Source organism: Bicyclus anynana, chromosome 8, assembly GCF_947172395.1.
Source record: "Bicyclus anynana chromosome 8, ilBicAnyn1.1, whole genome shotgun sequence".
Taxonomy (NCBI): Eukaryota; Metazoa; Arthropoda; class Insecta; order Lepidoptera; family Nymphalidae; genus Bicyclus; species Bicyclus anynana.
In genome coordinates, this window is record NC_069090.1 from 5,164,329 (window position 1) to 5,308,507 (window position 144,179).

The following is a 144,179-nucleotide window of genomic DNA, read 5'->3' on the forward strand; positions in this document are numbered from 1 at the left end:
GGCATTAAGGCCACACTAAATTCAGTTTAGGTTTTACGTGGCGTTTATACTATAATAGACTAGCGGACACCCGCGACTTCATACGCGTGGAATTTAGTTTTTCACAAATCCCTCGGGAACCATGGATTTTTCCGGGATAAAAAGTAGACTGTGTGTTAATCCAGCCTATAATATATCTTAATACCAAATTTCAGCTAATTCGGTTCAGCAGTTGAGGCGTGAAAGAGTAACAAACATTCATATCATCAAAATCATCAGTTTTCGCAAATCTCGGGAAACCATAGATTTTTTCGGGATAAAAAGTAGCCTATGTGTTAATCCAGAGTATATCTATTTCCATACCAAATTTCAGCTAAATCGCTTCAGTAGTAGCGGCGTTATAGAGTAACAAACATCCAAACATCCATACAAACTTTCGCGTTTATAATATTAGTAGGAAGTAGGATTATGCCTGCAACTTCGTTTCTTTCGCTTTTGCCATACTTTTCATTAATTCTGCGTTCCTATTTGTCATTTTACACCATTCAACTAACAAAAAGATATTTTGACGTGACAAGGCCACAATACGATGGAGCCGGCTGCACACTCGAAAAAAGATGACGTAATGCGTCGTTCCCTCGCTCTAGGGTTGCCAACTTTTTTTACAAGAAATAAAGAATCTGGTCTATGAAGATTATTATACAATATTTTAGAAAACAGAACATTTTCTTTTAAAAAATCCAACCATTCCATCAGTATTTTCTCATGACGTTGTCACAACTATCGTCAGTAAACCGACTTTACAGACAACCGATATTTTTACAGAGCTATTTAACCGACGTAAACGATTACAATCATGAAACATCGATTCTATAGAGACAGGTTTTGTAATCGCATTAGATCTTTGATCATATGCTTTGACAGAAAAGTAACTTCTAGTGAAGCAGGTCCTTATCATGTCATTGCCTATTTCGTGCTTCATATAGTCGGCAATCAATTCTAAACCGACTTTACAGACAACCGATTTTTTACAGAGCTATTTAACCGACGTAAGCGATTACAACTATGAAACATAGATTCTATCGAGACAGGTTTTGTAATCGCATTAGATCTTTGATCATATGCTTTGACAGAAAAGTAATGTCTAGTGAGGCAGGTCCTTATCATGTCATTGCCTATTTCGTGCTTCATATAGTCGGCAATCAATTCTAAATCGACTTTACAGACAACCGATTTTTTTTATAGAGCTCTTTAACCGACGTAAGCGATTACAACTATGAAACATCGATTCTATAGAGACAGTTTTTAATCGCATTAGATCTTTGATCATATGGTTTGACAGAAAAGTAACGTCTAGTGAGGCAGGTCCTTATCAAGTCATTGCCTATTTCGTGCTTCATATAGTCGGCAGTCAATTCCAAGGGACGTCAGTAAAACGTACGAGTGAGCACCACCGGTGAGCAAATAAAACAAAGCACCCGCCAAAGGAACGTTCCGTTGTGTTTTTATCGCACGTCGCATCTCTACGGCGTACTGTAATTATAGTCTGAGAGACAGCTGTAACATTGTTCCATAATTTGTAATTATTTAACTGGACCTCGATGATGGTGGATGGTGTTGCTAAAGTACAAGCTGTACTCCGTATAGATCTCGTTCCCGTGGGAATATACTCGTAGATCCCTATTAGACTATAGCGCCTATTAGGTACAATAACGTGATATCTTGAAAATTACTAAGGAATATATTTTTATAACTACAGAAATATGACTACAGAAGGCTATTTGTATAACTTTCAAAAAAAATTCATTTTAAAGCTAATGCGTTTTCAAGCGTTATAATCTTAAATTTATTTGAAAAAACACATTTTTAGTCCTATAAATCCAGAATATTATCCACAGCTTAGTTTGACATAGGCGATACGAGTAGATACGGATATTTATTTTAATACTCTTTATTTGTACACCATAATAAATTAAAGGAAACAAGCAAAAGAAGAGACATAAGAAAAAGTAGAATACAAAAGGCGGCCTTATCGCTTAGTAGCGATCTCTTCCAGGCAACCTTAGGCTTAGGAACTTATTAAGATAACTGTAGGTGGTGTGTACGTAATAATAATGTATATTATAGTATATTATACATGCACACAAATAACTACACACTAATACATAAACCATAATACACAAATTATATTCATTGCTAAAAGTTGTGCCAAATAGACTAAACTCTATATTCTAGCTAGTTCTAGCTTTGGAATCACAGACTTTGTATTTCAAATCAATGTGACACTTGACATCATTAATAAGTTTAATCATATGAGTCTATAATCTACCGCTAGAAAATCTAAAGAGCCTATTACAAAGAGAAAATGTAAGGAGCTCAGACAAAGATTTCAGAGTATTTCGTTATGAACTATCACAATCCCACTCTAGTTTGCACGTAACTCCGAAATGCCAGCGGTATTAATAGACAAAAAAATCAATTGAAACACTGGGCAAGTTTGCTGAAATATCCCAATAGTGGAATAAGTTAGTGGGCTTCTAAATGGAGAGCGGCAAATTTGACCATTTGGTCGTCAAAATCTTCAATTGGAAATGTAACTATTAGCTCCGGGACTACTTCTGCTAAAAGCTTTTATTGGTAGCAACGGCGTGTCTTTGTTCTGAGCCAATTATCGTTAACTCGTTTTTTATTCCACTTTTGGGCAAATTGTCTTTAGCACAATTGACGATCTGTTGGCACTTGATGTAATATTTCTTCATTGGGGCTTCGTAGATTTAAATTAATTTATAAAATATTACTTGTCTATTTTGAGAGAAGACATGATATGAGGAAATAAAATATTAGTTTAGTTTAGCAAATGCAAGTACTTAACTTCAAAACGCGCTTCATTTTGTACTATACAAAGCAAAGTCTGTCAATCGATTGAGCTTTCCAGTATGTAGTTGCATAGACAACAAATAAGGTTTACAGATTGAATAAATGATATCCCTTCCAAGTAAGCGCGGTCTTAGCTAATCGACTTAGTGTTCTAACTCGGTCAAGTATAGGACTTGAATACTCTGCTCTACATTGTCAATAATACGAGCACGCCTAAGATGCACGCGAAGAGGTAATGTGATAATATTGTCTAAATACTAGGTATACTACATACTTTAGACAGTAACTGGGCCTGTAGCCATGTGGCACATCGATTATTTTTCTACGAACGCTAACTCTTCGAAAAATAATAAAATTAATGGGAATGACAGATCCAATCGACAACTTAATCACGTGATCTGTGGTAATGAATGTCATTCCCATAAATATTTTAATTTTCGAAGCGTTAGCGTTTGTATAAAGAGAATCGACATGCCACATGATTACAGGCTCTGTGTGGCTACGGGTCATGAAATCCTGGATGATTCATCATCATCATCATCATATCAGCCGATAGACGTCCACTGCAGGACATAGGCCTTTCGTAGGGACTTCCAAACACGATACTGAGCCGCCTGCATCCAGCGAATCCCTGCGACTCGCTTGATGTCGTCAGTCCATCTCGTGGGGGGTCGACCAACACTGCCCTTACTACTGGATGATTAAATCCTTATATTTTTCTTTAGCGACCACTATTAGTTGTTAATAGTGGTGACAGAAATCAACGGATTAAAGTATTTTCCGAGGCACACGGGTGTTACGTCACCATTTTCCCAACTCCTGAAAACTTATCTGACAATTTCTTAGAAAAAAGAAAGCGTTTCTTTCTTATAGTATCTGATATATTGCCCCAGGACTCGAGCCCAGGACATTATGTTTCGAAGTCACATAGGAACGGACCACTGCACCAATGAGGCAGTTTAAAAGAAAGAAAGTGCAGAAAAAATAGTCCTTTGCCAAAGATTCTTTACCTCCGTATCTATTAATCCTCGAAAATCAAAGTAATATATACGACAAAAATCCATAATAAAACAACACTGAGAAGTCAATTTTTCATTTCGATAAGAGGAAGCGACGAGCGGAGGCAGATGGACGAGATGCTTCAGCGGAAGGGAGGTAGGGTGGCGGGGCAATAGGGGTAGAGGGGGGTATTGGCTTCGACGGATGGCTCGGATTCCCGTGAAACAAACTGAGGATTGGTTTTTTTGTACAACTTCTGCCCCGGAACGAGGAAACGGAACGGAGCGCCGCTTTCGAGCGTAGTTTATTGCATTTCGCCGGCGAGTTTGTAAGTGTAAGACAAACAGGTGGCGCTGCTGTTTGCGGGAACCATTTTTATGACCGCAACTAGCTACGTTTTTATTTGTAGAACGAGAGGCTGCGATGGACAGACATACCTATATGAAGGCTTGAAGTTTTTCTGAGTCGGTAGTAGATACTTTACAAAAATTATCGAAAGTAAATAGCTTCCTTGAAAAAACGTATTTTGATTTTGGTTTTTGACTTTGAAGTACGGTAATTACCGTTTTGGGGTGTGGTCCGTTGTGGCTTTGGAAGGGAGCATTTCATGGATAATTAAATTTCATTAAATGTTTGTGTTTATTTTATTTTATTTTTCAATTTATGGACTGCATTAGCACGGTTTATCAAAATAATGATAATCCGTCTAAAAACGAACGGTACTTTATAGAATTTTTATGTCAGAAAATATTTTATAAATATATACATAACACTGTATGAATAAGATTATCGTACGATAACACACATTACGATTATCATTACGATAACACACGAGTGTGTAATGAGATACGTTATGATATTGAAATCAGTGAAATAAGAGACCCTTCACGAGCAAATGTGTAATAAAAAATCTTTAACGGTGTTTTTCGAAATTTTTTTGGTAAGCCTAAAGCAAGCAAGGTAAAGTATGCATAGGCTGACAAACTTTCACACAACAACCTTTCTTAAATGAGGTATGTCTGGTTATTGCAAGCTCTGGTTAGGTTATCAGTCCATTAGTTACTACTACTTGTTTAACGTTATCTATGAGTGAATTCGTACGAGAGAGCATTTACTCGGAAGAGACAACAAATGATTGCGCTATATAATGGCTAATAATGAATGATTCTATCATTATCAGCCTATTTTAAAAACCCACTACAGAATCAATCTTCACTGCTTATAGGAGTGGCGATAGGGGATTGGGGGGGGGATTGGCAGGATAAGGGAGAGGGGATTGTTTATAAAGCTTAGCATCACCACGCAGCGGGTTCCGTAATTCTGTAACGACCAAGATCAAATGTTAATGATCATAACCGGATCGGATTTCCATAATCTTCGAAGAAAAACCTGGTACTTACTCGAAGCCCGGACCTCGTGATACATAGCCTCATACACTCCTGGACGAGCGAGGCAGATGTCATTTATCATCATCATAAATCATCATTCGGCTCACTGTTGAGCACTAATACAGTTGAGTTGAGGCTAATAATAGTCTAAAGCCGGATTTATATTTGTCTGACGTGTCGTGTCGTGACGTATCAGAACAGAATCGGTATCATACATTTTGTATGGCAACGTTTACACTTATGTGTTGTGGCATGTCGTGATGTCTTCTGATGCGTTGCATACAAAATGTATGAAACTGATTCTGTTTTGATACGTCACAACACAACACATCCGACATATGTAAATCCGCCTTAACACGCTCTTAATGCGGATTGACTGACTACACACGTAGAGAATTAAGAATATTCTCAGGTATGCAGGTTTTCTCACGATGTTATTCCTTCACCGTTTGAGACACGTGATATTTCATTTCTTGAAATGCACATAACTTAAAATTAGTGCATTCCCCAGACCGGATTTAAGCCTACGCCTTTCGAATCAAAGATAGAGGTCTCCACTGGGCTATCACGACTCTCATTCTAGTATATCTCTACTAAAATAAACTGTAAAATCAAGTATCCGATGGTGACACGACTGTTTGGAGTGGTTAATGTTCTATTGGATTATTATTAACATTTCTGTGTATAAATGTAACTTGTCAGCTTGTTCAATTACTTAAACTCTAATAACAGAGTCCAAGGTCTGTATAACACTAAAGCTAACTTTACGAGGTCACAAAAAAGGCGTTCTCTTTTACGACTCATTATCACAGCCCTTCCCGACGCACCGACGTCCTTCATAAATATATTTTTGTATAAAATATCTGAAGCATGAACTAACCATTCTCAGTATTTTCGCTGTGTCGACCTTTATCGTGTAAATAGTGTTATTAATTCAAAATAATTAACATATCAATTAAAAATTCAATAGAAGTGGCGTTATTTTGCAAAAATCCATAATAATATATACAAAGCTGAAGAGTTTGTTTGGTTGAACGAGCTAATCTCAAGAACTACTGATTGGATTTGAACAATTCTTTCAGTGTTAGATAGCCCATTTATTGAGGAAGGCTATAGGCTATATATTATCCCCGTATTCCTACGGGAACGGGAACAACGCGAGTGAAAATTACAGCCAAGACGATATTGCTAGCCTGAGCCATAGGTGATATTGCTAGCCGAGCCATAGGCGAAGGTTACAAGTAAGCAGATGCTTAAATTATCAAAGTCGTTCGTTTTCGTCATTTCTTCGCACGTATGTTATATGACGTTGTATAACATATTTGCGAAGAAACACACTTACTGAAAATGAATTTGTTTGCTTGTTTTCCATATGATGAAATTGTCATTCGCTTGTACGTATCTATCGGTCGATTTTTAGGGCTAAGTATAGCCTTTTTACGCTACCTTTTGGACTTCTAGCGGTGTCGCTATCTTTTTTGCTATTACATGGCTACCAGCCAATGTCACCCAAATCTTAGAGAAAACCCTCTACAACTCGCATCACGTTGTAAAGTCAACCTGAGGAAGCTGTTTGGTATAGTAGCAAAATATAAATTAATCACTATGAACAAGTTAAAAATAATAAAAAAACTATAACGAATATCTGCTAATATCATTAGCTAGAAATTTACTGTAACTTTTATGTCAGATATAAATCATAATAGAAAAACATTTACATCTTTGGATAGTGCTATCTGATCGTCATCATGCCTAACTAAACATCAACTCGTTTACATCAGCTTATAAAAAAAAATAAAACGCATTATAATTGGTACATTCATTCAGAAGCTGCGATACCACATACATACAGATAAACACGTCAAAAATACAAAACCACGTCTGTTTACATCAGGGCTTTAAAAAGGACAACCACATCAAATATACAAAATGCAATTTTATATCCGACTCAAACCGCTGTATTACACACACGCTATGTAGAATACGCGTTTCAACTTTAGCTGGGCTTGTGAAAAAAAAAACCCCATTAAATCGGAAGCATCAGCGAAATTTGTGCAGCCCGAATAAAATGGCCCCTATTTATCTTCGATAATTGCTTTGCGTTTGTTTGTGAAGTCCGCGGGTTAAATAACGTGGCGGCACTTTTACCGCGTGCTCATCTGGAGATAACGTTTCTAATAACCCCTAGTTTGCTTAATAGAGTAATAAAAATTAATCAAATTCGAGTGTGACCCGTTTGTATCGTTGCTTTGTTGGAATGTTAATTGCTAATTGCTCTATTATGAGTTAGCGGACGCCCGCAACTTCGTCCAATTTTAAATCTCCTCCCACAAAATCTATTCGTAATAGACGTCTACTAACAGTAATCTACCCCCTTGCTAATTCTCAACTTTGTACCTCAAGGTTGGTTGATAGATTATATAGACCGGTCAACCTAGACCATAAAATGAGAGTGAATATTATGAAAGTTATGTATTACAGGGTCCTAAAATATAGCAAACATATTATTTAACGCTTTGTTTCTAATTTTCTGCTTAAAGTTAACCCTTCAAGGCTTGAATGATTTTGTATACCACTGTGACTACAATGGCTGTAAAATAAAAAACGAAATAAAAAATAAAAAATAAACGAATATGACTGCCATAAACCCTTAAAGGCTAAAATGATTTTGTATACCACTGTGACTATTATATTTTGTATACCACTATGACTGTGGCTGTAAATACACCCGTTTTAATTTGAAGCAAATTTTAAAAAAGGAATAAACTTTATTTTACAAAATTCACGCAACGAATATGAGGGCCATAGAAAATTCGAGAAGCCCGATCAAACATCGAAGTTACATTAACATAATGTTACCGGAAGATGTGACGCGGAGAGCAACTAGCAAGTTTAAGCGACAACTGTGCGAGACTGCGCAGCCGGTGCCATACAACTTGATGGACATATTGAAAAGACATTACCTACTGTCGTTACTCAACTATGTCTACTACTAGCGGGCGCTCGCGACTTCGTCCGCGTGGAATTTAGTTTTTCACACATTCCTCGGGAACCATGGATTTTACCGGAATGGAAAGTAGCGTGTTAATCTAGAGTAAAATTTATTTCAATTCATAATTTTTTTGACGACTTTCGGGGCGCAGTGGTAAGCGCGGTGGATTTACAAGCCCTAGGTCCTGGGTTCGATCCCCGGTTGGGCCGATAGAAACCGATAGGGTGTGGATTTTCATCCTCCTCTTAACAAGTTAGCCCGCTTCCAACTTAGATTGCATCTTCACTTACCATCAGGTGAGATTGCAGTCAAGGGTTAAATTGTAAAGAATAAAAAAAAAACAGCCAAACATCCAAACAAACACCCAAACAAATATCCATACAAACTTTCGCACTTATATTATAATATTAGTAGGATAGGATAGGATACGTAGGTATGTCATCATCATCATACATTTCAAGGCTGTGATGTAAAGTATATTTTTTATTCTTTTTAGTTTAGTTTCTGAATTTTTTTATGATTTGTAAATAGATATTTAGTACTCGGAAAAATAAGAACATATGAGTGGTGCCCTTTCTAGCGGCGACAAGCCCGAGTTTCAGAGGCCGGCGGAACCCCATTTTCAGCGCCATATTTAGTTCAATAAATATTTGTCCAGACTTCTAAAGGATACAGTTTTTATTATGAAATTTCCTGTTCTTCTTGATTCTTTTATCAAATCGGAAATATCTTAAACAGTGTTTGAATTATAAATCAAAAACCGAACCCCTTTTTATTTTTACTTAATTGTTCATAACTTTTGCAATTTTAGCGAGCTGGCCTTCAATTTTTTCAAAAACTATCTACATTCAATTCCGAATCGAATGACACGTCAACCATTTTTATAGAAGAACTTTTTTTCTACTAAAGAGCGTGAATTAATCTAAAACACCGCGTCCAATCGATAGATGTGTTTGAGGGTTGTATGTAAATCGGTCTTTCAATGTGACTAAAGTTATATTACGCAGTTGTAATTATTTCACGAGTAGTTAAGCTCGCAGAACGTTAAGCCGTGAATAAATATCACGAGTAAACGAATAAGCAACCGAGCGCTGTGTGCAGCGGCACACTTTACCACTTGAATCTTTAAGCGGCTAAGCTTGAACAAAACTTAGTTGTAACTTAAGTGTTTCCAAAGTGATTAGGTACAAAGCATCTAAGTTGCACGTTACTTTGAAATATTACTATGAACAGGACTTTAACAAAATAAAGTATAAAAATAAGCGGGTAAGTCCTCGTGATTACTGCACTTATTATTTTACCAAGCTATTACAGACATCCGCGTTTTCACTCTTGTACGAGTAGTTCCCGCTTCTATAGAAATATGGAGATAAAATATAGTCTATGACACTCAAAAACAAATTAGAATTTTACTGTAAAAACGGTTTTTAAAATCGGTTCAGTATATCCAGAGATAACCCTTTGTAACAACACAAACTTTACCTCTTTATAATATTTGTATGACATACTAAGATCCCACGTAATAATGTTGACTACACATACTAATATTATAAAGAGGTAAAGTTTGGAGTTTGTAAGGTTGTAGAGATAATCTTTGTAGCCTCAATAGCTCAACAGTATGACTCATCACCGAGGGGTGGTGGTTCGATCCCTGTCCCGTTGGTCTATTGTCGTTGTGTTGTATAAAAAAATCTCTTGATCTTTGATTTTGAAAATACTTTTACCAATAGATAGTTTATTTTTTTTAGTAATTTCACCGAATAAAGTAGGAATGTTTTATCTCTAAATACTCCTCCACAGGAACGGTAATCGTGTCAAACCACGGTCTGTCATATTTTTAGAACTAAATGAATCGAACTGTAATAATTTACTGGACGTTGTCTTAGTATAAAAAAAAATATGGTGTATCTTAAGCCCTCTTTCGCACGAGAGATTATTTAACGGACGTTAAAAAAGTGTTCAAATACAACAAGTGCATTTCCAAGTATATTATGTGCACAGGATCGTCGGTATTTTAAAACATTGCGCTTTTTTTCGAACAGTCTTGCATTTTTAATTTTGGGGGTTGGAAATAGACCTTCGTTTAACATCAACTATATTTGAATGCTTTTTAACGTCCGTAAAGAAAAACTCTCGCGCTAACTTCATACTACGAGTATATTTGAACGCTTTTTTATGGTGCGTTAAAAAAACTCTCGTGCGAATGAGGGCTTAGGTTACAAAATACAAATTACTTACAAGTACTAAGGCTAGATCGTACTTATAAAAAAAAGTACCAAATTGGTACTTTATAAGAGAAAAAAAAAATTTTTCGTCATGGCTTTTTTCGTCATGTGATTTTGACTATTTGTTCTACATGTGCTATAACTGCTAGGGCGGGCGGCGGACTGCGCGCGCACCTTCTGTGAAGAACAGTCAAAGCTCACGCTGCCTCCGTCTACAGCGCTCGTTCCTTCCCAGTCACATCTGCCCAACTACAAGTCGCGGTCATGTCATGAACCAACTGAATACAACTTTTCATGGACCATAACAAAAACTATTTTGTAGAAATAAAAAAAAAGTGAATTTTATGTTTTTTTTTTGATAATCTATGAGTGTATAATAAAATAAGATAAAAAGTTAGTGTTTAATGACTTTTAAGTATGTTGTGTTAGTTTAGTTTTAGTGTTTTGGAGAAGTGAAGTATTAAGCCGTGTCGACTGTTGGTCGTGTAAGTTTAATAATTTTGTTAATTACTATTTTATAAGTTTAGTATAAGTTTTAGATCATAAAATACTATGACCTAAAGGTCAAGAATAATATGTTATGAGTAATTGAACGAAAGTTTAAATTTTTTAAACAAAAATGGCATAACAAACTTTGATAGTGTATTAAAAAAAATACTGATTAGAATAGAAGATCTAATTCGTAATCAGACAATGAACGTAATGTATTTTATTATAAACAAAGTAAAAGTAGTAATAAAATTAGCGGGTTTTCGTGAAATTTAAATACGTTTTGTCCACGAACAATGAAATTACTCGGGAAAATACTCACCTTGCAGCAATTTTTGATAAAGTATACGCAACTGCAAGCGCTAATCGTATTATAATGTTACCTATACAAGTAATAGCTCGAATTACTGTTGCGCTAAAGGGTCTGCGATGACCCAACTTTCCTCATTATATAAAAAAATAAGTTTGTGAGCCCATACACCCATATAGAGAAGTACGGTAGGCGAATATAGAGTTTAAACCTTGAATGTTTAGTTGCGTTTTCCAAGAATAACGTAATTTTTTGATAATTTCTACAGCATATCATGAAAAATCATGTCACCAGTTGCCAGACACTGATCTTCGTAGCAACCCTTCGCTAGATCTCTTTAAAGTTTGATTTATTAACGGAGTCGCCAAAATGTAAGTTATTAGTGTCTTGCGTCTGGGGGTCATGATTTCTTATATATCATGTTAAATTTAGAAAGTGGTCCTATTCTAAATACGATAATATACTAACAAAATAAGTTAAATGGCTATAATAATATACCAGCTACGTAGGTATAATGGAACCGTGGACGTTCATAAATAGTATGAAAAGGGTCTTCACAGATAAAAACATGAAAGTCAACCGGTAACTTGGCGTTAAAGAGACAAGCATTTTGTATGAATTGCAAGACGCCAATCGAATAAACCGCGTCGGTTTGAGGGTGGCCCCCAGACCCCAGTAAATGCGGGGCCAATTCTCTGGGGACCGGGGCCGATATCGCTACCTGTCGCACTCCATTATGGTTTGATAACTTATTTATTGGCTACCCACCCGTCCACGTGATATGGAGTTGTCTTGTAATTTTGAATAGCCGCGTTCAGTTTTGTAGTGATCCCGCAGTCGGTGATATCTCAGTGTTTCACTGTATTCTGAGATCTCAGCGTAAAAGGTATCATATCAGATACAGACTGATTATTTCAATTGCTTCTTTAAAACACTATTAGGTATATCTTTTTTTTACACAATCATGACAAACATTGGACTTTTTCTGCAACTAAGCGAAAAGTCTGTAATAGGATTGGATACGACAAACTAACCCTGTCGGAGCTTGATTATTTTTTATTTACTTTGTTGAGTGATTAGGCTTTTAAATGGGACCTTTGCGGTTTCACCGTGGGTTTTGGGTGAGTTCAGAATATCGCTTGGCGAGAAAGCAGAAAAAATTATGAAGGGAATGAATCTTTACCTCTAAGGGCATTTCCTGTGAAAACGAACCTCAGCTTAAGGGCCGTTTGGGTATTTTGGCCTTAAAGTATTTCAGTTCAACACTTTACCCGTGGAGCTATTATGGATTCACATACGTTCGGAACAAAATGGGAAAATGAAACGTTCATTTATTCATGAAAATTGGATTTATTCAATAATTTTATAAATTTTAATGATTGCCGACAATGTTTGTGGTATCGGATTAAACACAAAATGGGTACATTGACTTCAATTGCGTATGATTAAACGCAATATTCGTGGAAATTTTATCGAAAATTTTATATATAGTTTTTCCGTATACGAGGTGAAGTGTTAGAGTATAACTTATAATTAAATTCTGCGTGTGGTTGTAGTTGCTATTTATTGAATTACTGAAACAATGTTGGTCACACCGCATACGTATTATACACATGTAATAATTTAATGCGTAAATTACATTTATGAGTTCTTTAAAGATAAAAGCGTTTGGAGGCCATTGGATCAGCTACCACCTTCACACAGGAAATAAAACTATAAGAAATTATAATTGTTATCAATTGTAAATTATAATACTGTATGACTTTTTCAAAAGAGCAACTGTTGAGATTCTTGCCGCTATCTTCTCAGCAGAACCTGCCTTCCGAACCGGTGGTAGAATCTTTACAAATAGACAACTGACGTGTCAAAAGTGCTTGTAAACTGAGCCTACTTGAAATAAATGATTTTTTATTTGATTTGATTTGCGTTTCAAGTACTTATTTATAGTTATCTCGAATGATGTTTAACTGTAACCTGTTTTGGGGGTTATTCGTAATTTACATAATAGTAACTTATAAAAGGGTGGCTGATATGATGAAGTGGGTGGCATAATAGAGGTTTTAAAACCATTCTCGTATCGACTTGTCTATATACTCTGACAAGCTGACGCTAGCAACTTCGTCCGCCTCTTTAATCGGGCCCTGTTGCAAAATCCGTTCTTAGCGGACGTCTATTAACTTTAAACTACCTCCCTACTTTTCATGGCTTTCAATATTTCGTGATGAGAGACCTTTCGTATTTATTTAAATTCGTATTAAGATGCACCTACTGTTTCATAATATGATGTGTCTAATAAAGAAGGGATTCAAGGAATAAAAATCTAACAAAATGGAAAGAGAATATTGGTCACTTTTAAAAAAGCCATGAGAAATAAAATATATTCTTAAAAAACATTAACTCGTAGGTTTTAGAGCCTCAATAGCTCAACGGTTAGAGCGGTCGGACTCATCACCGAGGGGTCGTGGTTCGATCCCCGCCCCGTTGGTCTATTGTCGTACCCACTTCTAATACACTCTAGTTGGAGGGGTATGGGAAAATTGGGCATATTCAAAAGAGATGGCAAGTATTCTTTATAAAAAAAGTGTGACCTCACTATGTTTTTCCTTCACCTTTAGAGACGTGATATTTCATTTCTTACAATGCACATAACTGAAAAGTTAGGGGTGCATGCTCGGGACCAGATTCGAACCTACACCCTCCGAATTGAAGGCAGAGGTAAAGTTGAAGGTAGAGGAAAGCCTCTACCTTTTTTATCGTATTATTGTGGTTAAAACCTACAAGCATACGTTATACGAAGAGGAACATTAGGCAGAACAAGTCGCAGACATTAGTTAGTCAAGCAATAACAACATAATACAAACGCAGCATAAATCGCGAGTACAAAGTTATTGTTTCACGCCAGACGGTCTCTGTTTAGGAATTGTGTATGAGAGAGGGAAAAATTTAGTATTGTTGAAATGTTGGGAAGTAATTTTAGGGAAATCTTTTCTTTATGCGAAGTTAAAAACAATTTGTTTCGCATTGTAGCGGAAGTGTGGAATGAAAACAATGCTGTGTAGCTGGTAAAGCGTTGTTATTATACGTTTGTATATGCCCTCATTCGCACTAGAGTTTTATAAACGGACGTTAAAAAAGCGTTCACATAACGTTATCAACACATATTCGGCGCACTGCTGAGCTCGAGTCTCCTCTCAGAATGAGAGGGGTTAGGCTAATAGTCCACCACGCTGGCCCAATGCGGATTGGCAGACTACACACACGCAGCGAATTAAGAAAATTCTCTGGTATGCAGGTTTCCTCACGATGTTTTCCTTCACCGTTTGAGACACGTGATATCTAATTTCTTAAAATGCACACAACTGAAAAGTTGGAGGTGCATATCCCGGACTGGATTCGAACCCACACCCTCCGGAATCGGAGGCAGAATTCATATCCACTGGGCTATCACGGCTATTGTCGTACCCACTCCTAATACAATCTAGTTGGAGGGGAATGGGAATATTATATATATAAAAGAGTGTAACCTCACTATTTCATTTCTTACAATGCACATAACTGAAAAGTTAGGGGTGCATGCTCGGGACCGGATTCGAACCTACGCCCTCCGAATTGAAGGCAGAGGAAAACCTCCACCTTTTCTACCGTATTATGGTGCTTAAAAACAACAAACATACGTTATACGAAGAGGAACATTATGCAGAGCAAGTCGCCGACATAAGTTAGTCAAGCAATAACAACATAATACAAACGCAGCATAAATCGCGAGTACAAAGTTATTGTTTCACGCCAGACGGTCTCTGTTTAGGAATTGTGTATGAGAGAGGGAAAAATTTAGTATTGTTGAAATGTTGGGAAGTAATTTTAGGGAAATCTTTTCTTTATGCGAAGTTAAAAACAATTTGTTTCGCATTGTAGCGGAAGTGTGGAATGAAAACAATGCTGTGTAGCTGGTAAAGCGTTGTTATTATACGTTTGTATATGCCCTCATTCGCACTAGAGTTTTATAAACGGACGTTAAAAAAGCGTTCACATAACGTTATCAACACATATTCGGCGCACTGCTGAGCTCGAGTCTCCTGTCAGAATGAGAGGGGTTAGGCTAATAGTCCACCACGCTGGCCCAATGCGGATTGGCAGACTGCACACACGCAGAGAATTAAGAAAATTCTCTTGTATGCAGGTTTCCTCACGTTATTTACCTTTACCGTTTGAGACACGTGATATCTAATTTCTTAAAATGCACTCAACTGAAAAGTTGGAGGTGCATGCCCCGGACCGGATCCGAACCCACACCCTCCGGAATCGGAAGCACAGGTCATATCCACTGGGCTATCACGGTTCAAATATAGTATGAAGTTAAATGAAGGTCTATTTCCGATGCTCAGAATTGAAAATGCAACACTGCTGGAAAAAGATCGTCGTGTTTTAAAAACGCTGTCGTGTGAACATATATTTAGGAAATCATTTGTTGTATTTAAACGCTTTTTTAACGTCCGTTAAAAAACTCTCGTGCGAATGAGGGCTGAGGAATTTAATTTGACGGCCGCGTAGCGCAATGGATAGTGGCATTGTTTCTACATCCACTGTCGTGGGTTCGATTCCCAAATCTGGAAAATATTCGTGTGATAGGAATAGATGTTTTTTGAACTAATACTACTATTTTATACGCGGGTCGTCTGCTAGTTTTTTATTAAGCTATTTTAACATTTAAATGAACTATTTTGTATTTTAATTAGAATCAAAGGAAGTCTTACAGGCTTTTATTGCCACTATTTAACTTACCTACTAAAACATCTAAACAACGGATTATGTAATATTTTGTACCTAATAATGTTTTGGTAACTAATATTAATTCTTGGATCGTCTGTCTGTTAGTTTTCAATAAAGCTATTTTAGTATTAAATTAACTATTTTTGAATTTTAATTGTACTTAAAAGAAGTTATTCACAGGCTTTTAATGTCACTATTTAACTTATTACAACATTAAAACAAAGGATTATCTAATCGTCGTCATCAACCCATATTCGGCTCACTGCTGAGCTCGAGTCTCCTCTCAGAATGAGAGGGGTTAGGCCAATAGTCCACCACGCTGGCCCAATGCGGATTGGCAGACTTCACACACGCAGAGAATGAAGATAATTCTCTGGTATGCAGGTTTCCTCACGATGTTTTCCTTCACCGATTGAGACACGTGATATTTAATTTCTTAAAATGCACACAACTGAAAAGTTGGAGGTGCATGGGATTATCTAATATACGTAATATTTTGTAATAATGTTTTGGGAACTAATATTTTAGAATTTAAACTATCGTGAGTGTTATTCATATTAATTGATTATGAAACACGGCTAAAACTCACGTGATATTACGTCGGAGTATGCCTGATCAGTTTGGATCGTGCCGCGATGCAAGAACCAGCTCATGACTAAGGGCCCCGTATGGGTTCGAAACTAGTCGGGCATACTCCGACGTAATATCACGTGAGTTTTAGCCGTGTTTCATAATCAATTAATAGGAACTAATATTCCTACTTGGGCCGTCTGTTAGTTTTCAATAAAGCTATTTCAGTATTTAAATTACATATTTTTGAATTTTAATTTGAATCAAAGGAAGTTATTCACAGGTTTTAATGATACAACATTAAAACAACGGATTATCAAATATAGATTCCATTTCTAAATACCTATTATTGTTATATGCTTCCCAATAATTATATTTTGAACAAGGATTTAAAATAATAACGAATAATTTTCAAATAATCCTCCATAATAAAATATGAACGGTGTTCAAAGGATAATTAATCCGTTTGATGAATTAAAACCGCAAAAGGAATTACCAAAAGTGTTATATACAAATTAGATTGTTTTCATCATGATTCATTATTCAGAGACTGCCTTTTTAATATCTGCCGCTGGCAAAGGTTTCGTCATCAACCCAAATTCGGCTCACTGCTGAGCTCGAGTCTCCTCTCAGAATGAGAGGGGTTAGGCCAATAGTCCACCACGCTGGCCCAATGTGGATTGGCAGACACACGCAAAGAATTAAGATAATTCTCTGGTATGTAGGTTTCCTCACGATGTTTTCCTTCACCGATTGAGACACGTGATATTTAATTTCTTAAAATGTACACAACTGAAAAGTTGGAGGTGCATGGCCCGGTCCGGATTCGAACCCACACCCTCCGGAATTGGAGGCATAGGTCATATCCACTGGGCTATCACTGCTGGCAAAGGCAATCTGTCCTAAAAGAAAGAATCGAAGCTTAGAGCCACCAAGCTGCTCTATAGTCTGGCAAGTTCGTTGATGACACTCCCATGATATGCGGGCGACGGTGGGAAAGCATAAGTCGTGGGTTTTTCATTCATCGCTATACGCTCCCTAGCCCGCGCGGGCCATCGGGAGTGTTACGACCGAAGTTGCCAAGCTATAGTGAGTATTAACGAGCTTAGTGATGATGTTGTAACGGTAATAATTCATCCTCATAATTTTGACGGCCTCCGTGGCGCAGTGATTTACAAGATGGAGGTCCTGGGTTCGATCCCTGGCTGGGCTGATAGAGGTTTTCTTAATTGGTCCAGGTGTGGCTGGTGGGCGGCTTCGGCCGCCTTTTGCTAGTTACCACCCTACCAGTAAAGACCACCAAGCGATTTAGCGTTTTGGAAAGGAGTTTGGATTTTCATCCTCCTAACGAGTTAAGCCCGCTTCCATCTTAGATTTCATCATCACTTACCATCAAATGAGATTGTAGTCAAGGGCCAACTTGTTCAGAATAAAAAAAAATCATATCAGCCGCTGGACGTCCACTGCAGGACATAGGCATTTAGCAAGGACTTCCAAACATCACGATCCTGAGCCGCCTGCATCCAGCGAATCTCTGCGACTCGCTTAATGTCGTCAGTCCACCTGGTGGGATCCACCAACATTGCAATTTCTAGTGCGAGGTCACCATTCCAGCACTTTGGGTTCCCAACGTACATCACCTCTTCGAACTATGCCGCGCCCATTGCCACTTCAGCTTCGCGAATCGTTGAGTACGTTGAGCTCGTAGAGTACAATGTTTATTATCACCTTTAATCACAATGGCAAAAACTGATCGCAGAAATTGTCTGCAGCAGCTAGTCATATTGTTATGACTAGGGGATACTTGCGACTCTGTTTACGTGATATTCCGTTTCTTTCGGGAAATATATTTCCCTTACTGATCTCAATGAAACAAAACCTATATTTTGCTCCAGATTTCATATACAGGTTTATTAAAAATGTGCCAAGAAAAAAAAACAACCAACTTCATAATCATGTTTCCACTAAACTAAAAAGCAAAAATTGACAGTGTATATGCTACCTTCTGATCAATTTGAAGGCGGTGCCGAGATAGTGATGCATTAACTTGAGCCGTTTTAATCATAAAGATTTAGTTTTTTCAGACAATCCTTTCCCGTGGTTCTTTTAGAAACGGCTTTTATTAAAACGTCGCTAGCTTGGCACCACCTTCAAATTGATCAGAATGTAATTTTTTGCTTTTTAGTTTAATGGAAACATTTATGTGATTATCAAGTCAGTTGGTTTTTTTTTGTTTAGTAACTTGTACGAAAAATGAAAATATGGCATAACATCTTGGCAGAAGGTAACCATAAACGATTCCCGACATTATTAATATGGGAGATAAGCATGAATGATAAGGAATGCGTACCCGCACATTACTCATTTGAATTTATCGCTACTTGGATAAAGGTACGCGGCATGGGACCGAATATCTAAGGGTACTATTATTGCGGCTATAACAATTTGTAACAATAGATTGTGATATTACGGTATGTTACAGAAAATCTTCATTTTATTTTCCGTGGCTTATTAAAAAAGATTACGTCCCGTATTGAGTGTGTGTGTTTAGATCTTTTGCTGTTTGATGGTACCTGTTTATAACGTTTGGTAGCTTGCTCATAAAACATATATTTCAACCAATTTCGTATGCATATTCACAAGCATAAAATCGAGAGAAGAGCAATTTACACGAGAATTCCAACTTAAATATCCTATTATATAATACTAATAGACGCTTCGCGGTTTCACTCGTGTGATTCCCGTTCCCGTAAGAATATATAAATAAAGAAACCTATAGCCTTCTTCGATAAATCTTACAGAAATAACTTTTCAAATCAAATCAAATCAAGTAGTTCCTGAGTTTTGCGCGTTCAAACAAACAAACTCTTCATCTTTATAATATTAGTATAGATAATATTTATTTACTATCTATACCATATTTCCTTTAACAAACGTTTTAGACAGCTAAGGGTTTGAATGTTCTTTACGCGTCTATTTGCTACCTACCTAATAAGTAAGTTTAGCATAGATTTTCACATACTATAAGCAAATAAAATATTAAATATAAAAGGGGGAAAATATAGATGATTTGAAATGTATATGTTATTCCTATTATTTTACTTTGGCTTTAATTTATTGAATAATGAGTATATTCAAAGTAAGGATGAAATATGTATCTTCTAGAATCTTCTATATTCTAATAAATTATTATCCAATTAACTGAAAGATTAATTTATTAATCGAGTCAAATAAGACTTATAATTCCCATAGAGCTAAAAATTGCTATGAATGTTCAGAATACTATTTATAAATGAATTGTGAAAAGTCCCCATCAATCCCCCTAGCAAAAATTTTTATTGATGGTGAAGGTTTGCAAAAATAAGGTTTTCACGATTTTCAGCTAGACGGTGAGTTTTACAGCAAAAATAGTTCAGACAAAAATTGTAGATCATCCGATTTTCTACAAAAAAATTATCTAGACTTTTTTTCTTAAATATTGCAATTTCCGTGATACAGTGGTTCAAAGAACTGTAAAAAATAATTTGGAAAATTATTCGTCGGATTCATAATAATCCAATGGAACTTGTAGTATTATGAACACCAGTTTTTACCTCTATGAGAATTATTGTAACCTTACTTCTATTTTAAGAATTAATTTGACTGGACTATAAATGTAGCCAAGTACTAGCCAATTCGGAATAAAAGAAACTAGTAAAACAAAGCTAATAATAATAAATTGAAACGTGTGCTAAGAATACGAACTTATCCAACGAATTGGAGAAAAGTTAGAGTCTATCACGAAAATGGTTGAATAATTAACATTTATAACCAACGAGTTTTTGATCCACTCTAAGTGTGATTCGCTGGACCATCCAAATGTATCTAATTTCGGCCTAGTAAAATATTAAACAGAGTTGTAAAACTTTTCTACCAAATTATGTTGGAATCCGAAAATTATCCAAGCAGTTAGGTAATCAGCTACAATACATGCTTTGTTTGTTATTATAATCTACTTTTTTTGGAGTAACATACATTATTACAGTATATTTAACAGATAAATAAAATTTATTTTCAAAGAATTTGTTCCTTAAATGTGTAGAGACAAAAACCTTAAAGACCTTAAAGAGACACTTCATCTACTTACTTTATACTTACAAATACAAATCTGTCCAGAGATCAATTCTGTACATGAAATATATTTCGAAAATAACTATCAGTGATTAGTGATCGATACTGATGCCAAAAATGCAATTAGTAAAATTTTCGTCTGTGTGATTTTAACGAAACATGGCACAATTATTCTTCATACTCCTGGGCAGGGTAAAGTATATTTTTCATCACGCTACGATCAATATGAGCAGAGTAGTGAAGGGAAATGTTGGGAAAACGGGAGAAGTTACTTCATTTTTACAGCGATACGGGCTGGATTAAAGAGGTCTAAGGGCGGACAATATCGCGGGCGTACGCTAGATAGAAATATATTTTTTAAATTTTAGTTTATTAAGTGAAATTACTACCTCGATGGTCCAATGATAAAGTTTCGATCATGACTAGGTTCTAGTTCTGGGTCGGTCTATAATGTAATGATATTCTTTCTTCCTAAAATATTCATGTTAGCTTCCCGCAAGTTTTACAACTTAAAATGTATACCAAACTGTTAACGTAATAAAATTCTGTAAGTAAGCAGTGTACTTATTCGTAGTAAAATCCAAGTTTTACAAACTTCATCTTGCTTACAATAACAAGTTGAACTAGTTAATAATTTTAACTTAAATCAACTGAGCAGCTAGTTCAGTGTATGCAAATTTATAGAACTTTAAAATGAGGTTCGGACCTTTTTGGTATGATACTTTCTTGAAATACAGTAAAAATTAATTATGATAGCTTATTTTAAACTGGAGTATAAAAACTGCATCTATTTATGAACTCATAAAGCGTTTGTATTTATGAATGAGATATTCAATATGTTTGTTTCTTGTTTTTTACCTTAACCGCTGAATTGAAATTTACGAAATTCGCTATAAAACGTTCGGAACCCTAAAAAAGCAGCCCCAACTATTATCCATCAGCCGATGGACGTCTAATGCTGTATAGTGGTCTCTGGTATGGACTTTCGGAAGTCTCCACATTGTCCTCGTCCAGATCTATGTCACAAGAGTGACTCCTTAACCTTTGATGTTGTCGGACCACGTAGTCGTAGTCGTAGATACAAAAAAAAAAAAACAATAAATTGCCTTAAGTCTTATTGATGTAGAGGTCACAGTAGATCTTCATTTTTTGAACTCGATTGGAGATAAGTGAGAGACCGGTTCTTGGGACACAATGATATTAATGACTTAGACCCTTACAGGGTCAATGGTCTACAACTGTTCACGTCATTACCGCCTAAGCGCTTCCGTTGTGGAAAGCTTCTTTGTGACCGTGTTTCCCCTCCCCCTTAGATTAATTTCTCTTCAGTCGCATTGAAACTTGTCACTGAACGAATGTCGCGCCTATTGGCCTGTGAGCCTGTAGTAGCGACATATACCTCATTTAAGAAAATGCTGACAGTTTGTCAGTCTATGGTATTCCCTTAAGGTCGCCGTTGACGGTCAATTATTCTCACGTTTCTGAAAAGCAAACGGCAGTACCCACGCGGCATATACAAGTCATGTACGCAGTGACCAACATACGATCAATTATAGTCGTGGGTGCTACAGAAACGTGAGAATAATTGATCGTTTGTGGCTAGCATTATAGTAAGTACGGTAGTCAATTATGGAGTTTGGACTGTGGTAGTTTTGGAAGATAGCCGGTTTCAATGGCCTAATTATTTTCTTCGCAAGTCCTTTTGTCGGGAGTTGCCTGGTAGAGATTGCTTATAGCAATAAGGCATTTGCATGCTAATTCTCAGTTTCAACTATTAATTTTTAATGGATTTTTTATTTTTCTATTTTTGTGAGTAATAAAGTATTTCGTCTTCTTCTTCTCAATAGTGGGCTACTTTACTTAATGATAGGTGCAGCTGACAATTTTTTAGTCATTCTAAAGTGAAGTTTGTCTGGCTATCGCAGGCTGTCGATCTACAGTGAATGTGGCGCCTATCTATCGGAATTTAATACTGCGTGACTAGAGGGAAATGAGAGTATCGTTTTTGTCAGGCACGAAAATTGTCACTCGCGCCTGGAGATATTGCGTAAATGGCCTTTTCGTGTGACTGAATGCTTCACTTGTCATGTATTTTGGGGACAATATTGTTGGAGAGAAATGTGAATCCTTTAATTGACTGTATTTATTTGTTTTTAGATACGTATTTTAAGAACCTACGTACGTTGTTATTTTTCGCTAGTGTACTAGAATGTATAGTGTGTTATACCTACTATGTTTCGTGCAAAAGATCAGTTTGGCTTTCCGACGCGGAAATACAGCCAAAATTCTTGCCACCATTCTACGTTAGCATGATTTTTATAGTTATAAAAATAAGCTATATACTTAGTTATGAAGATAAGCTATATCCTAAGAATAGCTTAGGTATAATTATTTAATTAATATTAATAACATCTTAGTGTTTAATGAATTCGGCTGAATTTTCCCAGAATAAAAAAATATATTGCAAAGTTTCTTGTCATATCTTCCAGCTTTATCATCAGATGATGATGAAACCGAAAAGTATAATATAAGTCCATTCATCCGTTCCCTTTTGTAAGTATTTTAATACGCACTACAAAGCGCAGTGTTGGTCGACCCCGACCAGGTGGACTGATGACATCAAGCAAGTCGCAGGGATTCGCTGGATGCAGGCGGCTCAGGATCGTAATGTTTGGAAGTCCCTACAAGGCTTATGTCTTGCAGTGGACGTTCATCGGCTGATGTATTGATAATGCATATGAATTCTACATTATGGCAGCTAGTTATTTTATTACATTTGCCACAGTTTCTGATTACGTAAGCTGGCCAGACCGTCGGCATAACAGAGATCTTTCTTTGTTTGTTACAAAGCCCCAACGTCAGGATGACGGGCGCTAATAAAATTAACGAAGTTCGGCCATACTCGCGTAATAATAGAATACAAGTCATTTCTACTCAAAAGGCAACATATTACGTCCGATTGCAAACGACTAGGTATATAATTAGTGTTTGGAGAAGTATTGTAATTGAATTTATTGTTACTCCGACAGTATTCTATTATTTGATAAACTATTGTAGTTTTAGACTATCCAAAATAGATTATAGTCTCTAAGGTAGCGGGAATTATAGACTAAAGACTTTATGCTGATAAACGATGACGTCATAATAGTAGATTGTTATACAAGGGGCTAAAAAGACCTATTATTTTTAGGTGTTTTTAGGGCACGAGCCGTAAGGCGAGGGCTGCTAAATAGAAACCGAGTTTATAATGGGTTTAGCCCCGCGTGTTACACTACATTTTTCAATACGATTGCCGAAAAATAGAATAATTCAGTACAGTATTCAATGTTCAAATTATTTTTGCAGACACAGCTCGCAACTCGATAAAAATCAAATAAAAGAATTACGCATTCCACAGACAAGAACGCTGCATTTCGTTCCAATTTCAAATTTTTATCAAACTTTTTACTTTTTTTTATTTTTATTTTTTACTCGTACCATTGACCTCTTATCTTATTGGTACCCACCTATGATGATTCTATTAACGAATAAAACCTCCTGCGTTTTATAGAGGTCATTATTTTAGTATGATTATCCAGAGATTACACAACAACTTCAACTCTTTATAATGAATGGTAAGTACAGATAAGAATATTACTTGGACTAGCTGACATATATAGATGCATACAGACGAAACTACAGAAGCTAGTTTCAAATTTTCTATTGCGATTGAGACTCGTTTAGAAAGAAATTTCAGAAATTTCAACTTTAAGAAAGGGGCAGAAACTTTATACAGAAGTCAGTTTCGTCGTCAGAAGACGCGGTCGTCTATTAGTAGTATATACTTATATTTGTATAGAATTTATTTGAAGAGCGCCGTTCTTTGTGTAAACAGGAAAGAAATCGTATTCATTTATTCGTCGGAAAGGCCAGCGGTTTCTTTGCTCGCCATAAAAATCGTTTTCTAAAATGCACAAAGGAAGTCTTTCCACATCCAATATTATTTGACATGAATTGGAACTATGCAAATCTTTCAAGGTACAAATGATACTCTACAGTAAGCTGAGTATTTTTCCTTTAAAGTTGAGTGTTAACTATAATCTGATAGAATTTCAATCCTGAAGAAGAAATAGCTAAACTTTTTTACATAATTTGAAATATGTTTGATTTTTACATCTTCATGAGACCAGTTGGCGCATATTGTGTACGTACACCGCTGTAATATTTCAGCTGACCTTTTTTTTCATAAAAAAATATCTAATCTATAATTTGATAAATTATGAATCAGGAGGGAAATACTGAAAAAAATATTTATTATCAACCCATATGATGAATGGTCATATGGCTAACTGCTGAGCACGACTCTCATCTCAGAATGAGAGGGTTTAGACCAATAGATCACCACGCTGGCCCAATGGGGGTTGGCAGACTTCATACCCTATCAGCCGATAGACGTCCACTGCTGAACATAGGCCTCTTGCATGGACCTCCAAGCGCAACGGTCTCGAACCGCCAGCATCCAGCGGCTCCTTGCAACCCGCTTGATATCTTCGGTCTACGTAGTGGAGGGTCGACGGACACTGCGCTTTCCGGTGCGGGGTAGCCATTCCACCACCTTCGAACTATGTGGCCTGCCCATTGCCACTTCAGCTTCGCGACTCACTGAGCTGTAGCAATGACTTTGGTTCGTGCGATCTCCTCATTCCTGATTCAATCACGCAGAGAGACTCCAAGCATATCTCGCTCCATCGCTCGCTGAGTGACTTTGAGCATACATGTAGAGAATTAAGCAAAATACCAAGGTATGCAGGTTTCCTCATAATGTTTATCCTTCATCGTTTAAAACACGTGATATTTAATTTCCTAAAATGCACATAACTGAAAAGTTGGTGGTGCACTCCGGACTTGATTCGAACCTACACCCTCCGGAATCGGAGACAGAGGTCATAGCAACTGGGCTGCTATCACGGCTTTAAGCCATACAATGTACAAATTTTGGATCAGGAAGTAATTAGTCGTTCTTTGTTCTTGTCTCGTGTAGAATAAAGCATGGATGTCATAATCTGTAGTCGAATATTCTACCTACTAAACCGTAACAAAAAATAAAAAAAAAGAATAGTTTTGTAACAATGTAAGTTATTTTAAATTGTAACACACACGATAGTGGCCCACAATGCTTGTAATGGCTTTAAGCAGCACATTTGTGGGCCTCCATTATGGTGACGTCATTACTGTCCAAACGCTTCCGCCGCGGGATCGTTCTTTGTGACCTCTCGACCGTCATTCTTCTCCAGTCAGCTCGTACAGATTTGTAACTGTCGATTTCTTAGTAGCGAAAATAGGAAAGGCATCTAAAATAAATATAAGGTCGTTATGGTTTGCTTGAAATGACTTATATTTTCAAGCACACCTTAACTAGCGGATGCCTGCAACCTAAGCCTGAACTTGCCTTTAAATCTCCTTAACCCGGCCCTATCGTAATATCTTCTTAGCAGACGTCTACTAACTGTAAATTATCTCACTTCCTCTATCATTTTTTTTAAAGACTATTTGCCATATCTTTTATAATATGACCAATATTCCTATTCCCCTCCTAGTCTAACTAGTCGGGAAAGACTGTGCTAGGAGTGGGTACAACAATAGGCCAACGGGGTGAGGATTGAACCATCACCCTTCGGTGATGACTCCAACCGCTCTTACCGTTTGAGCTATTGAGGCTATATCATTGTACGCGTAGCCGTATGTCGTGATGAGCCTTAGCCCTCATTCGCACGAGAGTTTTTAACATTAGTTAAAAAAGCGTTATAATACAACAGATGCATTTCTAAGTAGTATTTACGACAGTGTTTTCAAACACGATGCATTTTTTCGAGCAGTATTGCATTTTCAATTTTGAACGTAGGATAATATTTCATTTTTAAATTTTGGACGTTTGGAAATAGATCTTCATTTAACTTCATAATTATACCTTTTACGTTTTAAAAACGTTGTCTTGTAAACGTAAACTTGGACATGCTTTTGTTGCATGAACAAGTTCTACTTTATGATACCACTAGTAGATGCCGTGCGGTTTCAACCGCGTGGTTTCCGTTCCTGTATAAATACAGGGATGAAATATAGCCTATAGCCTTCCTCAATAAATGGGCTATCGAACACTGAAAGAATTTTTCAAATCGAACCAATAGTTCCTGAGATTAGCGCGTTCAATCAAACAAACAAACAAACTCTTCAGCTTTATAATATTAGTATAGATTTAGTCCATTGTTATATCAAAAAAATACTATAGCATGCTCGGTGTGCTAAAATTTACTGCTTATACTTTATGTTGGAATCTAAAATTTTTACATTTTATCTTTCCGTTACATTTATATTGTCTCTTTGAATGATCTCGCCGTGCTTCTTAACGGTGTCTCTTATGTTACGGGTACTTTACGACATACGGGGCTCATGTTAATGTAAAGGACCTCTGAGATATTGGATGGCTAGTATGTGGTCAGCAAATATTTAATACTAGATTTTGTCTGCGGCTCAACTCATACTTAAACTTTATTCAGGATGTTTTTTTGAAGTAATTAAATATTACGAATTTTCTTAATTCTTATGCGTATGAAGTCTGCCAATCTGCTTTGGCCAGCGTGGTGGACTAAAGCTTAAAACTCTCATTGTGTGAGGAGACTCATGCTCAACAGTGATTCAAATATGGGTTGTTAATGATGATGTTTTTTTAGTTAAAGTCATATTGTTGACAATTATTGAGCAATGTATTCGTCAGTAATTCACGTTGATCAGTTGTGTATATTCTACGGTAACACGCAAATGCACTTAAAAACTCAATTATATACACATTAAGCAAACAAAGCAAAATTATTCATCCATTGGAACCCTCGTAACCATAGATTTAAGAGTTAGTAGATTATAATTCTATGCTTGTAACTTTCATTTTGAAAGTTTCCACTTTGATCAACATTATTTTAAAACATACCCTGAAGTTTCAAAAGTGCTTGTAAACTAAGCCTAATTGAAATACATTTTGAATGAATTCAAAAATTAATTGACTTGACTTTTTGGAGACATTGATTTTCTACATTTGTGTTTGGCTATTACATAACTTGTTGATAAGTGGCAATCTAGTTTGACGATATCACGCACGCTATCTTGGCAGGTGGTATACATTCGACCCACACCCCTGATTGGTTTCGATACGGCTTTCTATTTGAATGCTAGCCAATAGTTAACCAGCCAAAACAAACTATCTCTACTATATAAAAATAAGTCGGGTTTTCCTTCCTGACGCTATAACTCCAGAACGCTCAAACCACCGAACGGTCGATTTCCACGGTTTTGCATTCGTTGGAAAGGTCTTGGGCACCGTAAGGTTTATAGCAAAGAAAAAGGGGTAGGGTAGGGTAGTGTAGGGTAGGGTAGGGTAGGGTAGGGTAGGGTAGGGTAGGGTAGGGGTAGGGTAGGGGTAGGGTAGGGGTAGGGTAGGGGTAGGGTAGGGGTAGGGTAGGGGTAGGGTAGGGGTAGGGTAGGGTAGGGGTAGGTGTAAGTCAAAGCGAAGCTTGACCGAGTCCGCTAGTCACTCTATGTTTATGTAATGGTCTTATTCCTAAAATTTAATTAAACATCAAACTGATTTCGATATTGTGTTTTCGGTAAATAAAAGGATTTAGGTGTTGTGGCTACATGTGTCTACAATAATAATGATAATCATTTTCTCGTATCATCATTACCTGCCTAATAGTATTAATAATGAAAAACTCATTTAGCACTAGGCTTTTACTTTGATATAACACTATTAAAAGTAATGTTTTATTTTATTCAAACACGTTTTTATCTCGTAATTTTAACTCGTATCAATCGACACAAGAGTAGGTTCTGGATGTCAATTTTGACATATCCACAGACGTCATCACAGATTAATTGACAGGGCTGGTTTTGCATATTCACGTTTCATTTTATACAAATAGAAAGGCCAATTACATGGCCAGGCCTCACTTTTTATCTTATAGGAGAGGAGATTCACCACTCTGCTCCACGGGTATGTGGCGCATGCTGGTTAATGATAAACTCTTTTAAGACCATTAGATGTTAATGAAAATGACCAGAACTAACAACTTAACATGCTCCCTAAGCACGGCACTGTAACACCACCGAATTCCTCACCGGCTGATATTTTGTTGAAGGTTTGTAAGAAGAAAAAAAAGTTCAGTATGTTCACAAGCACAAATAGATCTATGATCCGAAGCCACATATACTAACCATCGAACCAGCGTGACAGTTGAAAATCATTAGATGCTCTTAAAATTCAAGGAGGATGCATGTTATTTTCTTAACGAAACTCACATAATTTACATTAAACGAGCGAATACTCACTCTGGCCTAATTACGTCAAATGGCATTCTCTTGTTTTTCTGTCAGCTTCATAATGAATTCTGAGGAATATTCGCACGATATAAGAATCCTCGCACGCTTTATTTATTTAAAACCAGCGGACGCCCGCGACTTTGTTCGCGTGGAATTCAGTTTTTCACAAATCTCGCTCTATCCATGGATTTTTTCGGAATAAAATGTAGCCTATGATTTGATCCACGGTATTATCTATTTTTGTTTTAAATTTCAGCCAAATTGGTTCAGTAGTTGTGGCGTTAAAGAGTAATAATCATCTATACAAACTTTCGCATTTATAATATTAGTAGGATTTTTTTACTTATGTTTAGGTTGCCTGGAAGAGATCACTATTAGTGTTAAGGTCGCCTTTTGCCATAAGATTGATGTTCTTTTGTTATTTTCTTTCTTTCTTTTTGTGCAATAAAGTTATTTTAAATAAAAAATAAATAGGATTTGATAGTAATAAAATGCGAGATATGCAATGACCATAAAGCAAATTTTTCATATGCATACAAATTCTATGGACGAAAAGATTCTTACATTAGACAAATCAAAACTTGACCTTGATATTAACAAAATATGAAGATCATAATATCTATTTACCCAGATCTCATCACCATATCTAATATCAATTGATTTCTGATTCATATTGCCAATGCTCGTAATATTTTCTTTATCCTCCGTCATTTGGTCACGTTTTATTGCCCCATTTTAATTCAAGAGGACGGTCACGAGATTATGGGAGAAGGAATAAATCGAATTCATTTATTCAGCAAACAGGGCAATGGTTGCTTTATTCGTCGATAAAAAGCGTTCCATAAATGACTTCTGCTCAAAGAAAGTCGAGGTATTTTCCCTTCGATTTTTATTCTACTTAAATTACCTAAATGTAAATCATTTCGAATGGCCCTTTAAGCGACTGCTAAGCCGAAAATAGGCACTTTTGGGGTTCAAGATTAATGTCATGTATTGTACTTACATTGCAGGCATTTTTCAATGTGATTGCTAGGTCTATTAGTTTCATTTACAGACAACATTTAATTTTAATATAATTATAAACGGGAAATTTGTATGGATGTATGTTTGTTGGAATATATTTTGTTACTCTTTATCGCTGGTACTACTTAAGGGATTTGGCTGAAATTTGGAATTGAAATAGATTTTACTCTGGATTAATACATAGACTACTTTTCATCCCGGAAAATCCCATGGTCCTCGCGGGATGTAAAAAACTGAATTCCACGAGTACGACGTGAAATTAAATACGCACAGACATTCGAAAACACTAGTGGCTTGAATGTCTAAATTCCTTAATCTACAAAAACGTCTGATTGGAATTATAAATAAGATTTAATGACTTAAAGATTACATAAGCGTAATCACAGGTTATAGTTAATCTATAGTAATAATATTATAAAGAGGTAAAGTTTGTGGTATTGAATGGGTAATCTCTGGATCTGCTGCTTTGGAAAATTCTTTACCACTAAAAAGCCACCTTATTTATTAGTGCCATAGACTATACTTTATCCCCATATTCTCGATGCGCCGTGATAGCCCAGTGTATACGACCTCTGCCTCCGATTTCGGAGGGTGTGGGTTCCAATCCGGTCTGGGGCATACACCTCCAACGTTTCAGTTGCTTTTTAAAAAATTAAATTTCACGTGAACGGTGAAAGAAAATCATTGTGATCAAACCTGCATACCAGAGAATTATCTTAATTCTCTGCGTGTGTGAAGTCTGCCAATCTGCATTGGGCCAACGTGGTGAACTATTGGCCTCTCTCATTCTGAGAGGAGACTCGAGCTAAACAGTGAGCCGAATATGGGTTGACAATGATGATACTCACTACTACTACGCGGGAGAAAACGTGGTCGAAACCGCTGGGCTCCGGCTTGTTACAAAATAAACACATGTACGTTAATTAACATTTGCGAGTATCTTTTGCGGTTCTCGGTTCTTTAGCAACGTCAAGTCTCTTGTTTGTCCATCGACGCCTACGTTGTGTTCCTTAATAAAGGTTTGCCTGTAAAGTAGAAACACTTTACTTGAATTTAATTCGCTTAAAATTCAGACATTTTAAGCCTGAGGGGACTCGATGTTATTTAAGACTGGCGTTTCCTGAAATAGAATTTAATTAAAAATATTATAACTGAAATGAGGGTTCATTTGGAAGATCTATTCGCTTGACTTACTTTGTATTTCGTTTTTACTATATTTTTTTAAATATGTACTAAAATGAAATTCACTAAAAAACCTATTTGTTTAATATTTATATGGATACTAGCTGATGCCGCGCGGTTTCACCTGCGTGGTTCCCGTTCCCGTAGGTATACCGGGATAATGTATGGGCTATCTAACACTGAAAGAATTTTTCAAATCGGACCAGTAGTTCCTGAGATTAGCGCGTTCAATCAAAAAACAAACAAACAAACTCTTCAGCTTTGTAATATTAGTTAAGATTTATATAAAAAAATAATATATTTTAGTTTATATTTATTACAATCAGGAACTACGAGTCCGATTTGAAAAGTCTTTTATTTAGTGTTAGATAAAATAGAAGAATATTTCAAAATCGGGTGTTTTTTTCTATTGAGAGCTTACGCTGCGTGCGCTGCGTAAACGGTAAAGTTTCGCAAAAATCATGTATGACAGGATTGTTCCCCTTTAAAAGTTTTTAAAAAAAGTTCGCGACAGTTCGATGATGCTATAATATGAAGGTAATGTTTGGAGTTCCGTCGTCATCAACCCATATTCGGCTTACTGCTGAGCTCGAGTCTCCTCTCAGAATGAAAGGAGTTAGGCCAATAGTCCACCACGCTGGCCCAATGTGGATTGGCAGACTTCACACACGCAGAGAATGAAGATAATTCTCTGGTATGCAGGTTTCCTCACGATGTTTTCCTTCACCGATTGAGACACGTGAAATTTAATTTCTTAAAATGCACACAACTGAAAAGTTGGAGGTGCATGCCTCGAACCGGATTCGAACCCACACAATCCGGAATCGGAGGCAGAGGTCATATCCACTGGGCTATCACTGCTCCTGGAGTTCCGTACCTCGAACAAAAAACCCTTATATTAAAGTAATAATAATCAAATAGAATAAAATAATTACAATATGTTTTCATCATTAATATATCAAATTAGCTCATTTATAAAATTAATGTCCATTGTAAATTAATGTTGTCATAGACCCGTTGTGGAAAATTCAATGTCACTACAAAATACTGAACTAATTAATTTATTATTAGTGCTATCGAGTGATTAAATTCAGTTTTAATTAAAATTTATAATGAAAATGATTTTATCTATGATGAAATTATTGCAGTTTATCAAAAAAATATTTTAAATGAAATTCAATTGTTTAAATTTTACTGTTGGTTTAGCGTTTCGGTACGATGTCGTGTAGAAACCGAAGAGGATTGTGGATTTTCATCCTCCTCCTAACAAGTTAGCCCGTTTCCATCTATGACATCATCACTTACCATCAGGTGAGATAGTAGTCAAGGGCTAACTTGTAGAGAATAAAAAAAAACATGATATACATTATTGAAAGTAAAAGTAAGTTAGGATAGCGAAGTATTTTAGCTTGGAAGATGCTTGTATCTTATTAGCATAATGACCCTACTCTGCCAACTACGTATCCCCTCGACTAGCGGTCAAAGTGAACTGCACTTAGCATGATGTGTTTTACTTACATAAGTACGGTTATTTTCCTTTTTATACACGTAAGTTTTAAATTACAATCTGACGTTACTTAATTAACTTCATAACTGAGTATGCCACTGTTTTCCCTTATATTATGGTTTATCCTTATGGTAATTAATTGGTAGGTAATTAATTGTTTGAAATAATTTTAACTAGGTATTGACGCACAGATTTTGATATCCATTTTCAAGATCTAATCTTTACTTTTATACTACAACATATAGAGGTAAAGTTTTGTAAGTTTGTGAGGTTGTTAGTAGTAATCTCTCAATCTAATAATCCGATTTTGAAAATGCATTTACAGTTATAAAGTTATCTCACCTTATTTGTGAGTGTCATAAGCTACAGTTCCCGTATTATTAATATTAAGAATAGGAATATTACATGATTATAGGAATTACATTATTACAGGATATTATAGGAATGTAGCTAAGCAGTCGTAACCGCGAGGCGCCGGGTAATATTTAAAATAAAAAAAAAAATATAAATAGAGGTATTCTTAAAAAAAATCTGAAAAAAAAACCACAGTATAAAGGTGAATAAATATTATGACTTAACAAATGAACTAACTAAAAATGGCTTTGTAATTAGTCTGTATGCCATAGAAGAAGGTGCGAGAGGATTACCAGCAAAATCTCTCTATAAATTGCTTAAAGACCTTGGCCTCTCTAGAACTGCAGCAAGTTTTATATTAGAACGGGTATCCAAAGCTGCTCTAATAAAATCTTACCAAATTTGGCTAGTCAGGGAGAACAACACGAGCGGAGGAGGGGAGTGTTAATCGATTGTCAAGGAATTTCTTAACCCTACATCCTGTACCTAGTCACAAGTCCAGGACTCTGCTCGGAGTTTTCCTCTCTACCACGCGATGGAGCCGGCACCTGCACGGTGAATCCATGGAATGCAAACAATGCAATATTCGTCTCTTTTACTAGCCTACTAATATGAGATCAGGTATTTATGTGACCTTGCACATAAATACTTCGTGTTAATATTGCATATTTGCAATTAGTGTTATAAAAAAAACTACCTATAGAGCCAATATTTTTATTTACTTGCTTATAAAAATGAAAATAAATTTCATTTAACATTTATAATGGCTCGCGTAAATTCTCAACTCATATATTTCGATACAGTTCAACTATATTTCAGTAGGCACGTGCATACATAAATAAATGTTGATATTACGTGACCTGAGTCAGTAGTTGTTTCAGTCATAATACGAGTGGTTTGTTTGAATTTATATGTTTATTTATATACTAGAGGACGTCCGCTTCTTTGTCCACGTGCAATTTCTCATTAATCTCACGGGAACAGGGTTTTTTTTGGGGATTAAAGTAGCTTACGAGTACGAGTACGTTGCTCCAGAACCTCCTCTATCTTCCAGTGAAAGTCCCATTAAATTTGATTCAACCGTTAAAAAGATTAGTCCGGAAAAACAGAAAGATAGACCGACAAAAATTTCAGAAAAGTTGTTAAAAACGGAAGAAGAAGAAGAAATACTTTATTGCACACAAAAATACAATTATAAATTAAAACAATAAAAAGACAAATTAAACTTAGCAAGCAAAGGCGGCCTTATTACTAAAAGTAATCTCTACCAGGCAACCCCTGACGAGAGAACTTGCGAAGAAAGATCGGGAAGGTGCAATACATTATATGTAATTATATATATAAATAATTAAATAAATATAATATAATATAATATATACAGATTTTGCGACAGGGTCAAAAAAGAGGTTGGTGGACGAAAATCAGGCGTCCACAACTTGTTTAACTAATTAGTAACTATTTTATTAACTAATATTCTGAAATTAATTTATTCCATATTAATGTCTTGTTTATTCTAATATTCAATAGTGTAACCCCACCTACTCATGATCTGAGTCGTATAGGCTGACCACAGATTAAAAAAGGCAGTCCAATTTCCTTAAAACTTTAAATATTTCTTTCATATTAAATTATTGTCCTCAGAATCAGATCTGAACAAGCTTGCAAAAAATCGCGACAAGGCAAGTTTAAAAAATCCTTCTAATAAGTAAATCAGCAATACACGATCGAACGCTAAAAAGGCTGCTTTATTACCGCTTGCATCTGCTAAAACAGCATCCTTTTAGCATTGCCAACTATGATTAAAAAGCCACTTTACAAGAAAGAAATTGATCTTCTCGTACTGGTAAAGATACAAAGATTCCCTCGCGTCTATACGCTTCAATATACTCATAATAAAACTTCAAAGACACGGGATGATTGATCTGCCGGGTCGCGGAGGGCTGAGATGTACCAATTAGGTATTGTCGAAGCTCCGACGAACCCATCTGATTTTGGGGCCGGGGTATAATTAATGGCATCCAACAATGCCCGGGGCGACATCGCTAGCCTTTTCATACGTCTTTCGTCGAATACCTCTATCTATACGTGCCTTTGTTCAAAAACCGTTTTAACTAATGGAGCTCCTTTAGAAATTTTGGAATAGTCACTGCTGTCTTCGCTTCGAATGCGTTGAATTAAATTTCCGCGCCTGTTACGTATTTTACCTTAGTGTGTTTGTTTTTGATTATTCTCATCAATTATGAGAATTTCAAGACATAATAGAGTAAGTTTTTGCAAGTGTCACTAAAGTTAATTATAGAACAATAATTGACCTTCAAATATGGGAACATTGGTTGCGAATTTTCTTTTTATACTTTATGGTTTTTAATTCAAAAAAACCTTATTAACTTGCATGTTCTTTAAGTAATATCTATAATTTTAAGTTAAAAAACAATTGAAAAGCCAAAGCCCGTGTAAAGGATACCGCGGGCTTTAATTAAAATTACTATTAATTATCAAGTTAATACTTACATCCTACTCCTAACAACATAGCCCGCTATTACGCTTCCATCTTAGATTGCATCATCACTTACCATCAGATGAGATTGTAGTCAAGGGCTAACTTGTAAAGAATAAACAAAAACTCACTGTATAATTTATCATACGTGCTATAATAATATACAGCAGTTTTAATAAAATTGCAATAATGCTTTTTGAAAAAGGCAAGGTGATTATGTTATCTTTGAAAATGACAGCTGACGTAATAAGCTTTTCCTATCCCAACAGCTTTTCTTTACAATCTAAAGTGGCTACGCAACCCGCATATACAATGTTTTGCAAAGCAATTTTGTGATAAAATATAAAATTCAAAAGATGTTTTAGATCGACCGTTGCTCATAATATACTCGTGGTTTATAAAAAAACTAGCAGACGCCGCGCGGTTTCACCAGCGTGGTTCCAGTTCCCGTAGGAATACGGGAACAATATAATAGCCTAATATATAGCCTTCCTCGATAAATAGGCTATCTAACACTGAAAGAATTTTTCAAATCGGACCAGTAGTTCCTGAGATTAGCGCGTTCAATCAAACTCTTCAGCTTTATAATATTAGTATAGATAAACTACTAAATTACGTATATTTTAAGTCTTAAGTAAGTTACAAAAAATCACGCGGTAGTTATTTTTTTTTCTGATTTCAAAAAAAAGGAGGAGTTTCTCAATTCAACGCTTGTGTTTTTTTTTAAACGTTTCTTTTCCTTAACATCGTCCTTTCTTATCCAATTTAAAAATTATTATGTTGTTTGAAAGAGTATACTTCCAGATTGGTTGCTCAAAAGCACTGTCATATTACCACTCCACAGCGGGGCTAAACAAGCATTTCAGCCTCTAGGGGCTAAAGTGATTTTGTTTTTTTTTTAATTCTTGTCTGTTACGAGTACTAGCCAAGTACTAGCCTACTATAAAACGGAGGAGGTTTTATTCGAAAATAGAATCATTATAGGTAATGCCGCGTTCTTGTCTGTGGAATGTGTTCATTTTTTATTTAATTTTTATTGAGTTGCGAATAGAGCGAGATTTGTAGACATGGGATATCCTGTACGGTGTAACTTTTGACTTTTGCTCATGTGAAAGAAAAATAAAATTAAAAAGCGAGAATTTAAAAATGAATTGTTGTGAATAATGGGTCTTTTTAGCCCCTTGTATAACAATCTACTATTGTGTTAAAATGAAAATAACGAAAATGCCAGTATTGTGGCGCTTTCTTTATATATGCTGGGACACACTAAAAACAGAAAAATAAAATCATATGTATTCTGTGGTTAAACTAACAATTATCTAATAATAAATAGGCTCTTATTATCCCAAAAAGACTGCATTTCCGCCGGATTTATGGAAAACTAAATTCCACGCGGACGAAGTCGCAAACGCCCGCTAGTTAGTAATAAATTGCTACTGTATTTTGGGTGTCCGTTTTTAGTTTGCTGACCACACCAAATCCGTGGCACGACTAACAAAACATTGTTTGTTACGCAGATACACCGCGTCAGAATGCCGCCATTGGAATGGCGGTAGTTATAATTTAGTTTGCTAGTATTTACATAATGGATCCAGCGTTGCCAATTCCGTCTTATTTTACATAGTATTGTACGACAAAGTGATGAGTAAGAACGGTAGTAATTATGCTTTGATGAGATTCCGGTTCGGAAGCAAAAGCACTAGTCACTGGAATTAGTTTAGTTCGTTTTTTTTTCTGCTACCGTTATAAGAATTTAATACAAATTTATCTATTGAAGGATCATTATTCCGTGTGCTATACGAAATTAATATTGTTTATATTTATTTTGATATGAGTCAACTAATAATAATATAATAATAATAAAGCCTTTTTTTCCCAAAATATAAACAGTTGCTAGCAACATTTCAATAATTAAAAATAAAAGTACACATTAAGGATTTTTTTTAAGTTACACTATAGAATGTCTCTTATTTCAGTGTGCCTTACGGCAAAGGCCTCCTCCAACTCTTTCCACTGTTTTCTGTCTGCCGCTATTCTCATCCAAAGGGGTGCTAAAGTAATTTTTAGGTCATCCTCCCATCTTTTTGTTTTGCGACCTCGGCTCCTAGCACCATCCCTTGGATACCAAACTGTCACCTGTTTGCTCCATTTTTCTTTTGTGCAGCGGAGCATATGTCCAGTCCACTAACCTATTGGTAATTAATTATTCTATTGAAGTTCATTATTATTCATAATGAACTAAATAATTGATTGATTAATTTTGCTATACTCCGCAAAAATCAGACCAATTATTTGAATGTATACCTACTTTATGTTATTATTAGGTATACACCACCTACAGATCAATGTACTAAAGTTTGTCTATGCCTAAGGTTGCTAATAGTATAGGAGCCGAAGAGGGGATTTTTGCAATTACTCGAGTAGCGCAGATGTACATAAGGGAGTATACCTTGCACGTTGTTCAGTACCTCCACCAAGTGTGAGCCTACAGAAATACTCAACCAGCACGTCAGATTAAAATAAGGTAGGTGAGTTGATAGCTAAAAGGTATCCATTTCGAAAATCTGACGATTTGAGCGTAACGTAATGGAATGGGAGGGTTCCAAAGTTACAAAATAAAACCCTTATATTTCAGTTATCGAGCTATGATTGCGGTTAATTTTTTACTTATTTTGAATGAAATAATCTCTTGATTAATCGCTGAATAATTGATTTTAGTAAATCAAAGTAATAAAGTTGTCTTTAAAGTCTGTAGTTCTTTTCCCCATCGCTGAATGCAAAAAAAAATATGTAACCATTTATTATTTTTATCATCTAATCTACCAAATCTAATCGATTCCAATGACGCTGTAGTAACTGCAAATTTAGCATCTCGGGCTCCCCTACTATACGTAGAGATCGCCACTAAGCGATAAGGCCGCCTTTTGGTAATTGCTGCTTTTTTCTAATTTCGCTTTAAGGATATTTACTCACTCTTATTGCAATTAAAATAGTAAACAATTACTTTATACTATCACTAACAAACAACATAGTCATATTTAATGATTTTCAAGCAATCAGAAGTAGCAGTTCCGAGTTTAATTACGTCAGTTATTAATTATGCCCGCAAAACGAGTTAATATGCATAATTATAGTGCGCCTATTGCTGTTAGTGCCTAATAAGCTAATTAACAACCACCTGGAGTTTCAATTTTATAGAGGCACTAGTGACCAGCCCCTGCTTCGCACGGGTGCTATGTAGATACTAACATGAAGTAGTGTAGAGTGATTATTTAATACTAGCGGACGCCCGCGACTTCGTTTACGTGTAATTTAATTTTTCACAAATCTCTCGGGAATCATGGATTTTTCCAAGATATGTGTTAATCCAGAATATAATCTATCTCTACTTCAAATTTCAAGTGATTTGGTTCAGTAGTAGCGGCGTGAAAGAATAACAAACATTCATACCATCAAAATCATCAGTTTTTTGTAAATCTCGGGAAACCATAGTTTTTTTCGAGACTAAGAGTAGCCTATGTGTTAATCTATTTCCATTCCAAATTTCAGCTAAATCGGTTTAGTAGTTGCGGCGTTAAAGAGTTACAAACATTCAAACATACAAACTTTCGCGTTTATAATATTAGTAGGATGATGATTAGTTTATACTACAGGATATCATTAGAGATATCCTGATTTTGGCTGGTGGGAGGCTTCGGTCGTGGCTACCTACCACCACCCTACCACCCTACCGTCAAAGACGTACCGCCAAGTGATTTAGCGTTCCGGTACGATGTTGTGAAACCGAAAGGAGTGTGGATTTCATCCTACTCCTAACAAGTTAGCCCGCTTCCATCTAAGATTGCATTATGACTTACCATCAGGTAAGATTTATTTCAAGGGCTAACTTTTCTCTACAAGAATAATAAAAAAAAAGATACACAAGTATACATCCCGTGCCCGTCGACCTTCTGCCAAACGGGACGAAACGTAGTCACTGCCTCTGCTTTTTTTTATTATTTTCTGTACTCCAATATGTATGTACCTATTATAAATTTAAACTTTTCTATTAAATCACTATGTATTGCTGCATTAAAATCCCTTTAAAAAATCTATGCGAACATCCATCGGAAGCGACTTTATTTAATACTACTCCTTGTTAATGTCCAATAATAACCTACATAATGGTGAAAGAATGGCTTCTATTCGTTCTTTCGTTATCAACCCATATTCGGCTCACTGCCGAGCTCGAGTCTCCTCTCAGAATGAGAGGGGTTAGGCCTTCGTCCACCACGCTGGCCCAATGTGGATTAGCAGACTTCACACTCGCAGAGAATTAAGAAAATTGTATGCAGGTTTCCTTAAGATGTTTTCCTTTACCGTTTGAGACGCGTGATATTTAATTTATTTTTTAAGAAATTAACTGAAAAGTTGAAGGTGTATGCCCCGGACCGGATTCGAACCCACACCCTCCGGAACCGGAGACACAAGTCATATCCACTGGACTATCACGGCTCGTTCGTATACGTTCTTTATGCATACAAAAACACAAATATCTCATCTTTATAACTTACTCGTAGATAAGTAGATTTATTCGTAAATTTTAAAAATGAATTACGAAATGCATCCGTCTACGTTTTTGCTAAAAAATATTTTTTATTCCTGTCGTTTAATTAGCGATTGCTGATGCAAATGTGCTATTAATGTAACCTACATATTATAGAAATGAGAGATTTAAAGTAAATGCTTTTTACCTATTTCTGAGTAACGTTAATCCTCGCTTAAAGTTTAAAATTCTGCTTACTTTTAATCAGAAATCAGTAGATATATTTTAGACTAGCCAACGCTCTACGGTTTTACCCGCATAGTTTCTGTTTTCGTAAGAATACGGTGATAAAATATAGCCTATGATACTCACAAATAATATGGCTTTCTAGTGGTAAAAGAATTTTCAAAATCGGTTAAGTAGATCTAGAGATTACCTCCCACGACACCAGAAACTGTTTCTGCTTAATAATACTAGTATACTCTCGTAGTAGCTACTCGTAGATTAGCCAATATGTATTTAAGTTTGTATTATGACATCGGTGCATATATCTTTACCCAATGGCCCTGCAGTTCCATACCCTCCAGACTGAAAACGCCAGAAAAACGCTAAAGAAAGAAAAGCTTAGTATTACGCAGCTTTATCCAGGACTCAAACCCAGGTCCTCGTGATCCGAAGCCATAAGATAACCACTGAACCAACAGGCAGTTAATTTAAGATTAGCCAATATGTACTGTTGACATACTACATCGAAATCCTATAGTTTGTTCAGACACGGATCAGTTTGATGTGTGACGGAGCATGAATTATTTATTTACTCAGTCCCCTGCCTTATCTCTGTTGGGTGGCATTGCCGGGAATTCAGCACTTGTTTCACATGACCTTGTGTACAGTGCCAGACTTACAGTTTATAGGATAAGTCTGAAATTGGGCCTACTCTTCAGAACCATACAAGAATGTAAAATGGAATTTTAATCTTAGACGAAATAATCTTGGCAAACAGTGAAAATAAGCCGATTTTATTATTAACATACTGATCCAGCTTTATAAATGTGTATTTCACTGATGGTTGTCAGCTGACTTTGAAAATGCGCGCTGTCTTCGAATGTGAATGTCAATGTCATCGAATACGTTTGACAGTAAATTCATTCTGTGTATTATCTTTAACAAACAAACAGTTTTCCTGGAGATTTTAATAAAATATGTCAAACTAATATCATATCTAGAAACTAGAAAAACTTTCATGTTGACACAGATAATACAATGAATTTGATGACAAACGGATCCGATTAAGTTGCGCAAATGCACATTTGACAAATAATATAGCTTATTTAGCCAACGTAGATTTTTCTGAAAATTTGCCATTTGAGATTTCCTCATAATATGTCCCAATTTATGGCCTCTTTTCAGCATTATGTCGTTTGGCCCGAGTTTTTTTTTGGCCCGAGTGTGTACGGAGACTGGGTTTCTCCATTCCCAGATAAAAACTAGATCGTGCTATTAACTTTTACTAATATTCTACCTTATAATGTGATGTTATGTAATGAGGTCTTCGCATAATGAAAATAGCCACATAGCCTAACCAATGACCAACAACGCAGTTAATTTAAGATAAGTCAACGTACTGTTGACATAACTACATCGCAATCCTACAGTTTGTTCAGACACGGATCAGTTTGATGTGTGACGGAGCATGAATTATTTATTTACTCAGTCCCCTGCCTGATCTCTGTTGGGTGGCATTGCCGGGAATTCAGCTCAAATTTCTAACTAATAACATATGACATGTAAATTTACTTAAGGTTAAGTTTGTATTTAGAGAATCCACTTGTTTGACTTGGCAATTGTGTTCAGTGCGACATACTCATAGTACATTAATACTCAAGCTTTCCACATAAAACTAGAATGTTTGTATCACTCTAGATTTATTATAATTTTTAGTAAAAATAAAGTTACTGAGCTTCTGAGACTGTTGAGGGGAAATCTCTGGATATCATGCACCGCTTTGAAATTTCTTTGTAAACCGATTTTGAAAAGTAATAGAGATTATGATTATTTTACCGGGAAAATTAACTAAAGGGTCTAAGTATAAATAATATTTTTTTTCTATTTTCCTTGGCATAATATGAGCAATTACATCCACAATCGCGTGTAATTTTGCGTCAACCCTTCAAAAAACACTATTTAACATAAAACTTTAAGGGTTACTAGTGGAGGTTTGCCATGAAACCAAGTGTCTGGTGAATAGAGATTTACATAATGGTAGCAGCACGAGCTTACAAATGTTCAGCTTTTATAAAATGACCATTGTCTGGCTGTCGCTGGCTATCTATTACAACCAGTCAAACTTTCTTCAGAAAATAGAAAAAGTCGAAGAAAAATCTTTCCTGGTTAGTGGTAAAGCATCAAAAATCGGTAACCTCAACTACACATCTGAATTGGTTGGGTAGACTAGACAGCCTAGAGGAAGCTACCCGGCCAATTGAGATAGAGTCATTCCACAATGCAAATTGATCAGCCCCGGGTGTCAGGTAGACCGGTGGAGCCATGAATTATGTATTTTATCGCTCGTCAGTCCCCGCTCCGTTGGCACGGATGCGAAAATTATTCGCGTAACATCAGAGCGGCATGTAAAATCAATTACGCTTTTTTTGTTTTTTATATTTTTTTGATGTATTATCGTGTGCGAAATTTGGATTGTTAATTGTTTTCACGGTGGAAGTAATCGCCAGATTGGTAGGGTTGTGTAGAAAAGCTTTGTTTATTGCGGGAAATGTAATGTATCATTGCGAACCACAGGGTAAAGCCTTTGTGTGTTTAATGAGTCAGAGCTTTTATAAACTACTTTACTTGTGTTTTTTAATTCAATAAGTTAAAGGATAAAAATATATAACATGTGTAAATCGTTATTAAGTAGTAATCTCAAGTCTACACTAATAAAAAAGAGGAATCTTAGTATTTTTGTGTGTAACGAATAAGCTCAAAAATTGGTCGCTTGTTTTGAAAACATGGAGCTTTCCTCCTAAGGATAATTATTTTAAAAAATTTGTCAAGATCAATGTTTCCATTGTACCAGATTGTATTTAATAGAATGTGCATACGAAAAGGATAGTTTAAAAAAAATACATACAGCCAAACGTAGAACCTCCTCCTTTTTGGAAGTCGGTTAATTAGAAGTGATAAAAAGAAAGCAAAGGTCAATAACGTTTTTTGTTCGTAAAGTTTTTTTTTTTTACTAATATTCTATTTCTAGTTTGTGAGTTTGTGAAGTTGTAGTGGGTAATCTCAGTATCTACAAAACCGATTTTCAAAATTGTTTTACCAATAAAAAGCCACGTTATTTGTAGTAGTAGGTTAGGTGTTCTCCTCGTATTCCCATGGAAACGGGAACTACGCAAGAAAAACCACAGGGCATCTGTTTTTTTTTTAATTCTTTACAAGTTAGCCCTTGACTACAATATCACCTGATGGTAAGTGGTGATGCAATGTAAGATGGAAGCGGGCTAACTTGTTAGGAGGAGGATGAAAATTCACACCTCTAAACGGCATTGTACTGGAACGCTAAATCGCTTGGTGGTACGTCTTAGCCGGTAGGGTGGTAACTAGCCACGGCCAAATAAAAAATCTAGCCACCCCAGCCAAAATCTGGTAGTGTAATACGAAAACGATTTCGTTAATTGAAAATTTTGAATTCACAGGTTTAATATAGCCGAGTGAGATACAATACGAGTATAACGTTAAATGGAAGATAGACATTTAAATCGGGGTCGTCCCGAATTGTTAGGACTTTTGCGGGGACCCGTGTATAATTATCTGAACGTTCGCGGCGACTAATGGACTTTTGTGTAATGGAGAAAGCACCTTACACGTCAGTTTTAATGTAGATTCGCTCTACTTTGTTGTCAGGTTAAATGAACTGTATTATAGTTTTGAATATAAGACATATTTCATAAAGTTACACGTGGTTAGCCCAGTGAAATTAATTATTAAGAAATTAAATATCACGTGTCTCAAACGGAAACCTGCACACCAGAGAATTTTCTTAATTCTCTTCGTGTATGAAGTCTGTCAATCCGCATTGGGCCAGCGTGATGAACTATTGGCCTAACCCCTCTCATTCTGAAAGGAGAATCGAGCTTAGCAGTGAGCCGAATATCTATACTAATATTATAAAGCGGAAGAGTTATTTTATTTGTTTGATTGAACGCGCTAATCTCAGGTCCTATTTGAAAAATTCTTTCAGTATTAGATAGCTCATTTATTGAGGAAGGCTATAGGCTATATTTTATCCCCGTATTCCTACGGGAACGGGAACCACGCGGGTGAAACCGCGCGGCGTCAGCTAGTGGGTTGATATTGATGATGATACGTGCCTACGTTTTTAGTATATAGAGATACTAGAGCTTCATATAATCCATCTAGATGCCAACGCGCGTTTCCTCACTCGCGCGTAAAACGCACATCTGGACGGGACATATGTAAGCCACTAGTCCAGCCGCTCATCTAGGCAGGCATTAAAAGCGAAAGGTTCCTCATCACGAAATCTCAAAAACATTATAATTGCACTACATCAAAGTCTTTTCACTACAATTATTGAAAATATAACCGCTTTCGTAGTCCATTCATTTGAAATACGCTTCAAGAGAAGCATCACAAAAGGAACAGAGAGAGCTCGGTGCTAACCGCAACGGTTGCACTTTCACATTTTTTGTGCACAATTTTCTTTTAGTTTACATTTTCATGTTATTATAAACTAGCGGATGCTCACAACTTTATCTGCATGAAATCACCTTAAACTTAGAACTTTAAACGACAGACTTTCATATTAAGTTTCTCGACCTTTTTCTCTCTTCCTGCTTTAAAGTTAGTCATAAAGGGGGGAGGTGAAAATAGTTACTGTCATTTATTATCTGTCCTGTTCCTTTAAGGAGCCTACGACACTTACACAATCAGAAAAACACTCTTCCGTTTAGATTAAAATTTAATACTTTGTAACCTTTAAGAATACTAATATTAATTGATTAATTAGTACTTTTTTGCAATAAAATCTATAGTTGGAGTTATCCACACTAGCGGACGCTACGCGAATAATTAGTGTAAGCTTTCATCAACCCCTTTCAACCTTTTAGCGGTTGAATTTTAAAAATTCTTGAATCACGTTACGTTTTGTGTTTTTTTTTTTATGATTTATGCACAATTTTTTTATAACCGAAACTCTAAAAATTAAAAACTTTCTATACAAACTTTAAAACCCTATTTCTTCACCTTGTCTTTTCATCTTGATCGGTTCAGCCATTTAGCCGTAAAAAGGTAACAAATAGACATACTTACTTTCATACTTATAATATTAGTATGGACTACTATATATTATATATTATATATTATATATTATAGTATATTAGTATCGTAAGTATCATTGACTTTATATTTGTATTCCCGTAGGTAAAACCGCGGGCAATAATCAAAATATTAATTTATACAAGCGAAAAGGAGATTTAAGCCCACGTCTTACTAGACACGGGCATAAGTTATTTCTGCATATCATCTCCAAAGAGTAAAAATAGTAGATTGTTATACAAGGGGCTAAAAAGACCCATTATATACGAGGTATTTTTAGGGTCTGAGACGTAAGTCGAGGGCCGCCTAAATAGAAACCGAGTATATAATGGGTTTAGCCCCGCGTGTTACACTCTGCTTTTCACTACGATTGCGAGAAAATAAAATAGTTTAGTTCAATATTCAATGATTTATTTAATTGAAAATTAAATGTACAAAGTCTACAATTTTGGATATTATGGGAGATGCTTTTACCCGGTAACATAATTTCCGACTACTGTGAAGATGGATAACGAGTATATGAGGTAAACGTGGGAGATAATAGTTTAAAAAACTCCTTTCGTAAGTGAATCCATTTGTTGTTGTTTTCTTCACTTATTAAATTTTTCGTAGGTAAGTATTCAAGTAAATGCGTCTGGACTTTGATGGTAACAGATTGAAAATTTCATCCATCTCCAAATTAGGATCACCATTCTCAGTAGATGAAGACACCAATAACAATTAATGTTGAAATATATGAAAGTTACGGTCACAAATTTACAATTATTTTCTGAATTAAATCAAGTGTGTATTATTTGTTTTATAAATTCTCGCTTTTTAATTTTATTTTTTTCACATGAGAAAAAGGCAAAGGTATTACACCGTAAAGGATGTCCCATGTCTTCAATAAAAATTAAATAAAAGAATGAACGCATTCCACAGACAAGAACGCTGCATTTATTTCCAATTTAAAGTTTTTTATTTATTTTTCAAAACAATCAGAGCCTTACCTATAATGATTCAATTTTCGAATAAAACCTCCTCCGTTTTATAGTAGGCTAGTACTCGTAACAGACAAGAATTAAAAAAACAAAATTACTTTAGTCCCTAGAGGCTAATATGCTTGTTGCCCCGCTGTGGAGTGGTAATATGACAGTGTTTTTGAGCAAGAGTAGTGAAAAATCTTTTGTAGGTTTGGGTGTACTATTCTACAACAGGATCCCCAAGACTGTAATGGACCTGCCAATGCATAGCTTTAAGCAATGTGTTAAAAACATTTACTTAGTCGAGGTTACTACACCATTGATGAGTACCTTATAGATAAAGGCGCTTGGAGGCCATTGGATCAGCTTCCAACTTCACACAGGAAGTAAAACTATTAGAAATTGTAATGTTGTCATGAATTGTAAATTATAATACTGTATATTTTTTTTAAAAGAGCAACTGTTGAGTTTCTTGCCGGTATCTTCTCAGCAGAACCTTCTGAACCGGTGGTAGAATCTTTACAAATAGTCAACTGACTTGTCAAAAGTGAGCCTACTTGAAATAAATGATTTTTGATTTGATTGATATCATTTGGCGGCTGCTAGTAATAGATAAAATAAATTAAATAATGTCGGGATAAGTCCAACTACAATAATTTCGATCTCATCCCTTTTCACGGGGAATTCAAAGAGATCATGATAACCGTAATTATATTGCATACACACATCACCGAAATGTGCCTTAAATGTCACACAACACGTGACATTTAAGGTACATTTAAAATCGCTGTGCTACAAGTATTAAAAATATTCATATACCCGCTACATTCGTTAGCTGTGCTCTCAACTTGACATTCGCTTTAAGAAAAGTCTCATAAATGGAACAAAAGCGAACTCGGGGCAAACCGCAACTGGAGCTCTTTCATATTCTTCACCAGGCGTTTTTTATTAAAGTTTTCTTATTGAAGTTCACTACTTTAGTTTGCTTTTAGCAACCTTCGTGCATTTTTTTCGTTTATATTTTGTTATTATGAATGTCATAAGCTTTGCACGGATGGTGTTCTAAACAATCTCCTAACGATTTACTTTAAAACCTGATTTTACAGTATACGGTATTGTTCCAAGTTCCTCGATTACAGGTGGTATTAACATTAATTATTTATGTTATTGTGGAAGGAAGGTATCAGTGTTGGTATAAATAAGAGGGTATTTGATGCTCAGTTGTTTGTTAGTCAGCGTAGACACCGTCACGCTGCCAGTCGCGTTTGTGATGTTGTGCAATAATGTTTTGTGTTGTAATTATTGTTTATTCATAAATTATATAGGCACATGAACATGTCGGGAAGAGAAGGTAAGTGTTGATGCATTCTAAAGGGATCCCTTAAACCTACTCCCAAGGTCACAAGTCCTGAGATCTGCTCGAGGTGTTTCCTCGACCACAAAATAATGGTACAATATGTTGCTGCTATATGCACTTTAAGAATAAGTGACGATTTTCTCTATAATAAAGCTAAATAAAATTGAAGAAATTTAATTTCCTAAAGATCGATGTAAAGAGATTCTTAGATATATACGATCAAAGTGTACGACAATATTTATTTCCCCTCAATAATTGCGATATTTGATATATCGAAAGTCGATTGTGAAAAGATCGGCTGACCTACATTTTGCAGTGGCAGTGAGAGATAAGTCTCTGGCAGCTGACAGTTCGTTATTGGCCGCGAATGTGCCACTGACAGTACATCACGCTGCCAGTACCTACTCTTATTATGACTTATGTGACTCGCAATCAAGGTATTGTAATTTTTGCGTTTGGCGTGAATACATCTTTGAATTGTTTTTTTTTATTCTTTACAAGTTAACCCTTGACTACAAGCGAAGCACTGCAAAGATGTGGAATGTTCTACACGCTTCCGTTTTCCTCACCACCTTCAATATATTCTTCAAGTCATCTAATGAATAGGCATCTAGGCAAGCTCCTTCCAACAAAGGCTCCATCATCGCTTACTATAAGTAGTTGGAGATTGTATAGGGTAGGGGTAGGTATGGTAGGGGTAGGAGTGGGGTAGGGTAGGGGAAAGTGCACACAGATCAAAGTGAAGTTTGACCGGGTCCCCTAATATAATAAAAAAAAGTGTTCATGACACAGCCACACCCCAATTTTCATGTTTTCATAGTTTATTTAATTGACTTTAAAAAAAGGCACACGCTTGTTATGAGTTGATGAAAAGATGAATTTCGTAATGAAAAGCGCCTCAGGGATTTCATTCTGTTGTTCTTCAAACGAAATACATTTATTTTTTTCGATTGCTGCTCCATTGTTTTAAAAGGTTGCCCGGATCAAGCCAAACTTTCTTTGTACTTTTTGCGCTTTGTTTCATGTACAGTAAGACCATTTTTTGATTAGCTCGTAGAGTTAATTATAATTTATTGATTTAAAGCTAAGGAAGCGGCTAAATATGCCTCGTTTTCCCCAACGCGTAGCGCAGATGGTAGGACCCTTATTCATACACGGCCGTCGGTTCGATTGCTATAATCGAATAATATTTGTGTGATGAGCCTGGGTGTTTTTCCAGTGTGTGGATGTATTTATTCTTTGTAGAAATATAAATTTAAATGTAGTGTATAAATATGATGAAATCAGCAAGTTCTTTCTTCCAAGAAATTTTAACCCGTTTCATAGAACATGTTAAGCCGTCGGTGCCAGCTAATTTACATCTCGATAGTGATCGTTAAGATTTAAACATTGTCACTCTTCATGTAATACGGACTATTGGGGCTTTGTGGGTGTTTTAGTCTAGGCCTTTTCCCTTCTTCTGTATGAGGAAAGGCCTAGACTGAAACAGGATAAATGTGAGAGAGTTGTTAAAAAAAAATAAAACAAAAGAAAATTCTTGTCTTCTCTAATAGAATACATAATTATACTTATAATATCATCCACAAAGTGAAAATATGCGGAAACGTAGAACGAAAGAAGATATTTTATTACGGCTACATAAAATGTTTTATTGCGGAAATTTGAGATGCCTTGTTAAGTTTTCCTTGTGTTTGCATGAAAAAAATATTATTGCATTTTTCTATGTACTCAGAATATTCTATAGTGGTCAGATGTTTTCAGGATTAGGTATATTTCTTCTTCACACACGTACTAATACTACTACACTACGTTTAGAATTAAGAAAATTCTCAGGTAAGCAGGTTTCCTTACGATGACTTCTTCTCCTTCTTTACCGTTTGAAAAGTGATATTAAATTTCTTAAAATGCACATAACTGAAAAGTTGGAGGTAAATACTCCGGACTGGATTCGTACTTACGCCCGAATCGAATCGAAGGTCGGTCATATCCACTGGGAATTAAAAAAAATATATATTATATTCTAAATAAAAACATATTCAAATTTGAAATGTGTTTTTAACTCAATTTTCGTGTACACCACTTAATTCGCCGTCGGTTTTAGGCCACAAATTTGCATGTTAATAGTTGTGAATTTTAAATAGCTTACATAATTTACAAGTTCCGATAGATAGACAGACGGACAGAGGGTGAGCTTACCAAAGTTTGTACGCGTGTAAATAATTACTACGCGGCAAAATGTTTGATTGAAATTTCTATGAGGCTTATGGTCACTGTTATGAGACCTAGCTTGCAAGAAAAGCTATTAGAGGCCTACAGCATGGAGTTGGTATGTGAATACTGCTATGCTGTGTCTTGGGAAAACTTGGGTAACACAGAATCAAATATATCAAAATTATTCAACCCCTTTAAGGGTAAATATGGTAGTGTATACAATTTCTTCTGCCAGAAATAAATCGTTAATTTTATGTTTCTGTTTTGAAGTGACAACTTCTTATGGAAGGGAACCGCTTCGTTACGTAACGCGTTACGGCGCAACAGGTTAAAGTTATCACGTCTGTCAAGGGTTCCGAGACGTACTCTTTTTTATTTAATGTTTGTCGTCGGTATTGTGTGATGATTTAATCTCTACTTTACTACCAAAAATTACTGAGATAACAATCATTTGTAAAACTATCTTTTTCTCTGTCTATTTTCTGGAGGACCGTAGATCATATTACAATGCAGCGTTTACAAGAAGATTACTCCGAGAAAAACAAATTTAGTTTGATATAAATTTAAGGATAAAATATCTAGAAAATTCCGAATTTGATGCAACCATCGTAGGAGTCTGGAATAACTAGGATAAAGACATCGTTTTATATTACCAGTAGGTTTTAACGTCTCAAGAACAGTATTCGAACGAGATTGCATTTAAAACTGATCAAAATAGAGCCGCAGCGCACTAGCTTTATATACCTAGCCCCGGCTTTAATGAGCCGTCACTTGCACTCCCGGAAATGTCGCGTTCTCAGCCATCAACTTAGTCGTACCTCATTCTCTCTCGAAATATATCCCGGAAATATCACTTAAACCCTCAGACCAATTATTGTAAAGGAACTACCTCGCTAGACGTTACTTTTCTGTCAACGTACATGATCAACGATCTAATTCGATTATAAAAAACGGTCTCTATAGAATCGATGTTTCACTTTAGTGATCGTCGATTAAAGAGCTCCGTAAAAATACCTTTTTGTGTAGTTGAATGGTGTTAAATACGGGCAAAATCTTTCAGTTTAATATAAGATATATACCAAATCTTAGCTCGTTTTCCTCAGAAAATGACAGACAATTTTGTTCGCGAATAAAGGTGCGATACTGGTCCTTCTATAATTGGTCTGAGGTTAAACCAGATTTTGTTTGACGGAGTTCCATGTTTTGTGAATAGTCCTTATTTCTGTCACTTGCAAATGGATTGTAGTAATCCGCAGGGGTGTAATATCTCTAAATTGTACAAGTTTGGGTTGTAGACGAGCTTTTTGTGACAGTGTTTGTTTGTGGGAATAGCCGTGATTATTTCTGCTGCCATGTTTAAGTGCTGTGTTCTGATATAGGTACCTATAAGGTTGATGATATTACAGCCCCCCTAGCCAATTGGCACGACGATTCTCTTTCTACGATCGCTAACGTTTCTAAAACTAGAAATATGTATGGGAATGACATTTGCTATCGACAGGTCACGTGATCAAGATCTGTCATTCGCATATACTTTTCTAGTTTTCGAAGCGTTAGCGATGGTAGAAAGAGAATCGACGTGCCACTTGGCTAGGGTGGCTGAATTATTTATTACTAGCGGACGACCGCGACTTCGTCCGCCTGAAACCCTACTCCTAACCTATCCCTATCTTATCCGTAGGTACTCTATCCGTCTTCTAGTTCTAAGCTACATAACCACCAATTGTCACCCATATCGGTCAAGGCATTCTTGAGTTATAAATAGACTTTCTTATTTATACGAGTATACGAAATAATCATATCCTGGACTGAAATTTTTAGGCAACCTCTTGGGTAATAATATATTTATTGACATATTTAATTTGATATTAAGAACTTTCATCCAGTAGACAGGTCGGTGAAGGTAATTTTATATGGGATCCTAGACTCATACATTTACTTTACGATAGACAAGCTTACCATATAATATCGATAATAATATTAATAATATCGGTATAAACATTATATCCATGGCCTTCATGACACTCGTGTAATAGAGAGCGACTAATGGATTCCTCGGGTCTGACCCCTTTATGACCCTGTCCTGCTATTGTTTGGCGTAGCGCAATTTGATTATACTTTATGTTGTTATTTTTATACAATATTATAATATACTGGCTGACCCGGCATACGTTGTTTTGTCTAATAAATTATTTCTCAGGACTAAAATATTTTGGGGTGGACCGCCCTTATCACTTAGGGGTATGAAAAATAGATGTTGGACGATTCTCAGAACTACTAATTATCATAAAAATCGAAAATTCCCATATAAAATTACATTTACATTTTTTAGAGGTTTGGGGGCGGATTTAAAAAAAATGATGTACAGTTTTTTGTTAGTTATAAACAGTCTGCATACCAATTATTAGTTTTGGAAATTGCGTAATGCTCCATACAAACTTCCACCCCCCATTTTAGGAAGTCAGAAAAAGACAAAAAGTAGCCTATGTCACTCTCCATCCTTTCAACTATCTCCACTTAAAAAACACGTTAATTTCTTACTCCGTTTTGCTGTGAAACACGAACAAACACACAGACACACACACTTTCAAATTTATAATATTAAAGTATACAAGTAGTATGGATTACAATAAGTAAAGTAATAATAAAAGAGGAAAGATTTTATAAAATAAATGAAAAGATTTGTTTGATTATTTGGATTGCATAACAAACAAAGAAGAAAAAGATTTGGGCTCTGAAACTGGGCCGCTTGGAAAAATTTTTTCGTCAATGGGAATCTTTATAAATATGGAAATCCATTGCTTTGCGTTAGATTTCCAAAATCTTGATAATGGTTTTTTAGAATATCTTTTTTTCAAGGAAAAAACAAATGAAATGAAAAGCCGAAAATTAAATATTCATCTAAGTAAATCCAAAAGTATTTTATGAAGTAAAATTGTACAAACAGTTAAGAAAGATACATTTATACAAGATAATTACTTTTTACAATGAATAACTTTGTATAAACCTATAAAAACACAGACGAAAGTTACGAGCTATTAAAATAAGTCAGTTGACTATTTGTAAAGGTTCTACCACCGGTTCTGAAGGCAGGTTCTGCTGAAAAGAAAAATGCAAGAAACTCAACAGTTGCTCTAACCTAGAATAACCTAGAATAACAACTTAAATATCAGATTTTTCTGACATAATAGAAAAACGTCGATAGTAAAAATAGTCTTCGGATTATTCCACAGGATCTTTGTTGCATGTAGTCGTCATAAACAAAAAACCGCAGCACAAATAATTGATCCATTAATTTAAAAGCCTCAAACAGGCAAACATGAACATAGAGAACAGTCAGAATTACAAGTATAAAACTCCTCTTTTTCACATTGGGGGTTGAAAAGAAACATTTTGCTCCCAGGCCCAATGTAATAAATATGACAACTGGATATAATTGTATTATTTTTCCTTATCAATTGACGTTCAGCCTCGCTTTTATCAGCAGGAAATCAATTTGGATGAACAAATACGTAAGCAGTGAGACTGCCTTTTGCCTTTTTCTATTTTGTAAGAAATATGTTTACATTAGACGGAGCAATGTAAGCAATTCTATGTATAAAGCTTTGCAAATTGTTTTTTCTTTACTATGAAAAACTATATAATGATGATAGTTGTAAGAGATATTGCGTACAAGCTTTAAGAGTCAATAATAACTGGGAAATAGAGGAGATTATTGAGTAACAGATATGATACTTTTTATCCTAGAAACATTATCCCGTGGGATTTGAATCTCCGAAAAAAATAATTTTTCGCAGGTGAGCTTGGCAGCCAGTAGTCTTTATATCTATATACAACGTGTCCCAAAATTCAACGATAAGCGGGCGCCAAAAGATTGACCTGCTCATGAGCACTTAAGGAAAAATAATAAAAAAAATATACCTAAATTTTTTTTTTAGTTACAAAATAAATTTTAAAATTCTTTGAAAATTTACACCTTGTATGATATTTTGAACTACCGCAGCTACAATTTCTTAAATATGCTTAAGATTTTTTTTGTATCGGAACCTAAGTAGTACTACTATTCACCACAACTCTTAAAAACACCACAATGCCCGCAGTTTTTACACAAAAAAAAATCAAAATATTTTTTTTCCCTCAAATTTTTAAAGATTTTTACTTTCAGTCTACTTTGACTCATGGTCTTGCAAAAAAAAGTATGAACACCGCTATGGCAAGTTATTTTCAAAGTTGACGCAACTAATCAAGATTTCAAAATAGTATAATACCCTAGGATAACTAGTCACAAAAAAAAATATGCGTACCATTTGTAAACAAGAACCAAATTTCTTAATTGTTCTTGTTGTTAGTAATAAATTTTACTATGTTCCAAAAATGTGTTTGTTATTTTAATTACACAACATTAAAGTAAATGTTCGAATTGTTTTCCACCGGCATTAATACAGGCACGACATCGCCTTAAAAACGACCGTTTTATTTTTCGCGCATATCTTCTAGCATTGATATGTGCCGCAGCCTGAGTGATTTTTTGCCGAAGCTCGTCCAATGTCGTAATCGGTTTTGCGTAGATCCTGTCTTTGAGACAACCCCAATAAAAGAAATCCAGGGGGTTTAGGTCGGGTGATCGGGGTGGCCATAGGATAGGACCAAGTCGCCCGATCCAACGCCCCGGATACTCGTGGTCTAGGTATTGTCTCACAGGACGAGCGTAGTGAGCTGGGCAACCATCATTTTGATACCACATATTTTGAAGGTCGCTTAGGGGGACGTCTTCTAGTAATTCTTGCAAATCATTTTGTAAAAAGTTCAAATAACTGTCCCCATCTAAGTTTCCTTGTAATTCAAAAGGCCCAATCACTTTTCCATTTAAAATGCCCGTCCATAAGTTGACCTTAAATTGATATTGGGATTTGTCTTCTCTTATCAGGTGCGGATTCTCATTGCTCCAGCTGTGTAGGTTGTGAAGATTTAAATAGCCATCTTTCTTGCAGGTTGTTTCATCCGACCATAGTACTTTATCCAAGAACTGAGGATCTTCCCGATGCTTTTGAAGCATCACTCGGCAAAATGCGATCCGCAGTGGATAGTCCCGTGATAGTAACGTTTGTACACGTCTGTAATGATATGGGTGTAGCCGATGACGTTTTAGTATTCGATGTGCTGAACTTTTTGGGATTCCCGTAGCTGCTTCTATGGCACGCACTGAGGTAGTTGAATCAATGTTTATTTCATTGAGAACTTCTTCATCGCATTCCGATCTAGGTCTTCCAGCGTTTCTTCTAGCTGACGGCAAACGACCCTCCGAAAACGCTTGATGCACATTCATAAATACCCGATAATCTGGATATCTTTGAGCGTTTGGGTACCTTTCTCGATACAATCTGCTAGCAGCGTTAGCATTGCACCGACATTCTCCATAAATGAGATGCATGTTAGCGTATTCCATCGGCGTGTATGGTTGCGGCATGATAACGCTAAACAGTCCAAAATACACCAAAAGTCCAATTCACAAAACACAGGCACAGTCCAAAATAATGCCAGGTCAGTTCAGTTTGCAGATCACTTAAGTCCAGTCCAAAATGCAAAGCCAAAAGTCGTTAGTACGAGAGCCACGTCAATTGAATACGGAAAGTTGCGCAGTAAACAAAGGAGCAGAGCGTACTGACTTGCTGGGAACAGGATTTTCTTTACCTGCATCATTGTCATTCAACAAAGAACATCTGTCTATCCCTCTCTAACGTATACTTATCGCTATCTTTCTCTCTCTCTCTCTCTCTTATTTTTAAATGTTATCGTTCGTTCCATTAAAATTCTAGGAAATTGCAACGTATGACTCACATCATTTTGTGCATAAAGTAAAAGTGATTTCTAGGAGCAAAAACATTTTAGAAATTTAGTTCTTGTTTACAAATGGTACGCATATTTTTTTTTTGCGACTAGTTATCCTAGGGTATTATACTATTTTGAAATCTTGATTAGTTGCGTCAACTTTGAAAATAACTTGCCATAGCGGTGTTCATACTTTTTTTTGCAAGACCATGAGTCAAAGTAGACTGAAAGTAAAAATCTTTAAAAATTTGAGGGAAAAAAAATATTTTGATATTTTTTTGTGTAAAAACTGCGGGCATTGTGGTGTTTTTAAGAGTTGTGGTGAATAGTAGTACTACTTAGGTTCCGATACAAAAAAAATCTTAAGCATATTTAAGAAATTGTAGCTGCGGTAGTTCAAAATATCATACAAGGTGTAAATTTTCAAAGAATTTTAAAATTTATTTTGTAACTAAAAAAAAATTTAGGTATATTTTTTTTATTATTTTTCCTTAAGTGCTCATGAGCAGGTCAATCTTTTGGCGCCCGCTTATTGTTGAATTTTGGGACACGTTGTATATATATAAATATTCATACGAAGTAATTTCAAAATATCTGCCTTTTATCGAGCGCGTATAGTTATTTACACGATACTAAAAGACAAACAAACTTTTTTAAATTTTTGTCTGTTTGTTTGTCCGGGTTATGAATGGCTCTAATCTGGAATCTATTTTAATGGGACTTTCACTGGAAGATCGAGGAAAGTCATTGAACAACACACAAGCTTTTTATACAAAAAAATCCATGGTTTCCGCGGTGCTTGTTAAAACCTAAATTTCACCAGGTCGTTCATAGATAATTCAATATTTTTTTATTTAGGCAAATAAAACAGATCCCAGAAAAATCTCTGTGACGCTCTGATTTTATTTTTTGTTTTCTTTGTAAACCTCCGGTTTACTGTGAGATAATAAAATGATAATGTACAAAATTACTTAGACAATGCTTTGAGCAGTTTCGTTTCTGAGGAAATCAAAATATCATACATATTTCTACAGAAATATAAATTGGATCAATACCTCATAATATCATCTGTACGAATAATTTATAAAGTGGTAAAGTTTGCGCGTTAAATAATATTGAAAATTGTTCTAATAATATATCTAGATGTAGCTATCGGACATTTCACTTCACCAAGTAACATATTTTCTATTCTTTCCAAGTTAGCCCTTGACTACAATCTCACCTGATGGTAAGTGATGATGCAATCTAAGATGGAACTTGTTAGGAGTAGGATGAAAATCCACACCAATTTCGGTTACTACACGACATCATACCGGAACGCTAAGTCACTTGGTTGTATGTGTTTGTCGGTAGGGTTGTAACTTGCCACGGCCCAAGCCTCCCACCAGTCAGACCTGGACCAATTAAGAAACCTCAATGATCTCCGTCTTGTAATCCCATCGCGCATACCACTGCGCCATGGAGGCCGTCAAAACATATGCTACATTTTTGCTCACGGAAACGGGAACTACGCGGGGTATATGCTAGTCACACTATCACACTTCACACTGATATTATAAAGGCGAAAGTTTGTGTGTGTGTGTGTGTGTAAGTGTATGTTTGTTCCTCCTTTACAAAAGGTTTTACTCTGGATTAATACACAGGCTATTTTTTATCCCGGAAATATCTATGTTTCCCGCGAATTTTGTGAAAAACTGAATTCCAATGTCAGAATCAATGATTCTGAAAATCTATCAAAACGTGCTAAAAAGTTGGTAGTAGGAGGTACTTCAAAATTCAGTATTCTGGTAAGCATAGGTTTTAAAATAGCAGCTGAATTGTTGAGAAGTAAACTTCAAGGTGAAGTTGTAAAATCCCTTGCGTCGGAGTTGAAAAGTTGAAAATACGGGTACAAATTGAAGGCACGCAATGACCTTATGTATCTCTCACAGGCTTTCTTGCGACCTCGGTTAACTTTCGAAATAACTTGCGCTATAAATTCGAGGTAGTAGTTGTAAGAGTATACAACTTTTTCCATAAGCGAAGTTTGAACCACGAACTTTATTGAGTAGTGGATATTTGAGAGTTTATTAGCTGTTATGTATTGCAAAGGCTAGAATATTGTAGGAAAATAAGTAATTATTTTAATAAAGAACATATTCCAGGCGCGGTGAGGAATTGAGTGTGCATAATATGAGGATACAATTTTTCCGAGTTTAAAACTGAGAACACAATACGGTCCTCAATATATTATGCATACTCAACTCCTCTGGCACCTGGTTTAACAGTTGGATGACTTGAAATGTTTTTTTGGGTTCCGTATTCAAAGGATAAAATGGCACCCAATTACTAAGACTCCGTCCGTCTGTCACCATCTGCTATATCTCATGAACTGTGATAGATAAACAGTTCATTTCACAAACGTAAATTTTTTGTTACTGAAAACGAATACACAATAGAATAAAACAAAATATCCCCATACAAAAAACGTGATTGTTTTGCTTTTTTATAGATATGTACGTAACCCTTCATGTGTGAGTCCAATTCGCACTTAGCCGATTGTTTTTTGCAACTTATACTAACCTTAATTTCATCTATTTTTGAAATCGTCTAAAAACTAATCAATAAAGATATTCAAAAGCTTGTTTAAATAAGTAGAATGATGATAGATATTCACGATGATTAACATAACAACACATATTAGTGATATGTGTATATATATATCGTGAATAATTAAGGTAATAATATTTGATGTGAATAATTCGACAATATTTCATTAGAATTTACGAGTTTAATCAGTAAGGTGGTTTCAAAATACGTACTAGTTAATTTACACGGAGTAATGAACCAATAGTGGGTTGGTACCCACTATATTACAGTAATATATCACGTCCGGTTAAGCCTATTTGCCAATGTTAACGAAATAGGGCCTAAGGCGGTTTATAACAAACGTTATTAATGCTAACGATAATTTTATAATACGAAAACATTGCATCTCTGTGACTATAGTTTGGAAATATCTTAATCTAATAACCTATATTGAAATTAAAAACCGGAAAAATTCGAGTCGGGAATTCCAAACATCACGATCCTGAGCCGCCTGCATCCAGCGAATCCCTGCGACTCGCTTGATGTCGTCAGTTTACATGGTGGGTGGTCGACCAATACTGAGCTTTCTAGAGCGGGGTGGCCAGTCTAGCACCTTGGGACCCCAACGTCCATCGGCTCTTCGAATTACGTACCATTGCCACTTCAGCTTCGCGACTCGTTGAGCTATGTCAGTGATTTTGTTCTGCGGATAAAGTCAGAAATGAGGACATTTCTGACTTGAAAAAAAATTTCCGAAAAAATCTATGGTTTCCGTGGGATTTGTGAAAAACAAGCGGTCATAGTCGATGACATAGCTCTTAGGAAATTACAAAATATTTCATTTCTTCTCATTTATTTATTGGAAAATATTACATTACAAATTAATATTATAATCTGATTATGATAATGAGAATTGATGTCATGACATCGGCAGTCTGCGGGCATCTCTAAAGATACTTGTGAAATATAATAAAAGATGTCAGCGCTTCTTCGTAATTAGTATTAATGGATGATAGCTCTCGCTACATAAAAGGCAGCCATGATTCGGAAATGTGATTCGTGATTATATTTATAATTCATGTATTTTCTTAAAAGCAATTTAATTTTTAGCACTAATAGCAAAAAGGTTCAAAGATGTACTGAAGTCCTCACCCGTTGTAATAAATAAATAAAAAAAAGTATTAAATATACAAAAAACCGGACAACTGCGAGTTGGAGTGATCCAGCGGAGGTTCCGTACAACTACGTTATAATTTATGACTCTTCAACGATCACGAGTATATAAGATGAGAGGATTACCGTACTCTCGAAGACACGAGGACATATTACCACTACCTTCCCAACTTCAGGATTTTTTTAAAATAATATTTAATGGTTTTTTAGTTGATTCGCATATACACCAATATTGGACAGAAACAGTTACTTTGCGGAAGTTCATCATGAATAGATAATAATTTATTGCTATCATCCGCGAAAATCTGACGAACCCAAGCAAAATAAATAAATTATTATCTATACAGTTTTTGTTTGGTAAGTATTTAAATATTCAGCGAATTTCGCAAGCTTTTCAAGTTTGTGAAATTTCAGTAAATAATTTACAACAAAATATGTAATAGTAGTTTGGATCGTAAAGTAAAATACCGTATTGCATTGACACTATTTGAATAATAATCATTGCGCTTTGTATGGATAAAAAATATGAACATGCCTATAAAAATAAATGACCAATAACCAAACATATAACCGTTCAATCTTGTAACAAAATGGACCAAATAACGACCGGTTGTTGTTGACTTTTTTCCCATTCTAGTTTATTATTATCAAATGCTTCACTTAACTCGTTAGAATACGATGCATGCTTTTGGTGCCTCATTCCAACAGATGCGTGCCCCAACATAATATCTCGTGAAAAAAAAAGACATGTCGACCAATAGCAGCCGAACCGGAAATATCGCTATCTCTCTCGACTAGTTGGAGGGGAATGGAAATATTGGTCATTCACCATATTTAATAAATATAGCAAATATTCTTTGTGGCACGCATCTTATGCCGGTTGATTTCTACTAGGTAGATATTGAATCTTCCGTTTTCCGAACAACCATCTTCCGTTTTCCCAACCACGTATCCAAGCACCCTCTAAACAAATATTTTCTACGATAGGTTATATTCGCTTACCATAATTACCTAGCTGTAAAACAATATTTTTGTAAACAAAACATTCCACCAGCTGAATTCTGGATAAATGTTATTATACAAAATTATACAAAAGCTATTTGTTTGTTAGCAGAGGTACTTTGTTGGCAGCAAAGCTATACAAATATACATAGATAAACATACACAAACAATACAAACATCGCTACTTAGCCCCAAAGTACGCGTAAAGCCTAAAATACGGGTACTAAGATAGCTAATTTTTATTATAATATCCTACTAATATTATAAACACGAAAGTTTGTATGGATGTATGTTTGTTTGAATATTTGTTACTCTTTAACGCTGCTATTACTGAAGCGGTTTGGTTCAAATTTGGAATGGAAATAGATTTTACTCTGGTTTAAAACATAGGCTACTTTTTATCACGAAAAAATCCATGAATACCTCATAATACGGATTTGCGAAAACCTGATGATTTTGATGGTATGAATGATTGTTATTCTTTCACTCCTCGGCTACTGAATCGAATCACACTGAGATAGTTTATAGTCTGGGTTAACTCATAGCTACTTACGCTACTTACTTACGCTACTTTTCATTCCGGACAAATCCTTAGCGTCCGCTAGTATATTAGAATATTTATATATCACAAATAAATACTTAACTACGCAGACACTGGAAAACATAGAATCATTTTCCAGTTGTGGGAATCGAACCCATAGCCGTGGCTGCAGAACGGAGGGTCACTACCCCTTGTAAGAAGCCGCACCATGCGGCTGTCTCAAAGCTGTCTCCTAGAAGCATCTAGCATCATAGTGTTTCAGTTTATACTAGTCGAATAGAAGCACACACTGTTATAGTTTATGCTAGGTGATGTAGCAGGCAAGGACCGCGGCAGGCAAAAGAATCTCAACATCATGAGTCGTCCAGCCCTAGAAGGGGGAGAGTGAAGAAATGGAACAAGGAACGAAAAGATTAATAATTTGTTGTTGTTGAGTTAAGAAGACATCCCGGGAACACGCGAAGAGGGTTCGCCCTCCCGCGATGCGGCCCAATGACTGAAAGGTTGTGCCATGGGAGGTGGTGGGTTATTTTTTTTTTAAAGTTGAATATTTTCATCTGTGTCTTAATCCTCGAGAGAGAGATACTTCAAATTATGAAGCTGGAAATAGCGCTATTGAAAATCGACCCCGCTTCAAAGTTCAGGCCATTGAAAGCGGTATCAATAACCATTGTGAAAAGTTTCGCCTTATAAAATTCTCTGGCCGTAACGTAAATTTTGCGTATTGAGTAAGAGCGCGAAGTATTGTATCGTGTACTGAAATATTAATACATTTAACGATTTCACTATTCCTATAATGCTTGTGAGTGGGAGGCATCCAGTTTTATCCAGTGGCGGATGTAAGTAGAATTGGATTTCTAACGTTGTTTATAGTATGTACGCTGTAGAATGGTGCGGGTGACAGTTGCATTAATATGTTCATAATATTAAAAAAAAATTCAAAATTCATTTATTTCAAGTCGGCTCAGTTTACAAGCACTTTTAAAACATCACTTGACTATTTGTAAAGATTCTACTACCGGTTCTAATATATATTTAATACATAGGGGAGACCGGGTACAAAAGTAACATTTTGAACATTTACATTGATTTCTGGTTATAGATGAATATTTTGTAGAAATGAATAAAACCATTTAAACATTCCATTTATGATCTTTACATCGGTATCTCAATTTTGCTTTTTATTGGTCATTTGATATGAATCACAGAGACTCGAAAAAAAATGGGAAGTTGTTACTTTCGACCACGTAGGCAGGACGAAAGTAACACATTGTGGGTCAAAAGTAACAGGCCGAAAGGGTTCGTAAAGAAAACAGTATGACATACTAAATCAACATATTATTTATTTAAAGTCTTTGTATTCAAAGAAGTTGCATTCAAAATGCTTAAAAACTAAAAAAAAATATTTTAAGATAACAAAACAAATTATTATTTCTTCTGGTAATGAGACCAGTAATTTTTTAACTTTATGTAATCATTTTTACAATCAGCCTTATTTTATTAGCATCATCATCGAGATATTCGGCGTGTGACCACATTTTGCACGAGAAACATTGAACCCACTGTTCACTTGGCCGGCTATTGCCAAAGAGTTCTAAACAAACGAGACAATAGCAACCTTCGTTGTCTGAATTTCTTTCCTTCTCTTCAGCTGCCTTCTTTGTCTTTTTTCCTTTTACCTTGCCTTTCGTAGATATTTCTTTACTTTTTTCGTAACTTTTTCTTGCAATTTCCAGTACCAGGTGGTAAAACCCTTCCCTTAGCTTTAATTTTTTCTAGGTTCTGTTCTTCCTCAATTGCGATTTTTTCGGGCGTGTCCGTCAATATTGCTGTCTTACGTTTTTTACACCCTCTGCTTTTTGCAGTCCTGGGTCTACTTTTGGTAAGGGTTTTGGTAAGATCTTTAGGTGTTAAAACAAATGGTTGACAGGAATTTGCTTGCCCGCTAGGTTCTGGTGTAGGCGAATTGGATCCTTGATTAGATGATACTATATTTGACAAATCATTGTTTACTATTTGCTCGATAATTTGGTCACTCAACGCTGGAAGATTATCAACTGGAGTATCTGGATCAACTTAGGTGGGGCTTGATGCATCAAGAATATTCAAAACGTCATTAGGTGGAATTTCACTGTTTATTTGTAGAAGCCGATCAGTATTAGACGATCCTGTTAACACACAACAATGATAAGCAAAAAAAGTTAGCAAATCAGTACGGGGACAAAAGTAAAAATGTTACTTGTGTACCCATAGGGCTATGTTACTTTTGTACCCGACCACATTTCTGTTAAAATATAAAAGATAACCTTAAAATGAAATGTGCTAGAGCAAAATGAATTAAAATACTGTGTAATCAATCTAATCAAGAATCAACATGCAAATATTCAGATTGGTATCATTTTTAAAAGACTACGAAAAAACGAAATACCAAAACAACAAAATACTTACGTTTGATGTGCGAAATCACAAAACGTCTTCTCACTTAACCTAGCAGCACGAGGCGCGCGTGGCGACTGAACGCAAGGAAGGGGAGTACCGCCCCGTTGTTAACTTACGACATCGACGCGGTGTTTGACTGTTGGATATCCTTACAGAACATTTGTTACTTTCGACCCGCCGTTACTTTTGTACCCGGTCTCCCCTACTATTATCGTAGCCGTGATAGCCCAGTGGATATGACCTCTGCCTCCGATTCTGGAGGATGTGGGTTTTAATCCGGTCCAGGGCATGCACCTCCAACTTTGCTCCAGTTGTGTGCATTTTAAGAAATTAAATATCACGTGTCTCTAACGGTGAAGGAAAAACATCGTGAGGAAACCTGCATACCAGAGAATTTTCTTAATTCTCTCCCCTGTCATTCTGAGAGGAGACTCGAGCTCAGCAGTGAGCCGAATATGGGTTGATAATGATAATGATGATGATGATCATGAATGGCGGCAAACTTTCAAGAGTGAAACGTATTGTCACTCACTCCATGCTACAGCGCACGAGTTGTAGTTTGTGTTTTACTGTTATTAATTTAAATAACAAAATAATTATTAATCATTTTTAAAACGATACAAATACCTAACCGACGTGTACACAAAATTTCATTTAAATCAGTCCAGCCGTTTCGGAGGAGTTCAGTAACACGCACCGCGACACATTAATAATTGGTATAACACAACTATTGTTGTTCAATTGTTGGCCTATTATTATAGGCCATTCGCCTGTTGTTCAAAACTAAGAAGATGTTTTGCATATAGGCAGTTTAGATGCCTAGAAAGTCTCATCACATTTTTATTTTTGAAAATAATCTCGTTATTGTAGTATTTTTATAAAACAAAATTGTATTTTTATCACGTCACCGCAAACGCCAATCATAAACTGTGACGTCATTCGCTACTAGGCATCGGTTTGTAATTGGCGCTTACGGTGACGTGATATATCACATCACTGCAAACACCAATCATGCTATCATATCATCTCTATAAATGACGTCACTTGCTAATGTGTTGTGTTTCGGCGGCAAAAAATTTACGTAGATATTTTTTTATTTATATTAAATTTTTTACTGGTTATTATTTACGGGACAAAATAAAATAAATAAAGGCAGGTAGCCCATTGGTTTTTGTATCGTAAAAACAAATTAAAACTATTTCATTTCAGTAGCAACGAAAACTTATGTTTTAAGTAATAAAATAACGTAAGGTTTACCTTAGGTATATTTTTAAACATTTTATAAAGCGGTTATTTATAAAATATTTAAATGAATCATACAAACGAAATGTTAATTAATATATTCTTACGGAAGTATTATTTTGATGCAGTAGAATTTCGCTGCTATTTATAATTGTTGTGAAATTTTGGAATTGTTTCGAAATGTAGTTGGACTAATTCCTCTTGCAGCGGCGTTAGTGAAATACGAAATGCGCTCGCTTTATTAGTTTTATTGATTAAGCCTCAATGAGTGCCGAGTTTTATGCAAGAATAAATTTCCAAATGGTGGATAAAACTAGTTGGAGTTAATTGTATCGATATCCTGCTTATACTTGTTTTTATAAAACATTTTTTTAACTCAATTCCGTTTTATATGATCAGTGTGCCTAGTGGGAGTTTTCAATGTTTTTATAATGTTAATATAATATAATACAAAGCACTATTAAAATTTTATGACAAAAATATTTATAAATTTATTAGTAGCTTTATAAATATATTAGTAGCTTTATAGTGCCGTTCAAATAGCCGGAGACTGTACCCGATGGCAATGCATTGTCTATCTAAAGATGACTCTCTAACGCCCGAAATTAATAATGTATCTCCAATCTAATATTTAAATCAATCTTAGATTGTTGCCAATTGCCCGATCGATCTCTAATCTTCGTGCCAATATTAAAACTCTGCAATAAAAATATTTTCTTCTGACGGATCGCAAGCGATCTTTTCCCTCCTTGTCGTTCCGTTCTTAGCATAGTGCTTAATTCAATAGTACTTTTTATTCAACGTTTTACAAAAGTTACAAATCTTCAAATTGCTGTGTTTTTTTTTTTCAAATTGCAGTGCTGCTGATCAGTATGAAGGCGGTGCTTAGCCGGTGTTGTCTTAATTTAAGCCATTTCTGACAGGACCACATGAAACATTACTGTCTGCAAAATCTATATCATATAACATGGCTTGAATTAATACATCACCGGCTAAGCACCGCCTTCATACTGATCATCAGCACTGAATAATGTAATGACCATTTAAATTTTATAAACTTTTATTAAAAATAATGCAACAATCCGAACAATTTCTCAGATTGCAATTTAAGATTGTTTACACAGATCTATTGATATGTCAAAATGGTCGGATAGGTTATTGACACGCAAAAATTGAAATTTTCATACAGAGGCCATCTCTAATCCGTGATCCGTCCTCCCAATGATAGATTGATTTTTAAGATTGCAAATTCTTTCCGAGGATAGCTTATTGGCATGCTTTATATAAGAAATGGATTGATATATCAATATTAGATGGGAAAAAACGGATTAGGATTGATTATTAATTTCGGGCGTAAGGTGGTCACGATCCTTAGTCATGATTGGCTGACTGGAGAGAGAGAGAGAGGAAAAAAATAAAATAAGTTTGGGGAATAACTACATTTTGCCGCACTTCATTTTTGCCGCCCCTCATTTTTGCTCTGGCAAATGCCCCGCTTATAGTCTTCTCAAATAAACAGACTAAAATAAAAAAAAGACTTAAAAAACACTAGCGGACGCCCGCGACTTTGTCCGCGTAGAATTAAATTTTTCACAAACCCCGCAGGAACCATGGATTTATCCGGGATGAAAAGTAACCTATGTGTTAATCCAGAGTAAAATCTTCTTCCATTCCAAATTACAGCCAAATTGCTTCAGTAGCCGCAGTGAAAAAGAGGAACAAACATACTTACACACAAACTTTCGCCTTTATAATATTAGTGTGATTAGTGTGGTAGGTACTTACAGCCGAATCTAAACTAGTCTAACCTCAAAAAGATTAAATTTATTTTATTCTCGAACTACAATTGACATAACCGTAGGTATAGTGCCAACGTAGCAAAGGCTGCTTGATGTGTAAAAACTAAAATACTCTACATTTTTCCTAAAATGAGGTCTTGCGTTTATCTCCACTTCATTACGCTAACGAGCATTAAGTCCGCCTTTATTGTTGCCTACATCTTTGCGTACGTGACTCAAATGAGACTATTATATGAAAATATAGTACTTTGTTACAGTTTCTCTTCTTTTTACCGGTAATAGGGTGGTATTCATCTATATCTGTACTTATAATAAAACTGGTCGAATTCTATATATTTATTCGCAATTTGAGATTTTACTTATACCATTTGTAACACCAAACGTTACCGTGATATAACTGACGCTAGTGTCGTGAATGATGTCACGAAAATTAATAGTAATATCGAGGAAGCCCAGAGGAGCTCAGAGGATAGCACTCAGAGTGTCCGACAAAGTCAACAGGGTTGCCAAGTCTGAAGTCTGAGATTCGAAGGTAAGTTTCCGAACGTATTCTAGATTAGTAACTTGTCAAAGGTACTTGATTAAAGGTAAGTTTCTAAACGCATCGTCGGAAGTGTACAACAGTTTGAACTATAACATTAACTGTTGCGGTTGGATTCCTCACTTTGTCGGTGATCCGGAGTGCAGCAGGTAGCAGCTTGAACTCCAATCATAATGTGAGTCCCTAGTTTATAGATTGATTCTCATAATTTTTCACAAGTGATATTTCCTATAACTACTCCCTTAATATTCTTTAAATATATGAAAGGTTTAAATGTGTATCAAGTTAATCATAATACTTCCAGAGATTTATGTGATTTTAAGGGATTGAATTTATCTAATTATAATACACGCGTTGGGGGGGTAACCAAGGGTCCCTTAAACATATACAATCAGTTCAAAGGGACCCACAATAGAGAAATGGGCCTAGCCAGGTTGGCCGTGCACACTAAGAAAAGATACCGATGAGTGAAATTGTCCCGCCCCCAAGTCTTTATATTAGGGTAGAATAGAATGTAGTATGCCATGTTGGGCTTCTTTGTTGGTTCTTCTACCGAGATTGGCGGCCGTTGTCTCCGGTAGAAGTGGACCCACGAACGCCGTCGCGGACGGCTGGAGAGGACGGCTGGAGAGGCTTCGCTCGGGGAGGATCTTCCGAATGAGACAATGGAAGAAGATATTGGAACAACAGAAGCGGGTTCTATGAGATGTAATGAGGAGACAGAAATAAATGATACAGATGAGAAGGAACAAAGTAAATTAGAGGAAATAAGAAAGATACAAAATTTACATTTTAAAAATGAGATTCAAGGGAAAGAAACTAATTTAAGCCGGAACTTGGGTTTATTTCTTGATATTGATGGAATACTAAGATGCAGAGGAAGAATGAAGAATACCAATTGGTCTTTTGACAAAAGATATCCTATTCTACTACCACAAGATTCGGATTTAACAAATACATTAATTACAAAGACTCATAATGAGAATTACCATGTAGGTGCTAATCACACATTGAGTATAATTAGAGAGTCATACTGGATTCCACAGGGTAAACGTCAGGTTCAGAAAATATTAAGGAAATGCCCTATATGTATTAAACACGGTGGAGGACCTTATAAGTTACCACCAACACCAGCTTTACCATCTGAAAGGGTTAATTACAGTTCACCATTCACTTTCACTGGTTTAGACTATCTTGGACCAGTTGTAGTTAAGAACGGTATGAGTACAGAGAAAAGATGGATTTGTCTTTTTACGTGTTTGGCAATACGAGCTATACATTTGGAAGTAGTGCAAGACCTTACAGCAGAAGAAGGCCTTAGAGCTTTAAGAAGAATGATAGCTTCCAGAGGTTTACCAAAGGTTATTACATCTGACAATGCCGTACAATTTAAATTAATTTCAGAAATTTTAACACAACCATATTGTATAGAGAACAAAATACAATGGAGATTTATACCAGCTCTCACACCGTGGTTCGGCGGATTTTATGAACGTTTGGTGGGAATTGTGAAACATTGCTTGAAGCGTTCATTACAAAAACATCTTCTGAAGGATAACGAATTTAACACCATAGTAAGGGAGATTGAAGCTGTAGTAAATACACGGCCCCTCACCTGCGTAGATAGTGAAATAGAACACATATTGAAACCGTCAGATTTCCTAACATCAGGTAACTGTATATCAATAGAAGCTACAGAGACAGATTCTTCAATACCAGGTACCTCAAGGAAACAGGATCTTATACAATGTTGGAAAAGAGCACTTAAGATTCGAGAAGAATTTAAAGAAATGTTTTCAAATCGTTATCTTTTAAGCCTACGAGAAAGATACCAACATTCTCATAAGGAACCAAGGATTACCTCGAAGCTTGACCCTCGAGTAGGGCAAATAGTTCAAATAAAAGGGGATTCCAAGAACAGAGAAAGCTGGAAGGTGGGAAAGATAATAAACCTCATCAAAGGGAAAGATGATCTTTCTAGAGTAGCTCAGGTTAAAGTAGGGGAAACCGTTTATACCCGATCTATTTCTCACTTATATCCACTGGAGTTAGATGAAGAACAAACATATATTACATTAGAAGAACCAACATCTGATAATAATATTACGGTTTCTCCAGAAAAGAGTTTCCAAGTTTCATTCGAAAGAGATACCATTGAAGATGTAACAGAAACCATCCAAGAAGTAGAAAGTAACTCATCTGAAAGTATTGATAAGGTCATCCTACAAAATGAGGAATTACCTACACAGGCTCAACAAATAGAAGAGTCCGCTATAGAAAGCATACCTACTAACCAGTCTGCAAATATTAGACCTAAGCGAGATGCTGCTGCTAGGGCCCTTCAAAGGATCAGAGAGTGGACGCAAAATTTAGTTACTTCGTTTTTGGCGGGGAGTGTCGTGAATGATGTCACGAAAATTAATAGTAATATCGAGGAAGCCCAGAGGAGCTCAGAGGATAGCACTCAGAGTGTCCGACAAAGTCAACAGGGTTGCCAAGTCTGAAGTCTGAGATTCGAAGGTAAGTTTCCGAACGTATTCTAGATTAGTAACTTGTCAAAGGTACTTGATTAAAGGTAAGTTTCTAAACGCATCGTCGGAAGTGTACAACAGTTTGAACTATAACATTAACTGTTGCGGTTGGATTCCTCACTTTGTCGGTGATCCGGAGTGCAGCAGGTAGCAGCTTGAACTCCAATCATAATGTGAGTCCCTAGTTTATAGATTGATTCTCATAATTTTTCACAAGTGATATTTCCTATAACTACTCCCTTAATATTCTTTAAATATATGAAAGGTTTAAATGTGTATCAAGTTAATCATAATACTTCCAGAGATTTATGTGATTTTAAGGGATTGAATTTATCTAATTATAATACACGCGTTGGGGGGGTAACCAAGGGTCCCTTAAACATATACAATCAGTTCAAAGGGACCCACAATAGAGAAATGGGCCTAGCCAGGTTGGCCGTGCACACTAAGAAAAGATACCGATGAGTGAAATTGTCCCGCCCCCAAGTCTTTATATTAGGGTAGAATAGAATGTAGTATGCCATGTTGGGCTTCTTTGTTGGTTCTTCTACCGAGATTGGCGGCCGTTGTCTCCGGTAGAAGTGGACCCACGAACGCCGTCGCGGACGGCTGGGATCCATGCAGATCCCTACTTACGACGTTCTCTCATTGAGCAGAAACGCTGAATGGGAGAACGGGCCCCGCATCCGCTGCATAAACAGCAAATGGGTCGGTAAGTTAGAAAGGTTGTATCGCAGGCCACATTATCTCTTCTAGATATAAAGGGATTAAGAACCACGGCAACCTAGTCCCCAAATAAGTCCACACAGTTACTCTCCACCAAGGAAGAGAGTCGTGGCAGTTCCGTGAGACCACAGTTCTTTCCGTACAGAGGAAAGCAAAGGCAGAACTCATAAGTCCACAGTCGTTCTTAATCCCACTGCCTTAAAGGCCACAGACATTGACAGACAAGGAAGTAGGAGCGCTCCGTTCAACGATTCCCCAAATTGGTCATGTAGGAAACTATAGGATCTAACCCCTGTAACAAAGTATAAATTCATGAATCATATGTAGATAACAAGTTACGGTCAGGACAACCTATATCTAGGGCTTCAACACTACCTTAGTTGCCTAGAGTAACTCGAAGGTCAGTGTTACAGCCGGCAGACACAGTATCGAGTTGCTGTGTTTGCCCGGATTTATTTCACTTTCCAGAAACCAGCTGTGGTGATAGAACCTTAGATTAGGAGAGAAGTTTCATGCGGAGCAGATCATAGTTCCTCGACACACCTACATGCTGGGCAATCTACTAAAATATGTGAGTTCTCAAACTTGTATATCTATCAATTCTTTTTTATTTAATTGACGCTGGCCCTATAGCTCTCAGGCTTATACTATATGGGGTTAAACAATCAGGGCAAAGCGCCACAGCTAGCGCCATCTAGAATCTATCTATAATACGAATTCTGTTTATTTTGAATATTGAAGATATTTTGAAAGTTTTTGTTGGGTGGCATTATATAATCGATTCTGAAGCTAAAAATATTTTTTTTCGATTTTGTGTCTGTCTGTCTGTCCGTGTTTTTTTGTTATTTGGGCATCACACTGAAACTACTAAAGAATTCAATTAACACTTGGCACAGTTTAAGACCATAATACGGAGAAGGTTATAGGATAGTTTTTATTGCGAAAATAAAATAAAAAAGGTGTGAAATAGGGGTTGAAAGTTTGTATGGAACGTCCGTAAGTTGTAAGTCATAAAAAGAATACGAAATATAATGGAATTCAAACTCGTACTTCTACTCGTACTCACCACTGTACCGCTCAGAAATGACGGCATAGTGCTTAGAGTTATTTTCTGATATAGTAACAGCCTTCTAAGCGTTATTCACGTTGGTTCATTTCACAGGTAATTTTTGGTCAAGGGCTTGTAGTCTAATATACTTGCAATGTTTATACGAGCCCAATATGGTGGATTGGTAACCTGCGCAGTGTTGGTCGACCCTCCACTAGGTATCTACATCAATCGGACTGCAGGGAGCCCCTAGATGCTGGCGGCTTGACGGCTGTAGTGTTTGGAAATCTATAAAAGAGGCCTATGTCCAACAGTGGATCGTCCATCGGCGGAAAACGATGGTATAAATCTTAAAATAATCTGAAATATACAAATTACAATAACTGATGAAAGACCTTTTACTCGCTGTTTTTGTTTTGTGTCGTGTTTCTCATGATCTAGTCATCACTACGTATTGAGGCCTATATATCATATAGTATCAATCTTTAACCTAAACTTTTGTTGCCGTATTCCCACGGGAAAGGGAACTACGCAGGTAAATCCGCGGGGCGTCTGCTAGTAGTATATATGTCACCGTAAGATTGTAAATACCGTTAGATTAAAATCTCGCAAGATTGTAAACTGTCAATAGATTGTAAACCGCAACATACTGCTTACAATTTTAGGTGTTATTATTCCGTAGATTTTATTTTGTATCACATAATATCACAAATAAAAATAAAAACCTAACCTAGCCTAACCTAACCATCGGTTTCCAAGCCACTCAAGTTCCGGTTCTTAGGAGTATTTAGGTTTATAATCTATAGATAGTTCACAATGTCGCGAGATAGAATTGTAAACCAACAGTATTTACAATTTTACGGTGACATATAAAAGTGAAGTCTGCCAATCCGCATTGGGCCAGCGGGGTGGCCTAACCCCTCTCATTCTGAGAGGAGACTCGAGCTCAGCAATGAGCCGTATATGAGTTGATAATGATGATGATGATGATATACAAGTAGATGGTATTTGAATTTTAATAGTTCGCGTTTGTGTTACAAGCAAACACTTCAATTTTATTTAATTTTTTATTATAAAATGAACATTATTTATTTATTACAATAGTTCGTCTAAACCGTGTTAATTACGTACTATAAGTACAATCGAAATAGGTTCGTTAGCGTTTTGGAACACTCCCATTAATTAGCAATCAAAATGTACTTCATTATTTTCAAAGCAAATTAGAATAAATACCTACTAAGAGTATAACATTATTGTGATTGTAATGACTATGCCAAAAATAGAGATGGAATATTTTGGTACATTGTAAATACAGACTGAAATTTTACATGACCTGCCTTTACTTACCTTTAATGTCCTGGATGACCTGGTGTACTGGTAATATTGTGATGTGTGGCATTATTTCGAATCAAACACATTTTTCTTCCTTTTTTCTTACATTCTATCATTAACACTTTTGACGGCATCCGTGGCGCAGTGGTATGCGCGGTGGATTTACAAAACGGAGGTCCTGGGTTCGATCCCGGCAGGGCAGATTGAGATTTTCTTAATTGGTCCAGGTCTGGCTGGTGGGAGGCTTCGGCCGTGGCTAGTTACCACCCTACCGGCAAAGACGTACCGCCAAGCGATTTAGAGTTCCGGTACGATGCCGTGTAGAAACCAAAAGGGGTGTGGATTTTCATCCTCCTCCTTACAAGTTAGCCCGCTTCCATCTAAGACTACATCGTCACTTACCATCAGTGACGATGTAGTCTTAGATAGATTGAAGTCAAGGGCTAACTTGTAACAAAAAAAAAAAAAAAAACAGAACTGTGGCAAAACGTGAAGCCTATCATAGGGAACAAATCTGACAATGACTACAATCCTATATAAAGCCTTTTTTATTCTCTACAAGATAGCCCTCGACTACAACCTCTCTTGATGGCAAGTGATGATGCAATCTTATATGGAAGCGGGGTAACTTGTAAGGAGTAGGATAAAAATCCACACCCCGGAACGCTAAATCACTTTGCGGTACGTGTTCGCCGGCAGGGTGGTAGCTAGCCATGGCCGAAGCCGTGGGACCCAGCCAGGGATCGAACCCAGGACCTTCGTCTTGTAAGTCCACACGCACACCACTGCGCCACGGAGGCCGTCAAAACCGCCGCCTTTTCTTTAGCTGGCTTCAACACTTTTCTAACACAAAGAAAAATTAAAATAAAGACTAAAAGGTTTTATTATTAGCATCAATGATATTAAATACTGTTAGATGTGTAAATAACTCATGAAAAATGAGGCGCTCAAAAGAGGAAATATATAGTCAACTCAATGTTATTTGTGGTCAAGAACGAACGTTATATAAACAAATAATACCTAAATATCGTCGTGTATAATGTCGAGTTGTGTGTGGAAACTAAATATTCATAAATATATAATGGAATTAAAGACAAAATTTTGCATGTATGCGCTCAGTGTTGTAGCTTATTATTCGGATAATTTTTTGCGGTGATTTTGTAGGGACGTAACAGATCTTTAGTATAAAGTTATCATTGATTAGCATAATATAGTTGTGCATGTACAAACATTCCTTAACTATAATGCTATTTTACACTCAGAATTATTCTGAACAAGTAATACGAGTGCTTGGAGCTGTAAACGTAATAGGTACATGTGAGGCTCGAGTATTTTTATACCTTACCTTGTGTGAACTGCCACTCAATCCAATCCAATGTTTAGCAATCAGGATCGACCCCATTTTAGTAGATCGCTCAATCTACTTGTATCTCGGTTAGTTTATTTCGTTGCCTATGTTTACTTTTTATACGTATCTCTCTTTCTGTGATTTTTGTATTTTGTTTATTCATTTTGTAATGAATAAAATCAGTATAAAATTTTTTAACTCAGTTCACTTAAAACTACCTAATAGGGCCTTTTTAAAATACGGCAGTATTTTTATGCCGAACGAAGTATTATTCATAATGACTTTAAATCGTATACAACATCAAGCGAGTCGCAGGGATTCGCTGTATGTAGGCTCAGTATCGTGATGTTTGGAAGTCCCTACAAAACGCATATGTCCTGTAGTGGACGTCCATCGGCTGTTATGATGATGATGATGATATATCGTATAAATAAGTTAGCACAAATATGGTAAATACATTGTTTTTAGGAAAAAAATCTACTAACAGCCTTCCAAAAGGGGCAGTAAATTAACTTTTATGGCCGTCATTAGATATGAAACCGATTTATAGAATCAAAATTTACACTAACATTATAAAGCAGAAATATTTTTTTGCTTGTTTGTAGCGAATAGGTTCCAGAACTACTAAACCGATTAAAAAAAAATCTTTCACCAATGGAAAGCTAGATTATCAACGAATAACATGGGCAATATTTTATAAAGTTTTCTTACGGGATGTGGAACTGGCGGGTGAAACCACTGGGAGTCCGCTACTTATATATAAAATAGATACAAACAAAGGAAAAGTTATTATTATTTTTGTTCGCAACACTATAAATATATCACAAGTTAGACCAGGGTTTTATTGAAAATAAAAGTTTTCTACATAGAATATTCGGTCTGCGGTCTAAAAAAAATATCAATGCATTCGGACACGATGAAAAGGGTTTTTCATTTAGCATATAGCGAATTCATGCGAGTAAAAAATAAGAAGAAAATTTTTACGATTCAGACTTTGTGGTAGTTTTATACGATTGTTCTCTATTTTTTCAAGTGGAGATCATAATTAACTGGAAGTTCCGTGAACTAGAAGCATAAATGGGATGGAAATCACCTCTTTACTTTATAATGAAGCGTATATTACGTTTGAAATACTAAAGGAAAAATGTGGGTAGAAAATATTCATATTTATTCATAGCAGTATTAGCGCAAGATTATAATTTTTTTTGTATTACTAGAAAAGCACGTGATTTGCTGTAAACTTCCTTTTTTACATAATTATTTATATATTTGGTTTAAATAAAATATTCTTTCAGACTATACCGTATTTGATCTTGTAACTGCTTTTTCAGACATAAGTTTTTGAGAGGTGTAAGCAAACAGACACACGTGATAAATAGTATATAATAAATATTTTATCAGCTATTTTCTGCTTTGTGTGTGCGCGGTGGATTAAATTTTCTGTTGGGCCTGATGTTTTCTTAATTAGTCCATGTCTCGTTGGTGGAGCTGCGGCCGTGGCTAGTTAGCACCCTACCGGCAAAGCTGTACTGACAAGCTTTTTACCGTTCAGTTACGATCCCGTGTATAAACCAAAAGGGTTCAGGATTTTTATCCTACTCCTAACAAGTTAGCTCGCTTCCATTTTACGAGTAGATTGCTTAATCCATCAGGTGAGATTGTAGTAAAGGGCTTACTTGTAGAAAATAAAATGAAAAATATAATTCAATTGCATTGTGGAAACGAATATAAGATAATTTTTATTCAGCAATCATATATTTAAACAAATCTAACTTTACGTGAACAAATTCACAAGCATCCGCTATAATAAATATTACTTTTACCGTCTAGAAAAAACAGTAAAAAGTATACTCTAATTTACTGGGTTAAGACGCCTTTACTTTTAAATGACCGTAGGTATCATTAGAAAGGATACAAACGTAATGGGCACTATAAATTATCTCGCTTCATAATACTTTAGTCCAGCAGAACTGCGGCGGTGAAAAGAAACCCAGCTCCACAGGAATATTAGCTACTTTATATTTTAGTGTGACGTCAGAGTCGGCCATTTGCGTCAAAGTTAAAACCCGCTCTGTAATGACATTCATTAAGAGGGCTTGCGGTCAGCTCCACGGGTAATGTGCATGTGCCATGGACTTATGGGAACGCTAAAATTGCTGCTCGGCTTCATAAAATTGCTAGCGTTGCATTATATTAATTTTCAGGCATATTAACTCTTAAATTATTGAATACAATTTGTCACCGCGTAGCTCGGCTACGAGAATGTAGCGGTTAGCTACGAGATTGTAGCGACTAGCTACAAAGTTTAAATTGTTTCAATATCTCAATAGTAAAATAAAATTTTCATTAGTTAGTATGTTTTTCAAACAGATAAAGAGAAAGACAAAATTTAAAAAGAGCTTGTTTGTGTTTTAGTATGGTGTCAATTATAAGCACTATTTACATTATTTATTTATTTATCTTAATAATTTCATTGTAAAGCTATAAATGAACTAGTGACAATCAAAAATGAAATATATGTGAAGAAAAAGTAGTTGTTAAATTATTTATTATGTATCTAGTTGTAGAGTTATCACCAAGCAGCATTGCCGTGTTTCGGTCGAATAGATTTGGTTGCCGGTAAAAATATTCATTCATTCATTCATTCATTATCAACCCATATTCGGCTCACTGCTGAGCTTCAGTCTCCTCTCAGAATGAGAGGAGTTAGGCCATTAGTCCACCACGCTAGCCCAATGCGGATTGGCAGACATCACACACGCAGAGAACTAAGAAAATTCTCCGGTGTGTGCAGGTTTCCTCACGATGTTTTTCCTTCACCGTTTGAGACACGTGATATTTAATTTCTTAAAATGCACACAACTGAAAATTTTGGTGGTGCATGTCCCGGACCGGAATAAATAGTCAATTTACTGGAAAAGTGATAATATTCGAAGAATACTTATTTATGACCTACTGTTAAAAAGCCAAGATAAACAGGTATAGTAACGATATAAGGTAAGCAAAACAACCGCTATTCTTAATAAATAAAATAAAATTATCAACACAAAAGAAAGACAACAAATTTTATCCACTAAGAGTACATTACAACTGGAAAACATTGCCTAGTATTCTTTACATAGAAAATTCCTCATTCATTTCACTGAAGTACTTCATGTAGAAAGTGCTTCACATCTCTTATTTTTCTTATATTCATCTGTCTTTTCGCTGAGATCGTGTCTCGCAAGTATGTCAACAAAGGACATTGTAATAGTGAGAAGAACGGCGCCGTTGCCGGTTTTTTACTGGGTGCCGTGACACGAGGAGGCATACTAACAAATTGTGTCATCTATACAGAGTTTATACTGCATTGCAGTGGGAATTATTTGATCTAAAACACGATTATACCCTGAACTTAGATCTTGTGATGGAAAAAGTGGTTAAACATTCAGTAATTTTATTTTTAACTAGCTGACGCCACGCGGTTTCACCCGCGTGGTTCCCGTTCCCGTAGGAATATGGGGATAGTATATAGCCTTAAGCCTTCCTCGATAAATGGGCTATCTAACACTGAAAGAATTTTTCAAATCGGACCAGTAGTTCCTGAGATTAGCGCGTTCAATCAAACAAACAAACTCTTTAGCTTTATAATATTAGTATAGAAGTATAGATTTTTTTTAGATACGACTATAGTAGTAATATTATGTATACGGCTGTGTGCATCTTCTTTTTCTACGTAAGTTGTGTATCTATTAAAATGTCAGAAGCTTATGTAATACTAGCTGACGCCGAGCGGTTTCACCCGCGTGGTTAAGATTCCGTAGGAATACAGGGATAATATATGGCCTATAGCCTTCCTCGATAAATGGGCTATCTAACACTAAAATATATTTTTAAATTGGACCAGTAGTTCCTGAGATTAGCGCGTTCAATCAAACAAACAAACAAACTCTTCAGCTTTATAATATTAGTATATATTCCACACTATATTTTTTTCTGTGCCCAATTTTATTTTCGTTTTTGTCACATTTTTCATAGATACTCACACTCCTATTAGTTGTAGCACATTGTCATAACCTAGTAACTACTTCCCTGCCAAATTTCCTCTTTGCACGTCAAGCAGTTGTCGATATTTTGTAATGTCTACCTTTCTATTTTATATAGATAGATAACGTTTTTCGATATATGGACTATCCTACGCAAAAAGTGTTTTACTTAACTTTTTTTGACACAAGTAAGTATATTATTTGTACCTACTTGTGCTCAGCTTCTCCGTGGAAATGTCGGAATAAAAAGTAGTCTTCGTGTTTTTCCAGAATATAATTTATATCTGTGGAACGGAAATTCGATCATTTTAGCTGTTGAGACCAGTGGCATGCATAAGGTTGTCGATCATGGTGTGCACTAGTAAAAAAATGAAGCAAACTGGGACAATCTTCATTTAATAAACATTAAGAAGACCAGACCACTTAGGGTATGCAGTACTTTAATGCATGTAAGAAGTGCTCGCCAGTGGTTGAGACGTAATAATGTGACAGACATTCATCCATACAACATAATTTTTGAACTTTTAGTGTAATGGAGGATATAAATAAACCAGAGCCTTTTTAACTTCAACTGAAGTACTTCATGTAGCTGATCAGAAGGTAGCACATAGTACGATGTTATTTTTCGCTTTTTAGTTTAATAGAAACATTTTTGTGATTTTGAAGTCGGTTGTATTTTTTTTAACTATCTATCTGTAATCATTCTATGTCTATTTGCGTTGCTTAGAAACGTAAAAACAAACACAATCACAAAAGTAACCAACGCATCGTCATAATTACAGATAGATTACCTTTGTACTCGTAGATTACTGAAAATTATTGTATTTATATTGATGAATTGTTATAACTTTTTTATTATTTTCTTTTAACAACCCCTATAATACTTGGACTTTTTGCGACACTGTTTTCATGTTATAAACAGGTCGTCATCAACCCATATTCGGCTCACTGCTGAGCTCGAGTCTCCTCTCAGAATGAGAGGGATTAGGCCTTAGTCCACCACGCTGGCCCAATGCGGATTGGCAGACTTCATACACGCAGAGAATTAACAGAATTCTCTGGTAGGTCTGCAGGTTTCCTCACGATGTTTTCCTTCACCGATTGAGACACGTGATGTTTAATTTCTTAAAATGCACACAACTGAAAAATTGCAGGTGCATGCCCTGGACCGGATTCGAACCCACACCCTCCGGAATCGGAGGCAGAGGTCATATCCACTGGGCTATCACGGCTCTCGGTTGTAAACAGAATGTCTCGTAATTAAAGGATAAAATGCAAGTGGGAGATACACCATATATATATCTTAAACTTATTTTTGGTTAGTTCTGAAAAACCGTAGTGTGACCAAGTTATAATTTTTTTTTTTGGAATGTTCCAAATTTTACTATCTTGAACCACTTTATTCACAGTAAACCAGTTTGCACACAAATTTTTTTAAAATTATTGCAGCTGTTTCAGAGGAGTTTGGTAACAGAATTTTATATATTAGAATTAGATTACAATTTCTTTTTCGAAATTCTTGTAAAAAATATTACCCAACTGTACAAGTAGATAGATGAAAATTGAATGAGGAAATTAAGAAATAATACATTACAGGCCGGAAATAAAGCAGTTTACGGCTGAGTAAAAAAGGTCGACAATTTTCGACGTTCTCGTATTAATATAAAGAATTTGCGCCCTTATATCATGGGGGCTCAAAAATATTTCACTGATTGCTAAGGATTTGAAATGAATGAGGTGGAATACCTATAAAGTAAGATCGAAGTAAGACTTTCTAATATGGCATAGCAAAATCTTTTCATCTTAAAGCAGCATTTTAGCTTTGTAGATAAATTTCATATATTTTTCTATACACTTTAGAATAGGAAAATAAAGTTGTAATGTTGGCAATCGGAATGATTGCCAAATATTACATCTTTATGCAATTCATAAAATTCAATGTATGTAAAATTTGATCTAAATCACTTATTATCTTGCTTGTAGGCTATATTTACGTTTAAAAAAAATTACAAAAGAAACATACCGATCAACTTTAGAACCTTTTGAAGTCAGTTAAAAATCACCGACGAATTTAGTAAGAAGAACTTTTCTTTCCATTTTTTTTTCTTTACAAGTTAGCCCTTAACTACAATCTCACCTGATGGTAAGTGATGATGCAGTCTAAAATAGAAATGGGCTAACTTGTTTGGAGGAGGATGAAAATCCACACTCCTTTCGGTTTCTACACGACATCGTACCGGAACGCTAAATCGCTTGGCGGTACGTCTTTGTCGGTAGGGTGGTAACTAGCCACGGCCTAAGCCTCCCACCAGCCAGACCTAGACCAATTAAGAAAACCTCAATCGGCCCAGCCGGGGATCGAACGCAGGACCTCCGTCTTGTAAATCCACCGCGCATACCACTGCGCCACGGAGGTCGTCAAATATAATAGAATAACCACTGATATCTTCAAATCTGACTGAGAATTCCCAAGAATGGTTGACGTCAGGCAGGCGGCTGGTCATAAAATCACTAGCCAAAACCATTAAAAATATGTCAAAACAAAAGATTTTTCCGACGCCATTTAAGTGGGATAAGGGAAAGGAGATGATGATGATGATGATATCTTTAAATATTCATAGAATCTACTTAGTATAACACCATAATCATTTAAATACTTTAGAAGCTCTGATGCTATACAGACAGATGTCAAATTTTAAGATCCTTTTTAGTGCAAAGGAAAACTAGTAATACGAAAAAGAATGTTCCTTTTGCCAATAGTGTCCTTGCCGTGCATTGCGAAGACACATTTTCTTTTTCTCGTGTAGGCTCTATTTAGTAAACGGGCCGTTCCAACGTCATCGGGAAATTGCGTACGTCGGTTAGTATCACACACACACCATAAAGTTACACCCTCAGTTTACGAGGCGTTAGCATGTCTTATGGAGATGACTGCTGGAGGAAACTGCTGCGACGGGGTATTTTAGGGACGAAAAAGGATTCATTGTGTATATAAAGTGTATAAGATTCTTGTTTATTCTGAACACTGGCTGGGAAAATGTTGTCTTATATTTTTAGATGTTGTACGGTTAGTGCGGGAATATTTTTATGATGCTATTTTATTAAGAACCGCTCAGTTCAAATAGATAGATCATTCACTTTTTGAAGTAAAACCTTCTTTAAGCATGTTCGAAATTCTTTTTAAATGGAAAAAAAATATATTGATCTCTCGGAAAAAAAATCCTTCAAATTCCGTGAATGTTATTTGGCTTATGCTTTGACACCTATATATCTATGTATTTAAGGGTTTATGTAATTAAAAATAAATCGTTAAATGAGTAGTTTATAAAAATTTTAATAAAAAAAATTCAACCGACTTCCAATTCAAAAATTAACCTAAACTAAAAAGCAAAAATAACATCTTACCTATGTGCTACCTTCTGATCAATTTGAAGGCGGTGCTAAGCCAGTGATGTTTTAATTCAAGCCGTTTAAATAACAAAATTTCTGTGGTTCTTTCAGAAACGGGTTTAATTAAAACATGACACTGTATTGGCACCGCCTTCAAATTGATCAGAAGGCAGCACATAGGTAAGATGTTATTTTTGCTTTTTAGTTTAGGTTAATTTTTGAATTGGAAGTCGGTTGAATTTTTTTTATTAAAATTTTAATTTTTTTATTTTTAGTGTTAGCATACCCACTGCGTGTGTACAGTCACAACCTATCTAAGTGGAAAGTTATTATCAATACAAAATTATCAAGTGCAAACACAAGGTAGCTACTGTGAGCCGTCGAGGAGTTTTCTTCACTGTGCTTCGTCTTCATCACCAGACCATTAATACAGTCGCAATCCATCTAGGTGGAAAGTTCTCATCAATACAAATTTATCAAGTCCAAACACAAGGTAGCTACTGTGAACCGTCGAGGAGTTCTCTTCACTGTCCCTCGTCTTCATCATCAGACCCTTAATACAGTCACAATCCATCTAGGTGGAAAGTTCTAATCAATACAAATGTATCAAGTCCAAACACAAGGTAGCTACTGTGAACCGTCGAGGAGTTCTCTTCACTGTCCCTCGTCTTCATCACCAGACCCTTAATATAGTCACAACCCATATAGGTGGAAAGTACTCATCAATACAAATTATTCAAGCCCAAACAAAAGGTGTCTGCTGTAAATCCTTGACGAGTTCCATCGTCTGTGTTTCGGCTCCATCATCAGACCAACTCCAAACCTTCATAAAGTTGTAGTGGTTTAAAATACCTTATGGAAACACTAACAAACGTACTAGCCGTCTCTACAACTTTCTAAAGTTCCCCTCAATTTCTCCAGGATGCCATCATCAGATCCTGACATGGAAAAAATGGGACCACCCTGGAAGTAAACTCTACAAAACAAAAAAAGAATTTTCAAAATCGGTCGATAATTGACGGAATTATCGCTGGACATACATAAAAAAAAAAAAAAAAAACATACATACAGCCGAACGTAGAACCTCCTCCTTTTTGGAAGTCGGTTAAAAATGAAATCCGGTCGCCATTGTGAGTGCGTTTCTTTTCTCTTTGGTTTGGCTTTGCGCGTCGAACGATTGAGCCAATCTTAAGTATTTTTTTCAATAACAAAAAAATCGATTTTATCTCGATTTACATGTAAATATAAAGTTATAAAGTGTTTTAAAGACTACAGCTATTCATTGTACGAATAAAGGTATGTGAGACCGTACGTTACATAATAAAAATGTCTGTAAAGTCTAACATCATTATCCTCGGTGCAGCTTTTGAGCGATGTATATTTACTGTAAGCCAAAACCATCCAACTCCTATGAAAAACTTATTTAGAGAAAGAAATATGCTTATATTATAATAATATGTATTTTATTATATGTTATTTTTATTTCAAACGTTTCGTAGATTCCTTTTTATAAAACTTTTTTACGTTTTATAACAAGAGCCTATGATAGCCAGACATACTCGTACCTCAATTTATAAAATCCTTCTAGGCTATTCTGTAACTATATTTTAAAACTCGCAAGCACGAGTTTCTAATTCACCTTTATCTCTCTCTGTTTAACTCGATGCTATAGAATGAGAAAGATAGCGATGAATTCGAAAGTCGCACTCGCGAGTAATACAAAACATCGTTAGAGAACAGCCGTGCAGATGTCAAGAAGCTTATGTTATAAGGGTCCTCAGTTCATCAATATCATCAGCCGATGGACGTCCAGTGCAGGACATAGGCATTGTGTAGGGACTTCCAAAACATCACGATAGTGAGCCGCCAGCATCTAGCGAATCCCTGCGACTCGCTTGATGTCGTCAGTCCACCTGTGAAGGGTCGACCAACACTGCGCTATCTAGTGCGGGGTCGCTATTCCAGTACTATCACGAGGGCGTCCGGACTGATACACTCAAGCCAATATAAACCCTTCTAGAACGGCCCTTTAAACCGAGGTCCGAGTCTCAGAAGAGACTCCCATAGACAGTCGTTCCACCCATCTATTCTGCTTCTGCCTTCGGGCCCCATCAGACGATGCTTCTTGTTCAAACCCCGGGTGATACCGCTCAGGTCCCATTACACAATTAGAAAAAAAAATGGATATCATACTTATCTGTAGTAGGAGCACAGAGTTACAAACTTTCAGCCTTCTTATAATGAGGTTTATCTGGGCATCGCAGGCTTTCAGTACAATATTTCGCTTGAGCATTATAATTGGGAAAGTCATTAATGTAACGTATTCTAAACGCTTTGTTCTCGGGAGACATGACAAAATATTATGGTAATAAGCCACAGGGAATAAGGAATCGCTTTGAGGGTTTTAATATTATCTTGTTACAATTAACTTGGCTAATATCCCCACCTTGGATTTTCTTGTGGTATTTTTTTCATAGTAATATTGTTTTAAACGATTCCATTAAACAAAGCAACTCAATTATATTTTATTCTTTAGCTATAATAAAATATTAAAACTTCGCTTTATTGATATAAATATAGGATTTAAAATTAAGCATAAATCTTATTTTGCTGTTAAAATACATTTTTTACTACGAGTATATCGTAGAGTGTATTTACAGTTTTTTTTTTTTATTCTTTACAAGTTAGCCCTTGACTACAATCTCACCTTATGGTAAGTGATGATGCAGTCTAAGATGAAAGCGGGCTAAACTTGTTAGGAAAAGGATGAAAATCCACACCCCTTTCGGTTTTTACACGGCATCGTACCGGAACGCTAAATCGCTTGGCGGTACGTCTTTGCCGGTAGGGTGGTAACTAGCCACGGCCGAAGCCTCCCACCAGCCAGACCTGGACAAATTAAGAAAATCTCAATCTGCCCAGCCGGGGATCGAACCCAGGACCTCCGTTTTGTGAAGCCACCGCGCAAACCACTGTGCCACGGAGGCCGTCAAAATGTTGTTACCTAAATGATGAACTAGGTGTATGGTCTGTTTTTATTGGTTTCAAATTAAGTGCTTCGATAAAAAATTCGTTCACGGAATAAAAATGATTCAATATATTCTTTTCTGTATAACTGATTGAAGTGACAAAGACTTTATCCTACGAAAGAAACTGAGTTAGATGTTAACCCAGCTGAACTGGGTGCCTACTGGGAGTTTTCTATATTCTCATACTGTTACATCGCGTTAACGTAAACGCGAATTTATATGGAATTTAAACAGTTGTGTAGTACTGCCAACAGATGGTGCTGTTTAAATTCCTTAGAAATTCGCGTTAACGTCAACGCGATTGTCACAGTGTCAATCTTCATACATCTATTAAGTTATGTATGAGCGTGACTTATTATAATATTATAAGAGTTTATTGACTAATCCAACGGTAACCAGCATATAATATAAAGACTCGGGAACAACCTCTGATTACAACCTCATATGTTTGATAATATTTTAAAATAAAGTAATGTAAAAAACTAAAAAAAGAAAAAAAAAACAAAAGTTACGTTCACATGTGGACATTATTAGAACTTAAAATCACTACTGTATTTAGATACGTTCTAAGCTCGAATTTGTTTTTTGCCTAGACAAAAAAACTACTTTCGCTTGCCGGTTTTGCCGAGAAAAATAAACTTTCCCGAGCAAGTGTGCGCTTATTCCAACAACAAAGTGTATAAAATGGGATCATGCCAGCATTTTAACCCAACGATTTAGCAATACGAAGCAAACACTTTGCAATTGAAATTATGTTGGATATTGAAACTACGTCAGCAAATAGCGAAATCATGTGATGAGAAACGAGAGATAAGCAGAATGTGAATGCATCCCCGCACCAAACGAATACTTTGCAATTCTGCCGTGCTTCAGCGTTTTATCATGCAAATCCTTCTTAACGCAAATGTAGGTATGCCGTGGGCAGATCTTAGTATCGCTGCATGACGTGGCCGACCGTATTATGAAATGGTTGTATTTTATGAAAATACTAGCGGGCGCCCGCGAATTCAGTTCCGCGGGAACCACGGATTTTTCCGGGATGAAAAGTAGCCTATGTGTTCATCCAGAGTAAAATCCATTCTAAATTTCAGCCAAATCGCTTCAGCGTAAAAGACTACTTACACACTTACACACTTTCACACTTACACACAAACTTTCGCCTTTATAATATTAGTGTGATAAAATAATAGTCTATTGTTGCGTTAGATAGTAATACAAAAATGTAAAACTATTATAATTTAATAGTTTAGTTAACATTTATAGCACCCTGTAGGAGTATAACCTGCAGGCTAACTTTGACGTATGCTAGTTGACATATACGAAATTGTGGTTAAATGTAACAAATGTCATCCGGTGCTTACTGGTGGATATCATACAGTAGGTAGATGGCATTTTTCAATTGATTTATGTTGATCATACAAGGCAAAATAGTGAAAAGGACAACTGGTAACTCAATGATATATTCCGGCAACTTGTTCGTGTAGTTTAACGCTAATAAAATGTATGTAAAGGGGTGTCATAAATATCCATATATTTGTTCGAGCGAATACCTGCCCGACCATCGCCCTTTCCTTCCCATAAAATCTGCTAAATGTGAATCGGAACTAAGCAACGATGGTTCCATACGATAACAGAAAATAATTTATTGTCGCGCAAATTTATGGCGTTATTTATATTTTCCGTAAAAGAGCAACGGGACTGTTTTCCGAGCAGATTAATATTGCCCGGTTAAGTGTAAAACTCTTTATATTGTAGCAAAATGTTTACTTTTATTGGTATTTTGTTATTGCCAGTGATTGTAGGACAATTTCTTTTGTGGCAATAATTCTTCTTGGGCAATTTTTTAAAGAGCATAGCGGAACATTTAAGGGTGTGTTTCTAGCTTTTGTCTTCATCAAAGTGATATTTATGAATATTATTATAGAAAAAGTCAAGCGGTTTACACCAATAGAGTGGTTTAAGAGAATGGTTTAGATGTATAAATTGTCAATATTTCGTGTTTTCTTTAAATATGTCGGTAATTGGTCGGAAGTGTCAGAAAAAATCCACCCGTTAGGGAGCTCTCATCAAAAACGTCTAATTTCTCGCAAACAAAGATATGGTGATGGAATATTCCTCTTTTATTCACCTACATAAAATTTTGCGATGGCATATAACTCTCTTCTAAGGATAAATTACCATTTATTCTGCTTTTAATGTTATAAAAAATGATACAATGTGCAACGAAACCTTACACCAATACTCACGTAGACGAAGTCGCGGGCGTACGTCTTTTATATTAGTTTCCCAAGATGATTTCAGGTAGGCAAAAAATATTATAATTAAAACATAAATTTTATTCGGTTTTTTAAAAAATACAACACAAAAAAGTATGTTCAAGAATATGATAAATTAAAAATATTATTTTCTAATTTAATTTTGCCCAACGGTTTACTAATAAAATAAACACCGACTTAAAAAAATATGTGGACTTATGAATTTAGGTTAGGTAGACTCTCTTTTTTTATTCGTTTGCCTAAAATGTGTTTTTCTTTAATATTTCATCCCGTAAATAAATGGTTGGAGAAGAAATAAATTGACTATTAATATCATAATTATAAACCCATAATCGGCTCACTGCTGAGCTCTATCTCCTCTCAGAATGAGAGGGGTTAGGCCAATAGTACCACGTAGGCCCAATGCGGATTGGCAGATTTCACACACGCAGAGAATTAAGAAAATTCTCTGGTATGCAGGTTTCCTCACGATGTTTTTCCTTCACCGTTTGAGACAAGTCATATTTCATTTCTTAAAATGCACACAACTGAAAAGTTGGAGTGCGTGCCCCGGGCCATATCCACTGGGCTATCACGGCTTTAGTTTATACTTCTTTTAATATAATTTGACTATATTATTTTAACAATTGACCCAAGTTCTGAATCAAAATCTGGAACAACCCATTATAAGACTGCATCAAAAGGATGGTGAAAATAACGACTAAAGTGTAAACTAGTTAGTAACTAGATGACAAAAGTCTTCCTCAATCTAATTAGCATTCAATAGAACGCGGGAAAAGTTAGTAGCAAATAAAAAATGACTGTCACTTTACCCCATTTGTCGACAGTTTCCTCCCTTGAGAGGTATAAAACCGCAATTTGAAGAGGGCGGTACTGAGGGGGTGTCCTCCCTTTGGTCTTCTTCAATTTAATCAACTTGAGATTGATTAATGACATATTAATCTCTATAGCTAATGTAGGTTACGACAGTCTAGTGTCCTGTGAGTATATCAAAGGACTGCAAAATCTAATCTTCTTATCTGTGTAATTCATCATTATCAAATCATCATCATATCAGCCGATGGATGTCCACTGCAGGACATAGGCCTTTTGTAGGGACTTCCAAACATCACGATACGGAGCCGCCTGCATCCAGCGAATACCTGCGACTGGCTTGATGTCGTCAGGCCACCTGGTCGACCAACACTGCGCAGCGGAATCTCTGCCGGAGATTCTTAACACCCCTTGCCCCGCTGTTACCGTAATCGATGATAGAGCCAGGAATAGCGGGTGGTCAGGGACTAGGGGCTGTGTTTTATTTTGTTGGTCCATCTACAAAGGTTTGCCCGATACTGACCACGCTGGCTTTTACCGTTAGAAAGTCACGTTATTAGCGAGTATCATGGGCTATTTTATCCCTGTATTTCCACAGGAATGGGAAGTACGCGGGTGTAACCGAAGGGCCTCGTCTAGTGTGGAATAAACAATATTGAATTAGAAACAACGTGATAAAATATAGCGTAAGTTACTCGGTGAAGATGTGAAGTTTTTTTTTGTGAAAGAATTTTCAAAGTAATCTATTAGATCCAGAGATTACACCAACCACAAACCCACAAGTTTTATCTCTTTAATACAGACTATACTCCGCGCCACGAAACAAGTCCCGTCAACGCGTCGCTAATGGTGGTCTTAATGGCGGTCATTGTTATTTGGCGATGTTATTCTCATTTGTTTATACAAATGAGAATAACCTTATGGAGCAATCAATTTTAGTTCAGGTTTTAGCCGCGGACTTCTTTCGTGGCGCGGAGTCTATGCACTGTTATAAACATCTTACCAAATCATTATTTAATTTTATTTTACTGTCGTATAGGAATTTGGATATTTATGTACAAACTGAAATTCTTTTTTTCACAAATCCCATGGCAACCATTTATCTTGTAATATACTCGTAAAGTGAGAAGTGATAATAACTAGAAAGAGTATTCTATTACAATCTTTTTTTGACTAGTGGACGCCCGCGACTTCATCCGAGTGGAATTCAGTATTTCACAAATCCCGCGGGAGCCATGGATTTTCCGGGATGAAAAGTAGCCCATGTGTTAATCCAGACTAAAATCTATTTTCATTGCAAATTTCAGCCAAATCGTTTCTGTAGCTACAGCGTAAAAGAGGAACAAATATACTTACACACTTACACACTTTCACACTTACACACAAACTTTCGCCTTTATAATAATATTAGTGTGATATATCTTTAAGTCAGTTTTGTACAATTTAAATAAAAAAAATTGTCCTTATAGCGTATACACCATGGGAGTGGTGCCGGAAATTGGCCTTTACTGTCTGAAATGGAGTTTGGTATGCAATATATTCAAGCTTATTTTATGTGACAAACAAAAATCGCAATGTACCAAACAAATTATATTCTGTAAAAAGGGTTGCAAATACACGTAAAATGTAAATCAACCCCGGAAAACCGACATAAAAACAAAGCACATCAAACAAAACGTAGGTAAATATTGTTGCTGCCATCGACTACATTGTTTGCGATGGTTCTTGTAAATTATACATCGCGATTCCTTTGTCTACACCGCTGTGAAACTCCTCAAGAACTTGGAAAGTTGCTATTTTGTTACGAACTCTCACTGTTTATGACAAGGTTTGTATTACCTGTCGCTCTCTAAAAGATAATGGTGCTAAGATGCAGTAGTATGACAATGTTAATGGTACAACTTTGAAATAGAACTTTCAACTTTCATAATATACTAGCGGACACCCGCGACTTCGTCCGCGTGAAACTCGATGTAAACTTTCAACTATCCCTATCAGTTCGTGCGTTCTAGAGTTATAGCGTCAGGAAGGAAAACCCGACTTATTTTTATATAGTAGAATAAACCACTAGCAGAACTGCGCGTCTTCACCTGCGTGTTTTTTCATTTCATTTTCAGAATGTATATTATATAGTTTTCACAATTCTTGAACACACAACTTATATATTTTATTTACAATTACTTTTACAAAGATTAAAAAGAATAATAAAATCTAAATTTAAATAAAAGTGGCTCAAGTATGCCTCTCTGACAGAGAGTTACATATTTGTACCCTTTGCCGTGGAGACCCTTGGGCCATGGAATCGCCGTGCCATAAAATTTTACTGAATCATTTCACCGCGGCTAGTTACCTCGACTGGTGACAGAAAAGCTGGTTCATTTTTTGCGCAAAGGATCAGCCTGTATTCTTGCCACCATTCCACGTGGGCATGATTTGTATAGTCATTAGGTTAAGTTCCTTATTGTATTCTTTCTCAATAAAAAAAATAAATAAATAATTATAACAAATACACACCATCTAAATGTTCACCCATCAGCAAGGTACCCAATACGCTGGCGCTGTTACATCTCTGGATGGCAAGTCTTATCCTTTGGGCCAAATAAGCGCCTGCTCTTGGGTCATCTGATGCATGGGTCAATTTGTCGGACATACAATTAAAAAAAAATTTGATGTTTGATGACCAAGGGCCTAAAGTCTCAAAGGCAAGCGCCGCAAATACATAGTCATTAGATAATATGACTGAGTAATTTCATATTTAGATAATAATATGATAATGTAGCTATAAGTCAAATGGGTCAAAATAAGTAGTTCTTGAGTTTTATCTTACGTACGAAAATACAAACTTTTAGTCTTTATAATATTAGTGTAGACTGGCAGATGCCCCGCAGTTTCCTTTTCATAGTTCCCGTGGGAATAAAATAAAGCCTGTTTGAGATGACTCATAATTCGAAGAGCCGATGGACGTTGGGGTCCCAAAGTGTTGGAATGGCGACCCCGCGCTTGTAAGCGCAGTGTTGGTCGACCCCTCACCAGGTGGACTGACGACATCAAGCGAGTCGCAGGGATTCGCTGGATGCAGGATTCGAGTCGCAGGGATGCTCAGTATCGTGATGTTTGAAAGTCCCTAAGGCATAGGTCTTGCAGTGGACGTCCATCGGCTGATATGATGATGATGATAATGTTGATTTCTATCGCTGCCTAAACTCAACAATGTAATCAAATTGATTATATGTACTTTAGAATGCACATGTAGACTTCCATAGTACTGACGAGTAGTTGGTTGCAAATAACTATCCTGTAGGCATCAATTAAAAACTTTTCCAATAATGGACGCTAGTAACTATTTAACAGAAACAATCTGGTATCGCTTGATAGTCTACAACTGTTTGGTGTTGTGAAATCCAACGTATTTTCTGTATGAGATTTAACTGTTGTCTTATGACTAACATATTATACACCATCACCCCATTCCCGTAGGGGCAAGCAGAGACCATGTGACGCAACGACCCTTGTATATATATTTTGACGACCACTTGGCAGTTGGTAGTGCAGTGGTTCTCACAGAGGGTCAGTTTGGGATTTTATAATTACTAAATTGGCTCAGGTCTAGTCTAGTGGTAGGCATAGTCTGTGACTCGTTACCACCCTACCGGAAAAGTAGTACCGTCAAGTGATTTAGCATACCGTTACGATTCTGCGTGGAAACCATTGGAGGCGGGGTATAGAATATACTTGTGCCTCTTCCAAGTGAGCTTGCTTCCATCTTCGCACCATCACGAAACATCAAGTGTGATCGCAGTCAACTAAGCAAAGTAACTTGTCAAATAAAAAAGATATCTTACTTGCTTTTCTCATCAACCTCTACATAAAAGTCTTGACCTGACTTGTATTGAGAACCATTCACACTCGCCTTATAAATCTATTTTGTAAGTCATCCTTACAAAATAGTTACCCAACATAGCCGTGATAGCCCTGTGGATATGACCTCTGCCTGCGATTCCGGAGGGTGTGGGTACGAATCCGGTCCGGGGCATGCACCTCTAACTTTTCAGTTGTGTGTATTTTAAGAAATTAAATATCACGTGTCTCAAACTGTGAAGGAAAAACATCGTGAGAAAACCTGCATACCAGAGACTTTTCTTAATTCTCTGCTTAAGTAAAGTCTGCCAATCCGCATTAGGCCAGCGTGGTGGACTATTGGCCTAACCCCTCTCATTCTGAGAGGAGACTCGAGCTCCGCAGTGAGCCGAATATGGGTTAATAATGATGTCATCCTTTAAGTCGTCCTCTTTTAGTCCCAAACTCTAAGCAACTAAACATACCATCAAGTGAAATACTGGTCAAATGTTAAAGTATTATTAGGAAGAAGGAGAAAGAGCGAGGATCCGAAAACACAATTTATTTTAGGGGGACCCTGAAGCAAGTGACTTATAGTCTAGCAAGTTCGTTGATGACACTCCCATGATATGCAGGCGACGGGGAAAAGACTGCGCGGGTGTGAAATCGTGCGTGCGGGGAAGTGAGGTGCATCATTCGTGGGTTTTTCATTCATTGCTACACGCCCACCACGCCATCGAGAGTGTTACGAACGAAGTTGCCATATATACTAACTATAACAATAAAATTCATTTATTTCATTATTTAGTAAAAGTAGATTCAGTGTTTCCAAACCTTTCAAATGGTCTTTAATCCAACACGTACAGTAATTCCGCAAGAGGCAACTTTTTCTCCAAGTAACAATATTCATCCTCCTTTGTCAATCTTTGCGGAGGGATTCCAGACAATTTCCATGAATTTTTACATTTCTAAAGAGCAGCTCCATCGTAAAATCCCGATTTTTGCCCGATAATAAACAAAAGAGGCGCTGCGAGCGACTTCTTAATTCGAGATCGTCACAAAGCTTCACTGGGCTGTAATATCGGCCGGCTTTTGTTAGTCGGTTGACTTTTTGCAAACATTGTACTAGTTCTTACTGAGCTTACTTTATTATAACTTGTTATTTTTATCAATTACTAGCGGAAGATTGGCGGTTTCACACGCGTAGTGTAGGTACTTGTCTTGGTGTAGTTCTTTCCACATTAATATGTAATTTCAACTAATTATCTTATGATTCAATGTAAATTCTTTTGTTAATCAAAATTTAACAACGATTTGCACAAAATCAACCTCTTTCTGAATGAAAATAGCGATTGTGATGAAGTTTTTGAATATAATGTACTTATGTCTAACATTTTTGGAATCTTTATTAAATAATCATGTTTTTAAGTTAGATGTACAACTTTTCGTAGTATTTTCACAATGACCGTTAAAAGTACATTCAAAAAAACGTTTTACATAAATAAAACCCGTTGTTTGGGAAAAATGCACTTTGTAGTGGATAAAATTAAAAAACCTTTAGTTTTAAAAATTATTCAGTAATAATTACCAAGTATAAAATCAACGCTTAAGTATTTTTTTTCAACACATTGTACGACGAAATTGCACTGAAAGATTTTTGTATTTCTTAGAGACGAATATCTTAGCAATCACATTTACATACAACATACTAATTATCACACCGTGCGGGTGCAGGGTCCATCGCGTGATAGAGAAAAACCTCCGAGCAAAGTCCAGGACTTATGATCTGGATGTAGGGTTAAGGAGTTCCTTGACAATCGATTAACACGTATAATTTTGGCCTATATATATTGCATAGTTTTTGTAGGTCTTGAAGTCAGCCTGCAGAGCCTGTTGTACTATTTCGGGACACCCTGTGTATGTGTATTTAGATTTTCCGTTTGGAAATTGTAGGTCAAAGTGTTACCGCCTCACATTTTTCAACACAGCACACCCCATCTGTGGCTACGTTAAAAATGCCAGTAATATACAGAGAATAAAATGTTGCGTCGAAGAATGATAAATGGGACCCAATTAAATTTCAACGTTATTTTGTTAACACGAAATTTCGGGCATACATTTTCATATAAAATCATTATTTCACTGAGACGCGGCCTATGGGTAAAGCTTCATGTATAAAATTCTACCCTAATTACGGCTTAACAAGTATTTTGCGCCGGTGAATGGAATTTCACCTGTCCTGCTAACTAGACCGCGGTTTTTGAGTAAAAAGTTTAATTATATCATAATCTGTAGGGGTTAAAATGCTTTTTATCGCCTTTTTAGTTTTTGTAATGAAATAGAGGGCCTACTGAATATTATGTTAAATATATTTTAATAAAAATTACAAAAAAATTGGCGCTAATAAAATTCATAATTCAATTTATTCTTTTAGTTGATTTATTTTCTATTTTTCAATGTTTTTTTTAATAAAATGTTATTGTATGGATAACTGGACGTCAAAAGCCCGTGTCTTTTAAAATCAAGTTTCATCAAACTTTGTCGGAATTAAATAACTTAGATACTTTTAATATTTATTAAGAATAAGAGTTCGTACTGCTGTGCCAATTTTGAAAAACCAAGTACTTTCATCTTCATCATTAGCAACCCATTTTTGGCTCACTGTTGAGCACAAGTCTCCTCTCAGAATGAGAGGGCTTAGGTCTTAGTCCACCACGCTGGCCCAATGCGGATTAGCAGACTTCACACACGTAGAGAATTAAGAAAATTTTCAGGTATGCAGGTTTCCTCACGATTTTTCCTTCACCGTTTGAGATACTTAATTTCTTAAAATGCACATAACTGAAAAGTTGGAAGTGCATGTCCCAGACCGGATTCGAACCTACGCCTACCGAATCAAAGGTAGAGGTCATATACACTGCGCTATCACGGCTCAATATTCCATAATTTCACAAATCCGAAAATCTCTCTTCCGAATTTCAGTCAATTCGGTTTAGTTCTTGTACCTGTGGCTTGAAGAGGTAACTAATTATCCCACTTAAAACTTTTGCCTTCATGTTAAAGGCACTTTTTTATTAAATTTAATAGAAATTGTATTTGTAAGCTCAATTTTATTTTTTTATCATGCATACCATACAAAAATTATTTGCAAGCTGTCAGCAGCAATAAAATCTCTCTGAAATACGCACCGAAAATGTACTGCTATTCAGCTTTCCGATATCACGGACTTTTGTTAATTAATACAGTAATTGAGACATTGTAGCGTAATTATTTGTTTTACATTACATAATTATGGTAATTTTCCTATGAATACAGTTCAATAAGTTGTAGTAAAGCTTTTGTGACAGGGACGTACTGTTGCTATGTTTATTTATGCCATAGAAACCATTACTATAGTTCTGGTCATATCTGGTTTATAGCAGGCGTTCACAGATCTGCATCTTACGTATCGAACGCATCGCATCAGACGGATTTTTAAATTTACTGTAAAAAAATCATTCCATGCGATCCGTACGATGCTGTTTAGTGGATGCACTTGTGTGATGCGATGCGTCCGATTCGCGCGGATCTGTTAATGCCTGCCATTAAAGGGCATGCTTGCCGGTTTTATAATAACACATGAAGTTTAACATCTACGCCTCAGGTTGATTGATACAGGGCGGCACTTTGTAAGACACGTTGCTTGTATGCTTTGTAAAGGCTGACTCCAAGTATCACTAAAGGAGGGTAGAGAGGATCAGCTGTCCACATAGAGATTTAAACACATCTAGCTTAATGCCGCCTTGCTAGCCGCTGGATGCTGGCAGCTCGAGACCGTTTTGTTTAAAAGTCCATACAAGTGGCTTATGACTATTATAGTGGCGGCTTATGTGTATGTAATGATGACGATGATGGTGATGATGATGATGGTCTAAAATGCAAAGTAACCAAAGTCTGAAGACTATTCAGTCGACTTGCAATGACAATCGCTAGTGCTACAATATTCTAAAACAGCTGCACCCTCGTACCTTGAAAAACATGTTAAGCCGTCGGTCTCAGTAATTATTATCATTAGCGATAAATAATTTTAAATTATCACCAAGTCTGACCGCATTAAAAACACAGACAATGAAAGTACAGATATAAATATTTAAGTAGGCATCCCAAATCGAAAGTAAATGATAAAGGGACTGTCCAAAATCATGAAATGTTTATAAAAGTTAAAGTGCCTACCGACGAATCCCTTTAAAACTTATTAGAATTCAATACGACCGGACTAAAGTTAGGTGTAACAAATGTTCGGAATTACTGTCGGACCGTGTTCACCTGCCGCCTAATCTCCCCCCTCCACTTACCACCCATTACCCGACCTACAAAGGAGTGTAAAATCGCCGACGTGGCAAATAGGCACGTGACTTCCCTAGGGTAACGTCTTCATGCGACGTCTCTTGTAATCTGATCATTCAAGATCTTGAAAGAGTGGTGGACAACCTAGTAGGTACTATAATTTACTTTTACTTATATTATATACTAGCGGACGCCCGCGACTTCGTCCGAACCATGGATTTTTCCGGGATGAAAAGTAGCCTATGTGTTAATCCAGAGTAAAACTATTTCCATTCCAAATTTCAGCCAAATCGCAGTAGCCGCAGCGTATAGGAGGAATAAACCTACTTACACACTTACACACAAAGTTTCGCCTTTATAATATTAGTGAGATTTTTATTTTAAGAATGCCTCGTAAGTCCACTTATTGACTTATGATTACGGATTTTAAAATTGGGGATTCAGTGTAGAATAAGATTTTTAAAGATTTTTATTTCTTTTGAACAAATTTTTCTGGTCACAACGATGGGTCCCAGTTGTTATCTTTTAATATAAAATCGACAAGTTTTACTAACAGCGCCGTGGCACAATAGAATTTATTGTTTCTCTTTCCTTTAAATATGCTTTAAATATTGTGACAGCGCGGTAGTGTATATTTACACTACATACTCTTATCGAGGACGAGTTCACGGAACACAATATCGGTTCTATATTATCTTTATTAATGGAGAGATCAAGTTCGTGCTATTGTCTACTAAATAGATTTACCAAAAAATATTATACCACTAGAAAGCCACTTTATTTGTGTGTATCACAGGCTATATTTTATTTCCGTATACTGACGGGAACGGAAACTACGCGGTTGAAACCGCGAGACGGCGACTAGTAGGAAGATTAAGAGGCTAGAATTGTATTTTTGTATATAACCAAAAAACTCAAAAACTTTGAAAAGTTCTTATACTAATGGAAAGCTTTATTATCGGGAAATGACACATTGATATGACATAGACATGTAATCTCCTTATTACCAAGGGAATAGGAACTACGTTGGTAGAACCACGAGTTTCAATTGGTAATACAAAATTTTAAAATGAAAAGAAGGTTAGTATTCAAAAACCTTTCGAGGCTCTAAAGCATTGTGAAGGATGTATGTAACACGTGCTGCCCACTGTTTGCGGGGCTGTGGTGTGGGAGAGGGGGGAGGATTTGCACTCCAGTGGCGACGCCAAACCATACGTGGACGGCGGCCACATCTGTTCCTGAGAGCCATTCATTTTCCTGTTAAGAAGTAGACGGCATATTGAATGAGCACTTGTGGTATTTTGTACCGATGTTTTTATAACTTGATAGTGTGATCTCAATCTGATGAATAAGAATTATGTATACACTTAAAAATGTAAATGTAACTAACCAGCAGTAATAAAGGCTTATTTTATTATTTATTTATTAGTGTGATCTGTATTAATGTGGAGTGTTTCTTGAAATTTAAATGTAGTTTAACTGTGTGTTAACACGCTCATAGTCCAGTGACAGTCCTTGAAGAAAATCCACACACAATTTTCTGCTATTAACTTATATAAACTTGTTGGGTGGTAAGATAACTCTATCATCGTTAGCAACCCATATTTGACGCACTGTTGAGCACGAGTCTCTTCTAAAAATGAAAAGGGTTAGGCCTCAGTCCACTAAGATGGCCCCATGCGGATTATTCGATTTCACACACGCAGAGAATTAAGAAACTTCTCTGGTATGCAGGTTTCCTCACTATGTTTTTCCTTCACCGTTTGAGACACGACATATTTAATTTAACAGGCACAGATACACATATAAAAATACAAAAACAAACTTAAATATTACAAAATAAATTAGTACATATATAATTTATATGTGCATTTTAGAAATTAAATATCACGTATTTGAGTCACGTAATATTTAATTTCTTAAAATTGAAGGAAAAGTTGTGAGGAAATCGTGGTGAACTATTAGCCTATTCCCTCTTATTCTGAGAGGAGGCTCGTGTTCAACAATGAGCCGAATATGGGTTGTTATGTTAATGATGATGAAACTAAAAATGGTTACTATAAGGACTACGAATTTGTATTGGTATGCCAAATGATATAGTTGCTCAGTAACGTCACAGAATACATAGTCTGGACAAATACACAAACAGTAACATTCACAGATATCCAGTCAGTTGATTTACTTGGCACTTCAAGTAGAATTATATAGTAATGTTAAATAGTCACGTCCTTCAGTGTTAATTTTAACATTCATTGTATATTTTCTTTTACTGTTGGAATTTAGTTGCGAGATTCGAGAACTTTGCTTTGTTGAAATGTTTCCTGAAATGCAAATGCAGATCCTCTGTGTGTTATAACTAAAATTATAAAGAGGTTAAGTTTCTGAGGTTGTAAGAGGTAAGCACGAGTCTTCTCTCAGAATTAGAAGGGTTAATTAAGCCTTTGTCGACAACGAAGACCCAATTGGATTGGCAGTCTTCACACTCGTAGAGAATTATGAAGTTTCTCAGGTATGCAGTTTTCTTCATGACGTTTTTCCTTTACCGTTAGAGACACGTGATATTTAATTTCTTAAAATACACATGACTGTAAAGTTAGAAGTGCATGTCCAGAACCGAATTCGAATCTACGCCTTTCGAATTGAAGGCAGAGGTGACATCTACTGGACTATCACGTCTCTCAACCGCTGTCTACCAAAGCTGTCTACCAAACTTATCTATGCTAAAAGCGCTGACAAACTTTCAGCTTTCCTAAAATAACGTTTAAGGTTAAGGTAAGGTTAAGGTTTGACTTTTACAGGGTCTGGGAATGGGGATTTGTGGAGGTGCTAAGAGACCTTATAGTGACTAAACTTTTATATTATTATTCAAGCTCTGGATTAAGCCACAGTCGGTCTGTAATGTTTTATTTTTCACGGGTCACTAAAAGGGCCTTACGAAAATATTTGAGGGCTATTTGTATTAAAAGTTACGAAACAGATAACAAAGTATATTTGGGGATTATTTGGGAAAGTTGAAATGTTTTTTCTAGAGCAGTATTTTATTGATTAACTAGTAGAGCCGAGCGGTTTCACTCGCGTAGTTCTCATCTCCGTGAGAATACGGGGTTAAAATAAAACCTAGTATTATTCTATTGGTGAAAGAATTTTTCAAATCGGTCTAGTAGTTTTTTCGTTACTTACAAAAATACAAATTTTTCTTTGTTTCAACATTAACAAAAATTTCAAATTAGCAACCGTTTTTATTTGCTTAAAACTTTGATTATTATTACTAGAGTAAAGAATAAAACTGCACTTATTTTGGATTTAAGAAAAACCTAATTTTGTTCGGTATTACGAGTAGATGCAATCGTATTTTAATACCCATTTTATACAAAAGTTTCACAATCTACTTTTACTTTTACCCGACATGGAATTTCATTTAGTCTGATTTTTTGCCTCAAAAGCTCCAAAGCTCAATAATTAAGCCAGAATCATCGTGGCCAGAATCAAAGGTCGTGGTTCGATTCTCGTCCACGGGTCTGTTGTGACACTCCTAACACAGTATTTTTGGAATAATGGGAGAGGATTTAAATCAAAATCGTGTAGCGATGAATGAAAAACCCACGACTGATCCTCACCTTACTGTCCCGCACGCACGATTTCACACCCGCGCAGTCTTTCCCCCCGTCACCCGCATGTCATCAACGAACTTGCCAAGCTATAGCGAATTCCCAACGTTAACGCACGACCTAGTAAGACCAAAGAGGCATACAAAGGCTCTATTCATGGCAATTTTTCAAGACAAGTGTGCTCACTTATTGTCATTCAGGTGGTGGATGTAAAATCAGAGTCAGAATGCGCGTGACACGCCTCCCAAGGAGACCTTTTCACCTTTGATTATTTGCCCGAAGGCACCGCCTTTCAGGTTCACCACTGTATAAAAGTGTTGCGGGAAGCTGAAACATGTTGACAGCTGCTGTTTTCAAAATACAGTGTGCATTAACATTCTTTACATCGAATAGTTTAATATTCATGGAGCATTCATTGCAATGTATTCCGTGAATGTTACGTCGACGTTTAAATAATGTATACAAAACCTTTTTAATCGTCTCACGAAAGAGACTATTTCAGGTTTTATTCATTTAAAAGAATTTAAATTTGAAAGCCGTGATGGGGTAGTGGATATGGCCTCTGCCTAATTCCGGAGGGTATAGGTTCGAATCCAGCACCTCCAATTTTTCAGTTGTGTGCATTTTAAGAAATGAAATATCACGTGTCTCAAACGGTGAAGGAAAACATCGTGAGGTAACCTGCATACCAGAGATTTTTTTTAATTCTTTGCGTGTGTGTGTAGTCTGCCAAACCGCATTGGACCAGCAGACTTAGCAGTGAGCCGAATATGGGTTAATAGCTGCAGCTAGCTGAAACATGAAGTACGTAGGTTTTGACGGCCTCCGTGGCGCAGTGGTATTTACAAGACGGAGCTCCTGGGTGCGATCCCCGGGTGGGCTGATTGAGGTTTTCTTTATTGGTCCAGGTCTGGCTGGTGGGAGGCTTCGGCCGTGGCTAGTGACCACCAGACGTGACAAAGACGTACCGCCAAGCGATTCAACGCTTCGGTACGATGTCGTGTAGAAACAGAAAGGGGTGTGGATTTTCATCCTCCTCCTAACAAATTAGTCCGCTTCCATCTTAGAATGCATCATCACTTACCAGCAGGTGAGATTGTAGTCAAGAGCTAACTTGTACAGAATAAAAGGTGTATTCGTGGCTTTAACCGGAATCACAAATCATCAGTGTAATGAAAACGTTATAAATCGATTACTTGCAACATGCATCTTAATATTTAACCACTTAATACCTTCTTCAGAATTTCGATTAAAAATGCATCTTGACCTGAAATTACATTGAGTTTCTTTCTCATTATGTATTCCGAACGATTCCTTAGTCTAGAATTGGAACAAACTCATTTAGAAAGCTATCAGTAGAGTAATAAGAATTGATAAATAGGTAAAAAGATCCCCTTTTCCTCAAGTTGTTTCTTTATCGGGAAATGCTGATAAAACCTTAGTTTACAGTCAATGGTAAAACGAATTCATCTATGTAATAGAAAAAATATTTCGTGGTTACTATTTTCGGAAGAGTCCTCGTAAAATATATCTGAATATAAAAAGATCACCATAGTGTAGGAGATGGTGTATCAATTTCAAAGTTGTGTAAATCAATCAATAGTTTACAAAAATTACTAAATAATATTTGCCTAAATATTAATAACTCAAGAAATGCAATTTAGAAAAAATAATCATTTACCCGACCCGATCAGCGACGTTGTCCTGCTATAGAACTAAATTAAAACCTTACTCTGGTCTATAGTCTTTTAGACGGCGCCGTGGCGCAGTGGTATGCGCGGTAGATATACAAGGCGAAGATCCTGGGTTCGATCCCTGGCTAAGCCGATTGAGGTTTTCTAAATTGGTTCAGGTCTGGCAAGATGTACCTTTTATTTAGCGCTCCGGTACGATGTCTTGCAGAAACCGAAAGGGCAGTGGATTTTTATCTTCCTTCTAACAAGTTATCCCGCTTCCATCTTAGATTGCATCATCACATCATCACTTACCATCAGGTGAGATAATAGTCAAGGGCTAACTTGTAAAGTATAAAAAAAGAAAAAGTCACTTAAAGCTGTGAAAAAATCTAAATTCTACGATACGGTGAAAAAATACGGCTGTTAATGCCGCAAAAAAAAATTACCTAGATGACACTTTGAAGGGAATCAAAATTGACAAGGTACTTTTCGTTGACGACCATTCCATTATCCCAGGTGCAACATTAACATAAAGACGTAGAACTATGAAATTTGGCAAGAAACGCCGTCCTACAAGTAGAGGGAAGTTTTTATGATGGAAATAATTTTTGGCGTAAAAGTACTTTTTATTACCAAAATTTTCGAATGTCTATTTTTTTGCAAAATTTTCAATTCTAACTTTGTTTTTGTTTTAATTAAAACATGCAAAAACTTATTTACTAGCTCTTGATCTATAATATTGGAGGTCTTTGCTACTCTGAATATTTTCCGCACATATGTCCCGCATGAAACGAATTATTAAAAAGTTTGCCCCAGCTGCTTACAATGGGCCGTATTCATGCAGAACAATAACGATTTATAATGTAAGTTCCGATTTACTCCCATCCGCATACGTGTATTGGGTTTTGAAGCATTCGCAAGCACTTACGGTCCCTGGTGATACAACTTTTTGCATCAACTGTTTTAATTTGAGTTTTTTTTTTAATATTACATTCTAGGGAATATTTAAAAGAATTGGAGATTATTTTTTTACACCCGAACCAACTTCAATTATTCACTGAACTCTTCAGTTTGTGATTTGTGGTTTTTTGTTTTTGTTTTGGAATTATTCACTTTGTATTTTAGTTAGGTACTGTGCTACAGCTGATATTAAAGTGTGTCGATTTATTATATTACTTATTTATAAATGTGAATTAAAAGGATTCAAACCTTAAATTTCTACAAAGTAATGTGAACTTTAAGTAGTAGTGATAAGGTCTACTTTACTTTGAAGAAAATTGAGCTTAAATCCACGTTGAAGGTACAGGCCTTACAATTTTGATGAAACTTTCACTTTAAGCTCATTATATAACAAAATCAGGCATCTCTAATTTTAGAATATTAATTAAATAAAATTAAAACTCACGAACTTATAAACAAAATTCAATGATTAGCTCACAATGATGCGACGTACTCTTTTAAAACAGACTTAAAAAACGTTGTTCATTAAAAAAAACTACCTTATTGTGGGACTATTTTATAGTATTTATTTGCAGCGATGCTATTATGTTAGACTAGCGGACGCCCGCGACTTCGTCCACATGGAATTCAGTTTTTCACAAATCCCACGCGATCCTTGGATTTTTCCGGAAGAAAACTTATTTCCATTCCAAAGGGTAATGCCCATCCCCGGCCCAGGCCTACCCTAACCGTAATTCTACTTCAATAATGAAATCATTACTTTATCAAAAAAAGTTTGCTACAACGTTTTAGGACATTTTTTAATTCGTCTATATTTTGTCTACAACGGGGACCAGCTAAGATCGTTGACCATACAGCCATACATCTTAATTAGATTCTTAGTTATATATTATACAATATATTATTATGTGGAATGCTCCCAGCTTCAGTTTTCCCCACCACCTACAATATGGGTATTTTCAAGTCAAGAGTGAATAGGCATCTTCTAGGCAAGCGCGTTCCACCATAGGCTGCATCATCGCTTACCATCAGGCTTGATTGCAGCTAAGCTTATTCAAAAAAAAAATTACTATAATGTCCATATACTTTTATACGGGGGTATATCTGGTTCCCTGGGCCGTCGTGTGGGCCGGCGGACATTCCCCTTTTAGCCAAATGGCTTCAGTAGTAGCGGCGTTAAAGATAAACAAACATACATCCATACACACTTTCGCGTTTATAATATTACTAGGATTTAAAGTTATTTGTATAGATAAATCCTAAACGAGTCTGGTAGTACTAGCTGAAAGCCCGTAATACGTTCGACCACTTCAAAAGGAAATCTTCCGCTCAGGAGAAAACGTAATGCCTGGGGACCTTGTCGGTCATCATACTCGTAAATCGACGTTTGTATTGGGAGTTGTGTATATTCTAAAACTTTATAAATGTTATTATGTTAAGTACCGCGACATTTATACCGATATATCTACTTATAATATAATATATATTATCTAAATTATAAATTTTGTTTAAATCGTTATCAACCCATATTCGGCTCACTGCTGAGCTCGAGTACACGCAGAGAATTAAGATAATTCTCTGGTATGCAGGTTTCCTAACGATGTTTTCCTTCACCGATTGAGACACGTGATATTTAATTTCTTAAAATGCACACAACTGAAAAGTTGGAGGTGCATGCCCCAGACCGGATTCGAACCTATCACCCTCCGGAGGCAGAGGTCATATCCACTGGGCTATCACTTATCTAGTATATCGCACTATTCCTGGAAAAAGGAAGTAAGTGATTTTCACCAACTTTTCAGGAGCTTAAAAAAACTGTCCTATTTTTTTTTTATGAGTTCTAGAAAAAAGTTTCAAAGAGAAAATCGTAGGTCACAGTTGCCTTCAACTATAGAGCAAGAGCCCACGACAGCCAGACCTTCGTTATTTTATAAAAGTTGAAAGTTTCTCTGTAGATGTCTCCTATATAGGTAAGAACGATCAGCGACTATAAAGTTCGGGTTGTGGTTACCTGGGCAGGTAACAGGTAGTAAAGGTGTATAAAATAGTACTTGAAATTCGTTAAAGTATAAAGCTCAATTTTTTAATATTTCCTTCGGGATAACTTTAAAAATCTCGTCATCCATTGCCGGACACTTATGACAGTTGCTACCCCCTGCCAGACACCCCTAAACTTTAATAAATTATAATTATACTTTCGTTATAGTATAAAAGCTAAATTTTATATATGTTACTTGGGGACTTATAAAAAGATGTTACCTCAATAGCCGGACAGTTTTCGTGGTTTTTACATCTTGCCAGACACATCGAAAGTCCACTATAGGTGCGAGCGCGAATGCTTAGTCGATTACTATTTTTAGTGAAATAGGTGATTTTGTAAATATTATGTTTATGTTAAATTTTTTTCATTAATAATATATAAGAATTAAGGAAAACAAACAGCAATAGTCATACAACTAAAATATAGATTGTACTCGTAGAGAGAACGCCATCTATGGGTAGCCAATAAATCTAATTAGAATGCGCCATCTAGTGATCACGGTATATAACTTTTTTAACTGAAATGAGAGTTGCGTATCTATCTCAATATATAATGTATCATCTATGGATGGTGCGCAGTAAAATAACGCACTCGACTAAGCGCTCTATCTCACTCGCACCTACTTGAGCAGTTGTTACCCCGCACTCGCACCTATAGTGGACTTTCGATGTGTCTGGCAAGATGTAAAAACCACGAAAACTGTCCGGCTATTGAGGTAACATCTTTTTATAAGTGCCCAAGTAACATATATAAAATTTAGCTTTTATACTATAACGAAAGTATAATTATAATTTATTAAAGTTTAGGGGTGTCTGGCAGGGGGTAGCAACTGTCATAAGTGTCCGGCAATTGATGACGAGATTTTTAAAGTTATCCCGAAGGAAATATTAAAAAATTGAGCTTTATACTTTAACGAATTTCAAGTACTATTTTATACACCTTTACTACCTGTTACCTGCCCAGGTAACCACAACCCAAACTTTATAGTCTCTGGTCGTTCTTACCTGTATAGGAGACATCTACAGAGAAACTTTCAACTTTTATAAAATAACGAAGGTCTGGCTGTCGTGGGCTCTTGGGCTACTACGCGTGTTATTTAATTTAGGAACGGCTTGATGTACTTCGAGATATTCTAAAAAAATACGGTTACATCGGTATTCCACAAAACATAAAGAATATTTGCAGGAGTAACTAAAATTACTGCTTTTTTGTTATGTGTTTTAAAATATATGAACTAATTTATCTCTACTTACGGCTTTATACTCTCCTATTTTTAATTATAATCTAGAGTTGTAAGTATAATCACGCTGTTATTTAACGGAAAATCCTTTTTTGTACATAGAGTTACGTATTTCCAGGGAGCCATTTATTTTAGAATAGTTAGTGTATTTAAAAATATAGCTTTTATTATGCGGAAAGTAACTGAATATTCAATTTGTATCATGTAATACCTACTTCTTACAGTAAATAGTCTATTATGTGCGTGTATTTAAGTCAAAACTATAAATATAGGGACAAAATTTATTTAGAGGAAATGAAAATAAACAGGGTTATTATTCAGTTTTTATTATTTTTAAAATGCAGAAATGATTAAGCTGATTATGGATGCAATAAAGCATCCATAATCAGCTTAATCAAGAATAGTGATATTTTTATTAACCTTCATTATCCTCAACTTTGGAATCGGACTCGGTGGCAGCAGATTGAGTACTTAAACTCTTATTAAACGTCTGGTAGTGTGGAGGTATGTAATTATATTTATATAGACTCATCAAGTCTTTGTATAATTTTTCAGGTATCGGTAGCGGCGCATCGTATAATTGCACTAATGCCTGATGTGTTTCAAAAGGCTCGCTGCATGCAGCTCTTTTTTTTCTCATGACTCTTCCGCTTCTATTTGTGTCTACAATTATTGGTGTCTCATCATCGAATGCATATTTTATTTGCAATTTCCCCGGACATTGAGGATCTGCCGAAATCTCTTTAACTTTACTCCAACTCACTTTATTTCCGAAGTTATCTTTTTCCCAGTTTTTATTGTTGGCTACAAACTTTTTGAAAACGAAAAAAATGTCTTAAGTCATTTCTTTGACGTTGTATTTTCCGCTTGTACTTTTGCATTTTGAATGATTGCATATATTTCTTCTGGAATATAGAGTACGTGCATCGAGCCACCCTCATTTTGAGTATGACTTTCCTGTAAAAATGTGTGCGTAATTTTTATACTTAATGCTTTAGATGCGTGAATATACAGTGCAATCAATCAAATCAAATCAAAAATCATTTATTTCAAGTAGGCTCAGTTTACAAGCACTTTTGACACGTCAGTTGACTATTTGTAAAGATTCTACCACCGGTTCGGAAGGCAGGTTCTGCTGAGAAGATGCCGGCAAGAAACTCAACAGGTGCTCTTTTGAAATGAAAAAGTCATACAGTATTATAATTTACAATTGATAACAATTACAATTTCTTATAGTTTTACTTCCTGTGTGAAGGTGGAAGCTGATCCAACGGCCTCCAAGCATCTATATCATTAAGGAACTCATCAATGTTGTAGTAACCTCGACTAAGTAAATGTTTTTTAACACATTGCTTAAAGCTATGCATTGGCATGTCCATCACAGTCTTGGGGATCTTGTTATAGAAGAGTACACCCAAACCTACAAAAGATTTTTTGACTCTTTGTAGACGATATGCAGAAATAACTAAATTATGCCCGTGTCTAGTAAGACGTGGGTTTAAATCTCCTTTTCGTTTGTACAAATTTATATTTGTGTGTGTGCAAAAACAAACCGATTACGATTTTGTCCATTGCAGTTATCCGAATAAAAAGAAATTACTTTGATTCCTTTCGCAGCTTCACCTTGTAGATAACACCATAGACAGCTGGCTATTTCATTGGCACCTTTTTTTGCTATTTGGGCATGCCAAACATAACAATGACTACTTTTTGTCAATATGTTATATACTGTGTAATTAAACACTGGGTACATGCGTTTATAATGGAAAACTCCAACCTCTGATTGCGGTAAGTTTAATGCTTTTTCCAAATCAAAACAAGTCAAAGCGTTTTCTTTAGGATCTAATTAGGAAATAATTCTACTTTTTCTTGGTTTTTAATTTTTCTTATAAGCTCTTTATTTTTTTCTTATCCTTATGTGATTTTCATATTCTTCTTTCAACTGTTCAGTTTTTTCAGAATCAGCCTGGTCGTATAAGCTGCAAGTTTCGCACAAATCATTTTTTGGCTGGAAGAAGCCAATATTAAATTTTGTAGTTAATATATTATAGTACCATCTCTCGGATGCTGGAGTAACATCTGCGATTGCGGTTTCACGTGTTGGTTTCCCTTTAACGTATTTTAAAATATAATCCCACTGACGCTCATGATTAGCTAACTGCCAGTAGCTTTCGAATGCAAGTTTTCTTTCTGATTGATCAATTTTTTCGGTGCACTTTTTTTTACATGTACATGGATCACCTATTTTCTTTCGTTCTATTTCTTTTTTAGCAGATTTAGAATGGTAACGTTTTCCAGAATTTTTCAAAAGTTTATTTTTGTTTACTTGCCACAAACTTTCATCTCTAACTCTTTTACGACTCTTTTGTGACTTTTTGTTAATGTCTCATTGTCTTAAAAAGTATTTTCATCATCACCGTGAACTGTGATGCGATAAAGTTAATCTTTGTGGATTGTGCTGAATCCTCATTGGAATAATGACATCAACAGATGATTTTGGACTACCTGCTTCAGGATCTCCACTTATTGGAGGCTTTAATATCACGTCAGCATCGCTTTTAGTGCAAATATTTGACCACATATTACTTACAATATTTTATTATTAGTATATTGAAAATTTGGCTTCTTACGTTTCCTGCGTCTTTTATGTGCATTTTCAGCAGAGATATTTTCATCAGAATCGAATGAATCAGTTTCAGGAATATACTCTGAAACATCTGGTGAAAATGGCTCCTCTAATTCTTCGTATCTGTTATCTAATAATCGTACTAAATTAACCGACGAGCGAGAGCGAGCCGCGGGTGGTGTAGGTACTACTGTTGCGTGCCTTGTATTATTAGAAACAATACATCGAATAAGTATTTTTTTTATATATACGACACTAAAATAGTTTATTTTTTTACTTCATTTTAACTACACGAACACATTCTTAATTTTTTTAAAGCATAAATTCATAATTACCCAAAATAAGATATGAAATGTTTCGTGTAATAAAGAAATAACTGAAACTACACTTTACGCATTGTGAAGTTTTGCCGGGTGAAAAGTATGTAACAATAATCACACATAAACTATCAGCTAAATTTTTCGTAGAAGAAATAAGTAATTAGAATTACACAATAATCCAAGATTGTAAAATATAGGAACAAGTATTTAAGTTTATTTGCGTTAAACATTTTCTTGTAAATCTTCTTTTAAAATTTACGTAAACATAATTATGACTTTAAGAACGGTATAATTGTAAAGCGAATAAATGTAAATATACATACCTCTATTTTATGCTGGAATTTTATGTTTTCTAAAGTCGTAAAATTTTAGTATTTTTGCATTTATTCCGTCATTTTTGTCGATAGCTTCACGATATTTTGACAGAAGGTGTAAACCATTATGCTCGCTTTATTTACGTAATAAAACATTTTTGACGCAAATGTAGTTACGTCTTTTTTACAGGGGTAGTGCGATATAATAATCTAGTAGGTAATTAAAAATATTAATTATCTACTAGCAGACGACCCGTGGTTTCCCTCACATAGTTCCCGTAGGAATACGGGGATGAGATATAGCCTATGTTACTCGTTAAAGACGTGACTTTCTATTGGTAAAAATAATTGATTTGGTAGTCAAACTCACAAACTTTGCCTCTTTATAATATTTGATTATATAGAGAAAAGCGTATTTTGTTCCTCTAGTTTATGCATGTGTGAAAATTCCTTAAAAATTTGTTTAATAGTTTCAAAGTAATTGTGACAGAAAAATAGACATATCGTGTTCGATTACTCGTTATTATGATAAATATTGAAGAATCCCTATTTTGTGACGTACAGACAATTTAATCATTGAGAAAATATTAACATAGATTTTCCTTTGTTTCAGATTACAACTAAATTTCATCACTTCGACACCGGAAACATAATTGAGAATGTTAAGAACAAAGAAGAGAAGACACCACAAAAAATATAAAGTTCGCTAAATTATGAGCCATTGGTCATGATGATAGAAGAAGGAGGTCGTGGAACGTCGAAACGTGCGATAAGAACCGACCCTCCGCCGACAGAAGAACCCAACTGCTGTTTTCTATCTCGTAGAGATGACACAAGGCTGTTCTGCTGCCGATGTGCCCATAAACGTCGCGCGTCTCCCCTTACGTGTCTAGCAATATGCTTCCTCGTCCTAACTTACAACCTCCTTGGAGCATTTTTATTCCTCGCCATAGAAGGAAATTCAATCCCTGAGGAAACGTCCGTCGCTGCGTCTAAACCAAACCTGAGCCAATCACAAAGCGGTGATTTAAGATCCAAAACAGTAGAACGTCTCTGGTCCATAACGGAGGATTTGAATATACTCTACAAGGAGAACTGGACAAAGCTGGCGGCAAAAGAGTTGATGGATTTCCAGAGAATTCTTGTAAAGTCCATGCAAGCTGGAGATATACCTAACATTTCTTCACATTACGATTCTATTGACTACCGTTGGACGTTTGCTGGCAGTTTTCTGTATGCACTTACTCTAATAACTACTATTGGTAAGTTATTAATCATAATTTATAGCTTATTTTAAAGGGCCCAGGCCTCCCTCCTTTGTAGGAGAGGGGATATGAGGCTTCCATCTACCATACTGCTCCAATGGGGGTTGGTGGGCTTAGGATAATAATGTGAAATTCATTAACAGCCACTTACGGTCGTTTATGATAATGACGGGCCTGACGGTTTAACGTACACTCTGAGAGACGAAGGTGTGTCATCACTATCTTTTCAACTCCGGGCTAAGAATGTAACTGAAAATTTATTAGAAGAAATAAAATCTCATAAAGCTCGACTCAGGATTTGATGCCAGGTTCTTGTGATCTGAAACCACATAGGCTAACACTGGATCAACGAGGAAGTACTTCTACTAATATTATACACGCGAAAGGTTGTATAGATGTTTGGATGTTCGTTACTCTTTAACGCCGCAACTACTGAACCGATTTGGGTGTTTAAAAAGAAGGTAGATTGAAACACATAGGCTAATTTTTATCCCGAAAAAATGTGAGCTTTGCCAAAGACATGGTGGTATGAATGCTTGTTACTCTTTCACGTCGCGACTACTGAACTGAATTCGCTGAAATTTGGAATTGAGATAGATTATAGCCTGGAGTTACGCAAAGGCTTATCATCCCTAAAATTTAATGGTTGCCTTGAGATTTGTGAAAAGCTGATTATGATGTTTGTTATGAATGGTATGAGTATTTGTTACTGTTTCATGCAAAAACTACTGAATAGATTTGGCTGAAATTTGAAATGGACACGATTTAAGGAAAACCTAATTTTATGGGGACCAAGTCGCAGGTATCAGCTAGTAATAATATATTTTTATTAAATAATTTCTTTTCATTTTGTTTGTTTAGGTACAATGTGTTTTCCAATGTTTACCTTAATTATCGGCTTTGTTATATTGTCCGATTATATTAATTAGCAAACCGCCGATAGCAAAAACATAGCTATTAATAAATGAGTTACTGAAATTAATTGATAAATTTATTCTTTTGTCCTCAGGTCATGGAAGAGTCACTCCGAAATCATCCACTGGAAAGCTAGTAGCGGTAGCATACGCATGTGTCGGCATACCCCTTATAATGCTCTATTTGTCAACAATCGGCGAAGCACTTGCAAGAAATTTTCGAGCCCTCTACTCCAAACTTTGCCCAGCGAGACTAAAAAGCGGAGATTTTCACACAAAAGCCGATTGTCTCAGTAGATACACTCTGCCCGGTGTGGAGTGCAGGCAATTCGTAGACTGTGATAGAAAAGATAAACTATACGATCGTCAGAAGCGAACGCCGTTCCAAGCTGCGCTTAATCTTGACAGCTTTAGTGGCGGATATCATTGGACGTGTCGGGACCATACGCGAGTGCCGATCGTTATAAGTTTACTTCTCATCGTCCTGTATATAGCTTTAGGTACGTTTGTATTCCATTCAACGGAAAAGTGGACCTTTGTCGATGGATGCTACTTTTCTTTCTCAAGCCTTGCGACTATAGGCTTCGGGAATCTAAAGCCAGGGTTGTACGCCAGCACCGTGTCGGCGAAAGCGGAAGACATGGCTGTGGGTGTGTGCTGTATATACATTTTAGTGGGGATTGTGGTGGTAGCTATGTGTTTCAATTTAATTCAGGAGGACATGAGTTTGATGTTACGCGGTTTCACAGCACTCTGTACCGGCGGTTCGAAAGCTCGAGCAATTCACAACGTGGAGAAATGTGAGGATAAGATTTCAATGGCGGTGGTGTCTTGACATAGAGAGGCGGCTGACGGGCCGCCGGTCTGCCAGGAGAAGAGGGCACAAGTGACTTTTAAGATTGACAGCTCGAATCCAACGAAGTTCAACAGCTTGCCGCGGCGGAAATCCTCAGCGTACGGGGAAGAGAGTTTCCAGAGAAACACGCCAGCTCGTCGGTCAGCTGGGCATGCGGAGCGTTGTGTCGAATATTTTGTACCGCGTAGTTTAAGTGAGTTTAACCTAAGTGGGGCTGGTGTGGGGGCGAGCGAGCTGGTATCCGTCGGTGTTAGCTCCTTTAGTGACAAGGCTCGGGTCAGACGCGACAAAATGGTGACTTTTGAAGACGAAAGCGCCGGCTCTGAGAATCGTGTGCTTGCGGATGACGTGTTCATGTAATTAGACACTTTCACTTATGTAACTAAGTATAAAGTTGTTGGTTTGGACACGATTTGTTATATATTAATAAAGTTTTGCAATAAACTGTGTAATCAATTTTTATTTTAACTTTACATAAAGTACACTGAGAAATTCCTGATGCGCCATACTTAAAATACGTAGCAAATCAGACACTATTACGCCTATAGCCGGCACTATGTTGTATACAAGCTGCAATGTAACGTGTTGTTGCTTCTAAACGGTACAATAAGCTGCGTCATTACTAAGTATACGGCATCTATTGTAAGTATTCTGCACCTGTAGTAAATAGTGATGTGCTAGCTCCGTATGTAAGTAGCTCATTTAAGTAGCTTATACCTATTGTTAGTGAAGTATTTTGCTTTGTCTTCATCAATGATTGAGTAATAATAAATAAAAAATATACTTCTTATTGCAATAGTCGTCCGCGAGTCGAAATATTACAGACCTTCTTCCTTGAATCACGATGCTCCGAAGCTCGTTTCGTGGGCTTAGGGAAAGTTCAACTTCGTGACGATAACTATCAGATGTTTCTATCAGTTACCTGAGGCCAAAAGGGTATATTCCAGAAACTTTCCAACTCCGGAATGGTAGCACAGTTGCTACTGAGAATTTCAAAGCTCAAACGTGACTTCCACCGACTTCGAAGAATGAAAATGTGGATTTTCTTTCCTTAGTTATAGTTATCAGTTATAGTTAAACTGACTAAGTTTCGAACCCAGAATCTTATGATCCGTAACTGGACTACCAGACTAAAGAGTCAAGTATAATAGTTTTTTTTTATTCTTTATTAAACAATTAGTCCTGATGAAAAACTGATGATGCAATCTAAAATAGAAGTGGGCTAACTTGTTAGGCATAGGATAAAAATCCACATCTATTTTGGTTTCTACAGGAAATCGTGTCGGAACGCTAAATCGCTTGGTGGTACGCAGTCATTGCCGGTAGGGTGATAACAAGCCACGGCCGAAATCATCCACCAGACAGACTTGAACCAGTTAAGAAAACCTCATTCTGCCCAGCCGGGGATCGAGTCCAGGACCTCCGTCCTATCATTCCTACGATTGCGAGAAAATAAAATAATTCAGTACAGTACTGAGAATCAGACCAAGAACTTTGCGCATTTAATGTAAACAGTTTACCTAATAGTAACTACCTTCTCGCATTGGTATAGACAATATTAATTGATGACAAAAGCTCTATAATCATTAAAAGCTTAAAGTGTATTATCGTGCTCTAAAGATTTATGTATTTTAATAATCCTTTTCTTCCCCTCGTTCATGTTTTCAGCAATATTTATTCTATTTTCAAAAATATTTCCCGAAACAAAGTTTTACTACTAGCCACATTAAATAATCTAAATAGCTTAAATATCTTCATCGACGTTTCCTCTATCGGTTGCATTTTTATTTTCGTCTTGTAAAATTCTTATAACTAAAGCTGACCGATTTACCAAATCGATACCGAAGTAGGTTAATCTCTGCTCGTTCTGGTTTCACTAGACTACTTTTCATAGGAATTAAACGTGAATTACTAGTGTAGGTATTAGGACTTTGTGTGGTATACCTTGTTCGGTTAGAAATTGAACAAAGGATGTGGTTACTGTTGACATTACGTCTCATGATTGGACTTTGCTTGAGAATGAATGGAACAAGACAGTGAGTTCATTCAAGAATCATAGGAAGGATGGAATTCATATATTTTCTAACCCTTCAACATTATACAGGGTAACTTTATACAGGGTCCTCGGGAGTATTTCTCATAAGTTCAAGGTGATGAAGAGTCCACTAATAGGAGCCGTACTGCATAACTAATATTTTTTTAAACTAAAATATAAAAACTTCTTAAGATTTCAATAATTCCGAATATCCATGTAACGTATAAGGGACACATTTTTACTCCGAAAATATTAATTTTAGAAATTAATTTTCCTTAAAGAACCCCCTAAGAAACCCCCTAAGAAGAACCCCCGGAAGTATTTCCCCTAACCCTAGAGTTATGGGAAATACTTCCGAGCAACCTGTATGCAAAAAATTATAGAATAGTTAATATTCTCAGTGACACATTGCAAATAGGTTGCCTAGTCAAATTGCGTCTAGATATATTTTTCATACAAAATTTAGGAAACCATGAACCAGATCAAAGGCAACTAATTACTAACTATTATACAGTTAAATTAAGCATAAAACAAGCTTTTATTTGGCATATTATTGGTATAATATAAATAACATTTCTCATCTGTTTATATCTGGCAACCCCAAAGTTGCATTGTGTAAGCAGGCAATTATACTATCCGATCGCAATTTATAGGCAACCTATTTCCAGTGTGTCAATGTGAATATTTTCTATATTTATTTATTCGTACTCAAAGAGGTACTTTAGTTTTGGCTTCTCTCTATGATATGATTTTCCACTTAACATCAAGTTAATCCATCTATTCTGTTGATTGTTATTAAAAACAAATGAAAAAGTCGCCATTGCTTATCTTAGAAAGAGCTGGGAAGGTCCCATATTCCATTCAGCCGTGTCCGCCTCGCTTGGTTCCACTTATCCCTTGTTACGCAGAACGAAAAGACGATCCTAACCAAACCCTATTTACAATTATCCGTTCCGAACCTCAAGTGCTATATATGGCAAACATTTTCGTGTTCAGGACTTTGGGGAAGAGTCAAATATGTACCCACGCGTATCATAATATGACAGATGCTTTAAAAATATTTTTACATAATAATTTTTCATATTTTTTAGCTATAAACATAAATTATTAAAATAGTCCACCACGCTGGCCCAATGCGGATTGGCAGAGTTCACACACGCAGATAATTAAGAAAATTGTCTGCGTGTGTGAAGTCTGCCAATATTTTCTGCTATTTACATAAATAAAAAAAAACTTTTCGATGTTTGTTGTTCGCTTCTTTTTATTATAGAACACTACCTTTATGATGCACAAACATGCAAAGCAACAACTCCTAATCCCCAGCAGCTCCGCTATTCCCAGCTCTGGCAGTGGTTGGGGTAACGGCGGGACAAAGGGTGCCAAGATTCCCCAAGAGATTCCGTTTCAAAACCCGACGAATTTAGAGTCACTGAGTGATCGATTCAGATGAGGTGATTCACAAGAACAACCGAAATCTAAAAGAAATATTCTTCAGACGTGAAAGTACGAAATAATTTAGAAAACTTTTGGCGAGACAGCGAGTTTAGGGTTACCCTGTAACAATGATAATAGTCAGACGAAAATGACCAGGAGCGATCGCATAATATGCTCTCCGAGAACAGGAGTATAAAATGACCAACTTTCCAACTCCAAGCAGGTAGCAAAATTTCGTAGAAAACAGAAAAGCGTAATATTTCAAACAACTCGACCTAGGACTCCATCTCTAGAAAGGTAACAGGATAAACGAGAGAATATAAGAAGAGGCCTTTAAAATGGACCAATAAGACAATTACTCATTTATAAGAAGAGAGGCTATAGCCCATTTAAAACATACCAATGAGGTAGTTATATTTTGCCGCGTGTGGTAAAGAAGGTAAGGTGGCAAAGAAAAGCGTGTTTATCGATCGCCGTTTACTGTTCAACTGAGTTGTTATAACTAAATACATTGGGTTAGTAACTAGGAACATATTTTAGTGTGGTCTGCACATGTGTACGCCACATGTGCATTGTGCAGGCCATATGTCGGGATACATTTTGGTACGTTATAAACTTATGGATAATCTACTAACTAAATATTAATGTAGATGAGCTAAAATAATAATATAATAATATTTTTATGAATAACGCTACATATACCTCCCCCTTTAGATCAGACTACTATAACATAAAATTATCAACCCCGAAACTGTACTTAAAATTAAAACTACTTATAAACTAGGTACATTGTTCGGGTGGCACGACACTGTTTGTTCACATTTTTTGTTATTGTATTGTTCTAAGCTAAATTGTCACATGCGGGCACCGTAGCGACGAGACCGCTCGTAGCGCGTTGTTTGCAGCTGTGATGCGATGTCTGTAGTAACGCCAGATGATAATGTATTGGTCAGCGTTACAATGCGCTGACGGTAGCCTCTACTGATGGAGTCTTGAGAGAGTTTCTATTGTCTCGTGTTGCTTGGCACTTGCTTCGTAAATTGTGTTTTTGCCTTGTTCATTGTTTTTTTTGTTCATTGTTTTTTGCAGGTACAAAGTGCAGGGTGTAACTGTAGCGTGCGATGAGTGAAGGGACGCGTAGCTAATCGATGGGCTTCTAGATTTTTTTGCTCGGCCTTTTGAGTTCTGTTGGAATGTCAAGTGTGTCTCATATGTCGAATTTCACGGTTCGCTTAACCGTGCGACCAGATCTGGTTTTAAGTGTTAGCGGCTGGCTCGGCGTAATGGAGATATTGGGTTCTGTTTTTTTGTTCCCTGGGCTTGAGACCTCTTTATCGTCGGCAATTAATAAATAAGCGGGTTTTAGACGGTCAAGTGACACAGTGACTTTTTTGTTGTTACAGTCTAAAGTGTAATACTTAGAATGACGGTCTAAAATCTGGAATGGCCCTTCATAAGGTGCTTCCAACGATCGTCTTGCCCCGTTTCTAACAAATACGTGGGAACAATTATTTAGGTCTGGATGAATAAATACTTTATTGTCCCGCGTTCGTATGTCCGTATGCGTGAGGTTAGAAACGGATGAAAGATTGTTAATTAACTGTTTAATGAATTCACGATCGTTGATGTTTGTTTTAGGGCTTGAGTTAAATATATCGCCTGGTAACCTAAGACTACATCCATATAGAAATTGTGAAGGGCTGTATCCTAGGTCTGATTTTATTGCCGTACGCAACCCTAAAAGAACTAATGGCAATTCTTGCACCCATTGTGCGCTATTTAAGCATTTCGCCATGATAGCAGCTTTTAATGTTCGATGCAACCGTTCTACCATGCCGTTAGCTTTGGGATTATAAGCTGTTGTCCGGACGCGCTCTATGCCGAGTTTTTTTAATAACTGAGTGAAAAGGTCGGACTCAAACTGCGCACCTCTATCTGTGGTCACTTTTAATGGACAACCATATCTAGCTATATAATGTTCTAAAAATACTTTAGCGACCGTCTCGGCTGTAATATCCTTTACAGGTACAACCTCGGGCCACTTGGTTACTCTATCTATCATAGTTACACAATATTTATAATCATTACAGGGTTTAAGAGGACCGATTAAATCTAAATGACAATGGGATAAACGAGAAGCCTTATCAAATGTTCCTAATGGTGTAATTGTATGTCGTTGTATCTTACACTTTTGACAAGGTATACATTTCTTAACGTAATTTTTTATATCTATATTCATACTAGACCAAAAATATCGGGACTTAACTAAACGTTTCGTGGCTGCAATACCGGGATGGCTAACATTATGTAAAGTTTTTATAGCTAGCTCTCTAAACGCGATGGGTAGATAAGGGCGTACGTCCTCAGTAGATGTTTCACATATTAGTTTAACATCGGAATCGGGCATGGCAATTAATTTAAATTGGAGATTATCTTGTTTGCGAAGGCTTTCTAACTCTAAATCGCTTTTTTGTAATTCAGCTAACTTATGATAATCAAATAAACTAGGCATAGTAATTTCGTTAATCCTAGATAAAGCGTCAGCAACTGTGTTTTTGTCGCCTTCTATGTACTTAATACTATCACAAAACTGGGAAATAAAATCTAATTGCCTTAAGCGTCTCGGTGAGTCAGATGGTGAGACCTTTTTTGTGAGTGCAAAAGTTAATGGACGGTGGTCTGTCAGTATTGTTAGCTCTCTGCCCTCAACCATGTGTCGAAAATGTTTTATACCCATATAAATTGCTAATAATTCCCTATCGTATGTACTATATCGTTTTTGAGTCTCCGTTAGTTTTTTGGAGAAAAATCCTAAAGGTTCTAATTTATTATTTACAAGTTGATGTAATGCGGAACCTACACAACTATCTGAGGCGTCTGTCATTAATATAAGTGACGCACATGTGTCGGGGTACGAAAGTGTAACGGTTTCATTTATGGCTTGCTTACATCGATCGAACGCATTTAACGCCGTTTCGGTCCATGTTATTAAAGTTTTGTCCCTTTTTTTAGAGTTATGTAGGTATGCATTTAGTGGAGCTTGCATTTCGGCGGCCTTAGGAATACTTAATCTATAAAAATTTAACATACCTAGAAAGCGTCTTAACTCCTCTATAGTGTTTGGTCGAGGATAATTAGAAATGGTTTCGGACTTATCTTGGCTTGGCTTAATGCCGTTGGTACTTATATGATAGCCAAGAAAATTTAATTCTGGTTTCCCAAACTCGCATTTACCTGTGTTAATAGTAAGCCCGCAATTGTTTAACCTCTCTAAAACAAGTTCGAGATGTTTTAGATGAGTTTCTTTAGAGTCGGAGCTAATAATTATGTCATCTAGGTAGGCAAATGCAAAGTCTAGATTTTTTAGGGTGTTGTGTACTAATCTTTGGAAGTCCTGGGCTGCGTTCCTTAGTCCGTAATTACAGCGGGTGAACTCGAAGAGTCCAAAAGGAGTGAGGATTGCTGATTTAGGTATATCCTCTGGAGCCATAGGTATGTTATGATAGGCCTTACGTAAATCGATTTTTGAAAAAATTGTTTTACCTTTTAAAATGTAAGTAAAGTCGAGTAATCTAGGTAAAGGATATCGATCGGGTATAGTTTGTGCATTTAAGCGACGATAATCGCCACATGCTCGTATTTCACCATTTTTTTTGGTAACGCACACGAGTGGGTTAGCCCACGGGCTGTTCGAAGGTCTACAAATGCCTAGTTGAGTCATTCTTTCGAATTCCGCTTTGGCTAATTTGTATTTCTCGGGGTTAAGAGGGCGAACTTTTTCATGCACCGGGGGACCAGTGGTGTGAATGTGATGTTGTACGTTATGCTTTGGGTTTGATGAAAAATTTTCTAATTTAGTAATATCGGGAAATTTTTGTAATATTTGATGGTATTCGTCGTTAATATCTATTGAACGAATACTTGGTTCGGTAGACGTTGAGGTGTTAGTGGGACGAGATAAAAGTGTAATTTTGTCCACTAACCTTTTACCATGTAAATCCACCATTAATTTATTGGCCGCGAGAAAATCGGCACCTATAATTGATTTTTGTACGTCCGCTAAAATAAAATCCCATTTAAAAGGACGACGTAAACCTAAATTGACGGTAATGGTTTTTTGACCGTATGTGTTAATTTTGGAACCATTAGCCGCGTATAAAATGTAATCGGACGTGCGTCTGTTTTGCCTTTGTGTGGCCAAGACAGAGATGTCAGCGCCCGTATCTATTAAAAAATGTGTTCCGCTTATGGAGTCTGTTACACATAAGCGGTATGAATTACTTTGATTTCCGACACCGGCTAAGTTGTTTGATATGCAAGCCGGTGTCGGAATTAGTTTTCCGACTGTTTATTACAGTTACGGATGTCACCACATTTATATGCTTTCGGGCCGTAAATAAAATGGTAAAAACACTTATATCCTAATTCGCCTGGCTTAGCAGTTTGTTTATTAAAAATTTGTCTATTTCTAAAACTTACACTATTGTCACGGCTTTTTGAGCGCGCCCTAGACGGACCCGGGAAATCGCGATGTTGGGTACGTGACGCGCGGTTGTTGCCGTTGTTATTATTCATTTGTGTTGTTAACGCTGCGATTTGTTGTTTTAAAGCGTTAATTTCTAATACTAAATGGTTTGTATCGGCTTTAGAATCAGACCTGGATATTGGCGATAGTTCTGATGCCCTAGTATTCTCTAAAATTCTGTCGGCTATTGTAGCTAAACTATCTAATTTAACCTCCCCTGTGTCGCATGCTGTGAGGACCGCTCTTATTGAGTGTGGGAGACGACCGGTCCAAAGTAGTTTTAGAGTTTCCTCGGGGATACGATTTTTGCCGAGGTCACGCATGCGTCTTATTAATTGCGAAGGTTTCTGATCGCCCAATTCAATCTCGTTTAGTAATTGATTGAGTTGGCGCGTCTCTGACTCCTCATAAATTGAAATAAGCCTATTTTGTAAGGTTTTAAATTTATCTGTATCAGGCATATTATCTAATAAATCACTGATGTCACTTAATTCGTCTTGACCCAACTTAGCTATCAATAATTGACTTTTATGGAGGTCACTTGCCTTTTGAGGGTCCACGATGGCGTTAAACTGGTGGAACCATAGCCGTGGTCGCTGCCGCCAGAAGTCTGGTATCCTCGATGTCATCGTAACGGCTGTCATATGTGGCTGTGCGGGCTGCTCTGGAAGCGCTTGTGCTGTAGTTTGTTGCTCCTCAGATGCAGATTGGTAGCGCGGGTCGTTTTGCATTATTGTATTTTTATTAGTAACGCGCGCGAGTTGAATTAAGGCAAATCGATAAATTGATCACGTCGGGGTCACCACTTTGCCGCGTGTGGTAAAGAAGGTAAGGTGGCAAAGAAAAGCGTGTTTATCGATCGCCGTTTACTGTTCAACTGAGTTGTTATAACTAAATACATTGGGTTAGTAACTAGGAACATATTTTAGTGTGGTCTGCACATGTGTACGCCACATGTGCATTGTGCAGGCCATATGTCGGGATACATTTTGGTACGTTATAAACTTATGGATAATCTACTAACTAAATATTAATGTAGATGAGCTAAAATAATAATATAATAATATTTTTATGAATAACGCTACAATATATCTAAAGACAGACCTATTATACTGCTTTCAAACTAGACCAATGAGGCATAATTTATACAAGAAGAGAGGCTTGCAAATATGACACAAAATGATGAAATACATTTCAAATTTGCAAAATTTAAGTCGTTACGTTCAGTTAAAATGCCTTTAGGTATAAAGCATTTCATCAGAACAGCAAGTCTGTCTAGTTAATGAGGCAGCAATCAGCGTAGTATTAATTTAGGCCAGGTGATGCCAGTTTGCTGCGTAGCCAGGCGGCGGGCAAATCGGCCCGTAAATTATGCCTAACGAGGAACCCCTACAAGTTACACTGGGAGATTTCTTTGTTGTTTAATCTTAACTTATTTACAAGGGAAATAAATATTTTTGACGCGGTCGTAAAATAAAATTAATTTTCTTGTTCCAAATAGGTAATAACTTCTCAATTTTAGCCTGAAGTAAATGTATTCTTTACAAGTTAGCCCTTGACTACAATCTCATCTGATGGTAAGCGGGCTAACTTGTTAGGAGTAGGATGAACGGCGGTACGTCTTTGTCGGTAGGGTGGTGTCGGTAGGATGGCCACGGCCAGAGCCTCCCACCAGCTAGACTGGACATTCATCCAGTAGAAACAACCTTAATCGGTCCTGCCGGAACCTCATGAGAAGAGTCTCTCAGTGGGTGATGGAACGAGTTATGCTTGTAGTTTTTGCAGTTCAACTAGACGCGAAGCTGAAGTGACAATAGCCGAGGCAAGGAGCCGATGGACGTTGGAATGGCGTCCATGCACCGGAAAGCGCAATGGTCAACCCACCAGGTGAACTGACGACATCAAGTGAGTCAGGGATTCGCTAGATGCAGGCGGCTGAGTATCTTGGTGTTGGGATGTCCCTATAAAATGTCTATGCCCTACGTGGAAATAATGATATTGATACTGGTAATGATTTCTTCAATTCAACTTCTATATATACTACTCGTAGCATTACTCGTATAATTTTTTTTTTTTTTTTTTTTATTCTTTACAAGTTAGCCCTTGACTACAATCTCACCTGATGGTAAGTGATGATGCAGTCTAAGATGGAAGCGGGCTAACTTGGAGGAGGAGGATGAAAATCCACACCCCTTTTGGTTTCTACACGGCATCGTGCCGGAACGCTAAATCGCTTGGCGGTACGTCTTAGCCGGTAGGGTGGTAACTAGCCACGGCCGAAGCCTCCCACCAGCCAGACCTGGACAAATTAAGAAAATCTCAATCTGCCCAGCCGGGGATCGAACCCGGGACCTCCGTCTTGGATATCCCACCGCGCATACCACTGCGCCACGGAGGCCGTCAAAAATGAGAAAGTAAGTATTAAACATACTTACTTTCTCATATAAACGAGTAATGCTTTTCTCGCCTTTTCACGGTTAACCGATTCAGACCGTTATAACTGTAGAGAGATTGCGATAGGGATCTAGATACCTGTGGAAGTAGTTCTTTATGCAGTGTGGTGGAGCAAAATGACGCGTCGATCACAACTAGTACTGAAAAGTTGTACAAAGTCAAAGTCAAAATTCATTTATTTCAAATAGGCTTAGTTACAAACTCTTTCGAAACGTCAGGTAATAATATTAAACTTAAGATAATGGTGATAATAATCATTCGAAAACTTAAAATTAAATTTACGAGGGTTCCAAACGCGTCTTGGTCCGAGAGTTATAGTATAGTTTAGTCAACAAGTTAAAAGTAACACTAAATAGTAAAATATGCTCCCAATTGTGACCTTCGCTCATCTGTGCGAACGTCCGGATATAGGTCTTTCGAAAATTACGTCAGTTTAGCTTGTCTGCGTGTCCTATATCCGGACGCTATACAAATGCGCGATATCTGCAAATTTCTGGTCACGTGACCCACACAGTTGAAGGGTTGACCAAATATAACCTTTTAATATTCCTGTATCATAAGAAATTCTAAATTTAAATTTAATTCGTTAGTTTCAAATATTCTTAGTTTACAAGCACATTTTAAACTACAAGTTTGCTATTTTTAGAGACTTTACCACCAGTTCGAATGGCAGGTTCTGTTCAAAAACAATAACTATAATTAGTTTCGTTAAATACTGGAATATATCGGCAGAGAGTCGCTGTCAATTATATTATAACGAGCAAACGTCTTCCTTATTACACTAGGGACTTATCGTTTACAGGATTTCGAGGTAAATGAAGGATATGATTCTTGCCTTTTCATAGCACGTATCGGAAAGATGCTTCGTTATAGATATTCATAATATGTTTCGTTAATAATTCTTATTATAAAGGACATAGAAGAAATTTTTTTTTTGCTGGTGGGAGGCTTCGGCCGTGTCTAGTTACCACCCTACCGACAAAGACGTACCGCCAAGCGAGTTAGCGTTCCGGTACGATGCCGTGTAGAAACCGAAAGGGGTGTGGATTTTCATCCTCCTATTAACAAGTTAGCCCGCTTCCATCTTAGACTGCATCATCACTTACCATCAGGTGAGATTGTAGTCAAGGGCTAACTTGTAAAGAATTAAAAAAAAATCTAAATCAATGTCTTAATGTAACCGTAAAAAACCGTAACAGTAAAAATAAATAACTTTTGTTAAATTCTGCTAAAATAAATTAGGGATTGTTTAAAAGCTAACTTTTGTAATGTTATAAAACCTAATGGGTATTTAGCGACGTGGTGTAATGTCATAAGAACTTTTTGTGGCATGATCCACAAAGGGTTTTGAAGAAATAAGATTTACATATTAAACAAAATGTCACTCAAGGGAGTTGTGACGAGACTTTTGTGTATCAGGTCGTGGTATGTATTCATATTATTAAGCAACGTTATTTCCTTACATTTTCCAGTTACTCCAAGTGAATTTAATGTAATTTACTACATTTATAATATAAAGAGGCAATTTTTGTGTGTTTGTAATAATAATAAACCGATTTTTTTGAAAATTATTAGATAGTTACGTAATTTATGAGCGTCACAGGCTATATTTTATCTTTGTATTCCTATGGGAACGAAAAATATAAGAATGAAACCGTTAGGCGTTTTTGACGACCTCCGTGGCGCAGTGGTATGCGCAGTGGATTTACAAGACGGAGGTCCTGGGTTCGATCCCTGGCTGGGCAGATTGAGATTTTCTTAATTGGTCCAGGTCTGGCTGGTGGAAGGCTTCGGCCGTGGCTAGTTACCACCCTACCTACAAAGACGTACCGTCAAGCGAATTAGCGTTCCGGTACGATGCCGTGTAGAAACCGAAATGGGTGTGGATTTTCATCCTCCTCCTAACAAGTTAGCCCGCTTCCATCTTAGACTGGATCATCACTTACCATCAGGTGAGATTGTAGTCAAGGGTTAACTTGTAATGAATAAAAAAAAAACGTAATATAGCTATTGTAGAGCATTTATTTTTTCAGAGTGACACTTTTGACCGCATGGCGCGCAGCTTTCACGATCTCGGCAGTTTCAATTTAATCGCTGGCACGCTTGTTTCGACATAAATCGGTAGCAATTTGTGGAAGTAATGAACATGCTCTCTGCAACTCGCTGAGTTATGAACACGAATAAAAGGTATAAATATCGGCTCGGCAAAATACCAGTTGGATGCTGTGGATCGCCGAGCTAGCAGACTCATTGGCACAGATTCACCACTGCTGGCGAAACTTAAAAGCATTGAACATAGCCGAAAGTTGCCAGTATTTTTGGAGTGTACTTAGGAGCTATTCGAAGTCATACCATCTTCCTTTTTCGTCCATCGCACTGTATTGGTATTGGGTGGGATTTCATCCCTATGTTGTTGACGCTCTCGTACAAAACGCGTTGCGTCTACTTTTGTCTTATTCACGGCTAGGGCTTAGAATACCTAACCCAAGTCTGTGTTTCCTGACTCGAATTGACACATACAGAGAATTATAAAAAATCACAGGTACGCAGGTTTCCTTACGACGTTTTTCCCTCACCGTTTAAGGCGCGAGATATTTAATTTCATAAAATACATATAACCGAAAAATTGGAGTCGTATGCCCTAGAGACTCTACCACTGGTTCAAAAGGCTTCCTGATCCAGATTATGTTGAGAATCAATAATAATAATTAGTTTAGTTAAAGACTGTAATATATCGCCAGAGAGTCGTTGTTAATTATTTTATAACGAGCAAACCTCTTCCTTAATACACTAGGGACTTATCGTTTACAGGATTTCGCAGCAAATGATGGAATCATACCGTTCTCATAGAATGCATTGTAAGGATACTTATAGCATACCTATAACCATATTTATGACGAATTAAAGACAGAGGTATTCGAAGGCAGAGGTCATATCCACTGAGATATCACAGCTCTTAATATAAATGCATTCATAATATCTATACGTTTGATTGAACGCGCTAATCTCAGGAACTACTGGTTTGATTTGAAAAATTCTTTCAGTGTCAGATAGCCCATTTATCGAGGAAGGCTATAGGCTATATATTGTACCCGTTTTCCTACGGGAACGGGAACCACGCAGGTGAAACCGCGCGGCGTCGGCTAGTTATAAATATATTCATAATATTAGTAGTATAATATAAGGATTTGACAGGTTAACAGTATATACAGATAAATAGGAATAGAAATCACCCACAGCACACAATTTATCCTTATAACTGAATGAGACAAGAACATACCGCGAATTGCAATTTGTGTGTTCATTACTCCAGCAAATTGACACCCGAGCTATAACACTTGACGTCGCGGCTATTAAATTGAAACTGCCGAGATCATGAAAACTGTTGTATGCAGGAAGCATTCGCGATTCGCTGATTTGTATTTATACGTTTATTATAATCAGAAATGTTATAAAGTTATTGTTTGTTAATACTTTATACAGTTAGAACTATGATTGCCCAGTGGATATGATCTCTGCCTTCAATTTGGAGGGCGTTTTGTTTTGATGTGCATTTTAAGAAATTAAATATCACGTGCCTCAAACGGTGAAGGGGTGAGAGCAGTGATAGTTCGGTGGATATGACTGCGGAGTTAAATTCGGAGAGCGTAGGTTCGAATCTGGTCCGGTGCATGCACCTCTAACATTTGAGTTATGTGCATTTAAGTAAATAATCATCACGCATCTCAAACGGTGAAGGAAACATGTCGTGAGTAAACCTGCATCCCTGACAATTTTCTTAATTCTATGCGTGTGTGAAGCCTGCCAATCTGCATTGGGCCTACGTGGTAAGCTATTAGCCTAAGCCCTTGGATTCTGAGAGTAAACTCGTCTGGGTTGTTAATGAGAAGGAGACTCGTGCTCAACTTAATATGGGTTATTCATGATGATGATAAATAATTTAAACAGACTCAATTTTTAACTCTACTTAAGAATTGCAAAATGATAGTTATTTTAAATAGTAGCTAAAACGAAATATTAGGTCTGCAATCCCTTCTATTTGTGAAAAAATCAAGCTTGTGAAGATAAAACAGTTGTTTCTGAGAGAAGTGCTATTTATGACCAATATTTTGATAATTGTAAAGAAATTAAAAGCATAACTTACTACTACTTACTATGGGTACGTACTTTGGATCCTAGAATCATGAAACTTGGTAAAAAGTAACGTTTTGAAGCACAAAATGAAGAAACTGCAAAGTAATTAGTTATAGTTTAAATCTCTATAAAAAAGAAAATATATTATATGAGGTTGGTAAACTGATCGCAAACTATATCTATGGTTTAACTAAACTTTATGGCTAACTTCTAAATAATAAAAAAAAAGCTTTCCCTCAATGCAGTATCTCAATTAAGAGTAACTTTAGATGATTTCATAGTAATAAGTTTGATTATAATTCGTCCAACCCTTGTTCCAATAAACTCGCATTTTTAGTCTAAGTAAGTTATGATTAAAACATCACCACGTCGCCACATAAATCAGCGATGTTCAACAATTTGTTTGCATCGTATTCGAATATTGACTCGCAGCACTTCATTCTGTTTTCATAAATTGAACAAACACCCTCTCGTGATCTCGACGTGTTTGTATACATGCTGATATATTTTTTATTCACGGCACAAGGGAAAGGAAAACACTCGAGGAAATGCATCTTAAGTTAAGGGGACGAAGGGACATTTTTGGTGCTTTTACAAGGAATAAAACTGAGTAGATAAAGGGTCGGTTTATACTTAGTTACTTAGATTGATGTTGGCAACGGATTCAAGAAGATTTACATTCTAAAAAGTGTTCGGATAGTGATGGAGTGCCGCAAGGTGGGACATCTATACCCCGTCTTTTCTTTGAATTTTTTGTTAGTCATATTAATTATTTTCACATACAATTATTTATTATTTTTCTTAAGAATAAAACAGCAATTTATCATCTGTTATGCTTTGAATAGATGAATAAATTCTTTTTACAGGTAAAATTGAAGTTTGGCTGCTTTTATGAGATTCAGGAATTCTTTCAGTATTAGCGTGTTTGTGCTTACAAAGAAAGTATTCTATAGCATTTCATAATATAAATAACTAAGAGTGTTTTCTCTAAAAACTTTGTACCCTTGCCTACCTAATTGACATTCCACAAACGATGTTTCGTTTTCTCATTACATTACGAAGAATTTCTTTCTGGCATCTGTCTTATGGTTTAAGTGCCTGCGATGGTTAGATCTTCGACATTTTATGAAAGCTAAAAATTTGCAACCGAAGCATCTTAAGTGAATACAGCAGGTCGCAGGTAAATATGTATAATGGAGTAGAGTATAAAATATGTTATAAAATATATAATCTTCTAGGGAGGTAGAAGATTATAAGGCCCTCATTCGTTCATGTACATATGACGTAGTTTTTTATATTTTGTTGAGATAAATGAGATATCATAATATTCTCAGACGTTAGATATTTAGCTTCGTGACAACCCTTATAGTCCCTTATAGTTTGATTTTCACGAAGTATTTTTAAAAAGATTGCTACCCATCTAAGTGACTGGTGAATGGAGTCACAATTTCCCATATTATGCTGAGAAAGATATAGACTTTTTACCTGGACTGTTGTAGATCTGGACACTTAATACCTGCTAAATGCTATCTCCAACAGCTGGTAAAAATGGGTTAATGGCTTTATAGTTGCCTACCGTTCTTGAATGAATAAGCTAACCAGCTTTTATAAAATGACAAAGGTCTGGCTTTCACAGGCTCTCGTTTTATTACTTGCTGACTTAAAATAAATATTCTTGAATTTACTAAGGAAAAAATGGGTTGTGTCACTGCCGAATTGTTACGTACTATACGTGAATACGTGTAATTAAGTAGAAGGTACGTGAATCATTGTATGAATACTGGCAATGTCGTTGATCCTTTCGGCCGCATTATTTTTTTTACAACCCTGGCACGGTTTTGTTCGTTCAAATGGTGTTTTGTAGGTATAATTTGATTGCTCTTGTAATGCCCTTTTTAATCGTATACCATATTTGAACTTAGCTTTTTGACGTATATCTATAGTGAAATTTGTATTTGAATTTATTATAAATAGTCAGGAATCGAATTGGGTAGTTTTTGCCAAGCCTTTTCTGAAATGTAACTTACAACACTTACCTCTTTTTTTATACATTTAACAAAAAATGTACATTTTGAGATATTTCCTTGTGTTTGCTGAATCGGCTGTATCTTTTTTAAGTAAACTTTTTTTGTTGTGTTTAATTGTAAATCTTCATGGAACCGTAGACCGGAGTATACCACGCATTCCCGGGTTTTGACAAGCAGACTGACAGTCGGACAACAAAGTGATCATATAAGGGTTCCGTTTGTCCCTTTTGATGTACGTAACCCTAAAAATGTTAGTAAACCGCGGAATATAATAATATACTAATAGGTACTACACGTGACCTTTTATAACATCATGTTCTACGGAAGTTTGGTAAACATGACGTAACAATGTTAAATCTTCGTCAAAATTTAGTTTAAATTTTACCTTGATATTTGCTTCTACGTAAGGGCGTTGCCATGAAACCTTAGTACAATGCTGTGTTTATAAATTAATCCACTTATTTGTAATTCAATACAAATCTACGCATTTGTTCAGTAGAAATCTTTTTTTTTATTCTTTACAAGTTAGCCCTTGACTACTATCTCACCTACGTGATGATGCAGTCTAAGAAGGAAGCGGGCTAACTTGTTAGAAGGAGGATGAAAATCCACACCCCTTTCGGTTTCTACACGGCATCGTACCGGAACGCTAAATCGCTTGGCGGTACGTCTTTGCCGGTAGGGTGGTAACTAGCCACGGCCGAAGCCTCCCACCAGCCAGACCTGGACTAATTAAGAAAATCTCAATCTGCCCAGCCGGGAATCGAACCCAGGACCTCCGTTTTGTAAATCCATCAGGCCGTCAAAATCTATATTTATGTTTAAATAGAAATACGAAAACTTGCTTTTTAAACCATACGCTCAACATTCTGTTATGTACCACTTAACTGCACATGGAATGCACACATCCCGGTAAATTTTTAGCTGAAAGTGCACTGGGTTTTAGAGATCCCGGCTGAGCAACACTTGAAATAAAACGAAATTGTGGTCTATTTTGTATTTTATAAGGTATATTTTAGACTAGAGAATGGAAAGCATTTTTTTTTACTTTTACTTAAATAGGTTGATAATAAAGACTAAAACAGTGAATAGGCTAGTTGGACTCCTTAAAAGAGAGGGTATGTACCCTGGTGGGTCAATCGCTGCTATATTGCGGGTTACCTCGTCAGTGTGACTTTCAATTTCTATCTCTCTCATCTATAGTATCGTCTTAGACAGAGAGAGATTAAAAACTAACAATATCTAGTTAAAATATCGTCACCAAATATCACTACCGCCTAAAAGCACTACGCTACAGAGGAGACAGGCCGTTCTTTTATTTTAAGCTTTCAAGTAATGACTGAGTTTTTTTGGCCTTCGAGGTAAAATTATTAACTATCTCGTTTTACTAAAATTTTTTTGTAAGAAGTTGGAATCTTGCAATCTTTGAGATTGCAAGCAAGTCGCAAGCGAGTCTGTTCTGTAATTATGCGTCTGTGAAGAGAGTATGAGAGCCGTGATAGCGCAGTGGATATGACCTTTGCCTCTAATTCCGGAGGGTGTGGGTTCTCCGATCCGGGGCGTGCACCTTCAACTTTTCAGTTCTGTGTATTAAAAAAACTAAATATCACCTGTCTCAAACGATGAAGGAAAAACATCGTGAGGAAACCTGCATACCAGAGAATTTTTTTAATTCTCTGCGTGTGTAAAGCCAGCGTGGTGGACTATTGGCGTAACCCCTCTCATTCTGAGAGGACACTCGAGCCCAGCAGTGAGCCGAATATGGGTTGATAATGATGATGAGTATGAGCACAGAACTTAAAATCACGCCAAAGCTAACGCTTGTGAGTATGAGTGTACCAACCAATCAATTTGGTTAATAAATACTTAAATAAATACTATGGGTAATAAATATAATGCAGAAATAGTTGAAGACTAAAACAAAATCATGGTTTGGTGTAATTTTATTAATAACCCTTTATGTGTTTGTAAGAAGCACTAAAGTTTCAGTATTCCGAGTCAGTTGTCCAGACAACGTTGTTTCGCACGTCCCAAGGACCCACTTTAAAGCGGTTATTTCAAAGCTAACTTAATCGCTTTGTAGTACTATGCTCTGGAGACATGGCACCGAAGCAGACGAGGGACTGTTAGCCGTAAAGGACAAAAGTCTGCGAAGCGTGGACAAATCTATTTAAACTCACGATACACTGCGAGTCCACACATAAGGCTCAGAATACAGGTATTCTGAGACATAAGGAAGAATAAGATTATTTGTTCTATTTATAGGGCGGCCTTTCTAGTACATTGTAGTGTACTTTCTACAGTACAATGTTATAGAATTCTGTAACATAGTTTCTAAAGCTTTACGTGGTGAGTTTAGTCTGCATCTCTATCTATCTATACTATAGTGTCAAGTATGTATGTATAAGTGACCTTGACTTTGACGACCTACGTGGCGTAGTGGTATGCGCGGTAGATTTACAAGACGGAGGTCCTGGGTTCGATCCCAGGCTGGGCAGACTGTAGTATGGTGATGATGCTTACTGGGCCACGACGACAACAGAAAAGTGATTCTCCTATACTATATCCTCTGTGTTCCCGGTATTCCAGATCTTCCACAGTCCACGGGTCTAACTATCGAAGCATTTTTAGGCGTTAATTAATCACCATCTACTATCGCTATACTACGCAATGCATTCGTGGGCAAGAACGAAGGAGATGAATTGGGGATAACTGACCACGTCCAACTAACGCTCGTATTGATAAAAATTTAAAAATAAAGACAAGTTAGTTAGGATACACATCACATAGAAGAAAGAGATAAAAAAAAGATCAAAATAATTCGATTAAGTGAGGTACAACTGGCGTGATGTGGTCCTAAAATGGTTTTTACTCAGCAAATTGTTGTGTCCTAATATTATGGACGTATTCAGTGGAATCGTTCGAAACTGCGAGTCCAGGACCTGTAACCATGTGGCATGTAACTGTTTCAAAATGCCTCATATAAATATAAGAGCATAAAACATAAATTTTTCCAAGTGTTGATCTTCCAAAGGTTAAAATATTTTAATTGGCATGTGATCGTCTATTGATTAGAACCCAGTAATCAACGTTATGTCCATAATAACACAAATACTTTTAAAGTCTCAGAGGTAACAGTTCTCGTATCACGGATTCCCTAAAATATAATTGATACACGAACTCTTCGTGGTATATTAATACACGAATTCTTCGTGGTATATCGATACACGAACTCTTCGTGGTTTATCAAAACACGAACGCTGAGTACGTTGATAAGATCGTTTAAATAGTTACGCCTTCGTGAATCATACAAGACCACATTGACAGCGAGTGGCAACACAACATTCAGGTTTACCCTGAACGTCAGTATTACTTCTCATTGCTGGTTCTGTAGTTCTAACAAACTCACAGAAGGTAATGGTGCTTTGGGTGAGCGAGTGAGACTGGGTGAGCGAGTGAGATTAGTTGTGGCATCTTTTTATAAAAGATGGTCTTTTATGTAGAAACGCCTTAGTGAATCATCTAGACTACATTGACAGCGAGTGGCAACACAACATTCAGGATTACCCCGGACGTCAGTATTATTCCTCATCGCCGTCTCTGTAGTTCTAACAAACTCACAGAGGTTAATAGTGCTTTTGGTGAGCGAGTGAGACTTGAGTGAGCGAGTGAGATTAGTTGTGGCATCTTTTTTATAAAAGATGGTCATTGGCTCCAACTCCCGCACAACGACGGTGGTCCTCTCCCTGAATTTGGTGAGATTAGGTTTATTTAAGAACCAGGACCCCCCCCCCCCTTTTCGTGAGGGTTATCGTTTTTGGTACATACGTGTGTATGGGTGAGTTCCACATAGTGGATTGATAACTGATTGTCAGACGACTAGTAGAGCAAAGCACACTGTAAACACCGTATAAATACAGGCCTAGCTTCCACTATCATCTTTATATCAAGCAGAACAAGGCATCACTGTATAACTAGTGTAACAGGCCTAGCCTCTAGCTGGCAGTCTTAACTTTCAGAGTATCCATTACTCTCAAGAGAGTGTAATGCGTTCGAAAGAAATCTAAAAGATTCCACACCATAGGCCGCTCGGCCCTGTGTATAATTAATAAGCCATCAGAAGGTCATTAGTATGTAAAGTTTCACATATATGCTCTTAAGCATTAAGGAGTTCCTTCATGCGAAGACACTCCTGGCTGAATCATCATTTTGACTCATAAATCAAATTTCACACCATAGGCCGCTCGGCCCTGTGTATAAATAATATGCCATTAGAACTCAATAACTATGTAAAGGTTCACATATATGCTCTTAAGCATCAAGGAGTTCCCCTCATGAGAAGACACTCCTGGCTTCATCATCATTTTCCATAAAAGTCCCTACTGGTCGCCCAAACAACCGACTTCGTACTATGCTTCCATCATACGATGGAAAAGCACGAGTAGAATACATCAAGCATTCAGCCAGCTGCTCTAGCTATTCATACTGAAAGCACCACAGGCCTCAGCCCGCATGCTCCCAGTAAAGTAGTAAACATGCTCCCGGCGTCATCTGCCAATGAAAAATGAAAGATTTCCAAATAATATTTTTTTCAGTGATTTATCATTAATCTCATGTACTGAGCTTATTTTGATGAAAATCTATTTTTTTTTTCTAAGCACCTATTAAGTTAATAAGTATGCATAATTTGTATTATATCTATATAGTATGTAAGACTTAGAGTCGTCACAGGCACATCTATTCTCTTTCTACAAACGCTAACGCTTATGAAACTAGAAAAATGATTGTGATTTAACAGATCCGATCGATAAACTTGATCATATGACCTGTCGATTACGAATGTCATTCCTATACATTTTTTAATTTTCGAAACCTTTACGATTGTAGAAATAGAATCGACGGGACATGGATACAGCCCATTATTGTGTGACGATATTAACCACGGTACACAACAAGTATTAGAAAGCATAAACCTGTATTGTCTGTAGTTCGGTCTTATAAATGATTATTTATTCCAGAATTTCCAAAACCTATTATGGTCTAGACTTTCGGTTAATGCTCTGCACTTAACGCACCGCAGCGTTATATTACTCTTGTAATAGAATATTTATGACTTTTTTGCGATAAAGGTTGTCTAGAGATCATTCTAGATATCACTTAGTCCTTGTAAACATTTAAACCAATTATTATCTAACTAGCGGACGCCCGCGACTTCGTCCGTGTGCAAATCAATGTAAACTTTCAACCGCTATTTCACCTCTTTGTGGGTTGAATTATTAAAAATTCTTGAATCACATTATTTTTAGTTTTTTTTTTATGATTTATGAACAAAACTGTAACTCTAAAAGTGAAGGACTCATAAAAACAAACTTTCAACCCGTATTTTTATTTTAGGGTCAAAAGTACCCTTTGTTTTTCTCCAAGATCCCATTTACCACAATTCAACTTGATCGGTTTAGTCGTTTAGCCGTGAAAAGGTAACAGACAGACAGACTTACTTTCCCATTAATAGTAGTAGTCATCATCATCATCATCATCATCATCATCATCATCATCATCATCATCATCATCATCATCATCATATCAGCAGATGGACGTCCACTGTAGGACATAGGCCTTTTGTAGAAACTTCCAAACATCACGATTGATCCCCGCTCCGTTGGTCTATTGTCGTACCTACTCCTAATACAATCTTTTCCGACTAGTTTGAGGGGAAAGAGAATATTGGTAATATTATAAAAGGTATGGCAAATATTGTTAAAAAAAATCACATTAAGTTGAAATGTCTGTCTGTGATTAAAAAAAACCTTTTTTTTTCTCTCTCGTGCTCATAGTTATTTACGCGATACTAAAACGTAACTAAAAAAATCTTTTTTTTATTATTTCAGTCTGTCTGTTTGTACGGGCTAATCTTTGGAACGGCTGGATCGATTTTAGTGGGGTTTTCACTGGAAGACAAAGGAGATTGTGGAGCAACTTAAAAACTAATTTCTATTCAACAAAAATGTATGGTTCCCGCGGAGTTTGTGAGAAACCGAATTTCAAACTTACGAATTGCGGGCGTCCTCTGCATATTGTATAAACTCTTCAGTTTGTTTATTTGCTTAAATGCGTTAATCTCAGGAACTACTGGTCAGATTTAAGAAAATCTTTCAGTGTTAGATAGCCCATTTATCGAGGAAGGCTATTGATTATATATTATTCCCGTATTCCTACGGGAACGAAAACCACGCGGGTGAAACCGCGTAGCGTCAGCTAGAAGTGAATATAGAATTCATGTTTCGTGTCAGTTCCTTTAATCCGATAGTACAATACAATGTACGAACACTAAAATGTATTATGTACGGTGCGATACGGCGGGGTTGAAACTCAGCCGAGTCACCAGGGACAGTATGGCTGCCACACTAACGCACGAGCTAATTATATCGCTTGTGGAGAAGTCGAAATTAGTCTAACCTCCGTGGGAAACATCTACTACTATCAACAGCTAGAGAGCAAAATAGGCTATGCTAGAGTCTTTAAAGTAGAGGATTTCGATATAAGAAGACCTTCACCTATCTGATTATTGGATGAAAAATAAATTATATAAAATTAAATATCATCAATAACAACCCATATTCGGCTCACTGTTGAGCACGAGTCTTCTTTCAGAATGAGAGGGGTTAGGCCAAAAGTCTACCATGCTGACCCAATGCAAATCGGTAGAAATCACACACGTAGATATTTAAGAAATCTACAATTTAAACTATCGTGAGTGTTATTCATATTAATTGATTATGAAACACGGCTAAAACTCACGTGATATTACGTCGGAGTATGCCCGACTAGTTTCGAACCCATACGGGGCCCTTATACTCATTATATCCGTTTTGATAAGGCTTCAGTATTGTCAAGGGAAAAGTTTCTAGTACCTCGTAAGATTCGTGAAGCGATAGAAATTAGTCGTCACCCGAATTTTAATCGGGATCATGGATGGTTGCTGCCCACAGCGTGAAAACCGCTATTTCTTTCATTGTCCCATACAACAAACTTGGAACAAGATAGCGTTAGTTCGGTTTGCTTACAAGAAGACGAGTCTAATGAAGATGACATTAATGAACCGTCGGAGAGTGTAACGGAACCTTCACTCCCCACCACTCAACCCCTCTCCGCGCGCGCAATGCGTGCAGCAGCGCTTCGCGCAGCCGCTTCGCAGTTTGGATCGTGCCGCGATGCAAGAACCAGCTCATGACTAAGGGCCCCGTATGGGTTCGAAACTAGTCGGGCATACTCCGACCTAATATCACGTGAGTTTTAGCCGTGTTTCATAATTAATTAATTAGGAAATCTCTCTGATAAGCAGGTTTCCTCACGATGTTTTACTTCACCGTTTGAGACGCGTCACGGCTTACAACTATAGCCTTCTTCCTTCTTCTTACGCAGTCGGGTAAAAAGTGTCGTTACAACATTTTAGTCTTAATTATTTCCGTCTAGCCCTCTTTCGCAACGCGCGCTAAGGAACTTCGTCCCAAAAATCATTAGAGGGCTGTAAAATTTCACATAAAATATTGTGTGAGTGTGTTGTTGCTGCGATGTGGCTCGATACTTTAGTATGGAACATGACGTACATAGAGGTTGTCCCAAAAAGTATCGTTGCTATTTTTGTATAAGTACGTTCGTAAATATAGGTACTCATGATTTGGTAAATCCTCAGACTAAATACATAAGGACTAGTATCGCACGCAAATTCACGAACAAAATTTTCTGCCATTTTCTAAGAAAAACGAGCTTAGATTTCATACATATCTTATACTAAACTAGCAGTTTTGTTAGTTTTTTACACCATTTAACTACACAAAAAGGTATTTTTACGGAGGTTTTTAACCGATGGACACGATTGTAAACTATGAAACATCGATTCTATAGAGACAGTGTTTATAATCGCATAAGATCGTTGATCATATACTTTCACAGAAAAATAATGTCTTGCGAGGGAGGTCTTTATCTAATTAGTCTGAGGGTAAATCGTACAAAATTACCTAATTAACATCAAAAAAATCACAGAATTCTAAAATAACGCGTTTTGGATTCAAAGGCTAGTTCAAAAGAACAGTTCTGTTATATCAAAGGAATATTCCTTTGGAATATTGCAGTGCAATATTGTACGTGACACTGGAGTACGAGTGAGCAGTGTCTCTATATTGCACGAGTAAACAGTTGCTAAACTTTGCTTGATATGTGATGAAAGATATAATACCACTAGCTGACGCCTCGCGGTTTCACCCGCGTAGTTTCCGTTCCCGTAGGAATACGGGGATAATATATAGCCTATAGCCTTCCTCGATAAATGGGCTATCTAACACTGAAAGAATTTTTCAAATGGGACCAGTAGTTCCTGAGATTAGCGCGTTCAATCAAACAAACAAACAAACAAACTCTTTAGCTTTATAATATTATCCTGACGCCTCGCGGTTTCACCCGCGTGGTTCCCGTTCCCGTAGGAATACGGAGATAATATATAGCCTATAGCCTTCCTCGATAAATGGGCTATCTAACACTGAAAGAATTTTTCAAATCGGATCAGTAGTTCCTGAGATTAGCGCGTTCAATCAAACAAACAAACAGACAAACAAACTCTTCAGCTTTATAATATTAGTAAAGATTTGTACCACGCGCGTTGTATTCTAGCAACTTAACTGTTACCATACAATGCAATTTACAACTACCCCAAGTCCATCCTTGTTTAATATTTCATTATTAAAATTCACATTTTAATATTAAACGAATGAGTAAATCGAATGACAAATATATTAAAGTATAGGTTGCTGTAATAATAATAATAATAATAAAGCCTTTTATTTCCTTCTAGCGGATTCAGTTTTCACATATCCCGCGGGAACCATGGATTTTTCCGGGATATAGGGTATAGTCCCTTATGTTTGTCTGTCCTACCCTTTTCGGCTCCCCTACCATTATGCTTATTTGATAAATACGATCATGAGACATAGTTAGATTTCTGTTCCTACACAAGTACTCGTGTTTAAAAAAAATATTGCAACCTAAAATAAAGTTTACTAAGGTACTACAGAACTAAAACAAAACAATTTCACAAAAGCATACGATTTAAAAATGTTAAATTCGCATTTTAAAATGTAGATACACCTCGCAGTAATACGCTAGTTAGTTAAAAACTAATTGGAAAAGCAAAAGAGTTAAGTGAAATGCTAATACTAAAATTAAAACGGAAGCTATAATAAATAAGCTTATAGAAGTTAAGTTAATAAACATCTTTGCAAAACAACCTGGAATAAAACTCCGAAAGCAGCGCTACTAATAAAATATAAATGAAAGAAAAATGTTAATGCAAAATTTTTAATTAATGTAATATTGCAAAACAGGAACTGTTTTTGGAGTTTCGTATTAGAATTAAATATTACAACTTAGGATCAGTCCACATATTGTCTAGTTTATGAGGATTATTAATTTTTGGAGTTTCGTATTAGAATTAAATATTACAACTTAGGGTCAGTCCACATATTGTCTAGTTTATGAGGATTATTAATATGACGATTAGGGGTGTCAACAAATTCGCCAATTGAATTAAATTTAATACTAGCGCACGCCCGCGACTTCGTACGCGTGTAATTCAGTTTTTCACAAATCCCGCAGGAACCATGAATTTTGCCAGGATAAAAAGTAGCCTATATGTTCTTCAATAACCTCCTCTATCTTTCAGTGTAAGTCCTATTGAAGCCAATCCAACCGTTCCAAAGATTAGCCCGGACAAACAGACAGACAAAATTAAAAAAAAAAACTTGTATGTGTTTTGGTATCGGGTAAATTACTATAAGCGCGTTAAACACCGTTATTGTAAAATCACAAACAGATACGTTAATTTTATTTATATGTATTGACAAAACTGCACTTGATACCTACGAGTATTATTAACCTAATCTATACTTTTAATGAATCTGTAGAGATGTCAATTCTCACATTTCTGAGAATGCAAATTCTGTACATATTATATATTTCCAAAATAACTATCAGGGGGTGATTAGTGATCGATTCTGATGCCAAAAATGCAATCAGTATTTTTTGTCTGTCTGTCTGTCTTCCTGTATGTCTGTCTGTCTGTCTGTATGTTCGTTATAGAAACAAAAACTACTTGACGGATTTTAAAGAAACTTGGTACAATTATTTTTCATACTCCTGGGCAGGTTATAGTATACTTTCCATCATGCTACGATTAATAGGAGCAGAGCAGTGAAGGGAAAATGGGAGAAGTTACTCCATTTTTTAAGTTGTACGTTTACATCGACTTTTACGCGGTCGAAGTTGCGGGCGTCCGCTAGTATAAAAATAAAAAATAAGAAAAATAAACTCTAATAATATATACGAGTATAATTTAATACACGCTATAAACAGGATGTTGAACACGATTTAGGTGAAACGCAAGCAAATAACAATCCAAAATAATTAAATTTTAGCACCTACGTTACTCGTAATTGAGGCCGCTGAATCGCCCGGTTTATAGTATATGTTTTAGTCTTTCAATTTTGGATGTGTAACACAAGGGTTAATTTGTAAAAGTGGTCCTCAACTTGGTGTATTATTTTTAGAGCGAAGTTTTTTTTTGCGGCTTACAGTAGACTGAACCAGACCTCATACGCACGAGAGTTAAAAAGCGATGCTTTAAAACCCAGCGTAGGTGGGCACAGCGAAAAAAATTAAATTGAATGAAGGTCTAATTTCAACGCACAAAATTGAAAATGCAACACTGGTCGATTAAAACGCGTCGTGTGAACTTGGGAATACATTTATTTTATTTGAACGCTTTTTTAACGTCTGTTAAAAATATCTCATGCGAATGAGGGCTTACAGTAGCTCCAAATAAAGTACCAAGGCAACAGAAGTAAAATAGCACTTAGATCTTGTACGTATACGTACAACGTGGTGGACTATTGGCCTAACCCTTCTCATTCTGAGAAGAGACACGAGCTCAGCAGTGAGCCGAACATGGGTTGATAATGATGGTGATGATGATGACTATCATCAATTCACAATACATATAAATGAAATTGAAGTATATGTCTGTGTTTCAGAAATTAAACTATCGTAATAAGTGATATTCATATTAATTATTATAGAACATGGCTAAAATTTGCTATCTGTTTCAAAATAACCATGTTTTCTAAAGTGCTTGAATTTTAAAATGTTAAAAAAGTTTGATTGCGTTTTATTATTTACAGATTAATAAAGCCAACCTTTTTAACATTTTGGTTTGGCTGTCTGTTTGTCCGGGCTAATCTTCGGAATGGCTGAACCAATTTTACTGAGACTTACGCCAGGAGATACAGCTTAGGTTATTGACCAACATAAAGGCTAATTTGTAGTAGAAAATTCTCAAGTTTGCAAGTTACCTCACGGTGTTTTTTTCTTCACCGTTTGAGACGTCATATTTAAATATGTTACGTCATAAAGTTGGAGGTGCATGCCACAGACCGGATTCGAAGCTATGCCGTCCGAATCGAAGGCAGAGCTCATATCCACTGGGCTATCATGCCTCGGTCGAGATATCCTACTACTAAACGATTACTACCTAGTTGTTGATCGACATGTTGTTGGTACATTTGTTCCCCTATGTATCCGAGGCTTTATTGCTCGACGTGCATGCATAACGAGAGCCTGTGATTGCTAGACCGTCTGCATTTTATAATAGTTGACAGCAGACAGTATTGGTATGCTGTATGGCAGTTGTCAGCTTATACTTATACCGTAAGTAGGTAGGCAAGTATGAAGTTTTGATGTAATATGTGTAAAGTGTGTTTCGATGGCAAGTATGAGTTAAGGCTGGAAGTCGTCAAACCTATTAGCGAGACGATTCGTAATGACTCTCGAGATCAATTTGCTGAAAGTTAACACAAAACTGAAAATGCAACACGGGTCGATAAATAAGCGTCGTGTTTTAGAAACGCTGTCGTGCGAACTTTGGAATGGGACATATATAAAATTTGTAGACCATTTTTTACAAATAACTTGAAAAATTATTTTTATTTTTTCACAAATTTCAGTTCCTTTCAACCTTTTCAGGGGTTGAATTTTAAAAATGTTATTGAAAGTTCTAGATGCCGCTAGTAGTACATTATGCCACGGTAACGTTTGGTGGTACAAATAGTTTAAGTTAAATCTCAAATTTCGAATAAATGTATAGAATTTAATCACTTTTATTATAAGTATAGATATAGATAGCCACTGGATACAAATTGAGTTTCTCGCGGATGAAGTCGCGGGCATTTGCTAGGAAATATATAAAACTGAAAAACTGAATACTGGATGTTGCCATTGGTTCCCTGCGGTACCTAACTATGATTTAACTATATATATATATATATATATATATATATTGAGTAGATAGTTTGATAATTTATATATCGACGAAGATCTGACCATCACAGGTTCAACGTCCATAGTTTGTCGCCGCAAGTTGCAGCAGTTTACGAGTGCGCCGGCAGTGCACAAATCAACAGAGTTCGTTTATTTGCTCGCTAGTTCATGTTGACTCACCAGCAAACAAACAGTTTTATAAGTTGTGCAAACTGTAGTGGACAGTTTAAACAAAAACCTAAAAAAATAAATTAAAAAAAGTGTGTGCGCAATTCAAATACAGTACAAGTAAAGTTTTAGAAATATGACGCTTGGTGCCTATTGGATCAGCTTCCACCTTCACACAGAAAGTAAAACTATAGGAAATTGTAATGTTGTCATCAATTGTAAATTATAATACTGTATGATTTTTTTTAAATGAGCAACTCCTATTAAGTTTCTTGCCGGTTTCTTCTCAGCAAAACTTGCCTTCCGAACCGGTGGTAGAAAATACTGACGCATCAAAAGTGCTTGCAAACTGAGCCCACTTGAAATAAATGAATTTTGAATTTTGACGCTTTTAGGCACACTTTTAGCTCAAAGAGGAAATCTACAGTACTACGGCCCTACTCGATGTGTACTGTTTACCAACAAATTTATTAATAATAAAAATGAGGGTTCAAATCCTCATTCTCATAAATAGTAATTTCACACCTAATTATAATTAAATTAAATTGTTCTTTAATTAATAAAAATAAATTAGATTAATCAAACAAATATTATAAATGTGAAAGTGTGTGTAATGTGTGTGTGTGTCTGTCTGTATGTTTGTTTGTCCGCCTTTCACGGCAATACGGAGCGACGGATTGACGTGATTTTTTAAGTGTAGATAGTTGAAAGGATGGCTAGTTTTCTATCGGTAAAAGAGTATTTGTGATTGGTGCTGTATATGAAGATATTACCGCCTTCAACCTCACAAACTTACGAACAAACTGACTTACAATATAACCTCTTTATGTTATGCGGTGCAGGCAATTTAAAAAAGAAAAAGCAAACAAATTGTTAGACACATGTGTATTGTACAATGTACAAGTGTGTTGCAATTCGATAACAACGCGGGTAAATATTGTAAAAGGAGCAACATTGCGAAAACCTCAGCGGAGATGTTTACTCTAGCGGTCTCGTAGGATTTCACATTGTATCTCGATTCTCGGAGATAAACTCTATGCAGCTCTATGTTGTTAACTAATCTATACTTATGATAAAACTGGTCGAATTCTATACATTTATTCACAATTTAAGATTTTACTTATACCATTTGTAACACCATACGTTACCGTGGCATAAAGGATGCCAGCGCCATCTAGAATCTATACTTATAATACGAATTCTGTACATTCTGTAAGATATTTTGAAAAATTTTGTTGGGGGGCATTATATAATCGATACCGAAGCTAAAAATATTTTTTTTGATTTTTTGTCTGTCTGACTGTCTGTCCGTGATTTTTTGTTATTCGGGCATCACGCTGAAACTACTGAAATTCAAATGGCACGGTTTAAGACGTACATAGTAAGGAAAAGGTTATAGAATACTTTTTATAGCGAAAATAAAATAAGAAGAAAATAGTGGTTGAAAGTTTGTATGGAAAGTCCTTCATTTTTAGAGTTACAATTTTAAAAATTTGTACATAAATCATAAAAAAATAAGAAATATAAAGGGATTCAAAAATTTTTAAAATTCAAGCCTGTAACAGAAGGTATCTGGTCACTGCTGGACATAGCTCTCTTGTAAGGGTATATGGTCATAGCTAAATAAAGGCCTCTTGTAAGTGTATCTGGTCATTGCTGGACATATGCCTCTTGTAAAAGTCACTGCTAGACATAGCTCTCTTGTAAGGGTATATGGTCACTGCTGGACACAAGCTTCTTGTAAGTGTATCTGGTCACTGCTGGACATAGGACTCCTGTAAGTGAATCTGATCACTGCTGGACATAGGCTTCTAAGAACTTGCAAGCATCCAGAGACTATCAATTACTCCCTTATCTGTCCACCTAGTAGGGGACAACATTTAAAAAATAAAATTCAAAAAGAGAATTTCTATATAGAATCATAGTTAGTAATCCATCCTTCATACAATACAATTCATATTCACATTTTATTATTCTTTGAAAAAAAACTTATATTAACTTATTCATCATTTTGTACTATAATTAGGTAAGTGTGATTTACATCGGTGTAAATCACACTTACCTGATTATATTACAAAGTGACGCTGAAATAAATTGCAGCGTTTCCTAGTATTCATTTCTTTGAATCACAAATCTGGTGAGGAAAAACCACTCGCATTACCAGTAATGGGTAACACTAATAGTGCAGATAGGGATTTAGAGGAGGTGAGTGGATAATAGTGTGGCAATTTACTGCGAATAGCCCTGCGGGAACGGTCATCGCGTTCTGGATATAAATGAATGTAACGAAGTGGTATAAATACTGAAAGTCGAGGTATCTTATTCAGACAAATATTACACTACAAGAAAAAAAATATAGAAAAATAGCAAACGTCCGCTACTTCGTCCGCGTGAAATTTAGTAATTTAGTTTTTCACAATTTCCTCGGAAACCATATTATTTTTCTGGGGTGAAAAGAAATCTATTTCTATTCTAAATTTTAGTCCAATTGGTTCAGAAGTTGCGGCGTAGTAAGAGTAACAAACATCCACACAAACTTTCGCGTTTATATAATATTAGTAGTGGAAGTAAGATTACAGGAACATTCATAATTAGGTACCATTATTCATCCGCGTAACATTCAGTTATTACTTGTAAAATTAGTTATTAAAATCAGTTCTGCAGTTCCAAATACTAGCTCGGACAGACAGACGAATTTTTTTTAATGTTTTGTTCGTGTTTTAGTACCGTGTACAATGTACATACAAACTTAGGCACTTGAGAAAACACTGTTATTTTGTATCACTCAACAACTCAACTCAACAATTTTATTATATGTATAATTACGTATGTTGATAACATACGAGTACCTTTGCACTTTTGGTAATTTACTAAATTATTAATAACTATCGGACGCCCGCGACTTCGTCCGCGTGGAATGCAGTTTTTCAGAAATCTCGTGGGAACCAAGGATTTTTTCGGGATAAAAAGTAGTCTATGTGTTAATTCGGATTAAAATCTATTTCCGTTCCAAATTTCAGCCAAATCGCTTCAGTAGCCGCAGCGTAAAAGAGGAAGAAACATACTTACACACTTACACACAAACTTTAGCCTTTATAATATTAGTGTGATAGTGTGATAAAACAATATACAACATCAATATAACGATACAAAACAATTTTACTTTTTTTTTGACGAGGCGAATCCTGATCTTTGTCTCTGAATATTATATACTAGCTGATGCCGCGCGGCTTCACTCGCGTGGTTCCCGTTCCCTTAGGAATGCGAGGATAATATATAGCCTTCCTCGATAAATGGGCTATCTAACACTGAAAGAATTTTTCAAATCAGACCAGTAGTTCCTGAGATTAGCGCGTTCAATTAAACAAACAAACAAACTTCAGATTTATAAAAG

The 144,179-nt window shown here is 36.4% G+C and overlaps 1 protein-coding gene across 1 annotated transcript; it reads left to right on the forward strand.

Annotated features, from left to right (window-relative positions):
• The first annotated feature begins 10,676 nt into the window (after nucleotides 1–10,676).
• LOC112042819 (TWiK family of potassium channels protein 7-like) lies at nucleotides 10,677–112,086 on the forward strand. The gene is made up of 3 exons (XM_024077993.2): nucleotides 10,677–10,945; nucleotides 109,224–109,872; nucleotides 110,885–112,086. The coding sequence occupies exons 2-3, from the start codon at nucleotides 109,338–109,340 to the stop codon at nucleotides 111,622–111,624; spliced, it is 1,275 nt and encodes a 424-aa protein (XP_023933761.2). The 5' UTR covers nucleotides 10,677–10,945; nucleotides 109,224–109,337; the 3' UTR covers nucleotides 111,625–112,086.
• The last annotated feature ends 32,093 nt before the right edge of the window (nucleotides 112,087–144,179 follow it).

Bases quoted from the DNA above. Each gene is read 5' to 3' on its own strand.
- LOC112042819 (XM_024077993.2), top strand. From the start codon at position 109,338: ATGATGATAGAAGAAGGAGGTCGTGGAACGTCGAAACGTGCGATAAGA. The intron at 109,873-110,884 runs GTAAGTTATTAA...TTTTGTCCTCAG, and splicing joins TACTCTAATAACTACTATTG to GTCATGGAAGAGTCACTCCG.